Source organism: Passer montanus, unplaced genomic scaffold (genome assembly GCF_014805655.1).
Source record: "Passer montanus isolate IOZ18808 unplaced genomic scaffold, ASM1480565v1 scaffold55, whole genome shotgun sequence".
Classification (NCBI taxonomy): domain Eukaryota; kingdom Metazoa; phylum Chordata; class Aves; order Passeriformes; family Passeridae; genus Passer; species Passer montanus.
Genome location: NW_024370485.1, coordinates 2,439,812 through 2,582,142, shown reverse-complemented (window position 1 = coordinate 2,582,142; position 142,331 = coordinate 2,439,812). Strand labels below are relative to the sequence as shown.

The following is a 142,331-nucleotide window of genomic DNA, read 5'->3' as shown; positions in this document are numbered from 1 at the left end:
ACATAACTGCAGGATGGAAACGAGGAGATATAGACACTTTTATTTCCATGGTAACACAGAATATCCAGCCAAGGCAGCCATAGTCTGTCATGGGCCTAAAGGAAAGTGAATTCCACAATTGATTTTTTAAAAATCTGGCAGTAATTACCTTTACTCCTCCTCTCTTTTTTTTTTCTCCATTGAACAGAGTTATCTGCTCAATGGTATTTAAATGACAGGTACATTAAAAATTCTGGGTTTCACAATGCAGCTACTTTGGGTTCATATTGATCTCACGGTTGCCAGTTCCACTTCTCCTTTCCTGGATGTATAGCAGGGCTATGCAAAATAAAAGCTCAAAAGGAATGGGCACAAGGAAGGATTCTTGCATCTGACATTGTTTGAGGAACTGGAACCAACAGTGGGGCGAGTTCTCTGACACTCACCACACTGATTGAGCTTGATTTTTCCAGTCTTGATTGACAATAGGCATGAGAACATCCTTCTCTCTCTCTCTCTCTCTCCACTTGTTTTCAGCTGGAATCCAGCAGGGTCATTCCAGAGCAGTGCCCATTTCATAGGCATCCTTGGCTGGTCATGACCACCTGACTTGTCCTTTTCCCATGACTGAGGGAAGAATTAGACATACTCGTACGCTTCTTTAGGCTGTGTCTGCTGTTTTTCCTTCCATTGCCTTCATCTTCCTGATATTTCTTTTGCAGAAGCTGAAGGAGGAGATTGCTGAGGTGTTTGCAGAGATTGAGTCTTTCCAACATGCAGAAGAGAAGCAAGTGGCAGACAATAATCCTGGAGAGCAGATCAGGCAAGTGGCATGAGTATTCCTTTGCTTACAAAGTCTCTCTTTTTAAGTTGAAAAAACAAAAACACTGATGGGATTGGGATCACAACAAGGACAGGGAAATGAGGCCCTTCTATCCTCTTAGATTTCTCATTATTCCTGGATAGTCAGACACCTGTCCTTGTGATATTTCACCTTGTGAATGAAATGGCATGGTCCTTTATTCTGACTTTTCCTTCTTTTTTGTGTTTACAGCAAGCTGTCACAGAGGGATAAAATTCTGTCCCTGGGCCGGAAGAAATTCAACATGGATCCTGAAAAGGTAGGATTTGTTCATCTCACCTATGAGGATAAAGCTGGGAGGAAGAGCCTCTGCTGGCTGCTGTTCCAGTTGCAGCTACTGCTGTCAAACGAGCTGTGGCAGGGGACTGTGGGGACGGGTTCCTACCTCACTGAGGCCCCTGCTGGGAGCAGCCTCCACCCTGACTGACCTGATATGATCAGGCTGTGGTGCCTTCGCCCATCATGGGCGTAGAGGCCACGCCATACAATTCAACCCAAACCTAAGAGAAGTCGGGGAGGATGCTTTAACACTGCCAGCATGCCACGAGAGCCAGGTTCCCTTCAGCACAGCCCTTCTCGACTCTGAGGCTAGGAGCTTGCCTAGATAGACGTGATAGAAGAGTGTGCACTAAGAGGGTGGTGAGCAGTTTTGAGAGTGTCTCAGGCTTCTTGGCTCCTTCAGAACAGAAGAGGGCAGAATGTCTCTGTCATTTTGGAAACAGTTTTGGCTGAGTTGTGGAGTAAACATAACTTTTCCACTTTCTGGAGCTCTGACCAGTGGTATCAAGACTCCATAGCCTTCAGCCCTCTGCAGAAAGCTCTAAATCCGTCACGATTAAGTAGAGATGATGTGAGAGACAATTCCCTCTTCCTTCCTTCTTATTAGTGGAGCTTTTTTTGAGCACTTCAAGGAAAACCACAAGCTGTGATCAAACGATAGCTGATCGTCAGCTCACCACCACAGTAACATCTCGAGTGGCTGCTGCTCTGCGTGACAGCTTTTTAGCCTCCTCTGTACCCTGCTGAGAGCAGCAAGGTGCCTTCCCCAGTGTCCACACCCCAGCTGGAGTGCTTGCCAGTCCCCTGGACATCCCTCTGCCAGTGGGAGTTGTTTTGGAGCAGCAATGTCAGTACTTGGAGCCTGTGTGAGAGTTGGTTTTATTTTGCCTCTCTGTCTGACCTTGGTTTGAAGACCCTGAGGCATCTCTCTCTGCCATGCTGTGCAGGAAAGCCCCAACTAATTCTAACCCCAAACCAGCTTAGCTTTGTGAGTTCAGTGCCAATCAGACTGGTCAAAATGTCACACTCTGTGCCTGTATAATGCAGATCTCTGATTATTGCCTCCCTCTTGCTGCATGCCATAGAGTGGGAGGTGCTGCAATGCAAGGAAATTTCTTTGCCCCTCCTTTCTAAGGTTACACTTCATCCATGCAATGCTGATACTCATAAATGAGTTCCTATCTCCAAGATCCCATGGAAAGTTCCTGAGGCTAGAGGAGGTAAGCATTAGGAATCCGGCTGATAAAAACCTTTGGGGAGAAACATTTTCTTCTGGAAAATGGGACCCCATGATCACTGAAATGCTTTTCAAAATTAAATTGATCTTACTGAAAATCCATCTGGGGAAAAAGTAAGGAAAAGAGAGTGGAAAAAAAAATCTCACAGAAATTTTGATTTTTGTTTAAAACTGCTTTTTCTTTGGGGGATTTTAAAAATAGTTTCATATATATTGCAAGAGAAAGTGAAATGATTCTGTTGAAGTAGAACATTTTGATGGATCTAAAACAATTTTCATTCCTTTATTGTATATTGCAAGGAGAATTGCAGTGTGGTCTGGAGAACTGCAGCATTGTTAGATATTGTCAAGAATCTTGTGGAAAAAGCCTCAGCTTTTTCTCTGGCTTTAAAAGTCATGAAATTCTCTCTAAAATAGGATATTGACTCTTTGTTCAACCCAACTCACAACCTCTATATTCCTTAAAAAGCATATTCCATCCTGGAGGGATGGAGCTGAAAAGACTGCAGACTTCTCTGTTCTGTGGCACAGAAGAAAAATCTAGGAAAAAATAGTTTCAAATTGTCTCAAGCCCATATTTTTGACTGAGTACATTTTTTTTATTATGCCTTCTTTTAAACAAATAGTTTTTCTTTTAAGTTAAATGTCTTTTTTTTCTAAATTAAGTTAGGAGCAGAACTGTAAGGCATTTTCATTGAAAATATTAAAATTTATTATTTTGACTTTTCATTTTTGGACTTTAAATCTATGTTGCTCTGTTTTGAGTTTCCATCCCAGTGAAACATTTAGCCAAATCTAGGGATGAAATGGCACTGACAACCCATGGTGGATGAAGAGGGATTGAAGGAAGATGAGAACACGGCTGTGGTGTCCCGTGAAGGGGCTTGGGGTGTAAGAGAGGAGCAAGTACATTAAAGCTAAGGAAGGCTGACATCAGAGTGTTGGGATCCTAGTTTCTCAATAGACCTGTTTTACTTCTCTTTCCTGCTCCTCCTTCCCAGGGGATCCAGTACCTGATCGAGCACCAGGTATTGTCTTCAGACCTTCAGGAGATCGCCAGGTTCCTCCACAAGGGTGAAGGTCTGAACAAGACAGCCATTGGGGATTACCTGGGTGGGAGGTGAGCACCCAGGATGGGGAGACCCCTTGGAGGCCCTGTCCTGCCTGGCCCCTCTGAACTACCATTTTGGATGACCTGTGGCAGACCTCATCCAGGTGCCAAGACTGAACATACCTCCAACCACAGTGGGCTGGGTGGGCAGGACACCCCTGGGGGAGTCTTTGGGGCATGACTAAGGCTGGCTGTATGGGCTACCTTTTGTCCTGCCTGTTATGGGATCAGTCATCCCAGACTGCTGCGTGCACCTTGGCTGCTTCTTGGTCCGAGGGGAAGTGAGACTGGGATGGAGGCAGGTGTGTGTTGGCACACCAAGGGACATGCAGGCAGAGCAGGGTCAAAGCTCTCTTCTGACCTTTTCCCTCTGTCCTCTCCCAGGGACCCCACAAACATTCAGATCCTCCAGGCCTTTGTGGCATGTCACCAATTTGCCAACCTGAACCTGGTGCAGGCGCTGAGGTGAGTGAGCGTGCCAGGCGCAGGGGACAGTGCTGGAACCTGCTCAGCCCCTGGGTCTCACCACCCTGGAAGGTCAGGAAGCCTTCTTGGGCTGAAACGGGAGCTTCCCAAGGCCCTGCTGTGTGTTGGCTCCAGGGCTGTTGCTCTGTGAGGTGTCAGCAGTTTCTCAGGGGGTGGGAGACACTTTCATGGCCCCTTGACTGGGTTGCCTATGTGCAGAAAAGTGGGTCACTGTGATTTCAGTGTCTGGGGGGATGAAAAAGGTTATTTTTGGCAGCAGGAAACGTCTGTCCTCGGTGCCTGTTACGTCAATAACAAAGTGACTCTGTTTCAGGGCACCTTGTTTTATTACAGGCTGCCTCCTGGAAGGACTCTTTCTCCTGAGGGCTCTGCTGCCTTGCAGGGCTCTCATTAGGGGAGCAGAGCTGTGATTTCTGGGAGGCTTAGTTCTCCTTCCTGCATTTAGGGTGTTTGAGGCTGATGTATCCAGGCAGTTTCTGGAGGGGAGCAGAGCTCCTGCTCCGTGCCCCGTGTTGCCTCCCCAGTGTGATGGGATGATTCTCTTACCTTCCTGGTGTTGCGTGGCTTGAGGGGAGGCATCCACGTCCCTTGGGCCCGTGTGACTGATGCTCTGCCCCTGCTCCTGACAGGCAGTTCCTCTGGAGCTTCCGGCTGCCCGGGGAGGCGCAGAAGATCGACCGGATGATGGAGGCCTTTGCCAACTGGTACTGCAAGTGTAACCCAGCAGTGTTCCAGTCCACAGGTAGTTAAGGGAAGGAGGCCTGTAAAGCTGAGCTAGGCTGTTTTCTAGGGAGGGGAGCCTTCCTTTTCCATTCACAAAGCACAGGCAGCATCACTGGGAAGTGTGTTTCCCCTTAAGCTAAAGGAGGCAGCCCAGTTCCTGTGAAGATTTTCAATAAACTGAGCATCTTCAGTCCTCCTTTTGCTACTGTGCTCCAGCCCTCCTGGTGGGCAGCAGACTGGAGGAGGGCTCCCAGCCTCACATGAGGTATTACCTCATCACAGCAGAGATAGCACTGACAGATGTAGGTTTGCAGAGACTTTCCTGCTGACAGAGCCATTATTAGATTGCATCTGCCCAACTTGCCCCATTATCCTCCTGAGGGCATGGAATCACCTCCCTCATGGGAAATCAACTGTGTCCCTCTTTCCCCTAGCAGAGGAACCATCTCCCTTCCTCTCCTACAAATGAGAGGATGACTCTCTTCTTCAGTGACTAAAATCCAAGCCACCTGTGGTATGGATTGATCTGTCCTCTTAAGACAAGTGCCACCCACGCTGATTTTCTTTCTCATTGCTAGATACCTGTTATGTACTCTCCTTCTCTATCATCATGCTTAACACCAGCCTGCACAACCCCAATGTGAAAGACAAACCCCACTTTGAAAGGTTTGTATCCATCAACAGAGGCATTGACAATGGAGGGGACCTGCCAGAAGAGCTTCTAAAGGTGAGAAGAATTCCCAGTCTCTCATCCCCTGGGTCCACTGAGAAGCAAAGGTGCAGAGACAGGGAATGCATCCATTAACAAAGCTATAGCTGGCATTTTCCTGAAGGCTCAGCAGGCATGGGACCTGCCCTGTGAGGTAAGGTAGAGGTGGGCAGCCTGCTTAGACATGTCTACCTTCACCCAAGCAGCCTGAGCAGAAAAACTTCAGTCTTGTGTCAAAGGGGCTGCCTACATCCCACACCTGGGCAGCTGAGCAACATCCCCTCGGGGTAGAGGTAGATTGTTCTCCAGAATGTAATTTCTTTCAGTCAATTTGAGGGAGGGTGCAGGAGCCTGTAGTCTTTTTTTTCCCTCTTGGCTTGGGATTTGTATAGTAAATGATGGCAGATATAATGATGTGAACAATATTTCATTATCCTTCCAAAGCAGTGATCTGCCTCCCTGTCACTCTGCTCTTATGAATGTCACTCTTTGTGCCTCTCGGTGCCAAAGCTTTGGCTCTGTGAAATGTGCCTCCTTGTGGCCACGTAGGTCTAGTGCTGGTCTCCAGGCAGCATTTGGCACCACCAGCCCAGGTTCTAAACGGGGCTGCATCTCTGCCGTGCTGAGTCCCATCCTTGTGCCTTACTACTGCCCACAGCAGCACTTGTGGCATGCTGGGTTTGGTCACTGCAGCCTGTCTTGCTGTGGGAGCACCATTTTATGGCTGTGGTTTTCCAAACTGAGACTCTTTTTATAGCACAAAGTGCAGAAAAAAGCTGGTGACCCCCCTGGAGACCCTGTGAGGTGCAGGCTGGGGGCTGTTTTACCCCAGTGCTCACTGTGTGCTCTCCTGCCCTTGACCCAGCTTGCCTTGTAAAAACAGAGTGATTTTATCCCAGGTGGACCTAGGATAGTTGTGTACAAGCTTTGTCAGAAATCAATGTTACTTTCTCTCTCTGTCCTTCCCCACCAATGCTCTGGGGCAGAATCTGTTTGAGAGCATAAAGAACGAGCCCTTCTCCATACCAGAGGATGACGGCAACGACCTCACCCACACTTTCTTCAACCCTAACCGTGAAGGCTGGCTGCTGAAACTAGGTAAGGGAGAGGGCTGCCCTAGCATCTCTGACCTCCCCGTTTGCCTGCCTCCCACCACGGATCTGCCCCGGGAACCTACCGTCATCTCCGCTGTCCTTGGCTCCCGTCTGCTGCGGCGGGCTGAGGCTGACACCTGCTGTTGAAACCAGCTGCCTGCTCCCTCCTCCCGGCTCCTGTAGGCTCTGCTCAAAAAGGGACTCAAATATCCCTCCCCATTCCCAGAGCCATCAGAGCAAAATGGGCTCTGTGTTTGTCTGTCTGTTGCACAGCATCACGTCAGTGATGGTGTCTCCTTGGGGCTCACCTACAGGGAGAGCTGGGAGGGTGTGACTGTGTGTGCGTGTCTGGAGCTTGGGGGAAGGACAGAAAAATGTGTGACTAATGGCTCCTGAACCTCACTGCCTTTAGGAGGACGTGTGAAAACCTGGAAACGCCGTTGGTTCATTCTGACCGATAACTGCCTGTATTACTTTGAATATACCACGGTAAGGCATAACTCACGGCTGGGAAACTGTCCTGGGTGGTTATGAGCCTCTGAGGGGCCAGGAAGGAGCAGAGGGTAGGAGGCAAGTCTTCCCCTTTCACCTGTGCTCCCAGGCTGATCTCACACCCCCACTCTCTCCTGTGCTGTTTCCTCACCTCCCATGTGGAGGAGGAGGAGGCTGGACACTGCAGCTGTGGTCTCCTCTTGACTAAACTCCCCGTTGTGTCAATGGAAGGGGTCTCCTGAGGCATTACTCTGCCCTTGTCACCTCCACAAAGGCCCCCACAGGGGAAATCAGAGAGGTTCTAAACAGCAGCATAGATTTGGGGAGCTTGTTGGGTGTTAATTCATTTTTCCTTGCCTTCAGGACAAAGAGCCTCTGGGTATTATCCCCTTGGAGAATCTCTCAGTCCGGAAGGTGGATGATCCCAAAAAGCCAGTAAGTGTCCATTGGCTGGCACTCTGCCAACACAGCCTCTCAGATGGTTGGAGGGAAGAGATGATGCACACAAATTGCTCCTACCCTACACTAATGGCTTGTGTTCGACTTGCTTCTCAGGGGGAAGGTGCAGTTGCAAACTGCCTTGTGCTCTCATCCAAACATGGCTATGTGTTTAATTTGTGCTTTTGGTGTGAGTAGAGAGCTGTCCTTTGGCTGACTATATCGTATGTTTTCACGTGTGTAGGGGGAAAGATGAATGCACACAGCAGACTTCCTACTTATTTTGCACCAGGAGATGTGGGTTTAATTTCTTGCCTTGGGACTCTCCATAATGAGTTACAGCACATGTAGACCAAACAGAACTGTTGGTGTTAGGGAACTTGCCCAGGAAGTGACTCATTTCTTCTGTGTGTCTTTTGTGGATACCCACTTTTCAATGTGTCATGGCTCTGGGAAATGTGCCTTCTGTCTGTGTGGTGGCAGGCAGAAAAAAGGATGCTGCATCTACTTAAGAGGGGGAGGGATTTTCATGAGTGGAGCGGAGTGACCTAGAAGATGTGTTTTGATAAGTGTTGATGCTCCATCTCTCCATAAAGCCTGGTTTAGTGTCCATTTCTTCACAGCGGGGGTGTATTTACCTAAGAAGGAAGGTTATCTAACTTACAGGGTAATTTTTGGGGTGGGGAAAGATAGGATCTGTTGCATTTTGGAGACTCCTGCCCATTGAAAGCTCTCTCAGCCTGTTACCCATGGTTGAAGGAAGCAGTCTTCTTGGTCCTCTGTCTAATCCTACTTTCCATTTTGTTTCCTTTTGGACAGAACTGCTTTGAACTCTTCAATCCCAACTGCAAAGGGCAGAAGATCAAAGCCTGCAAAACAGTTGGGGATGGGAAGGTGGTTGAAGGCAAGCATCAGTCCTACAAGATCTCAGCAGCCACTCCAGCAGAGCGTGATGAGTGGATTGAGGCAATACGGTGAGGAGAACTTGAGTTGCCTTTTTTCAGCCCTAGGGACAAGTGGTCACAAAGTTTATTTGGTTGTCTTTTATCAGAGCTTGAAAAGGGGGGGTGGAAGGGAATGTTTGCAGTATAACAACTACGGTACCCCTTGACTTTAAAAGAGTTTCAAGGTGCCTTCTGGAGAATCTCTAGCCATAGCTAAATTCTCTGCTGTAAGTCTGCAGATCTCCAGTCCTACCTTTTGATAAGTGGTGTCTCTGTGCAGTTTGTTCGGTTGTCTGTGCTGCTCTCAGTCATTAAGTCTCTTACTTTTGTAATTCTCTGCTGTAAGTCTGCAGATCTCCAGTCCTACCTTTTGATAAGTGGTGTCTCTGTGCAGGTTCAGTTAGGTTGTCTGTGCTGCTCTCAATCATTAAATCTCTTACTTTTGCTCCCATTTCCTCTGATTTCCAGGACCAGCATCACACAGGATCCTTTTTATGATCTGGTCTCTGCCCGTAAGAAAAAGATTGCCAGCAAAAACTGAACCATGACCTGGTCACCGGCATCAGAAAGGTGTAGGTTATTGGACAGCTTCCCTCTCACACTGGGCTCTTCCAGTGAAGAAATTTGGGAGCTTTGGTTCCACCTGCCTCCCATTTGGCAGGCAGATGACTGACAGGACAGCTTGCCCTCTTTGCTTCTTCCCCTTCCAAGCTGGAGGCAGAGGCGCAGGATGCGATGCACTGAGGACTGTCAGAACTGTGGGCAGGGGCTTGCCCATGTCTGAACATAAAAGCTCAACAGCAATTGGCCTTTGGGTTCTCCCATGCAGCCCCAGACATGTGGGACAGGATCTGAGAGGAGACAGGAATGTCTGCAGGTTGTGTTCAGCCCCTCCTGTTGTCACACCAGGCCAGGGTATTTTTCTGTGAGGGGCCATGTGGATTCTCTTGGAGTAGCTGAGCATGGTCCAGTCAGTTGCAGAGCAGAAAGGCCCCAGTGGTTTCTCTTCCATGAACAGATGTGTAGAGGTAGTGGGGTGGAAGCCGCTGATATTTAGAAACTCACTGTGAAACCAGAGGCCAAGGTAAGATAAGAACCCCTCAGTTCAGAAGAAATCCCTCTCTCCCCCTTCCTAAAGCCTGGAGTGAGAGCTGTAATCCTGGGAAGTCCCCGCTCTGTAACTGTGTCATAAATGTTGTAAAGTTAAAGACAATTGAATCCTTGTTCAACGTAAGGGCTAACCAAGCATGGAGATGATGTGGGACCAGGAAAGCAGCTCTGCGTGTTTCGTCTCTCTTTTTGGAGACTCGAGGACCACCACAGATTTCCTTCAGGAGGAAACCCAAACTCTAGCTCTCCTCCTGGGTGATGGCTCCCTGGCAATGGTTGGTTCCTTGAGCAGCTCAGAGGCCTGGGTTTTGTATCTGAAAGTTTTACAGTCAGATGGCATGAAAAAATGAAGGTACATAGATCTCCCCACCAGCACACACACACAGAGGCATTCATTCCCATCTTCATACAGTGGTATCATCTGGAGGCTGGGGGATTTTGTCTCTTGTGTAAAGAAAGAAATAAAAGTGCTTAAAATAAGCCAAAAACTCAGGTAACGTGATCATTTTCATGACAAAGTCAGAGGATGCGAGGTAAGAGTATCATGTACCTGTGCCCAGCAGAGCAGCCTGAGCACTGCTGCAGTCTCTTGGCTTTTTCCTTCCTGCAGAGGGCTGTATCTACCAGGCAATCTGCAGCAAGGCCAGCACAGCCCCATTTTTCATTCCGGTCCTTCTCGCCCAAGCCACAGAATGTTGAATTAATTTCAAGAGGCAGGGAGCGTATCTCGGAGTTGGAGCACGCGCTCACCCTGGAGAAGGAACGTGAAGGTTTTCTTCTGCAAATGTCTCCTGCACTGAATCTCTTTGTTGCTGATGTGATGCAGAGTGAGTTTGCTGCCCACTGCTCTGGAGCACACGTGCTTGCACACACACATTCACTCCTGCTTTGGGCTCGGTGCAGAGGCAGGCTCATGTCCAGAGGTGGGAGAGAAGGCAGCCTCTGGCCTCTTATCTTGGCAACATCTCCCATATATGTAAGAGAAACACAAAATATACATTTGGCTGGTGAGAGATGCCCCTGAGCCCAGGACTGGAGTGAGAAGTGTCTGTTCTAGTGCTTCTCAGGCTTATATTCTGTGTGACAAAAGCCATCAAAATGTAGTCTGAAGTCTTTATTCTACCCATAATCTGGTGTTTGGTGTGGCAATCCAGGCTAAGCCCTCCCTGCAGTTTACCTGGATCATTCCTATGACAGCAGGGTCTATCCAAGCTCTTCCCCATTCCTTGTCATCCCTAACATTTCTAATTCTCTTCAAGCTGCATATGTCCCTTCTCTTCCCTTCTTCCCCTAGATACCCACACTGCAGAAAAAATTACTCCCAGTGGTTACAGGGTGGGAAGTACAGCTTGAGAGAGGCAATTGTGTAATTTCCATCTGTCAAGCTAACCACAAGAGTCAGGAAGGGTTGGACCATGTTTTGTTTCTCCTAGAAACTGAGGCAGGGAGACTCAAATGGAAATTTGAGTTTCCATTGCCTTTTCTTGGCCCCAGTGGAGAAAATGCTTGCTCTGTGATGCCCCAGTCTCCTCAGGGCCATGAACACAATGGTAGGTGGTGTTGCCCACCAGCAATGCAACGTGCTCTCTCTGAGTGGTGGCCTGACCTCGTGCCTGCTGAGTACCCACGTGTTTGGTGTTGGCCTGGGTGTCTCAGGATAGGTCTCTAAAACTGACCCCCCCACTCCTGACTGTGTGCTTTGAGAGACTCTCTTGGAGCCCTTAGAAACTGATGAGAGGAATGACTTGTGCAACTCAAATGGCATCAGCAGGGAAGGTGTTGCTGACCACCATCACCCATTCCCTGTGCTGGGGGCAGCTGCAGCAGCTCGCACAGACACACACACAGAGCCCCTCAGGTGCTCAGTCTGACACATTGCTCTCTGCATGGTAGAGATATTCCTCTTTCTCATAGGCAGCATGTGTGGCTCACACAGACATACATGCAGAAGGCTGACACTTATTCCCTGCCTGCCCAAGGATTCCTGCACACACCCAGCCATTCTTTTTCATAATAAATGTCCATCTATTTTCATAAAATGGCTGGGAGGAGAATAGTGCAGATGTGTGGAATAGACCACATTGCTGCCTCCTGCCTCTTCCCCACTCCTTCCTGTCCTCCTATCCCCTGTTTATCAGCTCCTTTTTGGAAGGCTAATACATTTTAAAAAGGCATTCTAGAAATTGTTTGCACTGACAGAGATGGAGCAGCTGTGAGGAAAGCCAGCAGCCTCCTGCAGTACACCTTAGGTAGAGAAATTCTCTGTGAGGTGGAGGGGTAGGACAGCGTACAAATGGAGGCACAGGGGCCTGAATTATGGAGTGAGAGCCATCAGAGGACATCAGCTGAACCTGTCCTTTGCCAGAGGCTGAATGCTCTTGCTGATGGGGGCCCAGGACCAAATGGAGGCAAGACTATCCAAGTTGGCCAGGATGGTGTTCAGTGCAAGGTGAGAGCACCCATCAGAGACACTATTACTGTCAGGCCTAAAACTGCTCAGCTGTGTGTCACACAGCCTTCAGCACAACAGGAAAAGCAAGGAGCTGTTTTCTGTCAGCTAAACAGGGTTACATGTACCAGGACTGCCAGCCTTTTAACTCCTTCTGTGTGAGCACTTGTACCTCTCCCCTCCACAGCAGTGCAGGGATTGACACCAAGGGGGAGCAACAGTTCAGTCAGCTCATACCATAAATCCATGGCATTGGAAAGGCTGTTGCAGTGGCCTCAGAGGGAGGGGAGCCGCTCTTTTGTATGGAAAGAAGCACAGCCTCACTGTACTTGGGCTGGTTGGAGTGGTGCAGTCAGATTTGTCAGCCCAACAGGAGCAGTTCCTCCTGTCTCCCACCACTTATATTTGGTGGTTAGAAAGCAATTTGATGCCTGAGGGTGGGGGAGGCAGGGGTACTGAGGTACTTCTTCCTTCTTATTTTTTTTTTGAGTATGCATTTCACACAGAAAGGCCAGAGCACAAAGGTAGAGAGCAGGATGGCTCTTAAAGGCACCATGGCCTCTCTGCTGCACCTTGCTCTGGATCAGTTCTGCCTCCAGCCTGGCAGAGAATCCATTTGGGGGGCTGGAGGAAACCCAGGCAGACAGGGGTTGAGACCTGGCCAGGATTTCGTGGAGTGTCACTGCTGTCACATCTGCAGTGTCTCTGCTCTAAGTGCCTGTGACGGGGGCATGCAGCAGTCTCATCTTGCCATGCCATTTCCAATCCTGCTGCCTCTCTGCAATGAAGATGAATGTTGCCTGTCCCAGGCTATCACATTTCCCTGTGTCTGAGCCCATGTACAGACAGCAGTTTGCTGCTGAAGGCTGGTGCTAGTGGCCAAGTTCAAGGAGGCTGTGTATGGCAGGACAGAGGGATGCAAGGAATGACTCAGGGAGGGTGGGGGACTCTGGGTCTCTGTGGGTTGTCAGTAGGAAGGGCTGGCACTGACAAGAACAGGGCTCCCACCTCAGCTCCAGAGCAGGGGCAGCACAAATGTCAGGAGGATGCGGGGTACAAACACTCTCTGAGCAGCCTGCAACCTCTGCCACAGATGCTGTGCCACACCACGGAGGGACACCTTGTGTCTGACAGCTGTGCTCTTCTGTGGGGATAGTCGTGTCACTAGAGGTGCCAGCCCAGCACTTCGGGGAGACAGTGGAGATGGTGCAAGGTGGCCATCACATATGGGCCCTCAAAGGCACAGGCTGTGCAGGGAGAGCACCATATGTCCTGCCAGCACGGCAAGCTCTGCTCCTGTACCTTGCTGAAGGGACCCGGCAAACCTGTCTGGATGGGAAGAACAGAGACAGCAGAGGAGCAGGGCAGGGCAATCCCTGTGGGGTTGGACAGCAAGCAGTGTGTGGGGAGAGGGAGGCAGGACACACTGCACAGATGTCTCTGGGCTCCTGGCCCCTGGGGGCTACACTAGCAGAGCACAGCCCTTCACCTGGGGCAGAACTGGGGAAGCACTGCTGTGGCTGTGCCAAGGTGACTCATTTAACCTCCGTCTGAGCTACCAGGCTGACCTTAAGGGACCTAGAGAAGAGACATTTTCTGCTGCCTCTTTAACTGTGGTGGGTGGCAGCAAGGATCCTGGAGTTGGCTGAAGAGGTGGTGATTTGTGCAATTAACATCTAATCAGTTCTATGAATATTTATTGCTAGTCAGCAATCTTCTGAGTGACAGTGAAGCCCCATCTGATTGGGATCACATTCACAGGTAAGTCAGAGCCTCCTTTGGGGGTCACAGACCTCCCAGTGGGGCAGAAGTCCACAACTGTATCACCACCCAGCAGCCCATGGGAGTCACGTGTGCAATGTGAACGTGGAAAACTGTATTCAACCCTTTTTGGGGAGATGGAAAAACTGAGATTATAAAATTGACTTGTTGGGGAGAGACACCTTGAAATAGTCTGAATATATTAACAAACAACACATGTCTGAGTTTGAGCCTGGATATTTGCTTTTGGTTTTGTTGGATTTGGTTGTTTGCTTTTTTGTTTGTTGGAGTTTTTTTGTGTATGTGCTCTCTCATTTATCTTCTATTGCAACATGGGAGAGAAAATAAAAGGGAGAGAAATATAAACCCTTGCAATTTCGTGAAAACTCACATAGCAGTCAGGGATTTCTTGGAGGTTGTAATTGACCCTTCCTCCAAAATGGCATAAAGTGTGCAGAAAGCTAGTATTTTGTTTCCTAAAAAAATACTACTTTGGGGTCTTTTTGTCATCAGAAATTTTGACCATTCTCAACTTTGTCCAAATTTATGCTGCTTTGCAGAGTCCTCCATTCTCTTCCTTTATCTTCTCTCTAAGTGTGCAGAAAGCTAGTATTTTGTTTCCTAAAAAAATACTACTTTGGAGTCTTTCTGTCATCATCAGAAATTTTGACCGTTCTCAGCTTTGTCCAAATTTACACTGGTTTGCAGAACCCTCCATTCTCTTCCTTTATCTTCTCTCAGCTCTAATGCTTTCACCTCCCTTCTGCATCTGGCTTTTCTTTCCCATGGTACCTTTTGCCTTCTGGGCTTTGCTCATCCCTCTCCACAAACTTGCCTCAACAAATCCCCTTCTTTCCTGATGCTGCCTCTCCTGCCCTCCTGCTCCCTGGACAGACCGAGCCTGCCTTGGCAGAGCTCTGGGAAAGCCCCCTACTATCAGTGGAATGTGAGCTGTTAAACCTCAGCCAAACGCTTCTGCTCCTGCTGCTCACCTGCAGCTTGGCTTTGCGCTGGAGGTGCTGCCAAAAGCCTGTTATTACCTAAGTGAAAAACACTCACAGCCCTCCCTGAAAAGGAAGACACGCAGATAACAGTGATTTGCCTGTTGCCTGCTGCCTTCTGACTGAGAAAAACACCCCAAATTCTGGCCCTCAGTGGAAGGCGAGGGACAGTTCTGCATATTTTCACTTTCTGCATGGAAAGGATCCTGTGAATTTTTTGTGCCTGGGTGGGAGAAGATCTTCAGAATTTTCATCACAGATATTCCCTTCTTCTCATGGTATTGTGCATGAGTGAATATAGGTAGTATGGGAAAAAAACCCCACAAGTGTGAGCCAATAATAGACCCAGAATAAACTGCATGGTAACAGGGCAGGAAAGAGAAGGGAGGGGAAAGAAGGGAGGGTTGGCAAGTCTGAAGTCATTATCATAGAGCACAGGGGCTTTGTCATGTAGAACTCTCTTTTCCTTGCTGCATCCTTCCACCTTCCTCACCATTTTCACCTGGAATTGTGATTTCAACATCGAACAGCTAATGACCTGCTTGCGACTGAGAAAAACACCCCAAATTCTGGCCCTCAGTGGAAGGCGAGGGACAGTTCTGCATATTTTCACTTTCTGCATGGAAAGGATCCTGTGAATTTTTTGTGCCTGGGTGGGAGAAGATCTTCAGAATTTTCATCACAGATATTCCCTTCTTCTCATGGTATTGTGCATGAGTGAATATAGGTAGTATGGGAAAAAAAACCCCACAAGTGTGAGCCAATAATAGACCCAGAATAAACTGCATGGTAACAGGGCAGGAAAGAGAAGGGAGGGGAAAGAAGGGAGGGTTGGCAAGTCTGAAGTCATTATCATAGAGCACAGGGGCTTTGTCATGTAGAACTCTCTTTTCCTTGCTGCATCCTTCCACCTTCCTCACCAGTTTCACCTGGAACTGTGATTTCAATATCGAGGAGCTTGGTCCCCTCTCCAGAGGGCATTCAGCAGAAGAAAGTGTGCTTTGCACAGTGAAAAGCTAGAGAGACTTCAAGGGAGACAGCAGAAAGGGACAGAGAGGAGCAGGCAGCTCAGAGCCACGTGCTGTGGGGAAGAAGCACAAATCTTCCAGGCTCCTGGGAATGCCAGCTGACCCTAAAGCCCAGGCACGCACAGCTTCACATCTCACAGCTTGGTGTCCCTACAGTGATGCCTCTACTCTGATGCAGTCAGAATTCAGTAAATTCAGGTGGGCAACACATTGGGGGCTGTGACCCAGCCACAGCCAGCCAGTGTGGAGTGGTTTCCCTGTCCTGGGACCCACATTATTTAATATCTTCGTTAATGTCACAGAGAGTGGCATTAAGTAGAGTCCCAGCAAGTGTGGATGGCACTGAGCTGAGTGGTGCATTTGACCCCCGTGGGAAGGAATGCCATCCAGAGGGCTCTTTACAGGTGGCAGATTTAAACTGAAAGAGGACAGATTTAGACTGGATGTAAGGAAGAAACTTCTTGTGATGAGGGTGGTGAGAGACTGGAACAGGTTGCCCGGAGAAGCTGGGGATCCCCATCACCAGGATTGTTCAAGGCCAGGCTGGAGGGAGCGTGACATAATGGAAGATGTCTCTGCCCCAGTAGCAGGGGATGGATTAGATGATCTTTAAAGGTCTCTTTCAAACCAAAATATTCTATGAACACATGCACATATGCATGCATTCTTTTTCCACTACAGTACTTAGTTATATCCATTTACTATTTCACCATCACCTTTCCCAAGTTAGATCAAAGTATCAACAATTTCCACAAACATAAGACTGAACTGTTAAAGAAATCCCAAGATTTTATTTCAATGTTGCCTAGTTATATTTTGGGAGTATTTGTTTGTCTGGAGAAGAGAAAGAATCTGGCTTCCCTCATTCCTTTTCATATTTGGTCTGAGAATTGAAATTTTCTTTTCATTATCTTGACTCCAGGTGCCAGGGCTTTAAGGAAATTATTAATTCTTAGGATGCTTAGGACCAAATGGTGAGAATCTGTATCACTTCTATGCACTGCTTTCATCAGACAGCTCTGCTCCTGCTGTTAGGTGTGCCCTCACGCTCACATCTCCCCAAGTGTTTGCCCTCCTGTGTTCCCCTGCACCACTTGCAGCTCTGCTTAGTCCTTTGCAATCACACACAGAAATACCTTATTATTTTGGTCTGGTTTCTGTTTTTTTCAAGGAAAGGTCAGTGTTTACCTTGCCCCATGGTGACATTTATCTCACACCCTTCAGAGCCAGGCTTGTTGGCCTGCCAGAACTGCAGGTGAATCCATGGGGCACTGGGAGCCCTCTGCAAATCCAGGGGCTGTGGCCATGAGGGAAAAAGGAGAAGAGGAAAGCCTCTGTCCTCTAGGCAGGCTTAGGAGCTGCTGTGTATTTCCCTTCCTCAGGGCAGACAGGCTGCTCCTATGAGACAGGAATTGCTAAGAGATTGCAAACTTGTTGCTGTGAAATTCAGAGATGCCTGGCAGGGGCAGCTGGCACGATGAAGGCTCAGAGTATTGAACTCGCCATAGTAAAGCCATAATGTGATTTTGCATGCTGCTGTGACCAGAATACCCAAACCAGCTCAGTGCCTCACCTCATCAGGGATGTTCTCAATACATTCTTGTGCTCCAGCCCCTCTGCCTGCACTTGCAGTGCGTGTCCCAGCCATGAGGGTTTGGAAGAATCCCTGTCTGCACAGGAGGAAGGGGGGACTTTGTCTCGTGACACCACCCAAGTCTCACAGGCGTGTTGGCTTCTTCATCTGCTCCTTTTAGGAGTGTGCCAAGCATCATTTATAGGTGGGAATACATCACCAGTGAAAGAGAGGGCAGGATTGCTTACTGGGAAGGGGAGAAAGAAAGTGAGTCTCTGGGAAGGTGGGTCAGCTGAATATGGAAAGGACACTTGGGAAGAGAGAGGTCAAGTGTCAGATGGGACAAGAATGAAGGGCATGGAGGAAAACTGGGAAGAGGGATGCTCCAGGCAAAGAGCTGGAAATGATTTGGGGGAGGGATGCCTTCAGAAGAAGTAGGATGTGGCCAGGGATCTGGGAGGATGGGTAGCCAGGAGATGGGCCTGTGGAAGGGCAGGCACTGGGATTGTACAAGGATTTGCAGCCAGGAGAGCATGAAGAGGGTAGTGGGCATTTAGAGAGGATATATGCACCACTTCCCACAAGGTATATTCCCTTTACAAAAATCCACTTTGTAATCTGGAATCTGGGATTTGCTCTGTTGGATCTGCCTCTCCTCTGCAAAGCATCTAAGAGAATGCATCTTGTTAAATCCTCTGCCCTGGAGGAGGTGAGGAGGTCAAATGCCTTCAGAAGGACAAACACTTAGCAAAGCTGTTTCCCTACTGTTGCAGAGACCTTAATCCCTTGCCTCCTTCCCCTGTTCAGGCTCTAATACCTAGAGGGAAGAAAAGATGAGAAATAGAGGTGGATGCAAGAGTGAGCCCTCCATCCATCTCACCTGGGACTCCAAGGCTGTGTGCTACAGTCCCGGCTGGATTGTGCTATCTGCCCAGCACTGCAGCTGCCTGAAGGGGTGAGGGCAGGCAAAGCCTGGGGCTCCCTCCCAGACCTGTGTCCTGACCTGTGTCACAGCCACCCAAGTCTCCTGGTGAGACCCGGATTGGCAGCAGGGGAACACACAGGGCAAACGCTAGTGTCAGGGTTTGCATGATAGAGGAGAAACCCAAATAGTACACCTGTTTCTGCCCAAAAACTCCCTGTGTTTTTGCTCAGAAGACCTCGGGCATTGCTGTGGTCTCTGTCACACAGAGCTGACTTTGGGGTGCAGCTCAGGTGCAGAGGAGCCTGACTGGAAGTGAAAGAGGTGTGAGTTAAAGGAAGATTTGTCAGTGGCAATAATTTAGTCATTTGGAGGTTTTAGGGTGACTACCTCTGACACAGTGGGTATTAGCACAAAGAAGTTGTGAGACATTCCTATGCAAGTTGTTTTTTTCTAGCCCAGAGGAAACCAGGAAGGGACCTGAGGGCTTGCTCTTCAGCTGTGAGCAAGCTTGTGAAAAACTTGCATTACTTGGGTCACTGACAACTTGTGTGCCCCAGGGGCAATGCTCCCGCTGCCTGGGTAACAAGGTCTTCCATCTCCAGTGCTGGCAGCGTGGCAGTCAGCCACCTGAGGAAAAGATGGATCAAAGCAGAATGCAGCCAAGGAAAACCTGGGAGGGACATGGAGTCCAGCTCTGAGGTCAGGCTGAGTCCGTTAAGCAGTAGAAGTACAGAACTCCATTTCTTCAGCACTCTGGAGGGTGAGGCAGGAGTATGGATAAATGGGAATGAAACCCAATGTTCCTATGAGCAGGAAAGGGTCAGGACCTCGTACTTACCCCTTCATTAGCCTTTGCCTCCCAGCACCCAAATCAGACACCAGTTGCCATAATTTCTGTGCCAAAAAAGACCCACTACAGATACAAGGGAACAGCAGAGCAGGTTAAGGGGAGTACATGGAAATAGCAAAGGCTATATTGCTCTGCCTCTTCCTGAATGCTCTTTTCTTTCCCTTTTTCCTTTTGGTACCCCATGTGCAGTGGTTTCCCATCTGCCCAGTGAGGAAAGGCAGGTGAATCCCTTTTTCACACCACCTCTCCACAGAGGGTCTCCAAGGGCTGGGGATGACAGCGTCTTTTTTGTCTGAGTTCTGTCACAGAGCAGAGAGGCAAGTCATACCTGACTGAGGATGGTGCTGCCACCAGAAAAGGCTGGAAATACCCAGCATGGCTCCAGCCAGCATCCAGCCACTGCTGCCAGGGGAGATGGCTGCATGCACAAACTTCCTCCTTCCCTTTGAGGGATGGACATGTCTCCCTTTGTTCTTCTCAAGGGAAAGGCACCGCTGGGCATAGAGCAGGGGAGCAGATCTGCGTGGGTGTTGGGCAGTGGTTCCCCTCCTAGAAACAGGCAGGCTGTTAGCAAACAGCACTGCACAGGATTGTCATCATGAGGTGTGGAGTCACAGGAGTAAGGTCCCTCACAAGAGGAAAGGGCAACCCTGTACTCACTGCATACAGCCTGTTGGCCCTAATATTTCCTCTGCTCTGGGCTCTGTGTGCCAGGATGAGATGCATCAGGAGAGGTACCATTTTGCTAAATCTTGAAGCTGACACTTTTAATATCCATTAGCGCTGCTACTCTGCCAGAGAGCATTAGTTAAGATACATGGACTGTTCCATCCCTGATCCCTAGCCTCAGCCCTACTATCCATCCTTTTGTCTCCCCAGCCTAGTCTGACTGCTCTTCCCAGCACTGACAACATCAGTCATCTCAGGTCCAACCCCCTTGTTCAACAAATCTGTCAGTTCCATCTTTTACTCTGCTCAGTTTCAAAGATTTTTGTATCTTGAGGAAAGCATCTCTCCGTGCAATGGACATGAACCAATACCCAGACACATACCTAGAAAAGGACAGAAGGCAAAACTTCCTTTCTTCTGCCTCCAAGAAACAGATAGGAAGCACTAAATGGAGCAAAGGAAGAAGAAAGTCTAAATACAAATGCTGGCATTCCCTCTTGGCTGCATTGCAGGAGTCAGCAGAATCCTCTGCCAAGATTTGGTTTTGAGACACTGTGCAAATGAGTTGTCAAAGCCACCCCTGTCATGCCTCCACTAGCTTGGGCTACTGAGCATCCAAAAACAGGATCACAGAACTATAAAGATACAGAATGGATTGGGTTAGAAGGGAGTTTACAGTTCACCTAATTCCATCCCCTCTGCCATGGGCAGGGACATTTTCCACTAGACCTGAGTGGATTGCTCAGAGTCCTTTCCAGCCTGGTCTTGCACACTGCTGGGGATGAGGCACCCACAGCTTTCTCGGGGCAATCTGTTCCAGAGCTTCTCCATGCTCACGGTAGAGGAATTATTCCTAATATCTGATGAAGATCTTTCAGTTGCCCTCTTTCAGTTTGCTACCCTTCCCCCCTGACCTATCACTACATGCCCTTGTAAAAAGTCCCTCTACAGCTCTCTTGTAGTCTCTGCTTTGGTGCTGAAAGGCTGCAAGAAGGCATCCCTGCAGCCTTCTCTTCTCCAGGCTGAACAACAGTCCAGAAAAAGATGGATCAGGAGCCAAGAGTAACCTAAGCATGGGTAGGCAGTCACTTCACACTACCCAAACAGGGGTGGTGACAGCAACAAGAGCTGTGAACAAACTCGGATAAACCAAGAGGATGAAGCAGACCTCAGACCCATTCAGGAGCCACACAGCTACAGTGCAGCAGAAGTGGGTGCCTTGGCACGAGCTGAACTAGACCTCTGGGGCCTGGGCACAGGATGTGTGAGTGGAAGCCACATCAGAGCAGTTAAGTTGGTGCACTTAGGGCCCTGACCCTATTTAACACCACTGAATGCCATGCCCTGGGGGTGTTGGTTACTTCAAGTGTCACTGGGGGTAGGAGGGCAGCAGTTACAAAATTATATTCGAGCCTGTGTTTGTGATGAAGAGACTTATACATGCCCAATGTATCTGTGCATACTTATATGAAGCTGTGTGACTACTGAATCCAAAGGAAAAAAATTTGCAGCTGACAGAGCTGCTCAATCTAGTCCCCCAGTAATCTGGTTTGCTCTTAAAAGTATGAGTGAGTTATTTTTACAATTTCTATCATCTCAGTTTAAATAAATTAATGATGGGAGAATCTTTTTCAGAAAGACAAGCCTTAGCCTTTTAATTTCTTGGTCTCAACTGTTGTATTTGGTTGAGTTTGAATCAAAGCAGCTGTCCATCAGTGTACCTAGGCAAGTACTAGAATGTACAATTATGCTTGAATGACCCCTGTTTAGAAAGATGCTGGGCAGATGGTTAAAGAGTTTTTAACCACGCTAGGAAGTTGGAAGTTGTTTTCTTGAATATGGGGAGACATTTTTGTCTGAGACCTACTTTATTAGCATATACTAGGGAGTTCTCACAGTGGGAAATCGAGGAAATAAAAATTTCCTCCCTACAGGAGGCAGAGGGCATTGTCACCTTGTCCCTAAGCAGATCAGAGGTAAAAGAAAGAGGCAAAAATGAAGAGAAGAAATGAATGTGTGTTAAGGTACCAAGCATGCACAGATGTCTGAAAGGATAATAGTCAGAGAAGAAGAGCTAATTGGAAGTTGCACACACGAAACAAGCAGCTAGACAAAGTCTTTCAAAGGTGTTATTATTTAGAAATAATTCCATAGCAGAGCACAGGTGTGAAAAATCAGTATCTCATACAGAAATTTCTTGGCAGAACAGAGAGTGCTTTGGCAGCTCCATCCCAGCCCCAATACCACGGCAGCTCCAGGCTGTCTCCTGCCATGGACCCTAGCCTTACCTTGTGGCTCAGGCTGGGACTAAGATCCCACCTCTGACCCACACCACAAACTTCCCCCCAGCACAACTCTCTTAGCAGTGTACATTTAGTTTTGTCTCCCCTGCTTTAGACCCACTCCAACCACACCTGTAGTTTTTATCTTTATACCTTCACTAATGGCTTTTATCCTCTCTACAGGGTGTAATGGATTTTTATAGACAAGGCTCTTAGCCATGGTCTTTGCTGTACTAAGTTTATCTTGAATCCTCAGATAGCTTTCTTAAAATATTTGAAATTGCAATTCACTGTCTTCATTCTACCCTGTCTACTGTTCTTAAAGGCAGAATCCAACTATTTATCTTAGGAGCATGAGACAGTATTTGCAATGCCTCCTATCAACACGGTGCTCAGGCACCAAACAGAAAAATCCCTGGGATTGTGAAAATTCTGGAACTGCTTCTTCTGCATATGGGTACGCTCAAGTCCCCTGGGACAGACCAAAAATTTTTCTCTCCCAAGGTTCTTCATGCAGAGGGTGATGGGGCACTGGAACAGCTCCTCAGGAAAGTGGTCACAGCACCAAGCCTGACAGAGCTCAAGAAGCAATGGACAATGCTCTCAGGAACACGGTGTGACTCTTGGGGTGTCCTGTGCAGGGCCAGGAGCTGGACTTGATGTTCAGGATCAGCACGTTCTGTGATTCTGTGAGTGCCTAATTCCTCTTTAGGCACTTGAATCCCCTTTGATTGGAAGGGACTGTAACTGTGAAAACGAAAGTAATTTGTCATTCCTTCACTCTGGTTTTTAAGGGCCAGAGTAGCCCAGAGACAGACAGACAGAATGAATGAATTAAGCAGCTCTGAATTAATCTCTGGTTTAGCAACATGTTCCTTTAGTCCTCGGGAAGGATTAGACAGGCAACACCTCGGAGCTGACCTCTAAGCTCTACCTGCTGCTACAGCCCAAGGTTGATTTGCCTTGGATTTGAAGCAACTGCTGTCAATAATATAAAACTCAAGAGGTGAATAACAGGCCCCCTCATGAGATCTTATTTTTTTCCCCCAGCCACCCTCTCTGCTCCTGCAGCTTTAAACCCAATGAAGGAATGAGTGATTTTTTTCCTAATGACTGAAAAAAGGCAGATAAGAGGTAGGTCTTCAAATTAAGAATCCAAGACTTGATTGCAGCTCTTATCATATTTTTCCATTTTTTCCCCTTTTTCCCAACAGAAAATAAATTGCTTCAATAAATTATGTATTTAATCTGCATAGAGGACCAGCAGACTGGGCTCTCCTTTTAATATTTTCTATTGCGGGATAATCAACCCGTTTCTCTCACTGCATGGAACAAACTAATAGATTTTGAACAATTCCATTATTTGATGATTTCTACCATTATTAATACAAATTGTCTCTACTCACTTTCAATTAGGGCATTTTTATTTTCTAATAAATCCCAAATAGATTCTCTCAAACACCACCTAAATATGGAGAGATTACTGCGCTTTCCATTTAAACAAAGAACCCATCACATTGCATGCCTCACCTCCCTCTACTTCTTATGACTTTCCTTTTTCCAAACTCTTTTTCCATTTTCCCCTCCTGTCACTGTCAGCAGACCTCACTTACTTTCTTCTCCTACTGCCTTCTTCCAAATCTAATTCAGTGTCTGTGGGATGTGGTTTGCCCCACAGGCAGAGCAAAGATCTTGGTGGATTTTTTGTTGGGGATGGGAAGTTGTGGGGTCTCTGGTTTTGGAAGGGGAAAATATCCTTTATAAAGGCCCTGAGTCACACAAATAAGGCCACTGAAATGTTTGTGAGAAGATGCATCAGGATATAATCACACAGTAAAAATGTTAGAATGAGCCACCCTGAAAAAGCCAAAGGTCTAGAATTTTGTCCTAAGGAGCAAATGCTTAAAAACATGTAAATACAAAATATTATCCTCAAAATGGAATGTCATCTTTTCAGATACCAACTGTTGTACAAACAGCTCTCTTTCTGCTATTAATCGAGTGCATTCTCTAAATGGTTCTGCTTAGAACAGACACGCTGCTAGGTTTCTTTTTCTTGGGCCAGGTCTTATAAACCCTCAAAAGGGAACCTAACACACCCAAGGATAGCTTAGCCATTACCTTTTGGGGGCATATAATAAGCAGAATGGCTTCTGCTGCAGTGTTAGAAACAAAAAGGTTTAATAAAAGGCAAAATAACAAACAGAAAAACTCGAGCCAGGTCCAGAGGTCTGCCCCATGGTATAAACATGTCACAAAAGCAGTTTAGTTCTTTTGTTCTCTTCTTTTCTACCTGATGGGCCAGGTGGGACTTTTTGGCTTCTATCCAATTAGATGACCTCGAGTTTTGGTCCTATGAGGTGGCTTTTCACCTAATCGTTGAGAGAAACTTCTGAGCTTCTTTCCTTTTTGGGGGGACAAAGGCTAGCTTTGCCACTCTTGTCATTAGGGGGCACATTCCTACAACACGCGGCTCACTTTTTGATGCAGCAACTTCTGGGGTGGAACCTGCTGCCCCGCGTGCTCCTGCAGTGCAGCAGCGTGTCTGAGTGACGTGAGATGCCTGGAGAGGCAGGATGCAGCGTGGAGGATGTCTGCACTGCCAGCTTGCAGCAGTCTGCAGACCCATTCTGCATGCAGCGCTGTGGTAGCACAGTTTAGCTCTCAAGAGGGGCACCACGAAATCCAGCCCAGCAGCTGGACAGGACTGGTTGTGGGTGAGGAGCACCATGCACACCCAGTGCTGTAGCAGCTCTCCCTCAGCACAGCAAGTGGATGCTCTGAGGGAACCACCAGCCTCAGCAGGGTACCAAAGGCATCCCAGCTGCCTTTCCCAGGAGAAGGGAACACAAACAGGCCATGGGTTTCTTCCTACAACTCATCTTTTTTACTGCTGCTGCCTGTCCTCCTGAGAGGTAGGGGAGTGCAAGTTGTCAGCTGCTATGGCAACCCTGTCTTGTCTGGCAAGGAGAGGGGAAGGATGAGAATGAGGGCAGGGGTGGGAAAGAGTGTGGTGATGGAAGACCTCCACAGCTTGGTTCAGCATAATCAATATGCACTCATCATCCTTCATCACTGCAGAACAAACGAGGCTGCAAGGCAGAAGGGGAGGAGGCTGCTGTGGGATGGACAGGCATAGGGAGAGGAGAGCTGGGCTGCTGCACAGTGATGGGCTGGCCATAAACTCCACATGCATGGGCTTCATCTCCTTCGGCCACGTCGTTCACAGTGTGTGCCACACATCCTCTGCCAGTTGCTCCACCTCACAGTGTGTGTCACACATCCTCTCCCAGTTGCTCCACCTCACCTCGCCTGGCCTCCTAGGTTAGGTGTTGCTGCTGCCCTCCTGCACGTATTCTCTGCGAGTGTCACTTCACAGCCCCCCTGGACACGCACACAGACACACCTTTGCCCCCAGCTGTGGGCAGGTTTGCAGCACACAGCTGCAGAGCTGTGCTTCCTTGTCCTGCTGCAAGCCCCACGCTGCTCCGGCGGTTCTGGAGCCCCGGCCACAGGCGCGCACGCCGTGCAGCACACAGACACACCTTTGCCCCCAGCTGCGGGCAGGTTTGCAGCTCACAGCCGCAGAGCTGTGCTTCCTTGTCCTGCTGCTCCTGTGGTTCTGGAGCCCCGGCCACAGGCGCGCACACCGTGCAGCACACAGAAGGCACAGCCACACACAGACGCTCCCAGGCTTGGCCTCTGCCACAAATGTTTGCACACACTGTCACCGCCAACTTCCCTCCTCCCCTCCCCAGCAAATTCGCTTGAAGCCTTTGAGTTCCCCAGCATCCACACATCCTCCCCTCCGCCCCGTGCTCCCTCCTGCCACGCCAGCCAGCGCCAGCCACCCCCGCAAAAACACAGGCGCGCAGCTCGGGAGCGCGGCAGAGCCCTCCGCGAGCTGCTGGAGCGGAACAGATGGCTTAGCAACCAAAAAAACAGTCATTTGCTCCACAAGTTTCTTCCCCGACGTTCTGTTTGTTTTCAGAACACGTTCATCGCCAGAATAAAATCCAGGCAAGATGGGCTGATATAAACACCCCAGCCTTGATCCCTTGAGGTGTGAACTCCCACCTGCTTTTTGCGCCCTTTTTCTTTTTTTCCACAGATTTTAACTCGCTCTTCCCGAGGCAGCCCCCTCCCCCTTTGCCACTTGCAAATGCCCCCCCTCCATACCCCATCCACATACAGATTAACTTCATCTGCCTTGGGAGACAATACCCCCACAGCTTGTCTCGTTCTTGTCCTCAGCTGGAAGGAACACTTCATGTATTTCAGTGCTCATTTCTCTATTTCAGGTGTGCAACTGACTCAAAAGAGCACTTTGCCTTTTTGTCACATGCTGGAGTCATTTCCCTGAAAAACATTTACTACAAGTTTGAGAAAGCCACAGAGCGGATTTGCCACAGTATCCATCAGGTAGCACATGCTGCCAAAATGAAGTCTGGGGGTATTTTGCAGCTTCTTCTCCCCTACATGGAATTCCTGTTGATACTTGGGAGAGTAGATAAAGAGGCACTCGTATGAGTGAGGGGAAGTTGTTCTCACTCGCAAGCAGGAAGGAAGCTGTCATAATCTTGCTATGTGCTGCATCACAGCCAAGTGGAGTTTTATCTCACACAGGTCAGTTATCAGAGCTGACCTTATCCATGGCCTATGACAAGGAGCAGGGGAGTCTTAAACCCTGCCCTGCTGCAGCCTTCTGCCATCTCTGGGGGTTGGAGTTTCCATCCCTGCTGTAGATCAGCACCTGAGCAGTTCTGTCCCTCACTAGAAGCTTCTGGTCAAGCTGAGCTGATTTGCAGGAGGCAAATCTGACTGCGTCCAGGGATGTATCTGGAACTGGGTCTCACAGACCCACTCGCCCCATAACTTCACCAAAATTCAGGGCTGGGCAAGACAAAGCGTCCAACCTCCCCTGCCAGCTGAAACTAAGCTATTTTTACAAGCAAGCCAATTAACAGCTCTCTGTTCATCCTCACGTTGACACTTAATGAAGATGCCTCCTGGGAGAATTCTCCAGATGCATGGGGTGGGCAATGAAGAGTACCAGGAAGGCAAACAGCTGGTTCCAGTGAAGTAGGAGGATAAGAGAGCTGAGTTTGTCTAGGGTCATGCTATGGCTTCTGGACAAATTCTCTCAAACCCTGTCTCCCACCACTTAAACAGGAATCTCTGCTTTTGCAATGTTCTCCGCTGTAAGGGAACTGCGCATCTCTGTTTCATCAGTGAGGACAGGCCCCAAAGCCCAGAGTACAGCCAATTAAGAGCCAGGCTGTGCACAAACTGCCTTTGTATTTCTAGCAGTAGTTGGGGTAGTGCCCTCCCTGCACACCCCTTTCCCTACTCCCTTCCCCATGAAGAAAAGAAAACATAAAAAGCTTCTGTGAGATTAAAAAGAATTTTTGAAAAGAAAGGCTAGATAAAGAGGTAATTGCCAAACACAGTCAGCATGAGGAGAAGCAGTGAGAGGTGTGAGGAGTCCACAGGTGTGTGAAGGCAAGGAGCTGTGTCAATAATTTGTAAGGGGGAAGCACTCCTGTGCTGTGAGGCTGCTGTCCTCAGCCAGTGGTGAAGGACTGACCAGGGCAGCAGGCAGAGGAGGGCTCAAAAACATGCACCAGGCAGGCAGAGTTAAATGAGGTGGAGGTCTGGACAAAGGAGGGATGCAGAGGTTGAAAAGAGAAACTGTTCCTTTATGGGAGGTAAATGGGAACTAAGGAGTGCAAAGTACACAAGTGATAACCTTTAACCCTACAGAAAAGTTGTGCTCCCACATGACTATGCTAGGTCATGCTTACCTCTGACTTAACCAGCCATGTTATACTTAGGGAACCACACTTAGAGCCCAGCTTAAGCTAAACCCAGTCATCTGTGCTCTGCCCAGCTCATGGGACGGAAAGTTTCAGTATAAGGGCTGAGAGGGTCCACAGCACAGGGTCTGCAAGCCTGCTGTGGTTTTTTGTGCATCCCCAGGCTCTTCTGAAGGCTTGAGGCTGTGTCCTTTCTGAGACTCAGTTATGCTATCCAAAGGAGTTCTGCTCCCCTTCTGCATCTAGACTGAGCTGCAGAGCCAGGCTGCACCACGCCTTGGTGGTCCCACCCCACACGGATGGAGCAGGGAGTGCAGCACGCCACAGCTGCCTCCCACCTGCGCCCTGCCCTGCCCCACCAGGCAGGCACGGATGATGGGGTCTCACTGCACACGGGCTCAGCACAGGACAGGTGCACGCTGCACAGCGGAGCTGAGGCGTGTTCTGGCGTGTTGAAGCTCAAATTAAGCCTAAAGAGATTTTCCAAGGGCCCTTCCAGGGGAGGGAGGCATGAGCATCAGCCTCGGCACCACCATGAAATTGTGAGCAGTTGTGCTACGCAGCACTGCAACAACTGTGAAATCCCGAGGGGAGTCACGGATTCATTACACTGTAACGTATCTGGGTCAAAACAGGGCAGGAGAGGGGAGCTGACAGCACAGGGAGAGCTGAAATCCTTCCTCCCAGGCTGCCTCCACTGCGAGCAAGAACAAGCACAATGTCGAGCAGGCTGTTGTGATGGCTGCTGGAGCCATCCAGGGCTTTTCCCAGAATTATTGTGTCTGTGGTCTCCAGAAACAAACCCCAACGTCACCCTTTTGCTGAGTATCCTCACCAATTGCCAGGCGTAAAGACCAGGGAGAAGTAGGAGTTCCCTTGCAAAATCAGTGGGTGATCAACACACCAGGAAGGCTCCTGAGCCTTTCACATCTGGTTCCATGCCCAACCCTCTCATCTAGTGACAACCACAATTTCTCCTGCCTCCTGCTTACCCTGGGAGTTCCCCTCCAAACCTTCCAGCCCTGCTCCCTCCCTCCCTCCTCCATCACTGTGCAAGACACCAGCAGGCTGTGAGAGTGGGTCTGGGGGATGAAGGCTGCATTTCCTGACAAAGTCAGTCAAGGTTTGGCTTCATCAGCAGACAAACCCTTGGGCCTTCCATGTGCTTCACTCACCCTGACACTGATGCTCTTTCTCCCAGAAAGCTCCCCCACAGACACCATCCAATGCAGTAGTCTCTACCACCACAGGGTCATCTTCATTTTTGTTGCCTCTACTTCCTTGATGCACCCATTAAAAAAAAATTGTTATCACAGAGGGCCATTATGGATACATGGTCTTGTGACAGGTCTGTTAGCAGGGGATGGGGAGGAAGCAGGAGCCTGGCTGTGCAGAGCTGGGGGAGGCTGAGCTGCTCTCCCTCTGACAGTGGCATTCATCCGCAGAGCTGCGCGGGGCCCAATTAACGCGCGGCGACGCTGCCCGTGGCAGGTAGTGCCACAGCAGGACAGCAGCAGGGAGTGAACAGACAGGCAAGAGAGAGAAGAGGGTAGAGAGATGAGTGTAAGAATAGGGAGGGCAGCAGAGGTGGGGAAAGGGGAAGGCAGGCAGGGCAATGAGGGCAGCCCGCTGCTTCTGCATCGCCCTATAGGTGTGTCCTCCCTCTGGCTTCCCTTACAAACTCATAATTGCAATGTCTTTTTGTTTTTCACCTCACTGCTGTGAAGTGACAGCCCTGTTTGTAATGTTAATAACATCTTCAAGCCAGAGCAGCAGCCAGAGCCCATGAGGGGCAATAAGAAATGCAGGGCTATGGGGCAGGGAGAGAAGTGGAGCACATCAGGATTATTTTGCTCTTTCAGATGAATTCAGGAATTGGGCTTTTGGTTGACAAAGAATAAACAACCCCATCTAGGCTTAGAGAGCCAGGTGTTGTCATCCATGGGCACCCACCTGGCTGAAGGTAAGAGGATGGGGATGAGGAGCGTGGAAGGAGAACAGAGCCATGTGCACGGGCATACAGAGGTGGCAGGAGGTTTTGGTGTGAAAGGGCCAAATTAACACATTTCATACAGCTGAGAGAGCAGATGATAAAAACCATCATGTGGCAAGGGGAGACACAATGTCATAACACACAAAACAAGCTTTACTGGCAGTGGCTGGATGGAGGGGTGGGGAGGACACTGTGGTGTGCCCATGCACGTTTGTTCACTGTGTGCACGGAACTATGTGCTCGTGTGCCCCTACACACTCAGAGCTCTCACCGCCCATGTGCTCGGGCTCTCTGCATGTGTCTGCCTACGTCCACCTTCCCCATGTGCCCATTTGCTCAGTGTGAGGCTGTGAAAGTCAAAGTGGCAGCTTGGGTTTGTGCCTGCGGGGCGCTGGCGCGGGCTGCGGTTGCACAGTTGCGCGGCTGAAGCGCGTGTGTGCGCGCACACGTGCACACAAACATCCACTGCTGCCCTCTGTGCCAGCTGAGCAGGGCCCCAGGAGCTGCGGGGCTCGCCACGTCCCGACAGCAGCTCCGTGCTCCTGGATGCTGTGAGTGATACAGGCGAGCTGTGGCAGTTCTCAGCAGCTCAGGAGAGGGCTCTTAAATTGCACAGACAGCCGGTGCTGGGGGCATCAGGCAAGGGGCTGGAAGCCAATCTACTTTGACAGCTGCTCTGCCAGGGGTGGTTGGGGGCTTCTCTCTTCATGTTTTCAGCACAAACTGGTTACCTAGTGTGAGGCTAACAAGGCCACTGCTAAATCCGACAGAAGTGGGATCTAAGGGGACAAGCACAGTGTGCATGAAGCAGAAGAGCATCAGGAAAGCAAAGCACTCGAGAGCTGCACGCTTCTTGGTTCACGCGCTACTGATACACACTCATTTCATGCTTGCTGCTTTTCTCTGGGCTCCTCTTCCTGTCTGTCTTCCATTGCTCCTCCTCTTTCTCCCCACCTCCACCACATCCTTTTCCAAAGTACCTTCCTTTTGTGACCTTACTGAGCACCTAGCCAGGATACTGGGAAAGCTGGAGCTTCCATTGTCATTGGACTGGCTCTCTGGATATCTTTTGGCAAAAAAAACTGAGAGGCAACTACAGTCGTCCTCTGATGTCACATTTTGATTGGCATGCATGGCCTTAGCCATCCTGGGAGACCCAGAGCCAGGCAGGTTGCCAGCTATCACAGAAAACTGTTGGAGCCAACAGGCTCCTGACAACACTGCTGAGCCTCCTGCTATGAGTAAGGGAGAAAACCCTAACAGCTTTGAGCCTATTGAGGAGGTCCTCTAAAGGGCTGTGATGTCTCAGCATAAAGTTCATCCTTGTAGATTAGTATTGGATACAGAGGGCTTGGAGCAAGCAAAGAAAAGGAGGAGGGAAAGAAAGAAAGAAAAAAGTGCTCCAGATTATTCTTGAAAACTGTCCTGAGTCTGTTCTGAGTCTTTCTGGCCCTGTCATGCCCCACACTGATCCATTCTCCATGGCTTCTCTTTCTTCCTTCAATCCACTGCAGAAAAGCTGGTACTTTCTCCCATCTCACAAATGAGTTTGAGAGGCCAGTGAAGACCTAATTTTCTAGCTCCACAAGTATTGGGAAGGAAAGAAAAAGAGTAAAATGTGTGACTTGGCAGAGGCAGCAGCTTTGTAACACATCACCCCATAAATCTCATGCCTGACAGAGTTTCTAATGCTGGAGTCACTTAAAACCATGGCATCGTATTGGGTTAAATTGATGGATGGCTCTGAGAGAGGGACAGCCTAAAGTGCTGAGCAGGGACCCTGCCTGATGGCAGCCTCTCACTCTCCTTCACTTTCTGCTCCCTCTCTCCACTAATGGAGCCTCATCCTTTTAATCAGAGAGCAAGTGCTCTCCAGGTTACTGCCTGAGACGCTCAGAGGCACTCTTCAGGGAGACCTGCAGGCAGCAACGCTCAGCTTGTGAGCCCTTCAATCAGGAGAGGACAAAAGACGGGAAAGCACAAGGCTGTTCAGAGTGTTCATACAAGAAGGGTTGTGCTTCCTCAGCTGTCAGTGGTGTCAAAAACAGCCCATCAAGCTGTAGGAGAAACCCAGTGCCAAGCCAGCCTTGGCCAGAAGACGAATGAGTATAGAGGTTCTCAAAAAGGTCACCTCTAAAATGGATGAAGAGAATAATGTTCACTCCTTCCAGAGAAAGGAGTGGGCTCCTGAGGCAGCACAGTGAAGATTGTGGGAGATTATCCCAAGGCAGGGCTCTGACCTCACTGCAGCCAGTGCTGGGATCAGGTTAAGCCTTTCTCAGAGCCTTTCTTTGACTCCCTGTTTTCATCTCTTCTCAGCCTAATTTACTGAGAAAGGGTTTCTATAGATACCTGCCTGGTTTGGTGTTATTTCCTATCCTGTGGTGATCTAAGTGCAAAACAATGTCAGAACATTCCACAATCCTGTGAACATCCATTTTTTACTTCCACTCTGGGATCAGATCCTTTGGAATTCAGACTACACTGCTACCTATGTCTGCACAGCACCAAACATAAGCACTGTGAATTGCCTCACAGCCACTGTTGCTTTGAACCTCTGTCTTCCACTCCTCCCACCTGCCCCATCCACCTTTCCTCACAGTCCCAGAACTCTGTCTCCTGCTCTGCCACTGCTCCTCAAGGGCTGCTTTACCCCTCTACCTTGCATTCCCCACCTTCTCAAATTCCCCTCCCAGGCACTTTACTTTTCTAAGTTTGTTCCCACTATATTTTTTTTCCTCTTGATGTTCCCCAGGGAAATCCTCTTCTGTTCTTCGCATCATTTTTCCTGCAGGTGCAGGACTCATTAGGTACCAAGCTTACTCTTTAACTGTCAAAATCTGTAAATCAAATGCCCCCTTCAGTGGTGCAGAAGTGTTTTGACTGAGGCTTTCAAAAGAAACCTGCTGTGATTTTGGTATCCAGCTCCAACATGGCTGCCAGTCCTCTCTCCTTTCACCTTCAGCAGCTGACTCAACGTCAGCCTTGTCCTGTGCCACAGGAGCTCTGGTGGCCACTCTCGCTCCCTCTTTGCTCTCTGGGGAAAACACAAAGCTAGAGTTCAGCATCTTTACCATGTAGCTCCCACACCCACTGCCCTCCCCTGTCACTGGGATGCAAAGGGTGGAAGGGAGACTTGAGGAGTGCCAGGAAAGCACTGGAATACAGCTTGTACTTCAGGTGCTTCAAGGTCTGCTGAAGTAAAAGGAACCTGTAAGACTCCTAGAGACTTCACAGAAGGTAGGCTAAAAAGAGCAGTGAGGTGTGCTGGATACCAAAAGGCTGAGGTCTGGAGGTGGGAAGGAAGTGGAAGTGGTCCTGGGGAGGGCATGTGTCCTGCTTGGCTGCTGGCAGACACAGTGACATCAGTCCTCCTCTGAAGGGACCTGAGCACAAGGTAATTTCATCTGTGGTGTTTTCTAAATGCTGCCTGTGTTGATGAGCAGGGCTGTTCCCATGGTCTTACCCTCTGAACAGACTGTGCATAGGGCTGGAAAGGGGAAAGGGAAGGAGAACCACAGTTTGGGATAGAAGAGGAATTGATTTTAAAACACTGCAGACTTTGATCTTCTCTGCTTTGAGAGGTGGGGGAACAGGGGGGGACCACACATGGTCCCTGCAGGTAGTGAGATCTTCTCAGACAAATGTCCCTTTCTTAGAGCTGGGACTGCTTCCTGAGGCCAGGAAAGCCTCTCCATCCAAGGCTAAACCATCTGTGACAGGTGTCTGCCACCATGTCATCATGCTTCTCTGACAGTTTCCAAACACTCCAGCCTTCCTAAGGTGGTGACCCCCCATGTCTACCCTTTTGCTTTTTTTTTGTTGTTGTTAGATATCCTCCCTTCTTTACATCAGCATGAGCCCTACCTGGTTCTGAAGCAGGAAGGGGCTCCTGGGGTCTCCTGATGCCACATTGGCCTTGCCAGAAGGTTCCTTAGGTGGCTTCTGTGTTCTGAGGTGCAGCGAGCAGGATGGGGGCACTGCCTCAGTGTGTGCTTCAGGGGGCTGCTACCAGCAACAGGGCAGGGGAGAGGGCTGGATGGAGAGAGACAGCGAGTGGCCCCTGCTTCCCCCAGCTATCAGATGTTGCCACACTTGCCCCTGCCGTGTGTGGGAACTCCTGATGCCCTTTGGCCACCTGCAATCAGATGGCACAGCCTGCTTCACCCCTCTGCCTCTCAAGGCTCTGCCTGCTCTGACTGTTCTCCACTTTAATCCCAAAAAAGAGGAGCAGGGCAGGAAGACTCCACCCCTTCTCAAAACCAAGATAATTTTTCCTGCTGACAGTGAGAGTATTTGTCTTGGACCTCCCTTCCCCCCTCTCTCCTCCTCTCCTTTTCTATGTGCTACGTTTTCTCTTCTAATGAGGGCAACATCTGCTTCTCAGCCTCATTTGAATCCCTGAGCATCCTCCCCCAGGGAGTGCAACAAGAGCTTGGCAAAGAAGGGCAGGTAGCCACCCCTGGAAGACTGCTCTCCTGTCAAGATGTTGGGTGCAGAGGATGAATCCCAGCAGCTATGGCTGCTATGAATCTCTTGGCTATGGGTGGGAGCAGGGCTGCTTGTGTAGGAGACTCAGAAAACTCTGGCCCTCAATCTCTGGGTGTATGAGATCTAATGCTCACTCAGGTTGTCATACTAATCCTCCAGAGGTTATTTCAAAGCCTGTACACTTCAAAAGCCCGTGGAAGTTTGGGCCTGCCCCGCCTATTCAATCTGGGGAACACAGATTTAGTACACATGCCACATCTACACTTTTGAAGTCTCTTGGGGGAAACCTCTGCTCTTCCAGGTGCCCAGCCAGCCAGCCCAAGCAAAGGACACCAAATGTGCCACCTTGTAGCTGTGTAGGACAGACTTTTTGGGGGGAGCTGTGAACAGGGATGTGGGGGTCAGTCTGCCATCCCCCAAGGGGCCTGGGCTGTGACTTGACTGCCAGGCAAGGCCAAAGGCTGAATATTCCTAAGAGCAGCCTCAGGTACTGGAGAGCCTGCATGTGGCTTGGCTCTGAAGCAGAAATCCCCATCTTTTCCCCGTCCAGCCTTGGATGCACCAGCTGCCTGGCTAAACCTGGAGCCTGTGCTAATTGGGAGCATAGGGAGAGGGGCTGAGACATGTCAGGGAAAGATGGAGCGACTGAAAGAGCAGCGTCGGTGGCGGCATCGGGGGACGGTCGGAGGGAGAGGGGAAGATTGCATGGCGGGATGAGGAATGGGAAAGAGGCTGTGGAGAATGAGCAGCTGAGCCAAGCAGAGCATTGGGAGAGCGGGAAATCATGCGTCAGAGCTGCAGGGACTCGGGGACAGTGTCACAGGCAAAGCTGAAATATAAATGGAAATTCTCGCTGAGCCGCATCGAAGCCATATTGGCGAATGAGAAAAAGGGAGGCTGAAGGAGTGAAGGAAAACCACACAGCCAGGGCAGCCCATCCAGCACCTTCTGAGGCATCCTCAGTGGCACTGCTCCATCCCGTCAATGGAAGCTGCTGAGCAGAGGGCCAAGCAGTCAGTGGGGTGGGAGAGTGGCATTAAGTCATTAGCTTGTCATTAATAAAGCAATAAGGGGAGTGAACAAAGACACACAGCTTTTTTTGTTGTTGTTTGTTTCTTTCTTGCCTTTTTCCCTATCACACACGTACACACACACTCTTCCTCCCTGGTCCCTTCCTGGACAGCTCTGGTACCCTCAGCAATCAGCTAGCCCACCTGTACTCCCAGCCTCTGTCTCCTACAGGAGGTGTTTTGTGTGCTGGTGTTTCTCATTAGGAGCCCAGGAATACATCAAATATGTGACTTTCACCATCCCAGGTGAAACACCTTATAACTTAATAACATGGTTGCTCCTTCCCTCTGTCTGATCTAGAAGACCTGGAGGGTCTTGGGCTGATGAAATGTGCTGCTCTTGGAAGAGTAGAGCAGCACCTGTCCAACAGCTATAGGCAGTTCAGTTAAGCTGAGAGGGAGGTAGGAGAGCAAGGAGAATGATCTTTTAAGTCTGTGGAACTGACTTAAGTGGTATCTCTTTCAGGAAAGGTTGGTCTCTGACTTCAAGAGTTTTCTCCCCCGTGGCTCCCTCAGGGCCACGTTTCATTGAATTCTGTTTTCTGCTTGGCCACAGCTGCGCACATGTACCAGCCCAAGTCCCACAGTCACCTCTGGCCCCAGTCAGATCTGCCTTCTATCTACCTCCTTTAGTCATGCTGCCTTCTACTCTCAGATTCCTCTTTATCTAACACTTTTGTTCTCCCACCTCTCTGTGTAGTGAATTTCATGGCACTGGAGAGAAGCATTAGAAAAGTCCAGGTGGAACAGCGCAGATTAGCCCGAAGGTCTGCCTGTTCCTACCATCTGTCTTTACCTACTATTCATTCCCCTGTGTCTCAGGAAGAAAGCCTCCTCCAGAGCAAAGGGGGATGCCTTCTCAGACAGAAATAGAAGTGCTGAGAGTGTAAGTGCCACCACTGGGCCATTGGGGCTCGCAGGTTGATGACTCCGAGGACTGAGCTGCCAAGAACAAAAAGACAGCTGGGTGGGCCAGTGGTATCTTTCAGTCTGCATCTGCTGTGCCTTCCTAATGCCACAGACCTGGCTCTTCCTCACCAACAGCAAGATGGTGAATCTCTGCCTTTGAAAGCACAAAAGCCTAAAAGCAAAAGGGATACCCCTGTGGAGAAACAAGCACACTTCACCCCAGTGGGTGAGTTCACATCGAGAACTTCACAGCTTCCTGGTGACTCCACATGGGCTGCATGAACAGAGAAGCAGGCAGAAGTGTTTCATTTGAGGAGACTGAGGCTCTCTGTGGTATACCAGCAAACCCAGATCTTCTGTCTGATGGAGCCTCAGTGTCATGGCCATGGCTGCTTTGGTGAGCACCACTGTGCCATGAGACACAAACAGCTCCCTCTTGTGTACACAGCACCGACTCAGCTCCCAGAAGGCAGAAGGGAGATTCTACATCCAGCCATTTCCTCAGAGAGAGTGACTGTGAGCAAGATGGGAGGGCAGCCCTGACAAAGCCAGTTCAGTGAACACAAACAACTGCCCACAGCAGAACTACTCATACAAATGCTAAGAGGTTGCTGGTGTTCTGTGGAAGGGATGTCACCTGCATGGTGACATCTTAGCAGGCCATGGGCACACAGTTTGGATGAGCAAGGCCTCTCCAAATGCTTGCTGCAGCATGGTGTGCCAGCAGCACCAAGGTGGGGCTCTGCCTAAGCACTCCCTGGCACAGTAATTGAAGCTGGAGCCAGCAATATGGACATACACAGTCTGCCCCACACCTCTCAGTGCAGTCAAACCCCTACATGGTTCTAACATCTTCTTTCTTCAACTTGAAGGTCAAAACCTAGTTTTCCCTGTGAGGTCAGAGCTTAGGAAATGCATTCCAGTTTTCCTCACTTGGATCAAAATTGCCTGAGGAAGAAACTTCCCATGGGTCCTGGACATGTTCAGCAACCATGTCAATCCCCCCTGGCCCACTCTCCCATGATGTGAAGGGAAAGAAGAATGTCTCCCTGTCCTGCACAGGACCCTCCCATCCCTCACCCTGCCTGCCATCGGTCCTCATGAACATCACAGCCAGATCCTGTGCCACTGGAGCAGCTGGCTTCTCTTTTGATTTTTCACAAGTGATTATCCAAGTCAGAATTTGTCACCCACAGAATGAAAGGAAAATGAACCTTCAATCACAGATGCAGATCTACCTGCTGAAAAAGAAGCAGGTGGAGGGGTGGGGGGAGAGAGAAATGGGCAAAAGAAGAGAAAAACAAGGAGAACAAGGGTATGCAACAGAGAGAAGAAACTATGAACAGAGTCAGCAAGAATAAATATAGGAAGGAGAGATAAAGAAAAGAGGGGAGTAAGGAGCATGAAGAGTCTGAAGTGAGGAGACTGAGGCAGAGCAACTAAAGGGTAGTTTGTCAGGATAACATGAAAAATGGAGGGGCAGGGCAGGAGAAATCACTCTATCTGGAGATGGAGCAACAACAAGATTCCCTCATTTCCCTCCCATCCTGTCTCCCACCTGACTCAAACCCACTACCCTCACCTTTTCTGACTCCCAGCATGACTGGTTCCTCTTTGGTTCTGTGAGGTGGATTCTGCCTGCCCTTGAGCCTGTGTAGGGGCAAGGTAACCACTGGGGTCTGGCTCTTTGAAATCCCTTGTCCCTCTCACTGCCCCAGATCATGCCCACACACACACACTTGCACATAGTTATTCATGTCTCTCAGATGGCAAGATGGTTATCACACATCCTCTTAGTCATCACTTAGCAAAGATAAACACATTTAGTGCTTAATTTTCCCTCATCAGTCAGGCCTTCCTTGGCTCCTTGGCCCTTCTATCTGCTCTGCTGCCCTGATTCTTCTCCATTTTCTTTCAATTTCAGTTAATAAGCTGCCCAGCCAAGCAGAGCCCTCCAGAGAGGGGCCAGCAGCTCCTGAGTCTATGCTTCTTTAAGGACAACCACTTCCCTCTCTCCACTTCCCCCTGCTCCCTCCATCTCCTCCAAACAGCAGCTCTGGATTTTGTTCTGTAATCTTCTCTACCCTTCTCCTCTCTACCACCCTTGCTAAGCCTAGCAATTTGCCTCCAGGTCTCTCAACCACTATTCCCCTTACAGAACCACTTACTGGTGTCAGATTAAGAGGGCCCAATTTTGAGGTTTGAGAATTATGTATGAAAGTATATGTGCTTCTGTAAAATAAAAGGGAGATTGTGGCTGAATTAAGGAGTCTGTATACAAACAAAGCTCAAAGACAAAAACCCCAAAGTATTCCAAATATCATAATTTAAAATTTGCTATGATAACCATAGCTCAGTTGTATTAACCCGAAGACTTTTCATTACACCACAGCATTTGGGTTGTCACATGCTTCCCAAGAGGTTTATCTATGCCTTCCAGTAGCTTCCAGAAATCTGGAATTTTACAGCAGTGCTACAAAACCCTTCCAGCTATCCAGGCTGTGGCCCTGAAGTACCAAAGCTGAGCAGAGCCTTCCCTATTGATTGACTGGCCACACACCCACAACACAGTCAGATCTGGTCCTCTTGCAGCCTGAATGTGCCCACAGTGACCTGTAAGATAGGGGCAGAAGGGTGAGGCAGCTCACTGTACACCTTGCCTCCAAAGCTGTAATGGGACCAGGCTTTGTCAGGTGTTCCTGAGAAATGACAGGGAGAGCCATGGGAAGAGATGAGTCCTGCACTGTGCTGCATGTAGCAATATAATGATCGCTTCAAAAGCTCCAGTACACGAGCACAAATAGATGCTGGACTGGGCAGCCACACACACACCCCCACTGGGAAGGCAGGGAGGAATCCAGGACAGGGCTGTGAGTGTCTGACAGCGCTGAATAAAAGAGATGCTGCAGGTGTAATGATTGCTCAGGAGATTGCATTTGCTTGTGGATGAGGATGGACGATCTGACTGGATTTTGAATAAGTTCTGCAACAAACCGATCGAATGCCCTTTAATCAGATGAATTTAGCTTCTGTCTTTCTTTAAGATGGTTCCAGGACACAATCAACCTCCTCTCTGCAGCATTAATGGGCATCATCTAAACATAGGCATGCACCACTTCCCAAAAGTAGGAGGTATGGGATAAAACAGCGGTGTTTGAGAGAGGAAAGAAAGCAGTGTATTCTGAGAAAACAATGAAACTGCAGACAGGAAGTAAAAACCACTAAGAAAAGCCTGAAGAAAGGGGTTTGGGCAGCAAAGAAATTGCCTCCCAGTTTTTGACATACCAAAGCAGTGCTTTAGAGACACAGGGTGTCCTCAGAGAACTTCCTAGATCTATTGTTAATATGTCTCCTTAAGGGAAAAAAAATACAGGAGCTTGAACATCAGCCAACCACTTGAATCAAAAAGATGCATCTCATTATAGGTGGAAAAGTCTGGAGCAGGGATCCTGTAATCTATATTTTCTCACTCTAGAGTGCATGTCCCATTAGGTTCACCTCTTCTCAGCACTTAGCTAGCCCCAAGTGAGTGGCCTGGGGGAATTTCAGTCCTTTCTCTCTCACACAAAGCAGCATATGTGCACCCTACAGGTCAGTAGTAGCCAGGGAGCAGACACAGAGCTGCCTACACATCCGTCCCTGTCTTTGGGTGAGCAAAGAGAGAAAAAGGGATGACAGCAATATTTGAGGAGGATGGGGACTCACACAGCCCCTTGCCATTTCTCTGCACAACGACTTTCCCATGCCCTACCTCCTGCTCCACTGCCGCCAGAGGGATGTTTTCCCTGTTGACTTCAGAAGCAGCAGGAGTCAGCCACTAATTAGGATCCAGTATGACAAAGCACAGAGTAGCCTGACACTGCTAGACCACAGTTGCCTAGAGGCAGAGGAGACAGTGCCTGCCGGAGGATCACTTTCATTAAGATGAAGAACATCAAACAGCTTTCCCTGAACTGACATCCGTCTGTCAAAGGAGCCTGCAAAGAAAGGCAGAGCTGACAGGGGCCCTAAGGAGGATCTCATTAGGATGGTTTCAGAGGGGCTTCTTGATGAGAGAGCTGTGGGGACTATCTTCCTCCTTCCATCAGCAGTGGCTTGTGCCTGTCAGTTTGTTGTCTCAGCCCTCGGAGGCTGATGGGGAGGGACAGGTAATACTGATGGAGGTCACGGGCATGGGAATGTGACCAAGGAGGAGGCAGGGGACTGAAGGAGAAGTAGTGGAGCAAGACACCACAGAGCAAGTGCACAGAGGGAACACTGGAAGCACACCTCACTTTTTGGTCCTAAGAACAGGAAGATGGTGTGAAAGGCAGACTACTCCAGCAAGCACCATGGGCAGTGCTGGGCTGCCCAAGGGGAGCCTGGTGGGAGTGGGAATGGCATCTCACCTCCCTGTGCACACTATGCAGAACTGAATACAGACACCCTGCTTTTTGTGCATAGCATTTGGGCATAGCTTTCACTCAGACACATCTGCAAACCCCTAGATCCTCTTCAAGTTCTCAATCCAGCTGAATCCACCCACAACCCAGCTTGAGAGTTTAAGGATATTTATCCACTCTCATGGAAGCAGTGATGAAGAAAGATTCCTTCACTCCACAGACAACAACAACATGAATGTTTGGATGAAGAGGTATAACCCCAGAGATATGCTTCTCTGTGTCTGAGCTACAGCCACATGGCTCTAACATAGACCAGTGATTTCTAGAAGGCTTTAAACAGGCATTTATCTAGGACTGTAACTCCCTCCCGAGGCACTCCTGCTGGTAAGCGTGTTCAGACACTTGCCCTGCAGTACAATGAGAATGCTGTGCTCAAATTCCCCAGGCAGCTCTGATTCAGTAATCACAACAAGTGTTTGTCAGTGCCTGCAGGGACATCCTACTTACTAGGAGTGGTCAGCTGGGCATTACACTGTGCTCAAGTGGTTCAGCAGTCTTTAGAGTCTGGAACTAACCTTGCAATTTGCTGCTACACAAATTGGTGACATCGTTCAGTCTCTTTAAAGGCTCATATGGGCAATATCATTGCCTTTTGTTAAAAGCTGCTACTTACAGTCTCTTGATGTTTCCATTTCCTTAGAAAGCTGATACCAATGGTCTGTCTTCTCAGTCACCCTTAGGCTGCCACACATGGCCTCACTGTTTTGTCTAAGACAGGGGTGGGAGTCCTAAAGCCACAGGCTGTAAATAGCATGCAAATCTCATGATTTGCATGATATCTGGGACAGATACTTGGCATTTTCAAAAGACCTGTACCTGGGCAGCACAAGAGGTGCCTCTGGTGAAGACCAGGGTCTATGTATGACTGTACAGTCTCAATCAAAGCTCACAAAACATATTCCCAACTAGCACTGAAAGATATTTTGTGCTACTGCTGTGCAGTGCTAAGGTATGTGGGAACTTGTAGCCTGCTGAAAGGTGCTGGGATGACCTGTAAGGAACACTCTCAACCAGTAAAGAACAGACACTCAACAGCCCTGCATCAGGACTTTGCAGTGATGACATCATCAGGGCTTTGAAGAGTTCTACCCGATGATTTCTCATGGTACCTCTGAAAATCTGCAGTGCTGATGCTGTCCTGGGTTTTAAGGGCTGGCACAAATTATATCAGTGACTTGGTTTGAAACAATAGGTCTCTGCTAAAGAAGGCAGGAGCCTCTCTTGAAATGGAAAATGTAAACCCCCTCCCTAAGAATTATTATAATTTTGAAATTAAGGGGCTCTCTGGTTAAGATGTGGGAGTGGGAATAACAGTTTTTTATTAGAGAAGAATATAAAAAGAAAATAAAAAATGCAGTATCACTGACAGAGTTAGAATACGACCTGACACCCTCTGGGTCAGGGTGTTGGTAGCAGACCAGTGGAAGGGTGCCTGCAGCCCTCCTGCAGTGTCAGGTGTGGTTCTGTTGAAGCAGTGGTCTTGTAGAAGGGTGTAGTTTTCTTCTGGAGATCTAGTGGTGGTGTAGATGGGCCTGGTCTTCCTCCAGGAATCCAGTGGGAAAAGGCTGCCTGTGGTGTTCCAAGTCTCAGATTTTATCCAGGTAGGAATGCTTGGCTCCTCCCCCTGGGCAGAGCTTCTCCCAATGGGATGCTGTAATTTTTATCAGTCATGCTGTGACACTCAATGACCCATTAACAGAAGATATCTCCTCAGAGAGAGGATAGGTTGTGGAAGAGATAAACAGCCCAGTTAACAGAAGATAACTGCCTCACCTCTAACAGATGGGAAATAGAACACACACCCCCAAACCACATCTTACAACCCAGGAGAGTCAGTCAAGGAGTGAATCAGAGGCCTGAACACTGGTGTGTGGTGCAAGGTCACCCACCTGCCTTCAGCTTCTCCCCAGAATATCTCCCACAGGTCCTGTTTAGTATTCACCAGCACTCAGCTAATGTCTTGGATAACCAGGTCACTAAAAATCCCTTTGGAAACCAGAATCTTGCCCTCTAGATTCCTGAGGACCTACAGCAATGGTGTCATTTCCCATCTCCAGAGTTTTTCTGGGATGCCTTTCTTCCAGCTTTTAGTCTCTCTGAGGACAGCCACTCAAACATTCAGGCTGTTCCCAGCACCTGCTCATGCTGCTGTCTCTCCAGCTGACAGAGAGCTGGGCTGCATTTCACACTGCACGAGCACTGCAGAAACCCTTGTTTTGCCAACACATTTACGTTTCCCTCGGTTTTGTAGGGCTTGAAAAGACCTGAGCCCTGACCAAAACTAAGGGGTCTTTGAGCACTGGATGGCAAGCAGAAGCAGCAGGAGCAGGACGGCTCATGCGTACAAGCCAAACAGGTGCTGGGAAGGAACACTATGTTCCCATCCTTCCAAGACTGGGAGTTTGTGGTGAGACAGGACTGGCTCTGGCCAGCTGCAGGACCTGGCTATGCTGTGCTGGCCATTTGGCTCTGTGGAGAGCCTCCTGCAAGCAAGAGGAAAGCTGTCTGCCTCCTGCTCTGCTTTCAAATAGCACAAACACAAAGGCAGCCGGACAGGCTGTGGGAGCAGGACAGCAGCTACCATCTGCCAGGGCATTTTCACTAGTCCTTCTTGGCTTCCCATGGAAGGGAAAAGGTTTATTCAACCACTCTGCTTCACTTCCACCTTCAACCCTGCAGAGCAGTCAGGTGGTATTTCAGGTTTGGTGGGCATGGAGGGTAAGCACCAAGACAGGGCAGGCACTGCACAGACAGGAGGCTGTGGTGACTCGCACAGTGATATGGTGGCGTCCTTGGTTTCAGCCAGAGGGGTCAGTGCACAGCTCTTGCATCTCCCCATCCTCACACAAAATGTGTCTCCCCACTGCAACTCCAAGCCCTTAAGTGGCTTCCCAGTCAGGGAGGAGGTTGGAGAGGCTCCATTTTGGCTCTCCCTCTTTGTGCCAGGCTCTCACGCCCCCATTCACCCACACACACACGGGAGCTGTCTGGGGCTCTCTCACACAGGCTGTCTCACACACTCACAAGCTCTAACACAAACACAGAGGCTGCAGGACCCGTGTCTCTCAAGCGTTGCACAGGATCCCTTTCCCTCAGTGGCTGTTTCACACACTCTCCCTCTCTCCCTCACACTTGTGCTTTCAGACATCTCTTTTTCTTCTGTCTGTTTCTTTTTGGCATTGGTGGGAATTTCAAGGAACAAGGCTCTGTCTTATTCACTCTGTTTGCAGTATCTCACTCCCTGCTAGTCTGTATCATTTGGTTTGCTATATTACCATTTGGTTTGCTTTATTACTATTTGCTTTGCTCAGTTCCCTTCCCTCAAGGAGGAGCCAAACCCTTATGGCTTATCTGAAATATAAGAACATGCCCCATTTCCCAGGATTCACCAAGACAAGCCTTCATTGGCAAATCCATGAGGGTTTTGCTTCAGACCCTGCTCTATTTGGCTCTATTACCTGTCAGGAAGTGGTGCTTCCATCATGTGACAGGTTCCTGAGTCAACCTGAACACCATGTGAGCTTAATGTGAGAACAAGCCATACTGTAGCAAAGATCAGCTCTGAAAGATTAACTGCTGAACTGCAATTCTACTACCTGGAGGAACAGCTGCTCCTCTTCTTCCTTATTGCACGTGTGGATTACCACAGTGGGTAATATGCAAGGACATCATCAAACAAATCCTTAATCTTTGGTTTCCTTTTCTCCCCAGCTCACCAATGAGTGTAGGAAATGTTGCTTTTACAGCTTGGTCTTTGTGAAAATAGGAATTTATATTTTAAGCTCAAGGCTGCTCTAAGTCTGAAGATGGCAGGAGCAGCAAGGTTTGTGTGAAGGATCAGCTAGGATACAAGCACAAATAAATGGGCAGGGTGTCAGGCCCACAGAAGGATGTAAGTGCAGCAAGTCCAAAAAGGAGCTTGTCCATTTTTACATTTAATTTGGCTTGTCCAAAAAAATTAATTTATCTCCCTCTATAAACCTTGCCTCACCAACACTGTTCCAACTCGGCAGGAATCAGAAATGCATGGATTCCTCCATGTAACATCACCCCTCTGTTCTAACATGCCACTAGAACACAGAGGAATTTCAGTTCCCTCCTTCCCAGTTGGCACAGTACTTTCCATGACTTCCTACCAACTGAGACTTCCATAGTGACATTTACATTCTTCCCCATCCTCAGGCACTTCTCCTACTTACCATAAGTGTTCAAAGACTATTTGGACTGACCTTGAAATTACACCAGCCAGCTTCCTTAGCACTGCTGGATGCATCCCATCAGGGCCCATGGGCTTACACATGTCCAGTTCACTTAAGTATTTTCTGATCCTCTTCCACACAGGTTAAGTTGCTCCCTATTTTCCCCCAGTCTCTGGGCCCTGGCATTTCTGAAGGCCAGTATTGTTAGTAAAGACTGATCTGGAGAAGCCACTAAATACCTCAGTGTTTTCAATGCCCTGTCTTACCAGGGCACCTGTCCCATTTAGCAGTCAGCCAGATTTCCCAGGTTCTCCTTTTGCCTCACATATTTTTTTGTATTCTTGTGATTTTTAAGGTTCTGGACAGTCATGGAGAACTCACCGGGAGGTTAACTCAGGGACACTCAGCACTGTGTCCCACGGGTGAGCAGTGCAGAGTGTGCCTACCATCTGCTCGAGAGAGGACCTGCAGCCAACTGCAAACAAGGTCATTAGCACATCTAGAATAGCCTGACACCTCCCAGGATCAACCCCACAGGGACTTCCCTGTCTCCAGACCTATCCTGGTTCAGAAGGGGCTTTAGGTCATGAAGCAATGTGTTTCAACTTTTTCCTTGTCTGTTTTCACCAATAACACCTTGGGGTTTTTCTATCCTACCACTTCCCACACATACTCCTGTGTCAGCAATCGCTGGCATCAGCATTCTTGTCATGAGGCAAATTTTGCTGCTTAGAGGATTCCACTGCCCTGGTGCCACGGCTGTCCCTCTCTCATGTCATCTGATGTGCCTGGTCTTGGTGACAGCACCTGCCTATGTGGGCACGCTGCCCCCCAAGGCAAGAATGTCTCCAGAGGTGTGCTGCCTTGTATGTTTTCATCTGACAAGAAACCCAAGCTAAAGTCCATTCTCCTGTTCATTTGTCTGATTGCTGCTGTGTACATTTCAATTTTTTTCCGACCTGCACATCCCATTTGCCCTTTTGGCCCACACCAAATACTTTTAAGATCTGAATTGTATGCAGTGCTTACTGTGTGCTGGGAGAACTGGAAACAGCAGCTGCAGAAACTCTGTTCTGAGTCTCACTGCTGCAATGCTGGGAAGTTTCAACTGCAGCTCTTTTCCCCTCAGGTCTGTCAGATGATCTTAGTATCAGGCTAACAGTTACCTGGCATGTCAGACCACTGCAGCAGCCTTGCTGGGCAGACCTTGGCACAAGGCTGACAGAGGTTGGATAAGATGTGCAGTAATGCAGAAGAACGGATGTACTGGATTGTCATGAAGGTCCATCTGTCCTAGTGTTCTCTCTCTCTTTAATACTGGCCAACAGTACTTCAAAGACTTTCAGAAATTTTGTTTAAACATTTTTGTGAGGAATTTCATCATCTATGTCTTTACTATTATGCTTTTTCTTGAATTTTCTCTTAAACTAGATGCCTAATCTTTTCAAGAATACTCAGTGCTCTCACTTGGGAAGGAATAGCCAGTACTTTTGCCTTGTTTGCCTTCTTCAGATCATTTGTAATTTTAGAATCCTCAGTGGAGGAGAAAATGCAGACAGCTTTGATTCATGCTGATATGGCAAATTTTCTGCTGCTTTTCCACAATATATTTCCTTCATTTGAAGAAAGGTCATGACCTCTGCGAAGATAAATTTGCTGCTTCTGCCTGGTGATCACCTGGAGGTGATCATACAGAGACCTGAAAACCTGTGCCTTCTTCCAGTGGGCCTTTTCCTGCCTGAGATCCCAGCAATGGAGGAGTAAGCTATGAGGGCTGCCCCATCTGGAGGATGAGAAGCCCTGATGCCAGGCTGTTTGCAGGGAATGTTTCTGGCAAGAGCCTTCTGGATGGGTTCTGTCCAAGGAACCCTGGTGCAGATCCAAGGAATCTCTTCTGTGCAGATGGTTCCAGGTGGTGACAGTAGAAGGAGCTGACCCATCAGGGGAATCCTTTCCTGCCCACCAAATCCCCTCATTTATAACAGCAGGTTGCAAGCACACACTCTGCATCACAGAGCAGAGGAGCCTGGCTGCAGCCACAGAGCCTGGTCACGGTACAGATCCTCACACAGCAGCACAGCCGCAGCCTCTGCAGGGCTTGGAGGCTCTGCCCCGCTCCAGAGCACTCAGCTTGGCCTGGGATAAACTGGGAAGGGGAGAGACCTGGTGCCCTGCAGAGAAACACCACACACTCCCAAGGTTAGAAGGCACATTCTGTTAGAAGGAACTCCTCTGTCACAGGCATATTTCATGAAAAATCCTTTTGCCAGGGTCTTTTCTCCTAGAAGCTGGAAAGCTTCCGCTTCTCCATGCTTTGCTGCTTTGGAATGTGATTTCAAGAATTGTTTACCCAGCATGTGAAATTGTTTTCACTTGAAGACCAATGACAGCCACCTGTGTTGAGGCTGTAAGCAGTCACAAAATTTTGTTATTCATTTTTTACTTGAAGACCAATGACAGCCACCTGTGTTGAGGCTGTAAGCAATCACAAAATTTTGTTATTAATTTCATTCCTTTCTTTTCTAGGTTTCTGATGGATCCTTTCTATTAATTCTTTTTTGTATAGTTTTAGTATAACATTTTAATATAATATCATATCATAATATAATAAACTAACCTTCTAAAACATAGAGTCAAAATTCTCATCTCTTCCCTCGTCCTGGAACCCTCGAACACAACCACATTCCTCTGTTTGAAGGCACATCCCATTGCTGCCACTCTGCCAGTTCCTTTCCCAATCTCCCACCTGTATGCAGCCTCTGTGTGCACCAAGATCCAGCACTGCTCCACCACCCTTGCACCACGTGAAGCACCCTTGCACCACCAAGCTCTGATGAAGCAGATGCCCACCCCTCCAACCTCTCCCCATCTCCATGGATCCAACAGGGTTACACAGTGAATTAGCCTAAAATCCTGCTGTAGAACAGCTGGTTCAGCTAGATCCCAAGATGTTTTTCTTGTAATCAAACATATTTTGTCTCTCACTGCAGCACTTGCAGACCTGGATTTTCACCTGAGCTCTACCTATTAACTAGGAATCTTTGGGCTCTGGCTTCAGGGCGCCTGTTAGTGAAGGAAAAAGTCCCAGTTACCCTATCCATGAGCAAGCTGCTAAAAATATCAGGATCACATGGGATTAAGCCTGTACTTGCTGTACATAGAGGTATGGTTTGTTTAATAGATCACTGAAACAGAAAGGCCTGCAGGATTCATTGAGATTTTCTTTCTCTGCCCACCAAAGCTGCTCTCTGAGTCATTATGTGTGGTGCTGAGTCTGTCCCCTGCCTGCAAGAACAGTATGTTACTTTGTCTCCTTCAGCCATTTCTGAGGTGGTGCCTCTGCCCAAATCTGACTTCCTCTTTACTGCAGTCTTTGTTAAGAAATTCTAGCCTGTGGGTGATGCCCAGGCACTGCAGTGGGTCATCTCTGGGGTCAAGGTGGGGAAGAAGCTGGTTACAGCTGAAAACATTCAATAAGGAGCCAGGAGAGACCTGGAGATCCAGCAGGGAAATGTGTCTGTAGGGCAAGGTGCTTGATCCCTCCTGGAAGTATTTTCCAGGGAGGCTCTGAGTGTTCACCAGGTTCCTATGTCTGACGGTGTGGCACCGTGTTAGAAGAGGCCCCCTGCCCTTCCAGGCCCACAACCACGGCCATTTCTGAAAGAGTCACTGCTGGAGTAATCTGGGCAGAGACATCATCTCAGAGGTGACTGCAGCAGGGAATATCCAGCTGACTCACACACTAAGTTTGTTTTGTACACTGATTGTATCTCAGCTTCCCCCCAGATGCCAACTTCTGTCTGCCCCAGTGCTGTGCAGGTTGGCCCCACTGCACTTCCTGAGAACCTTAGGAGCACTTTCAGTGCACGTTGATGCAGAAATACTCTAAACAAGTCATGAATATTGCTTGTGAAAAAAACCCACAAGTTTTTAGCTTTTTTCATCTCTTTCTGAACAATGAGCTGGCTTTTTCTTTCTTTTTTTTTCTTTCTTTTTTTACCCACCCCATATGGTCAATATTTAATTTTTGGTGCACAAAGATATTTCTCACATTCTGTTTCCCTTTGGGAAACCATTTCATTGCAGGTTTGAATGACTCAAGATGTGAGGAATTATATTAGACATTATATGAGAGGGGAAAATATGTGGACATGGGAGGAGACAGAAGGGGTTGAATGGAAGGAAAGAAATGGAGAAATGGGAAAAGGATAACAGATGGAAGATGGTGAGAGAAAATACCAAGAAAGTGAAGGGGAGGAGAGATAGAATAAATCATTATTCCCCAGTGAAGAGAGAGGGTCAGTGAAGGAGTGTGGAGAACAGAGAAAAACAGGAAAAAAGGAGAATGTGAAGGGAGTGGTTAAAAATTGTGAAGAAAGCACAACCTGCAGGAAAAGAGGGGGGAGCTGATGGCCTAGAAGGTAAAGCAGAGGTGAGAGGAGAGCCTGTGTCCTGTTCTGACAGTGTTTTAGGTGACTGGCTGGTTCTCACAGGTAGCCAGGCAGAAGAAGCCCAGAGGTTTGGCTGCCATCGTGTGCTGCTTCCCTCCATCCACCACACTGACCAGAGCTGGGACTTCGTGATGTGAAGAGAAACCAAGGGAGAAAAATCTCTTCCATTTCCCAAAGGTGTTTCATGAACTCCATCTGGGGAACAAGGGATGCCACTTTCCAAGAGACCCAGGCAAGGGAGTTCTTCAGTTTCCTCAGACCCAGGACAGTGTGTTGTGCTGTAACTGTGTGAATTCACAGATGTAGTGACCTTGCAGATTATACTTTTCAGTGTAAAGACTCCATAATATGCCAAAGTGATTGCTCCAAGGCCTTCAAGCAGCGAGTTTCTTATTCCTCTAAGAGGGCATGGGGGTGTAGAGAGGCTGTGCTGGCAAATCCAACCACTTCAAAGCATCCCTGCATAGCAACAGTTGAAAGCAGGAAGGAGATCTGTCATCTAAATCTTCTTTCTGGGCCGGCTGACGTGCCTCAGGCAGTTTCAGCTTCAGGCACACACACTGCACAACAGGGCTGGAGAAATCAGTGCCCCTTCTCTGCACAGGATCTGCGAGGGGGTAAGGGAGCAGTGTCTCCTCATCAACCCCAAGGTCAAACAACCCAGCACATGCAGAGCGAAGGCAGACGTAGACAGAGCAGCTCTGAGACTACAGGAGCAGCAAAACCTGGAGGATCCCCTCTCTGCCTCTCACACTCCACCCTGCACTGCTGCTCCCTCCCTGCTGCTCCCTCCCTGCTGCACACTCCCTGCTGCACACTCCTGCCTGTCACAGGCAGGACAATCCCTGCTGCTCCCTCCCTGCTGCACACTCGGTCACAGGGAGGACAGCCTTCTTAGAGAGGCAGGATTCAGCCCATGATGCCTTCTTGGAGAAGCAGACTGCTCATCCAGGAGCAGAGTTGTCACCTGGCAGTTGTGGCTGGCTGAGGGCTTTTCAGAGGTCACTCAAGCCTCAGTTTCTCTGGACAGTGCCCTGGCAAGTTCTACCTTCTAGCTCAGCCCCCTGCAGCAGTGGAAGGAGGGAGGAGGACCAGTGAGGGATCTGGCACCCAGATACCCCTCCAGCATCAGACCACAGCTCTAAGGAGCTTTAAAACCCTTTACCTACACCCCATCAGTCTGTGTCCATCCTTGCTTCTCCCTCTCATGAGTTGTGTGCTCCACCCCAGCACCTCTAATGCCACTAAGGAGCCAGAATATCCTTTTCCTGGCCATCACAACCACCATCAATGCCACTGACACCTCCTTGCTCCTCTTTTCCATAAGCACTGTTTCCTACAATGGCCCAAAAAGGAGGGCACCATCCTCATGGATATGGTAATATGGCCCTGAAAAGCCTCTAATTAACCCTTATTATATAATTCACAGCTTCATCTGGCAGCTCCCGGCACAAAGGGCTGAACAGACAGAGTCAAAAATACCAATTATCTCCTTGGCTGCCACTTGAGAAGCAGAGAGAAAGAGAAACAGGTGTCACAGGTAGGAAATCTTGTGGCTGACAGTGACACAAGACAGAAAATGTTCAGCACAGAAACAGAGGCAACAGCTCTCTCCCCACTTATCATAAAGGGATAAGAAGCTGGGATCTCATGTGTCTTCTGGGCCAATGCTCAATTTGAGGAAAGCCCAAAATGAAGCCCCTTTTCCTCCAGACAAGCAGGTATCATGACATTAAGCAGCCACTTTCTTTATCTGAAGGCACTCATACACAACAGGTACGGCCACTGCAGCCTTTATAGATTTAACCTGCACCTCCTGGTCCTGATGAATCCATGATACAGTTTGGCTTGGCTTGGCTTGGCTTGGCTTGGCCACCTTTGTCAGCTGCATCACTGTCTTGCAGCTCAGGACCTTGGTCCAACAATGCCATTTTCAGATGTTAGGAATCCCCAGTAATCAACTCCAGATGTTCAGGAAGGGAAAAGACAGAGAAGAAAGAAATCCCCAGGCATGTGTTGTGATCTGGAAACATCAGGCAGCTGAGGCAGGTTTGTGCCTATTGGCTCACAAGTCTGTGGGCAAGTCTGACTCTTCCTCACACTCCATGCCTGGCTGTGCTTTTCCCTCCTTCAGCCACTTCTCCCCAGAGGTCCCCAGATCCCCCACAGCCATTCTTCAGGTTTCACCTTATTATTTAGGTTCCATTTGTCCCTTGATACTCATGGCAGAGCCTCCACTGTCTTTGGAGCTGGAGCAAGACAAGTGGGACAAGGCACTGGGCTGGAAAATTGGGTGCAGAAGTTGCAATGAATTCTTAATGATGCCCTTTCTGGCAACAGAGGGATGGAGCAGAATACTTTTCTTTTTTGAAGTGTTTCTTATTTAAAAAGTGATGAGGCCTTTGATTCATTTTCCACACTAGCATTGGCTGGGCACCTGCTTACTTCTGCCTTGCTTAGCAGGAGTCACCAATACAGCTCCTTGGACTCATTTTGGATGCCATTCCTTTCTCCTTTGGGAATGCATGTTAACTGCCAGTCCCTGAGGAGCCTGGCAATCCTACTGTAAGAGGTATCACATAACCATGTTGTGAGAGACAGACCCTGTTCCAAGGAGCCTGACAAGGGAAGGGAAGACATAGATCCCTGTTGAATATTTGGGAAGCCAAGGAATGGAGCAGTTCTGCACGCTGCCATAGTCCCACCAAACCTGTGGCAGAAACTCGAGTTTGTCATGTAGGGGACCACCAGTGATAGTGATCTACCCATCTTCTTAACAGTGTAAAGGAACCTGTATAAAAGTATTCAAGTCTACATTTCATCTCTCTTATCCTTTCACTCCCAAATATTTCACTTTGAGGCTGTTTGGGTTTTCTTTCTCTCAGTTTGTGTTTCCTTCAAGGGTCGGAGGGAAAATGTAGAGGGTGTTCAGTGACAACCTCTGCCCCCCTGCTATGGGTGAGCATGGCCTGTGCACTTAAAATCCCAAATCCCCTTGGGCTCTGTGTAGCGCTCAGTCTGTCCTCCAGCTCTGTGCAATACACACATCTGTGTTTTAATTGAAAAGGCATCCAAGATGGGGAAAGATGTTAGCCTGACCATTCCCTAGCCTGCACTGTTCTCATCTCCTTGAGAGACAGCCCTCAGGACAAAGGTCAGCAGCATGACCTTCACGCCTTCAACCACATGTTCATTGCCCTTCAGAGCTGTTGGTTACTGGTTCCACTGGAGCCAACATTATCTGGAGAGGAGACATTCCTCACTCTGCTCTCCTAGGCTTGGCCTGGCCCTGAGGAGTCAGGATGGCTCCGGATGCCCAGGCACTGCAGAGAAGTATCCTCTAATCCAAGCTGGCTACTGTAAAAGCCACCAATATCTGGATGGGAAATCAAGACCTCGAAAGGCTGTTATCTTTGCAGTGGAAAGAGGATTGATCTGCCATTCCATCAGAGATGCTCCTCCAGTGCCTACAGTCAGTCCAGAAGAGGGCAATGTTGCCTACTTGCCTGCCGGTACCACAACAGAGAGGCACAGGCAAATGTCCACATAGGCAAAGAGATGACAACTGTCCCGTATGACTGCCAGCTAAAGGCTCTGTGGCTAAGCCAGATCTTTCTGTGCTGCAGCAAATTGCACCTTGGATAAGTCACTGAACTTCATAAGGGTGGAAAAGAACCACGTCAGCACAAACCAACCACAATGAAACACAAAACAGTCTTCCCAAGTGTGCAGCCAACCAAATAATGAGGCTGTGCAGAGAACCCCTGTTCTTCTCCAGGGTGGGTTTACTTAGCAGGCCAGCTCACTCTGGCCACCCTCTCACTGCAGCCACTTCACTGTCCACAGCACAGCCCTGGCCCCTTCTCTCACTCCATGATGCAGACATCATGACCCACCAAGCAGGTTCTGGAGGCAAAGGTCAGGGTGGTTTGCTGCAGTAACTGCAGTCTGTTGGACACAGTGGCATCCAGAGGCACTTGAGAGAATAATGCAGACACACAGACACAGCTCACACCTCATGCCTTCTCTGGACACACACCATCTCACACAACAGTATGGAGAGCAGAGGACTCTGAAGCTGTCTGATTGGAAACAGCCAAAGGCTGTTTAAATACAAGCACTGCTTAACTCTTTCACCACAAATCATTTTGGCCCAGAGGGCTGACTACAGCTCCTCCATGTCCCCTCAGCCCAATAGACCTCACCTGGCTTCAGGACATTTATGATGTCTTCAACCCTGACAGTCTTCCCTTCCCAAAGCTTCCTGCTCCCCCTAAACAGCATTTGCAAATACATCTTGTCCTTTCTCATCCCTGTGGCAGAGCAACCAAATGAAATGCAAAGACTGTGGAGACAAAATCGAATTTAGCAACAAAATAAACAGCATGGGGGCTCTCTACTGATTAGATTACGCCTCTTTATAATTTATGCATTAATTCTTCCCAAGGTCTGAGATTCCCTGCCTCAGAAGGCCTGTATCCCTGCACTGCAGAGATGCAGATGTCAGGAACGTCACTTTGATTGAAGCATCCACCTTTCCACCAAGCAGATGAAGCTCTGATTAACCCCAGGAGAGCTCCCCTTTGTTATGCACCATTGTCCATCCTCCAGAGATACACAGCCCAGCACCATTCCTTCCCACACTCAAGCATTCTTCCCAAGTCCAGTGGAGAACATGTCAGACTATGAAGCACCTGCCTGTAGTAGCATCTGCTCCTAGGTCTTCTCTCAAATCAATTCAAGCATCAATCATCAGCTACTGCAGCATATATATCCAGGAACTGTTGAGTCCATAGTCACAGCTCCCTAGAACCATTTATTCCTATCCTTTGCTACAGGATAGGAATAGAGCTGAAAGGAGCAGAGACTGTGAGCTCAACACACTCAATAACGAAGCCTAGAAGCCATGGCTAGATTTGTCTAATCAGAGCTGGATGTGCAAGAGCAAAAAAAAAAGAAACCCTCTGAGCCAAGGAGCCTCACCACTCTCAGGAGAAACTAGAAACATTAAGAAACAGGAGGCAGAGAAGAGACAAGACATGCAAGGGAATGGCTGCTATGTCACCATACACAAATTGGCCTAATTATGTGTATAAATGCACCAATAGGCATGGATTTGCTGGCTGTATTCTTGACTTTAAATATTGATGCTTAGGAAGAGCTGAGATCAGGATATCTGCTGGTGGATTAGGCTACAGATTGCTCAGTCATTACCCACGGCTGGATCGCCTGCCTTGGATTGCCTTCCTCCAGAGAGCTCTGGAGCTCAGACAGAGGATTTGTTGTGTAGGAGATGGGCAAGGAAGCTCTGCCTTACACCCAGGCAGAGCTGTCTGCTTGCCCTGGGTGGGGCAGAACTTGGGTGCCGACTGGTGCAGGAAAGGGCTGGTATCATGACAGAACTGACAACTGGGTGGAAATAAGGATGTCTCCAAAACTGTCGACAGCCAAGGGAAGAGAAACAGTGTGTTTGGGGGAAGCAGGTGACCACTGGGTGCCTGGGACAGTCTTCCCATGCCCTGACCCAACTCTCTCAGTTTCACCCATACCCTGTTTCCTCCCATCCCGTCCCATCCCATCCCATCCCATCCCATCCCATCCCATCCCAACCCATCCCATCCCATCAGTCCTGTCCCGTCCTGTCCCATCCCATCCCACCTTCTCTACCAGACAAGTCTGGAACAAATGGACTCAGAAGCAGGTTTTTATAGTTTTTGCTTGTTGATTTTTTTTTTTTAGGTTTTTGTTCGTTTTGTTTTTTTTAAATAAGAAATTTATTGCAAATATAGAAATTGATTTTCTCCATACAGGAATCTCCGAGTTGAGGAAAAACGATTTCGTGCCATTCAGTTTTAAAACAGGAAAAGAAGGAGAGAGAGAAAAAAAAAGAAAGAAAATAACAAGAAGGAAATACAATTCTAAAAGAAGAAAAGAAAATAAATTCAAAAAAAAAGAAGAACGTAAAGAACATAACTCCAACTTAAATTTGTCCATACACAACTGGGGGGGTCACAGGGTTGTTACGGAAGGAGGAACACCAAAGAGGCCACAAGGAGCCAGTCCCAGCTGCTGCCTCCCAGGCCCTTCCTTACATTCAAGGGCTGACACCCCCTTCTCTGTGCCTGGCAGCTGCCCGCCCCTTCCCACCCCCTCACCCCAGACGCTGTGCTTGTGGATGGACCAGCCGTACCAGCCCTGGAGGGTCTGGCCTGCCCCAGACAGCCTGTTCCTCTTCCCCCCAGGGAAGGTGGAGAGCCGGTGGTGGGGACAGGCCACCCAAGAGCAAGGCCTCACAGTGGCGGTGGTAGTTACGGGGGAGGCGAAGGCCAAGCCGAACGCGCGAGGATGGGGCATACGGAGGGGCACCGTGAGGGGGGGAGGAGGGAATCTGACCCCTGGTGGGGCAGGGAGAAGGAGTGGGAGAAGAGGGGTGGGTTGGGGCAGCCCTGCAGAGAGCTGCCCTCGTAGGACGGCCGGGGAGAGGTACGGACAGGCCTGGCCAGGGCGCGCGGGGGGACAGTCAAGGGCGGGCAGGCCGAGAACGCCCCTCACAGTACAAGGCCAAAGCGGCTGAGGGACAGGGCTGGGAATGCGTGCGTGTGTAGGGGGACGCAACAGATGCTCCCCTCTGCCCCTTCTCCAGGGAAGGACCCAAAACCGCCTGCTCAGACAGGGTGGGCAGGGCACGGCTGAGGTGGGGCAGGCTCCACCAGCCCTGCAAGAAACCCCCATAGCCTGGCGGGGGGTGGCACAAAGTGTCCGTCCCACACCAAGCCACCCTGAGGAGCTTCCCTCCTGCTCAGACGGTGGGACAGCAGCAGGCTGGCTCCAGCAAGAGGACACGACTCCATGAGGCTCTTCTTGACTGCATCTTGTGCGGAAGGAAGTGGTGATGGTGGAAGGGATATTCTCCAGGCTCCCGGAGGCTGTGTGTCCTTCCTGATGTAGCTGAGTTCCCAGTCAGCAACAAACATGGCAAATGTGCTTCTGGGGCCCTAGGTCCGGCTCCTACCCATATCGCAGCTGCCCTGTCTGTAGCACTGAGCTCTGCCCTAAGAGAGGGCTCACAGCTCATCATGAAGTCTGCCTAGATTTTTTTTCTCCAGGCACTGCTGACTTACTCCCCACCTCCTCTCAGAGAGCCCTCATCCCTGCACTCAATCCTTTTCCTTGCTGTTCCCTTTGTCCCTTTATCATCCCATTCTTTCCACTGCAGCCATCTCTTCCCCAGGTCCTTTCAGCCTGTCCCTCTTCTACACCTTCTCCATCTCCCTCTACCTGTTACCTCCTTGTCTCACCACTCCTTGGTCCCACCATACCTTATTCACCCCTACTGTGTCTGCCCCTCGTCTCTTTCTCAGCTCCTTTTCCACCTTCCTCCTGCATCTTCCCCTCCTTCCTTCAAGCCTGCCAGGCAGAGCCTCCTCCAGCCAAGAAGGCTGATTAGCATTGCAAACACACAGAGGCCTCCTCAGCCCGACATAATTCTTCATTTGTCAGTCATGAATATTTCACACCTGCCTCAAGAGGGATTTATTCAGTATGGAAGAGTGGGGAGGGGAAGAAGGGAACATGGTACTGCAGCATAAACTGGGGCAGCACCAGCAGATATGGGAAAGAGCTCTGCCCCACAGGAACAGCATGCCTAGCTAGGGTCTCACCTTCACTCTCCTGGGTGCAGGACCCCAGCCCAGGTTTCTCCCAAGGCTGTTCTTGGGGATAGAGGGCAGGTCTGACCCAACCTCATTCCTCACCCTCCACAATTTCCAGTGAGATGAACTAAGCCCCTGTTTTCTCTGCCAATAGCCAACAAGCCAGAAATAAAGTGTAAAATGGTTTGGTCTTGGTTTGGCCCCAAAAGTCCACTTTCCCCTAGGAGAAGGCAGCATTGAGGGACTTGCCAAAGCCAAGCCTTAGAGGCCTTAGAAACTTCAGGCAGTCTCTCCACACTTTTTCCCAACAAAGAGGTTTTTGAGGCCCTGCCCTCTGTCAGGCCAGCCAGGGTGAAGAATGCATAGGATAGACCTAATCCAGAGGTCTATGTAACCAATAAGAGGAAGGGGGTGGGAGATCTTCCAAGTGATTGCAATCAGCTGCACATCAAGTTTTCACTGTATCAGAGGTTTCCCTTCAGCTAAAGCACTCCACATTCCCTCTAGAATAACCTTGCTTTTTGGGAAAGAGCAGCCAGGGCAAAGGGAGGGCAGTGACCATTTCTCTTACAACATCTATCTTGACAGGCCTCACTCCTGTTCCTCAATAACAAGGAGAGATGATGGCCACCAGAAAGAGCAGGCCTGTGGTATACAACACCTACCCCTTTACACACGACTGTGAAAAGCAGCTGAGAGACCACGTTTGCAGCAAGGGAAAGAGGGACACTGGGAAGAAGAAGGAATGAGGTTTATGGGGTGATTGGTTTGGGTTCTCCTTAGGGTATGTTCCCTCTCAAACTGGTAGGAGTCTCTCATAAAATCACATCAGGGATCTATGAAAGGAGCAGAGAAAACAGGGACAAGGACAGGAAAGACTTGGAGGGAGGAGGCTAAATTCCAACAAACTGGCACATACACAACAGGTGTTTGCTCAGAAAAATACAGTAAAATTATCATGCAAATAGAACGTTAAATCTGCTTTCCTCCAACAGGGCTGGCATCACTTTGTGAGCCCTCATCCTGAGGGAGGGAGCAGGACAAAGAAGAAGGGAGGAGGAAGGAAGGTGAGACACTTCGTTCCCCTTCCTTGCCCTCTTCCTCCCACAGAACAGTCCATCTTGTGCAAACTTCATCCAATGATTTGAAATGGGGGGCTACCGCTGGGAGGGAAATGGCTTTTCCCTCCTATCCAGCCTTACCCCCACTGAAGAAAAAAGAAGGGCCTGATGATAGCTGTATCCCTGACCTTTCTTTTCTACCTTGTTGAGGTGTTGAGGGGAAAAAGCAGAAACCCTTACACAGGTTAATGCTCCCCCTTAAAGTATTGACTGAGCAGAACTGTTTACAAGACCACATGGCAGAGAAGCACAAGGAGGGAAGAACTGGGGAGAGGAACAAGACTCCATCCCCCTAGCCTGTCATCCCCCTTTTTCTGTCCAATTCTGTGCCCCAGCCACTAGTTTTTTCTGCCTGGATGGTTGCCATGCTGGAAGACCACTGAACCTGCTCCATGTGGTAGCTGGGGAGGTCTCTGTTGTGCCTAAGCATCTCTCACAGCATTTACCTGTCTTGGTTTGCTGCATGGTCCCAGCATGTAGGGACACCTGCCAGCAGTGATGTGACTTCCCTTTGTGACTTCCCTTCACCCTCCTGCACGCAGGTGCAGACACACAGGTGCACACACACCCCTTCCTCTGGGTTGGATTGGCTCTTACCATGTGGAGTCAGTCCCACAAACACCTCTGGACTCAAGGCAAAATAATGCTTTGACTGTGGGAAAGCAGGCTGACAGTGAAAAGTCTGAGGCAATGGGGTCAGGACCTGGCTTAGGACTGTTGCCATCAGCATCCCTACAAGGAAGAAACTCCACAGATCTTCATAGGTTTACACTTTGGGGATACCTGCTCTGGTTTTCATGCACCAGACTCTGCCTACTGCTCCACCTCACTTACAGATGGTGAAATTGTTATGTGTGGCATAGAAGCCAGCTCTCACAGCTGGCATTGCTACTACCTGGCAAATAACAGGCAAGTTCTCAGCATGCAGCATGTAAATCCCTCCTAGAGAAGCTTCTACACCCTCATCCTTCTCCCAGGGCCCCCCAAAACACTATGTCTTCTGAGGAGAACCTCATACTTAGGGAGAGCCAACACAACATAGGCCCCCACCCTCATCCTGACAGAGGTGAACTATGGTCACGTGTTGGGCAGATCATGGAGAGGAGGCTCACTGTGCTGCACAAAGACATGTTCAGCAGGCAGCACTCCTGCCTGACAGAAAAATACTGGGGGAGATGGTGCCAAGATTGTGCTTTATTGGGTTGCTCAAAAATGGGAATAGGTGGAGAGGGCAGTAGGCTCATTGCCAATTCTGTGACAGATCTTCTATGCAAGAGGCAGAGGTTGGGACCTAGCAAGTGCAACTGGGATTTTGTCAAGACATGACAGGATCCCTAAGAAAAGTTTGTCACACCTGTGAGGATTAGGAGATGATATGTTGTTCTCACTGTCAGGAGGCCATCTAAGTAGTCAAAGGAACACTGCCATCCAGACGCTGGTGTCTTCTTCCAGCCTGGCACACACAGTGCAGCTGCACACACAAAGGGAGCTTCTTCCAGGCCATCCTTCTTGGGCTACTCCCAGGCCCCATTTTCACATCCCATTCATTCCCTGTGCTCCTGTCTTCACCCTAGGCTGTCCCCTATCCATGCCAGCACATCCATAGCCTATACAAGAGAAAGACTCTTTGTGAGGCCAACCCAATGAGATGAGCAACTGAAATCCTGTTCTTTACGTTCACCTGGAACTGAGGAGGTTGGATGATGCTCTTCTCATGGACACCCACCTCACAGCCCCTGGTGAAAATCAGTTGGGAAGAGCTGCAGAAGCTTAACGGAGAACTTGTTCTGCTGAGGTCCTCTCCAGGTCCCTTCCTCACAGTAAGGGGGACATGAACAGAGGGTATTAAACTGACTACACAAGGGCAGCCTGAGCATGTGAGGTGAGGAGGACCTCTGACCTGTAATGCTCATGGAGAAATGGGAACCCCATACACCTCTGATACACCAGACCTTCCTGCCTTTTCCTCCATCACTCCTTGAGGACCTGGCTTGCCATGCCAAAGAAAACATTCACAACCTGTTTCTCCCTGCTATCTGGCAGAAAACTGGCTCTGAGAAGGCCTGAAGAATGCCTGTCCCTCCAGATTGCTGGTGTTCATCAGCAGCAACCTGGCAGGAGAAGGGAAGGAGGAGGAAGAGTAGCAAGGGCACAGAGCCTGTTATACGGCAGGTCCTCCCTGCCTTGGTCCTTCACATCTCTTCTCCTTCCTCTGAGGAGGACAGAGGTTTGTGAAGTATCTAGACAGGAAGTTCAAGCCCAGGGACCCTTAACAGAGAGGGATAGGGAAGGGCAAAGGAAAAGAAGGGAGAGAACTTCTTCCAGAAATTCCCACCTTTTTTGGAAGGGGACTGGAGAAAGAGAAAAGCCTCCACTGCTAAAGAAAATGAGGAAAAAAGTTAGTGATGGAAAATTTGGCATATCAGGTGTACAAGGTGGACAAGGAAGCTTTCTTAATCAAGGTCCTTCCCTCCCACCTAAAAGAAAAATCAACCTTCAACAGGAACAGAAAGATGAATAGTTCACAGCTGAGTTTCATGCCCAGTGAGCGTCCATCTCTGCCCTTCTCCTACCACCACTGCCACCCACTCCCAGGCCATTCCCACCCACCCACCCACACTCCAATGTTGTTACCACAGTGTCAGTGCAGGGCGCTCCTCCCAACCATCTGTGGGCAGAACAATGGTCCCCGTAACACAGTAGAGACAATTCGGTGTGTGTGTGTGTCAGTGTTGTTGTAAACTTTAAGAAAAGGTTTTGTCAGTTTTATATTTGTCAGGAGTATTTTGTTGTTGGTTTATTTTTCACAGTCAAGTGGCTTTTTTTTTTCTGGTTGTTGGAGGGGGGGGTCTTGGTTGTATTGTTTCCTTGTGAGGAAGAGTCACAGCTTCTGCTGAGCAGAGACTCCTTTCCAGTAATCCAGGATGTCATGCAGATCCTCGTCCTTGGCAAACTGAACTTTCTTCCGCAGGGCATGCCCAGCTGCCATGTAAACCTCCTCCCTGTGATGCTTCTTGTAAGGCCGGAATCGCTCCCAGATCTTGTGGGTGCTCTCTGAGGAGTACTCGGGGCTGGAGGAGTAGCCCGAGAAGTAGTGTCTGGGGGAGAGCTGGGAGTACGTGGAGTCTCGCTTGGACCGGGACAGTGGCTTGAGGAATGACACCCGCTGGCTCAGGGTGTCAGCACTTTCCTCATAGTACAGGGCCGGGAAGGAGTGACGGTGCTCACTGCAATGGTAAGAAGGCTTGACCTCCAAGTGGTGGATGGCACTTGGAGACACCAAGGGAAGACGATCCAAAGGGCTGTTTAGTGGGCTGCCCTTCTCGATGTATTTGGAGTCAGACTTGCTGAGTGGTGGGTGGTCAGGCACATCCAAGCTGAAAACCTTGGCGCTCTTGATGGAGCCACTAGAGGAGATGCTGCAGGTCTTTCTGGCCACCGCAGCATCAGCACTGAGCTGGCGCTGCAAAGGGTGGTGGGAGCTTTCCTTGTAGGGTGGGGAAAGAAAGCTGGGCCGCTCTAGCCCACTCGAGGAACCGGCTGGGATGGACTGGCACTCAAAGGCCATATCTGAGTCAACACCAGTCCCACCACCCAGGAAAGATGCTGTGTCCAGCTTGAGGGCGTCAATGCAGTTGTTGATGATCTGGTTGACCTTGTCTACCTCCTTGGCTATAGTAGAGATCTCAGCAGCTGAGCCTTGCCCATTGTCAAGCTCCCTCAGGTCCTCATCTCGCTGGGTTCTCTCCAGCCCATCCCCACCTCCTGTCCGCACCTCAATGTAGTTACCTTTAGTGGTGACTTTAGGAGTCTCCATCCCAGCATCCATTGACTTTGATGGGGGCAACTTCTCCCCAATCATGGAAGGGATGGAGGACATCCGTGAGACAGGAATGACAGGTGGCTCACCCAGCTTCTGGGAAGGGTGGACCATGGTACTGGTATCAATATCTGATCCATAACGCATTTCTAGAATGGTCTTTTTGACATTGAGTGACTTCTGTTTCTCCTCCTGCATCCTCCGCTTCCGCAGGCAGTAGTACACCACCCCCAGGACAATGACCATCCCAAAGAGGCAACCCAGGGTGGTCATAATATAGTGTGTAGTGGTGGAAGTACTGGAAATAGGATCCTCCCTGCCTTTGCTCCGGGTTGCAAAGGTCAGGCAAGTATGGTTGTAACGCCTGTTGTTGCGGATAGAGGCCACACAGAACGTATAATCAGTGTGGGCCTTCAGCTTGTTGACAGTGACATATTCCTTCTTGCTCTTCAGTGTTGCTATGTCAGAAACGTAGCTGTTGTTGTATTGGACCAGCACATACATCTTACTGTAGGGCATGGGGATGGTGACCATCAGGATGGCTGAAGTGATTGTGACATCATGTAGCTTGATGCTGGGACTGAAGGAGGAGTCAGTGGTGGAAGAGGCTGGAGGCTTGACTGAGAGGAAATCCCCAGGGCTGATGGCTGACCCTTCATCCAGATCTCGCTGGGAGTCGGGGGTGTAAGGAGTTGGGTTGACCCTAGAGAGGGAGGGGATGGTGCCTCCTCTGCACATGGACTGGAAGATGGTGATGGCATTGCGGTTGTGGTGAGGCCGAGGCACCAGAAGCGGATACCCAGCAAACTCCCGTGGAGTCTCACACTGGAGGCGGTCATAGTTCTTGGTGACGTTGTTGAAGAGAGCCAGCCAGTTAAGAAAGCCGTAGAGGCTACAGTCACAGTTGAAGGGGTTGCCAGCCAGCTCGCACACCATCAGGTTACTCAAGCTGGTGAAAGTGTTGCCCTCCAGACGGCTGAGGCGGTTGGATGACAGGTCAATGCTAATCAAGCTGGGGCACTCAGAGAAGGCAGTGGGGGTGACCAGCTCTATTAGGTTATGCTGCACAAAGAGGAACTGGAGGCGGGCCATGCCCCGCAACATGCCCTCTGTCAGGTTGGTGAGTTTGTTGTAGCCCAGCTGCAGGACCTGGAGGTTTGACTGACCCATGAAAGCTCCATCTTCAATGTAGGAGATCTCATTCTTGGTCAGGTTCAAATCAGTCAGGTTGCCAAAGCGGTTGAGGGAGGAGTACAGCACCACCTTGAGCTTGTTCTCGTTCAGACGCAAGTCGTGCACCGTGCTGTTGATATGCTGGGGGATGGTCTCATACGGGGGCTGGTTCTGGCTGCAGATGGCCAGCCACACATACCCTTTGTCCCCCTCAATCAGCCAGCAGTCACCTCGCACAGTGCCAGGGGAAAACAAGCAGAGCAGGGCAGCCGCCCACAGCCCCAGGCACAGCATGGTCTGCAGTGGTGCCCTCATCAGGATGGGGGAAAACAAATCCCCAACAAAAAACAACGCCAAATCTCAGGACAACGGCAAAAAGAAACTAGGGGGCAAGAAAGGGGGTTCAACAATGGAAGGGAATGAGCACCCCAGTCCTATCAGATGTCATCACCATTATTTCTTCTTGCCCTCTGGGTCAAGCCAGGAGCATAGAGGAAGGGGAACACATGCAATATTCTTCCAGAACACCCAAAAGCTACGACCATGGATGTTTGGTCTGGAAGGGAACTACCTTGTGCTTCTTTTCTAAACAAAAATTCAGGCCGAGGATAATGAATCTTCTTTGATGCTCATGAGCGACTCACACACCCCACCCACACCAAACCCACCCCAAAACAAACCCAAGTCCTCCCCCTCTAGTCTTCCCCCACCCCTCCACAGTGTGATTTGGAAGAACAAGGCAGGGCTGCCTCCTGTGTCGCTCACGCTCCCCTGATTTCTACTCCTTCTCTTCCTTCTTTCCTGGGTTCCCTCTGAGAAGCTTCAGAGCTTGGGATCAAACATGTCGAAAACAAAAATACAGAGAAGGAAAGAGCAAGTGTGCACGAGAGAGATCCATCTGTCACTGGAATCTGGAAAAGAAAACACAAAAGACAGGAAGAGGCATCATCTGGAAGGGTCTTTGAGACAAGTGTATAGACAGCAGTGTTTCATGAGAAGAGGGAGATGGGGAAGAGACACTTTAAAGGGGGTGCAAGCAAGAGAGGTGTGGTACTGCCTGCCGTGCTGATAAGCCTTTGAGGAGGGAACCCTCACAATGTAGAATGTCATATCAGGGATGTGCAGAAGGGTATCTGGGCTCCCTTAAGTAGTGTGATCACAGCCAGGGACCCGAGGGAAGGCAGTGGTGTGGGAGTAGAAGAGGAAGGGAAAGGAGAGTGGGAAACATAAAGCTGTTATTGCGGGGGCTCAAAACCCCTAGTGTAAACAAAGGCAAGCCCCAAGCACAGCCAAAGCCATGAATTTTCAGCTGCCTGGAAGTGATGTACACAGAATGCATGAAGCAGGGAAAATGCAGACAAGCTTCTCCCCCCCACCCCCCCAAAAAAGCCAAACATTTTTGTTCCTTTCCTTCCTTCCTTGATGCAAGAGGGATAAATAATTCAAACCACGTGTAACCACTTCTGCTCTAAAAATTGTTCCTGACTCTTGGTGCATGGACAAGGCTGTTGAGGTGAACCAGTCTGGCTTGCACACAGTGAGGGGGTGGGGAGCAGGCAGTGTGTCAAATACCAGCCTCCAGTCTCTCACCCAACAATGCCAGAACTCCTAATCTGAAGCACATCACCCATCTACCCCCCATCAAAGAGTGGTGCACGGTTTACTCCTTTGAGATTTACTACCTCTCTTGGGGACTATGAAGACTGCCCCTTTGTAAGAAAACACACCTTGCAGACAAAGTGACATTTGCCTGTTCAACCACAACAAATGTATTTCTGGGCTCTGGGCAAGCTCCTGGTTCTGACTGCGAAACACAGCCTGGAGCACCTTTCTCTCCAGCTACAGCTTCAACCCTTCTCCCACTGTGCTGAGACGGGAGCCTGGCAGGGGTGTCCTCAGGCAGCACAGAGGAAATAATTTCATACAGTAGATAAAACATGTGACCTCTGTGCTATATCTTTTTTTTTCTTTTTTTTTTTTAAATTTTGAGGAGAAAGGAAACACTAAAAAAACAGAGAAAAGGATTATTGGTTAATGAAAAATAAAGATCCCCTCTTGCCCCTTTTATTTTGGGGGAGGCTGCTCACTAAAGATATCGCTGAAGCTTTTGCTGCAAAAGCTGAACCAATTTCTAGCACAGAGACATAAAGGGCAGAAATAAAATGAAGGAAGATAAATGAAGGAGGAGTGAACCCTTGAGGAACAAGGCTTACGTCTGTGGAGAAATCTGAGCTGATTTGGGTCTGTGGAATTACCAGGCCAGCTGGATTAAGGGATCAGAGATAGTGTCACAGAGAAACACTTAAATATTCAATAATCCAAAAAGTAAAGCCAAGACAGAGAAGGGAAGGGGGAGAAGAGCTACACCAATGGAAAAGACAGAGAAAAAACCTCCATTCCCCACAGCTCATCATCTGAGACCATCAAACTCATGTCACTTATGATTGTCATATGATGGCCTTCAGCTGCTGCCTCAGCTTTGCCTCAGCCAGCAATGAAGCAGAAGGCAGAGGTTTTTACAGTCTGTTGATTTGTTTCTCAGCCTTGTAATCCAATGAGAAATAATTTCCTGACACTGTTTCCCCAGATGCCTCAGCTAGGAGGCACATCTGGCTTTCCACAGGTTGGGACCCACAGGCCTCTGATATTCCTCAGCACCAGTCCCCTGCCTTGTTCCACCATTTCTAGAGGAGACTCCATGCAGAGACAGAGCCAATTCCCCACACCATCTCTGTCCTTTCACCTTCCTCTCTAATGTTCCTTCACTTTGCCTGATTTCTTCCACTGAACAAAGGAGTGGCAGATACTATCATGCTTTTTGCACTTTGGTGCCCAAAGTATGTCTACCCCAGGCAGAGGCCAGGGACACCCCCTGAGCAAGCAGTGGAAAGATTTACAGATTAGAGATTTTAGCCACCATCCTTCTCTGAGCATTATGTTCTGGCCCACCTGTCTCACCTCCCCAATTACCCTGCACAACATCCAGCTCCATACAGGAACATCCCAGCCCACTTGCTTTGACCCCTTCTGGTAGGGCAGACTGCTCCAAAAGGTGTGCTGAAGTCACCATTCCCTGCTGTAGCTTGTTCATGGTGCACATGCACAGAAAGAAACTCATGCCCAGGACCATGTTCCTATGCAGCAAGCTCAGCAATCCCTGAGAGCCACCCCATCCCACTCAAGGAGCTGCACTCAGGCAGGACAGAGAGGGTTTGGAAGGGCAGATGTCCTAATAGCCTGGAAAGGAAAGAGGTGGGTTAGGGATGGATGGAAACACAGGTGGTGTTTATCATTGCTATTGGCCAAAACCAAGAGGGACCGTGCAGAAATCCCTGCGTCCTGCCCACCTCCCACCTGGGCTGTGTAGCTTTGCCTCAGCCACAGGCCACAGGAAGGATCAAGACACCCTTCAAACCAAACTCAGTGGTCCCCTTGGGTCCCCAAGGTAACCATGTATGAGAAATACACAGACCCTGACATTCTTCCCGCAATGGCTCCTGTCTCCCCACCATCATGCTGGTTTTAAGGGTGCTGAATGCAACCCAATCCATGACCTACTGCACCCCTGCCCATGGCCCAGCACCACCCCATTTCTGCTCAGCCCAACACCATCAGACCCTGCTACAGCAATGCTGTAGGAGTGCTGGTCTCCAGCTCTACCACAGCCATGTCCTGCCCTCTAGGGAGCAGCTGCTCCCTCACCCTGGCAATCCATAGTCAAAGGGAGGCCAGGAATGAGGGGCAGCACTATACCTTCCTTTAACTGTCTACAGCCAAAAGAACATAAATCACACAGCACTGGAGTCCAGCAGCACAAGGAAGCAACACGCTGTCCTTTCTGCTGGCCTGAAAGGTGCTGATAATGGAGTTGGCTGTTTCCCTCTCTTGCTTCTCAGGCAACAGGGCAAGAAGGCACAGGGATGGAGTGTGGGTAGGGAAAGCAAGAATGAACAAGTCCAGCACAGCAGAGAGCCAAGGAAGGGGGATGCAAGAGTTGTGGAGAACTTATGGGCAAGAGAAATAGTTAGGACACGGGTTATGTTTTATAGGGAAGGTACAAGATAACCATCTCCGTGTGCTGGGCTTATTTAGTTGTAGGGTTCCAACACTCTCCAGTGTCACCCAAGATGTACAGCAAGACCTTGGCTCCTGGCCATCCTCATGTACACGTGAACATGAAGGGACAGTAGCGACATGGCACCCGTGAAAGCTGTGCTCTCCTTGGCTGGCACAAAGCCAGCCTAGTGGCTCCCAAATGATCTTCCTCTGCTTTACTCTCTCTTAATGGATGTCCCAATGTTATTGGCATTTATCTGCAGCACGTTGGAGAAGAGCAGAAGGCCACAGGGATGGTCCCATTGTTCAGAGGAAAGAAAAGAGAAGGGAAAGTGAAACAGAGGGCAGAGAGTCCCAAATCTGAGTCAGGAGGTAGGTGTCAATGGCCACAAACATCCCTTTGACTTGGAGCTCAAGGTAGTACAGGGGATGACACAGGATGAAGGTCACTGATGAGATGGTAGCATAAAATACAGCCAGTGAAAGTATGGACAGGCAGGATAGGAGGCACAGAGGCAAACTGGGGCCTGAGGGAGTGGAAGGACCAAAACTGAGAGAGAATACAAGGCAACCAGAAAAGTGACATACAGCTGCAATTTCGGCCTAAAATTCTGACCTTGTCAACCTTGTCCTCTTGGGGCCCCATGCACTGGAAAAACCACCTCTTAATTCTACCATTGCTTAAACGGTGCTAAGAGCCTCCCATTTGAAATGCATGCATTAAAAACCTGCCAAACACTCTTGACTCCTCTGGGGACACCCCGAAACCAGGCCAAAGCTCCTGCTGCTTTCTTAAGCTTCATGCTGCAGCTGAGCATCATCCCTCTTCCCAGCTCAGTGTGCTGCCTGCTCCTGGCAGGCCTCAGGGCACAAACACCATCTCCAAGGGACTCTCCTCTTCTTCTTGGCTTTAAGGTCCTTCCAGGATTTCTCTAACTACTTTCTGAAAGGGGAGCCTTTCCCAGGGGTGCTTGGCACTCAAAATTCATGCCTTACTTGAAGGGACTCTCCCTGTCTGTTGGGTACTTTCTGTAATTCACAGAGGTCTGAGCATCACTGCAGCCACCCTAAATCACCACCCAGAGATTGTCCTTGCTTCTGCATCTGGCTCTAGTGGAAGCACAGTGCCATGGGAGAAGCTTGCAGCACAGCTGTGGCACTTACAGGACAGCAGTCCCTTCCCTCTCGGCCCTGCATCTAGGGAATTATTGCAGGAGTTACCTTCAAGTCATGCAGCAAAGAACCTGTGACTGTGCCCACAGGTGCTCCAAAAGCTCTGACAGGTCTGGGACCAAGAGAAGAGGGAGCAGGAAGCCTGATGGTAGTGGTTTTGTGGCATGGAAGACATTTGTGTGTGTGCGAGAGAAAGAGAGAGAGAGAGAGAAAGAAAACCTTTTACTGTAGATTCTCTCATATTCACCAAGGGTTGAGCTCCACAACACTCTTTCCTTTAATGGGTCTCAATGAAGGTTTCTTTCTCACATTCTCTCTTCTCTAATTTATCCCCTATCTTCACAGAACACATTGTAGGAATTTTTAGAATTAGAAGGTTTTAAGAAAGTTATAAAAACTGAGTTATCTCTCTTTTCCATCCCAATGTTCAATTTGTTTGAAATCAGCCCCATAGCTTCAAAACTCCAGAGGTCAAAGGAGCTGTACAGCCACACTAGAAAGTCATACAACAAAAGGTGTTCCCCACTAACCAGACAAAGCCTTACAGGAGTTTAACAGAATTCAATGAGTCCTGCTGAAAGATGTCCACTCAACCTCAGAGGCTCTGTGAATTTGGCAGTGTTGCTGCAAGAAAAGTCTCATGCTTCAGCTCTGGGAAGGTTCATTTTACTTTAAACAAATCCACAGTGCCTGTGGGTAGAAAACTCATTCCTCTGAAAGCTGGGCTGGCCCTGCCATAAGTGGGGAGGAAGATTGCAACTCCCAAACTCCAGCTGTCCCTGACATCTGGAAGCCCAAACCACTAGGATCCCAGCAGGACACTGGGAACCAAACAAGATCCCAGCTGCTTCTCGCAAGACACCATTGCAAGGATACTCACGAAGCTCAAATTCCAGGCAGCAAGGATGGGACCCTGCAGAGAAAGGGAAAAGGGATAAAATGCAGGCTGCAGTACGGCCCCAAGGACATGCTGCTCTGCACTCTTGCCCTTTGGCCAGTTTGGAGCACAGGAAGGAAGAATTCAGAAAGAAAAATTCAGAAGGAAGAATTCATACACCCAGACTCAAACAAACACACTGCCATTGACTCCAAATCTTTGCTGGGACAAACAGCTTAAAGACTAACCATGAAAAAAACCCCAACACATTGCTGTATATAAAACCCCTGCTCTCCCATCGCGTCTCCCCAACAGCGATTAGATGCCTAATTTGTTAGGCAGCAAGAGAGAGAGAATGGGAAGGCTCAAGGGAGAAAAATGAAGCAGCTCAGAAGCATGAAAGAGAGAGCTTAAAAGCATAAATCTTATTTTAGAGTGATAAATACTGGCAGAAAGGTCTTTCATATGCCTGTGGTTCCCTGGCAGGCCAGAAAGCCACTTTTGTTTTCCAAAGTGAAATGGTTACCTTTTATATTAATATGATTATTGAAGATTAAGGCGGATTTGCATCAAGCCAACTCCACCCAGACAGCCTGCAGCAGCAATCCACAGAAGCGTGTACATGGGGGTAGGCTTGGGAAATAGCCTGCTCCAGGTAGAAGAGCATGTCAAGAGATCAGAGGTGCCACAAAAAATATTATCAACAATAAGGCTGCCTTCAGTCCTCTCCCTCCAGAGCGGGGACGAGGGCCTGGGAAACATACTCCCCTTGTCATCCCATGAGCCCAGACATGAGGCAGTAGAGAGAAACAGAAATAATTAGAAATAACTCCTGCTGGCCATGGGGAGGGAGCATGAGGTCTGTGTGACTCCCTGTAGCCACCTGCCATAGGGAGTGTGACAGCAAGGCTGGCTCTGCCGGGTGCACTGGAACGGCTGTGAGTCACTGTAGAGAAAGGCGCGGCACTGTCGGCTCCGGGAGCGCGGGGTGGAGGGGGAGTGTGTGCGGAGGAGTCGCTGCAGGTGATGGGGTGGATGTGTGGGCTGCGGGTGGATGTGCTTTAGTCACTCTGTGAAGCGGAGAACCATGCTGGCTCCTGGGGAGGGAGGAATTGCCATGGAGAACCAGGCAAAGGCTGTTTGTGAGTTTATGTGTGTGTGCATGTGTGCTTGCATGAAGCAGGCACCTCGGAGAAAGGGGTGGGAGTGTTTGCCTGTGTGAGAGGCGCTGCAGGGGACGGGGTGGGAGTGCAGGCTGCATGTGGGCGTGCAGGGATCATGGGAGACAACAGTGTGTGTCTGGGAGAAGGGCTGCAGGGAAAGGGGTGGGAACACTCCTTCTGAGTGTGCCCTGACGTGAATCACTGTAGGGAGCAGGGTGTGAGGGCAGGCTCTGTGCATGTGCGTGCGCACGTGTGAAGGAGCTGCTCTGGGGGACAAGGAGTGACCTCTGCTGTCTGTCAGCGATTGAGGGGTAAAGGGACAGGAATGGCAGCTCTGTATGAGCGTGTGTGTGAGCTGCTGCAGGTAACAGGCCAGGAGCCTGTGGGGGCTCTGGGAGCATGTATCAGGCCAGGGTGGGAGCACTGGTGCTGTTGTGTGCTCCCATGCAGCATGTCCAGCATGAGACCAGGAGAAATCCTTGGGTTGTATGTGATGCCACTGCACAGACCCCCCCACCTCCTCAGGGTCATTGTGATGCCTCTGTTGTCTTGTGCTGGCCTTGGTGCTCTATTTCCTTCAACAAGTCCTGGCTCTCAGCAGTCTGACTATGAACAGCAGGAAGCTATTTGAAGGATGCCCTCTCAAACCTAGCATACCTCCAGTATTTCTGGATGCTAATAACATCCTCAGCAATCCAGCAGTTCCAGTTTAGAGGGCCCCCAAACATGCTACCCTGCAGGTAGGGTAGGAAAAGGGCATGGTACTTGGATTACAGCTCACTACCATCGCTTATGGGGAGGCCTCAGAGCCTAAGGAATCACATATGTCCTGGAGTGACAATCACTTCCTGACATTTGTCCTGTGTAGGACACCACCAGGCCTGCAAACTCCTGCAGGGCACAGGCATTGGCATTGAAGCATCCTTCAATGTTCTCTCGCCTTCCAGCCAACCTTGTCCTGGGTGACCACCTGGGAGAGATTCCCTCACTGGCAGTGAGACCCTCAGCCCCTCAAAGATCTTCCTCTGGTCAATGCATGCCTAGATTCAGCAAGAGGAGTGGCCTCACACTGGACAGGGCATTATGTTTCCACACGGATGCTTCCACCTTCCTTCCATCCTCCACCTGCAGGCAGTGGCACAGCTCAGCCCTGCTGGGGAGGGACCCTCCTCCCGGCCGGCTCGCCCACCTAGATTTCAAGCTAGCATCTGACATGCATTTTGACACAGCCGTGCCTCCCCTCTCTTTTCCCCACTACCTTGCCTTGTTTAGAGCCTGGTTTTTTCTTCCATTGCCAAAACACAATGACTGTTATAATTAACAGATTATCTCAGTGCGACAGCTGCAGTCCTTTGAAAATTAGGTTGAATAACAGGATCCTGCCGTATGGTAATTTCTTTTCATCTCTCAAATATTTTCTCTCTCACACTCTCGTTTCTACCTCATTTCTATTTTTCTTTCTTTCTTTTCTCTCTCCCCCCTCCTACATTCCACCAGCTCCCTGACTGCACGAGCAGTATCTTTGGGGTGAGACAGGCTGAAGGGCTCTCTCTGCCTTCATCAGCTGTTTTCATTCCCCTTCTTTTACTACCACATCTCACAGAGAAGCAGTGCTTGCAAGTATGTTCATAAACACACCAGGAAAATACATGCCCACCAGAGGCAATGGTCAGGGGCCCCACTGGTTCAAAAAAGCAGCCCAGGGAATTTCATGGGGAGGGGAGAGACTGGGATGCAGTAGCCTGAGCCACTGCATGCAACTTTGCCACAGGGAGCTGAGTGCAACGTTGCAGCTGAGTGGTTTGCACAGTTAGCCAGGGTGCTCTACCCACCCACTACCCCTCCGCCTTCTTGCTGACTCAGTTTCTGCCCCTGACTCACCACTTGCTCACTGAATGGGGACTGGCAGTACTTACACGGCATCCTTCTCTCTCGCTCAGGCAGTAGCTCTGCCACTTACCACCCCCTTTCCCATTATCCACCTACATCTGTCTCTCTACCAACTCAATCAACCCAAGACAGCCAGAAAAGCAGCTTGCTGGGGATTCTGGGTTTCAGAACCAAAATAAGAACTGCTCCCAGCTGGACCCAAATTAGAGGCTCTGGAAATCTCCTCCTCCAGGACTAGAGATCCCCTGGCCTTAGCTGTAAACAGGACTAATCCATTTGCAGAAGTGGCTGGACTCCTTGGTCTCTGCTTGGGCAGATGCCCCAGCACACAGCATTTCAGGCTGTGAGGATGACCAGCCAGACATGTGGGATGGGTCTGTTGGAATGGTGTCCGGGATTTGGCAACTGGAAGGTTTCGAGTTCATTTTGTTCTGGACTCAAGAAGTCTGCAACTTTGTTGTTGACTGCACCGAGAGCATTAGTTAATTATTGTCAATCCTGGCTTGAACTCACGCAAAATGCCTTGGTCCTGCGCTGCTTATTTCAGCCATGTCTGTAATCTATACAACATCATCTGTCACACTTAAACACCATTTTTTCCTTTTGAAAAACAGGGAGGGATTCCTCCATACGACATGTCCATCACAGCCTAACATTCCTCTGCAGAAACCAGTTCCAGCTGGGTCCTGGGCCCCCTCCTGCCTCAGCACAGCCATTTCCTCTCCTCCCATGGAGTTCCACCTCATTTATTTCCTTAATCCCAACTCAGTAGAACAGAAACTCTTTGTCACTATTATTCTGCCAAAAGCCAAGTAGTTTTATAACAAACACTCATCCATTCCATTGTATTTCAGCAGTCTCCAGCAATGCTTCTCATCGTCCATGATCTCTCTTTTTTCATCCTTTGCCATCCTCAACCCCGCATTTTCTCTGTGCTTTCACTCCAGACCCTGTGATAGCTCATGGCATTTATAGCACATCTCCTCATTCATTCACTGTCACTTACCCAAATGTTACCTTCATTTATTAATTCTTCTTTTTTCTAGTAGCATCCCTCTTCTGAGTGCTTTGTACAGTCCTACTTACGTATCCAATAATAGTATTTTCCCAATGAGTGAGTCATATACCCCTTTGCTGACATTTAGAATTCTCCTTGTTCTTTGAAACACGTTTGTTCATTCTCCATCTCTACAATTATATATGTCTACTCATGGCGTTGCATTTCCTACAGCAGCTGTGCAGCGAACAGATGATTTGTGCAAATAGCCCAGCAAAATACTTTTTCCTCCTGGTACCTTGACATCCTCCATTTTAATTATGTAGGCCAAAGCTAATTCAGGCTATGATGTAATCAAAAATGGGGGACAGCTCAATTTAAAAAACACCCCCCCCTTTCCTTTGTTCTTGCTCAGTCCAGTTTTCTATCTTATTTCCCCTCCTATTCTCTGCTCTGCCTCTTTCGATGCTGTCGGTAGCAGAGTACATGGAGGCTGCAATTGTTATTGGGACTCTGATTTCATAGGTGCTGAAAATATTTTCAGTGAGAAACAAACTTTGTTTCAGACTGTTTCTGGACTGAAAGGACCAAAAAACAAAGGAGCATTACCCCGCTAATACAGGCACATAAATGTCTTACCCACTAACCCACGTAATAGGTACTTCACGGCCAGGGAATGATGCTTATCCCCCTAAATCTCTCTCCAGGTAGCCCTAGAAAGCAATTAATCTGGCAGCCCCTCCTTGTTCCTCACTGTGGCCCTATTCCTTCCCCCACAGTTCTTTGCTTCTCTTTGAGTCCTTAGTCACCCTTGCATATTCCATATTTTATTTATTCCTTGCTACTCCTCTTAATCTGCATAGGCCAAACCCTAAGCTCCGGAGTTACCCTGACTCATTTCCTCCCAGGAAAAGCAATGTTTTATATCAGTGGGAAAGCCTGTGATGTCAATCTGGACAGAGACTGATTCTGCACAGGGACTCCCGCATGATTATTTCTTGTTCTCACTCATTCAGGTCTCCATTTAGCAACATGCTTAAGCATGCACCCAACTGTAAACCCATGCAAGTCCCATTCAGCTTCTCAATTGCTTTCTTCTTCAACATCTGTGTTGATGGTTCCCACATCTTCCAAACACAACAGATTCTCCCTCTGTGCTTCCTCTTCCTAACCCCTCTGTTACCCACTCACCAACATCCTTCCTCTTGCTTTGAGAAATTAATTTTTTTCTGGGGTTTTTTCCTTTGCTTGTTTGGATTTTCTTGTTTTCACTACTGCCAGGGGAGTCCAGCTTGTAATTTCACCTCCCTGTTCCTGAGATTGCTATGTTGAATAAAACACTGACTTCCCCCTCTTCTCTCCAGCATTCTGAAATGCTGAATCGGGCCACTAAGGGGGGAGTCCAGCTTGTAATTTCACCTCCCTGTTCCTGAGATTGCTATGTTGAATAAACACTGACTTCCCCCTTTTCTCTCCAGCATTCTGAAATGCTGAATTGGGCCACTAAGAAGAAAAGCTATTAGCCAGGACCGCTGTCTCTGATACCGAAACAGAGCTGGCAGCAATATTTACAGGCGACTTTGAAAGCTCCAAGGATGGCTTGTGGCCAAAGCTGATGATATCCACCCCCTCTTTTTTTTAATGATGTCTTCCTATGACTCAGTCTGGTCCATAAGTCAAAATAAGATTTTTTTTTTTTACCCATCTTCCCTTTAAGCAATGAGAACAAGAGCCTAAGAACAGAACGCTGTAGCATCACGGACAGGACAAGTTACGTCACGAGTAATGCAACTTGGGGTGTCCTTGGTAGCTTAAAAAGAAGCAGAACAAAAGGCGTACGTCCTCTTTCCGGAGAAATGAGTTTTGGCAGAGCTAAACTGGCAATTGCCTGAGTTTTCTAAACTTAGTTTTATCTGTAAGCAAAGCAAGAAACACGCGGGAAGCAGAGACACGGTGACCTCGGGGGCTCATGACTTCCCAGGCTCAGCAAGGAGCTGCCGTGCCCTTTATTATCCACCACTGCGCGGAGGCAGAGCCTCGAATAAAGGGACGGTGTCGGGGGAGCTGTGACAGCTCTTTCAGAGTGGGGCTGCGGTGTACCGAGCCAGCCTGCCCACACAGCCCTACCTCTGCCTCCAGCCACGCAGGCTGCGGCGACAAACAGCCACTCAAACGCCTGATAAACGAGCAGTTCAGCCCCAGACCACTTAATTTGCTCCTTGCCTTCTTTGTCTGCCAGTGGCAGGGAAAAAATGCATGTTTGGAAATTGGTAGTGTTGTGTATAGCATTACCAGGCTGGAGTTATAGTGACTGCTAGACGGCTACAGAAAAAAAAAAAAAAAAAAAAAAACCAAACAAAAATAAATAAAACACACAAGAAAAACCCCACCACCAAACAACAAAACTCCCACAAAAAAAAAAAAACACCACCACCCTAAAAAACCCCACCCCCCCAAAAAAAACCCCAAACCAAACAAACAAAAAACGCCAACAAAAAACCCAAACAAACCCAAAAAAAAAAAAAAACCACAAAAACCAAACAGGAAAAATTTAAAAAAAAATCCAGAAGAGGATAGCAGGCTGAGAGCTGTGAAGAAGGGTGGGGTGTGAGTGGGGGAGAGCCAGGCAAGGAGATAGGGAGAGAAATGATACAGTACTGTATCCAAGAGTAGATACTATGATGATGGGGACATTAAGAATATGATAGATAGGCAGGGAAGGAAGGCAAGCAGACAGAGGAAGGTACAGAGAAAGAGACAGAGACGAGGGAGGGAGAAGGAAGAGAGAGAGGCAGAATTAATTTAGGAGGATATACTGAAAACATAATCTTCTCAACAGAGTTAAAAAAGAGCGAGAGAGAGAATTAAAACAAACAGCGACAGGAAACTGAGAAAGAATAACTTTTTTTTTATGAGCTTGTTAACATTTGTGAAGTTAAGTAACCCTAAATTTATGCCATTAATTTGCATGTATTACATTTTTTTTTCTGTGCTGCCAGTTTATAGTCTCTGTGAAACCTTTAAAAAGTGGCTTTTTTTCTCCTTTTCCCTTTGCCTGTGTTAATTAAGCCTTGTGATATATGTATATTTTTACACTGCTGCTGTGTTCTAGCATTTAATCATGAAATGGCCCTTTTTGCCTTTTTTTTGGGCTGCTCCTGGCTCATCCTTTCACCTGCACAGAAACCTGAGGAGGTGTGAGTGTTCACCCACCTGCACCGATCTGCAAGCGTGCCTAGAGCCAGACTGAGATCCCATGATCCCAGGCTGGGATTCTCCCTGTCAAACAAGGCAGCTTTCAGCTCTTCAGCTGCTGAAGGGTTAACAGTCCCGATGCACTAGGGCATTCACATTGCCATACTGAAGCACACGGTATTTACACATTAGCAATCACTGGGGAGCCATAAATCGGATTCTCAGGGGAAATCCAGCCAAAGAACAGAGTGAGATTCCTAATGAAGGAAGTCACAGCCAAAGCTGGGGGAGGCACAAGTGACAGATACCTTCTAATCAGCTGCTGGAATGAAAGGGGATGCAGGTCATCCTCCAGGGCTAGAATTATCCACCTAGGATGCATATAGAAAGAGCTGCTGTAGAAAATGTGAGTCCAGTTTCTCCCTTGCTTCCAGGGGACTGCACCACACCAGTTCTCAGGAGCAGTGTCCCTCCTCTCCTCCCAAGGACTCTTCTTTCTGGGCAGACAGATCTCTCTCCTAAGCACATTGCTGACTTTGGAAGTGCCCAAGGCCAACACACAGCGTAGCTGGTGGAGCCCTTTTGGCAGCTGTCCCAGCGAGCATATTTCTGAGCTCAGCTGGACAGGAGTCCTGGTCCTAAATGTGCTTTGATTGCTCTGCTCCTCTCCAAAGGCTGTTTCTCCCAGCTGTAAACAGAGTTTGCTGAAGCAAGAAGCAGGTTGCTAAGTCTGGTTTGGATGCTGTTTGGTCCTTAGTGGAGCTGATGGGACTCATCTTGTTAAAAGCCAGCTGAGCTGAGACCATGAACATTGAACATTGATTCAGACCTAATCACCCTCCACGGGAGACACAGCAACTGGAGAAGGGAATAGGGGGGATTGCTGGTCACAGCAGAGGTGGTGCTCCCCCATCCCCTGTGGAGGAAGCTTGTGATCTCCTTGGGGTCTGATAGGCATATGAGAGGTCTCTGGAGCATCTCTGCTGAACTGGAGTCGGGAAGGAAAGGTAGGGGATACAGACCAGGCTTTCCACACTGTCATTTATTTTGCCATATGGGGGTGTTGAGCACCAGAGAGGATATTCTGATTTACTCCCTGGCTTACCGTTGCTGTGGCAACGGGAGAAATACAGGCCAAACCAGGCTGCATCTGCAATGTGGTGGTAATAGGGAGTTTGGATTCCCATGTGTGTGTGTTTGTTTGTTTGTTTGTTTGGCTGTTACAGGAGCCACATGGTAAAAAAGCACCGTTGCGATGAAAAGGGAATGAGGTCTGAATTGTACCCAGACAAATACACCCTCCTCTCATGCAACAGCCAAACAGCCAAGCATGCAGTTCTGCTGACAGCACGCAGCCCAAGGAACACCGGCACACACATGTGGCCTTTCTTCCCACCACAAGTACACCCCTGGAGCTGGGAGTCCTCAGCTGCTCTCCCACCCTTAAAGGAAGCTGGACTTCTTATTCCATAGGTACAAAGCTCCAGTGCACCAGACACTGTAGCTGGGCTCTGAAATGCAGCTGAGAGTCTAGGGCCCCCCTAGTGCCAGCAAGAGAATCTCCTCTGCTGTGAGACCCACACATCCCAGTCAGCTGTGACTCTAAGGGATCACAATGCCCCCACTGGTTACTGACAAATGCTCCTCCCTGCAAATACTCCTCCAGCACATCGTAGTGACAAGTCTCTGCCTCCCCCCACACACACTCCCCAAGCTGATCAACAAAACAAACTCAGCCCTTTCTCAACAGTCATATCCCCGATTGGGAGAGATGGCCAGCCTTGCCAACATCAGAGTGAGCCCTCCAGTCACACAACTGGCCTGCTGCAGACACCAGCCTCCAACTATGCACGCTCATGAGTCTGCCAGCACAATTCCCACCCAGAAGGCAAGTTATGGAGCACAGTTAAGTACAGCCTCTTTCCTTCCCTCTCCTCCAGCCCACTGGAACCTGAGTATCCTCAACCTAAAGACTGGCTCTCTGGAGAAAGGCTCCATGTCCAAAATACTGGCCCCAAAGACCAACTTTAGGTTAAGTGGAAGGAAGGCAGTTTTTCAACTGCTCCTCACAGCCCCAAAGCTTCTCCCTGCAGTGCTGGAAGCACAGAACAGCCTTGTAGCAAGATAAAGTTGCTGTTCAGCCCTACCATGATCTGTTCTTCCTTATCCCACAGTCCATGACGACCTGAACATGGCATAGCTGCAGGGAAAAATGGCCACGTAACAGGACAAAGAAATGGTTTGCTCAGGCATAGAGACTTTGGAGTTCCTGGAAATCAGATTCCTAGTCAGCTTTGGGGGTCCTCTGTTGCAACTTTTGCAAAGGAGGGGCAAAGTCCATGGCAGAGATAGACTGAATTTCCTCAGTCTGGCAGAGCAAGAGCCTGTGAGGCAGAATTCTCTATGACGACAGCACACTTGGGGTGAGACACCAGCACAGACAAGGGGTGTCACTGAAAGGCTGGTGATGCCAGTAACCTGTTGGCTGCTGCTAATAGTGACGCTGAGATAAAAAATGTGGGGGAGGGGGAAAACAAAGGCACTAAGATTGAGCTGGAAAAGAGGAGGTGATGGAGATGAGAGACTCTCCAGGTATGAAAAGCTTCTACGATGTGCAGAGAGGAGATGTCCAGCTCGATCCCAACGAGGACAGCCACAGGGAAGGTGTGGTGGCTGCTGGTGTGCTGCAAGAATGCTGTGAGTTTGCAGAATGCCTGTCCACCCAGGATGTGCAGGAGAGGTGAGACAGGATACAGATTCACCCCCCCTTGACTCCTGGCTGCCTTTTCTCTCATTATTCCTGAGACTCCATCTGGCCTCACTATTTTTACACACATACATATTAAAAAAAAAAAAAAAAAAGAAAAAAAAAAAACAGATAGAATAAACACTTAATTTCTAACCTAATCAGCCCTTCTCTCACTAATTAGCACCCTCTGAGCACATCCACAGGCTGTGAGAGACACTCTGGGGCTGATAATGACCCCCAACCTGCAATTGCATATGCTGAAGGGTCAGCAGAGCCAAGAGCAAGCCGTGGGGAGGCAGGGAACAGAGCGACCTCTGTCATTGTTTTTTTTTCTCTGAAATGTGGGATGATGGAAAGGGGACATGTCTTTTTTGGCAGGGTCCCTTGTGCGTGCACGTGTGTGTGTTTTTCTGTGAGAGGATGTGTGTGTGCACACATGTGTGTCGAAGAGGGGGGAAGCCGGAGAGGTTTGGAGGGAGGGGACTGGAACAAAATTCTGGCACTGAGCCCAAAGCTGAAACACATGCCAATTTATGCCTCTTGCTGGTGGTAATGAAGGGCTCCGTTCAGGACACACGGGACACTAATTAAGGGGCTTCAAAGGCGGCTTTCTGCAGAGTGCTCTCTAAAGGGGGGCTGAGGGGAGGAAGGAGCACAAGAGGGGGGTGTTCTCCACTCAATGGAAGACTTCTGGCTCCTAGTGCTGCTGGGGAAGGCACTTTTTCTTTCTCGCTGTCTCCCATAGCAACTCCTACCCGTGAGAGCTGAGAAGGTGCAAGCATCTGGCAGCTCCGGGCCAGCCCTCAGCAGCCAGCAGGCAAGGCAGGCTCCAGTATGCAAAGGTGGAAAAAGCAGCATGGCAGAGAGGAAGACAAGAAGGAAAAGGTGGAACTGAGGAGGCAAGTCGGTGTAATTACAAAGGTAGCACCTATAGCAACAGGAGTTGCCATTAGTCTCCAGGGATTTGGAGGGAGAAAGCTCTGGATCTCTGCAGATCAAAACTCCATATCTATGGCTTGTCAACTTCATCCCATGGGGTTATTTCATAGGAAAGTGTGGGTGGGGCAGACTTTGAGAATAGGACAGTGGGCAATGGCAGGGCTGGGAACATGCCTCCATCATGTCAGTTTGGGCACAAGGGCTTAGCTGGGCACCAGAGACAAACAAAAACTGCACAGGCACCCAAGCTCTAGCACACTTCCAGGAGCTTCACAGACTTTGGCCCTAGAACCTCTAAGCATTGCAGATTCGCTCGTAGCTGAGTGTTCCCATGTCACAGGAAAGGAGCCAGGCCACGGAATGGGTGACGTGACTCAGCCATGGTCACCAAAGGAGGTCTCAGTTCAACTCTCCTGCTTCCTACCTGTTACCTTACCCTCACGCCTGCCTGCCCTCCCTCCAACAGAGTAAACATGAAACAGCAGCTCTGGTGAGAAACAGGACTGTGCTGAGATTGATGAAACGGGGACAGAGTGTGGGAGGAAAGAGAAGAATAAATTGGCAGAGAGAGCAACAGAGTGTTAGTGAGAGACACGAAGAAAGGATGAGTGAGAAAGGTAGTGAGGAGCAGAAAAGAGAGAATAGAGGGTTATCATGGATTATAGTCACTGGGCCATGCACCACACAGAGAAAGTGAGGGAAAGAAAAGAGAGGTGATATGAGCACATGAAAAGGAGAAGTGAGAAGAGGCTCACAAAGAGCAAGAGAAGCAGACAGCTTGAGAGATGAGCAGTGTTTCACTGATCCTGCACGACAGCATGTTGCCTGCCATCACTCACCACCCCACAAGCTGCCAGAATGCCCCACAGCTTCCCTTGGTTTCAGACAGAGCTGTCTTCTCTATGCCAGGCAGTCTCAGCACCACACATGGGTCATCTGGACACAGCTCTTTGGGAGTCAGAACCAGTCCAGCCATGGTGAACCACAAGTACACATTATTTAACCAAGGTGAAGCAGAAGGACTTCAGTACCACTCTAATGCTTCTCCACACTTGTTTAGTTTTAACTAAACTAAAGCTAGTTTTTCTAACCTTTCTGGCCTCTCTTGTTCACTGTCCTCCTATGCACCAGCCCACATTTAGCTGCTTATTCCAGATGACCTGCTCCATGTCTCCCATGTTCAGTCATGTCACCCAGCCACAAGCACGGTCACCTGCAGCCCAGAGCAGTTCAGCAGGGCTGTGCCTGCCACTGGAGACAATGAGGGAGGAGGCTCACCCTGGAAGAAGCACCTGGGGTGAAAATGGCTGAGCTGTGGCTGAGGCCAGTGACTGCCCAGAGCAAGAAGGACAGTGCAGTTCTTAACAGCAGCTCTTGGGCAACAGGCTCCTCATGCATATCCAGAAATTCCTTGGTTTTTCTTACTACTGCCCAGCAGTAGTAAGCAAATGGTGAATCTTGCTGCCCAGCCTGAGCAGTTTCTGAGAAGAGGCGGTCAGGATCCTAGGCAGAATCAAAAAGGGGTTGGATGCAGAAACACATTATGGTGCTAGAATCAGCCCTACAGCAGGTCTTGCAACTGCCTGGGCTGAGGAACAGCTGGGGTCTGCTAGGATGTGCAGAGAAAATAGATCAACCTCAAGGAGGTACAGGCACAGTCTCAGATGCAGTTGCGAGACACAGCCTTGGAAGGGCTTAGCTCCATCACTGACCCTTGTCTCATCCAAGCAAAACAACCAGGCCAGACAAGTTCAGGGCACTCATGGGCCTGCTTCCACCCATCTCACAGACCACCAAACACTTCCTATCAGCTGCTAACAGCTGCTGAGCCTTTACAAGGAAACCCACAAAAGATCAAAATCGAATGGGAGAACAGAGCTGATCATCAGCCAAGACATTCAGGTTCACAGGAAGACACCAGCCTTAGTTTCCATGGAGAGAGGAAACAGGAACACTCTCCAGCTGCCCCCTTCATCTCCCACTTCTTCCTTCTCCCCCCACACCTCACCTTTCTGCCCTGTGCAATCCAAATTGGACACCATGCCAAAGAGAGATAAACAGGCAACTAGTGAATCACTCTTATTAAGTTTGAACCTATTATAAAAAAAAAAAGAATAAAAATGAAAAACATTAAAAGAGGGAGAGAAAATCAAAGCTGGGATTACAGGCTTAGCAAGCATGAGTGCATATTCAGCCTACACTGTTCCCTTTGTGCCTCTGTCACACCGGTAGACTGCTAAGAGAGTTATACCATTACTAACATGACAGCATTGTCCTATACAGCCTGGATTAGAAATCCCAGTGGCTGTGTGGAGGGGAAAAGTCCCCTGGCAGTGGCAGGCACTTGGCCTCATGATGCCTTCCACTCACAGCATGCTGGCCAGGCAGGGAGAAGTATCCAATTATCAGACAGGCGCTGCTTTTTCCTAGACCAGCTTTCTTTCATTGTCTGACTGCTTTCTCCCTGGCCAGTGATGCCTGAGAAGTCTGTCATGCAAGAGAAACTCAAGATGGTCCAGGCAATTCCTGAATCAGGCAGACTTCTCACAGCTGAACCCCTGCTCTCCCTCACAAATACAGCCTTCTCCAAGTATGGATAGGATTCAGTCTTGAAGGTGGTGAATATCTCATTCACCAACAGAGGACCTCCAACAACTGCCTGGAAAATTGGATCTCCCTGTTCTCTGCTGGGCAGGAACATCAGTCAGTTGTGATTCCTTCACATTTCTCTGGCCTAAAAATCATCCTACTGAGCCAAGACTGATTGCCCTCATTACTTCCACTTCTTAAGCAGGACCACACCAGTTTTTAAACACATCAAAGACATGTATGTTGCTCTGATGCATTTTTCAAAAGCTTCCTTTTCCAAGTAATCCCCATAAAAACATCACCCAGAACACCACAGCAATCAGATAATCACCCATACCCTCATCCACTGTTTGTACCCTTTGTGATGTCCTCGGGGTCTGTGTTTCCCCACTGGGACAGTGGTGTTATAGGGTGTCTCTGAACTGGCAAGGATTGACAAGAAAAAGGCAGCTGGCAACAATAAATGCATCACCCCAGCCAGGATGCAGAATGAGGAAAGGTCATTGTGTAAAGTGGTCTCTCATTGCTCTGGCAGCAGCCAGCATTCCAGTTTATGTGGCTACCAATGCAGGGGCTCAGCTTTGGTACCACTGAGGGAAGATGAGCTGGATGCTGCATGAATTGGCTGTGTCAGTCCCTGGGTCTTCAGAGAGGGAAAGAGGAGCTGGAGTGAGAAAGGCAGTGAGCTGAGAGGAGGAAAGAATTGGGTATGCAGTGCCTGGAGGGTGAGGGTCAGGACCAAGAGTAGCAGAAGGAGCTGCCTAGGACAGCTGCTCACCCAGATGGTCCCCAGTCTGTATCCTTCAGATCTTGCCTTAGCTCCAGCCCTGTGGCTGGTGCTTGTGGCCTCATCTCCCCACATCTCTGTTCTGCAGCCAGTAAAGCCACTGGTGGGGCAGGCTCTGTACCACTGCAGGAATTGGGGCAGAGACCATTCCTCATTCACAGAACCCCAGTACTATTTTCTCTGTCCCAACCCAAAGAGACAAGGGAAAAAAACACAGTTTTTCTTTCCAGAGCTGCCCCGGGGCTAAGATACAATATTTTATGGCCCAGTTCTTAGCCTATTTGCATTTTGTATTTTTACTTCAACTGCTGTTTGTTTCCAGGCATTTGGGATGCCTAATGATTTTCAAAGCACTGTTTATTTTAATCCCTCTAATTTATTAATAAATTAGTTGGCCTCAAAGTGCTTGGGAAAGAAGGGCAAGGAAGTTGTAACCAGTGCTTTGAATAAAGCATCAAACTGTCATATGATCACATCAAAGCAACAGCAAGCAGATCACTTTGTTGGCTATATCATGATACAGCCTCATAGGTCCTCCAGCTTGGTGTCAGGTTTCTTCATACATGTCACCCTGCAACACTACCAGGCTCACCAACTCCAAGAATGAAGTAAAAAATAGCAATGCCCAGAGGCAGCTCCCTCTGAAAAGGTTGCCCCTTCTCACCCTCTGCGTGTTGTGAGAATGTAACATGCCACCGTGGTGCAGATAATATAAACCATGCTGACATCCACGTGGCTGTGCAGGCAAGGTTGTAATCTTCCCATAAATCACAGGTGCACTTAGCCTCCACTGCACTCTCTTCAGCCCAGTGCTCTGTGGCAAGGCTACAGTTTCACACACAGGGCAGTCCCTGAAAGAACAGTGAGCATAAACCCTGTTAATCATGCAAATGAAGGTCTCGGAAGCTCTGCTAGTCAGTCCCAACAGGAACATGCCAGGTTTTCTCATCACCAGAACGCAACTGACAGATCCTGAAAATCCTAGGGGCTGCCCTCAAATAACTTTCCCATATCCAGGGAAGCTGTGAGTGTGCCCCATCATGTGTTTATGAGCCTGCCCCTATCTAGGGCCTTAAGACCAAGTAAAGTCTTTTGCGGCTGACAACTTCACCACATCCTTACTGCTGCAAAGCCCATTCACTCTCGGTGATCCCACTGGGATAAAGATCCCCTTTCTCCCATCTCACGCTGACCTGTCAGCGTTGAACACGTTAGTCATGGGCTAGCATTTGCTGGGCACTCGCAGGAAACAGAAGCTTCTCTCTTCTGTAGTGGCAGGGCTTGCTGCAAGTGTACATCTTGTGCTAAAGGGCTGAGGTGATTCCACAAACAGCTCTCTGAAAGCAGCCTGAAGTTGCTGCTGGTTGTCATGATGAGTTAGTTGTGCTAGATGTCCTCCAGAAGCACCATTCTGCCTGGGAATAGACAATGACTGCTGTTTAGAGGGGGTGAACACATCCTGCCTGAACGAGCTGATCACAACAGCCAGCACGGCTGTCTGGCACGGGGGGGACCACCTGCACTCGTCTTCTCTTTGTACTTGTGGATAAAATGACAGAAGCAGAGATGCCTTAAGGAAGGAAATGGTGGGACAGAAGCTCTTTCACACAGGATGCAGAAAGAACAAAAACGTTTTTGCAGTGCCAGTTGCAAAGCGGATTCCAGAGTGGATCTCCTTGCTGATATCCACAGGTGCTGTCAGTGCTGATGCAGCCTGAGCAGAAGTGAGCCCAGCCTGGCTCTGCACCCATCTAAAGGCAGGTGCCTGCATGCCCAGCAGCTCAGATGCAACACATTTGCAGGAGAAGTGTATAATCAGGAGTGCCAGGTCAGGCACCTTCCTGGGATCAGTGGTCACAGCAAAAGATTTTTCCCCTCCCCACCACAGATTAGGCCCTCAGGTCCAGAGCAGATCCAGTTCCTGCAGAAACATCACTGCTGAGTGCTCACTGTGCATTGCCATAGCCCCAATCATCATATTAATATTTTTGCTTCTGTTCTTTAAGTAAAACCCCCCTTCTCTCCAAACTGCATTTTCCATCTGATGAAGGTGAGCCCAGAGCCAAGGGCTGACTACCACAATGCTTGCTGGCTCTCCACCACTTTGATGCACCAACAGAGCATCCCCCCTCCCTTTCTTCCTTCCCTGACTCCCTGCACTGCCACCACCTCTTGCCAGCACAAGAAGAGGCACGTGGGGAGGCACTGAGACTGCTCACCCTCTTTCCTAGCTGTTTCCTCTCTCCCATCTCCTCCCTGTGTGGACACCCTGGTGGCACCTACCCACTCACTGGGAGGGCTGCCAGAGACACCGTGTCTGCCCTGCCCCTGGTACTCAACATCTGACACCTTGTTTTGAGGGCATCTCAACCACTCCAGCAGCCTTTCCCTCTCACCCAGACTCCCAGAGTCAGCAGGCAGTAATCCATGCTGTACAGGAAGAAAAGGGATGGCATGAATCCCAGCACTCTGCCCTGTGTTGTGGACAGGGAATTATCTTCACCCTACAAAGAAGGTGTAACTCTGCTCTTGGCTTGATTGTGGGCACTCAGTTGATACCTGCATGCCCTGGCAATGCACCAACTCTCCTGTCTGCCCATCTTCCCTGGGGCAGGGACCCCGCTGCTTTAACAAAGCCTGATCACCCAGGGAGTTCTCCTGTGCAGCAGAAGAAATAGAGATCTTCAAAACAGGATTTGGATTGAGTCCTCAGTTTGATGATGTACCACTTAAAGAGAAGGCCAGGGTGGATGAACCCTGATCTTTGCTCTCAAAAAGGTGCACCAACAAGTGTTAAGGACTTTGGAGAGAAATAACAAGGGGAACAGCATCTCCTGGAGCCTTCCTGAGAGGAGCATAACCAGCTCATGTACTTAAGGCTGTAACCTTTCTCATTCTCCCATAGGTCTCGTGGTGTCTTTTCTTCTGTTGCCTCTCTGATCCCTGAGCAAAGAGCACAGCCTTAGCAACCCAGCCTCTGTAGGGAAGTCCAAGAAAGGCCAAACCCTCCAGGATCGTGCCTTACTTGTCTAAGGACACAGGGAAGAATCATCTGCCTCCAGGATGCTTTCCCCAGCAGTGACAAACACTGAGGCCTGGGCAAAAAGAGTAGAAGTTGCCCAATAGAGAGATGCTTCCCTAGGCCTCCCAGACAAGTTGAAAATGGTGGGTTTTGTGAGCTGGCCAAAATTTACTATGACATTATTAAACCTCACAAAATGATTCCACAAGGATCCTGCCCAGTGTTCACATTAACTGTGCTTCACTGTTACATTTCACAGCTACACACCAGGTGCATTTCTGCTGGGAAGAAAGGGGGGCTGTAAAAGGCCTATCCATGAACGAGAGACTGCTTTGCACAGAGTGGTGTGTCTGTGGGCAGGGAGGAGGGCAGGCATTTCTTCTCCATGCTCCTCAGTAGGAGTGGACAGTAATGAACGTGCTGGGAAAGGCCAGCAGCACTCGAGTGAGGCATGTGGGTCTTTGTGTAAGAGATGCCAGCCAAAATGAAGAGACCATTCCTGTGTTAAATCATGTTCAGTGTGTCCATACAACTGGTGAATGCAAACATCCTACTGTGAATGTTCACATGTGGCGTGCCCACAGTGGCCCTGGGACGTGTCCCCAGCCCCCGGGGGGTGCGTGTGCATTGTCTGGCTGCCAGGCACCTGCCCACTGGGGAACTTTCCATCTAAACCAGCTGACAGCTGCTCTCCTGGGTTTCCTGGGCACCAATAATGTTTTCCCTTTTCTAATCTCCCCAATGTAAATCCATTCACAACGAGTGCCTAGAGACTTTTAATTCCATCGGCATTAAACTCACTAAAACCTCTATTACCAAAAGCTTTTAGGATTTTCCTCAGAATCTACAAGTCAGGTTCATAACATGACAGAACTCCACCTCTCTAGGGTGTCTGAGAAATTAATTCATGCTTTCTAAACGCCAGGATCACTGACCAGACATTCAAAGTATCCCTCTTGCCATTAGTAAGCTCGAGTTGCTGGTACAACACGGCCCTTGCCAGAGGCTGAGCTGTCTTCTGAAACATCTCTGACAGTCTGAGAGGATCCCCCTCCCTGTACCTGGCAAGAGCAGATCACCTCACAGCAAAGCAGTACCAGAGGTTCACAGATGCTGTGTTAAAAGGAAGTGGTTTATTTCAGTGCTGCTTTGCTGCATTCATAGAGTGAAGGTCTGGCAAATGCATCACAACACCAGTGCTCCCCCCATCCCAAAATAACTGTGGTCTCACCTCAGTGCTGCACACAGGCAGGCACTGTGAAAGCACGAGGATTATCCAGCTACACCTCAGCAGAGAAGGTGGCTGGGTGCCGAGACAAATTGAAAGTGGTTGTGGTGGAGGGGTCAGACAGCTGTGAGTCAGTGAGTGAGGTTTCTAAGTGCTGTAATATTCCAGCGATGGTGCATTTATCCTTTGGCCCTGGAGGTTCATTGGCTGCTGTAATAGAGCAGAGAGATGCAATCATCTTTTGATCCCAGAGGTCTTTTTAGGTGCTGTAATAGACTAGTGATGATCAAGCCATCTCCAAAGCCTTGGGGTTGCTGGCATGCAGCATGGGTGACGTCAGTGTCTCTCTGCCCCCACAGTCCCCAGCTCCTGGATTCCAGGAGAGGTGTTGAAGATGTTGCTTCCAGCCCAGAGGTTTGCAGGGGCTGTGGTGATGTCAGCTTTGACACACTGCCAAGGCTCCCTGTGGCCTCACAGGAACTTTTAACCACGTGGAAAGGTGTGATACTGACCCCAGGTCTCTTGGCAAGGGGACACAAGCCTGGCAGCTCCCACTCTATCCACATCAGCTGCAGTGGGTGCAGCTCAAGCTACCCACCAAAACAAATCACAGCTCTAAGAATACAAGAGAGCTCACAGAGATCCAGCAACAAGCAGCATGCAAAGATGATCCTCAGTGGTTTTTTGTCTATTTCCCTGTGCAAGTAGTCACTCTGCTTACGCCTCACGGGCTGTCCAGGAAGGAGACATACTTACAAGGAGTCTGGGATTTGTGTGTAGCTACACATGCATTTGTAGCTACACAGAAATAGCTAGAAAACAAACAGGCTAAGTTAGCCAAGCTGTTGAAGATTCCAGTCCATATATCATGGACTCAGGGAAAAAAAAAAAAGAACAGGAAGTGGGACCATGGACAATGTTCCTGTGTAGGGAATGCTGTTGGACTGGGAAGATATGTTTGTAGACTCAGGTCCTTACACTGAAGAGAGGAGGAAGTAGTCAAACAAGGTTTCAGGGATTTCTGTTCTCCTTTCAGCCCCAGCAGATTTTTAATTCTGGGCTCCAGCTTGGCCTAGAAATTGGAAAGTTTTCTGGATACCCTGTTATCCTGGCACTGATTTCTGTATCCATAGTTCAGGTGGAAGATGGAAGCATGTTCAATCTCCCAGGAATGTCTGGGAACTTAGCAGATTAATTGGAAAGTTTTCTGGATACCCTGTTATCCTGGCACTGATTTCTATCCATAGTTCAGGCGGAAGATGGAAGCATGTGCAATCTCCCATGAATGTCTGGGAATTTAGCAGATTGGGTTTCTGATCTGAGGCAATATCAAGAGTTTAGGTGGATTTGCACCTTTTCTGTGGCAGGGATGGGGTTTGGTTTTCCCCAGAACTGAGTTCAAACTCACAGGATGAAAATTCTCCTTTATACTATGGACTTCAACATGATTAGACATGAAAAGAATTTCACTGCTCATATCCCAGCAGTGTCCCCAGGTAAGATGTACACAAGGGAACAACCATTCCAGGTCAGAGAAATGTCCACACTAGCTCTTAGGAAAAAACATCACTGGAATTTGAGGGAGAAAAGGTAAGATGTACACAAGGGAACAACCATTCCAGGTCAGAGAAATGTCCACACTGGCTCTAAGAAAAAAACATCACTGGGATTTGGGGGAGAAAAGATGGAAAAACATCAAAGCAGACAAATGAGGGACAATGTACTCCTGTCTCAATTTTCTTATTTGCTGCTATGAGTTGCAGGCTAATATAGGCTCTGAAGACTGAACCTGCAGGTTCAGGCTCCAAAACTGGGCTCATCCTTAGTTAAAGCTCATTGGGGTACTCTTGTTCTCCACAAAACACAGGAGTCCACCATGAACCTTTCTGAATTCTTGGACCTGACAAATTCTCACGCCTTAGACCTCCACAGTTCAAGTCTGCAAACCTAAATCCCATACATTTTAATTTCACTGTGCATTCCTTCACTCCTAGGTGATGAGGAAAGGAAGGATGGATATCCTCATATTTCTCATAATTTTATTTCCTCCCACCATACACTCCCAATCTGACACCAACAACCCCTGTCTCCTCCATATCTTCACCTGGGGGTGTTCACAAGCTTTCTGTCTCACCCCAGAGGCCCTTTAGTTCTCCAGCATCCCTTCAGAAACAGGCTGACCCGGGTTTGGCTTGCTATTCCAGATGAGGCAGCACTGCAGGTGTACCAAGAGCTCTTCCAGAGCCCTCTCTGCTCACTGCCTCTGCATCCAAATAGCTGATTTGCCTGCTCAAGGGCATCACAGCATGGGGCAGATCTCTGCAAAGACATTCACCCCCACTTTCATTTGGCTGATACTCTTGATTCAGGACCTTTTGGGTATCTAAAGAGTTTGTAGCAAAACTAAAGAGTTTTGCTGCCCTGCAACACACATTACTTTGAACATATCAACATTCAGTTTCATTCACCAGAGCACAGTGTGTTCATTTAACTTAGTCCTCTTTGCCAGGCATTTCCCACAGCCCTTTCTGTCCACAGCCAACATAATAATTTTGTCTCATCTGCTGATTTCCATATGGCATATCTCTCCTCCCACCTTTCCAATTCATTAAACAATAAGGTAAATCACAAGGGATTTAGAAGAGAACCTGGAGGCCACATTAACCTTTTGCCATGGTGAAACTTGACTGTTTAATCCCTTCATTCTTTCAGTCTCCTACTCAGTTTTTGATCTATGTCAATATTTTGTCTCTCACAGACTGCTTAGCTTCTTTAGCAGCTCAAGTACAGGATCTTTCAAAAGCCTTTTGGAAGTCTAAATACGTTATATCACTTGGTTCTCCTTTATCCACTGCATTATTGACACATTCAAAAAGTTGTAGGAGATTAGCATGATGCAGTTTTCCACTGCTGAACCCACGCTGGATAGGCCCTATCAGACCACAATCTTCCAGATGTCTTCAAGCACTGCTTTTTAATTATCATTCCCACCAGTTTACCAGACACAGATGCAAAGCCTACTGATCTTTAATTCCCCGGATCATCACTGAAGCCTTTTTTTAAATATAGGTACAACATTTGGTCTTCTCCAATTCCCCAAATCAGTAGCTTTTTTTTTCCACAAGAGATTGCATATTTTTGTTAGCAGCTCAATCACTTAAGCTCCTTCCAAACTCTCGGATTTAACCATCTGGACTTGATAACTTATTGTTCAGGAAAAGGGGGGTGGAGGTTTTGTAGTTGTTGGGGGTTTTTTTCACTGTGTTTGTGGGTTTTTTATGACTTGCTTTGTCCCAGCACCCATTATTCTGACAGCATATTTTCCAACAGATCCTCATCTGAGCAGATATAGGAAAAGAATCTCACAAATACTGTTGGTAGGGACAGCTGATACAAGAGAAATCATAAGAGAATTCAGCTCCCCAGCAACATCCTAAAAATGGAGATACTGAGTCACTTTAAGCACAGGAGGTGACTGGAATTGATCAATGCGAGTTTTCTTGGATAACATCCACTCTGTTCTGACCAACCAGGCTAGTTTTGCTCATTTGTTTGGGTCTCTTGCTGAATAGTGATTTCCATCTTGACCCCAGAAGATTCAGGGCAGGAACAGTGCTAGCTTGATTATATACAGCCTAAGGTGTGATGAAAAGAAAGTGACCTCAGTGCTGGGGGATGCATGAACCTGGGAGGAGATGAAACCCGGCGAGGATGAAAGGAAGTAAATCAGAAGGTGAGCAGAACATTGCTGGGCTGTTAGCTCCAGTGATTGCCTTTCAACTGCATCAGCCACAAGACATGAAATGTAATGGGCAATGCTGGAGAACTCAAATAAGTAGCCCCATTATATGAGTGTTTCTCCCTTTGTGCCAGACTGGTTCTCCATAGATTTCACCATGCTGGCTGGCTTTAAAGGCATGGCAGTTAAGAACGGGGCACAGTCCCATGGCCCTGATGTGCCACTCACTTTAAGCCATATCTTCTGCTGGTCCTACAACAGGGAGTCAGAGACGAAGCTTGAGATGGCAAAGAAGCACCCACAGGTTTGTGTCACAATGAACAGACAACCAGCTGAGGATACCAGATCACGTGTCTACCTGCCTGCAAGCCAACACTGGCATTCCAGCTTCTGGAAACCATCACACCCCCATCAAAAGTGCCACTTAGAACACCTGCATGAAATCTACCTACCCTGTGACAGATCTACCTTACCTGACAGACACATACTCAAGTATCTTTCATAAAAGAGGAAGAGAAATTTCCATAAATCACTCTTATCTGATTGCTGCTGTTCAATTCTTGTGGGACATATTTATGGGGCAATTGTAGAAAAAAATGTAGAAAAAAGTTGTAGAAAAAATTGTGTAGCTTGTTGAATACATTCCCTGCAGACAGTGCCTGTGTGGGGTAATGTGGCCATAAGTTTTTCTGGGGAGCCATCTAAAGGCAAGTCTGTGCCTCCCTCTAAGGCCTCAACAACATCCCTCCAGTACAGAGCAAGGCAGTTCTCAGCAGTGCTGGGCAGCACATTCACTTCTTTTGGCTCCATGGGGCTGGGAGGACAAAGAACACGAGGAGGGGTTTCTCAGCCATGTTCCCTCCTCCATATTGGGAGCAGAAAAACATGCACAAGGAGAAGGCATCTCAAAGCAGGACAATTACAGGCTGGCTATTCCCTTAATGAAGAAGGTGGATAGAAGATGAGCAGTTTACTGTGCAGAGCTGGTCCTCCTGCCACAGAGCTTTTGAGACCACATCCTGCCCAGTACAAATGTGGTCAGGTCAAACTCTAGTCTGCAATATCAATATGAGATACTTCCATACCACACTGCTGCTCTCTTTCTGCCTCCCTCTCCATCCCTTTTTCCTTTGCTGCTTCTGTCCTTTTTTCTCTCAGGTCCTCCCTCTTTCTCATCTCACTGTCTGCATCCTTTCCATGTGTGTCTTAGATTCCCCTTTCCCTCTGCAACACCTCCCTCCACTGCCTGCAGGTCTCCACCTCCATGAAGCGAGAGGGCTCACACAGGGATGAGACAGAGAAGAAACTTGGGGGAGAAAGAGGTCTTTATGCCCTGACTTAGCCCAGCAACACTCCCCACACACCAGACACAGCCCTGCTGAAGGTGCCTGTTTGGGCTGGAATGAAGCAACATGGACACTCACACAGATGCTGTTCTACTGTACAGGGCACAAACCAGGCAGGAAGGCAGCATGAATTCCATCCAGCTGCTCTTCTAGCATGGCTTCAAAATTGTCTCCCTCTCTTCACATGCACTGGTCTGTCATGTGCGTGTGTGTCTCAGGGCTGTCCTCAGCCGCTTGGCAGTGGCTGTGCAGAGGGTGCAAGGGGGAGGTGAAATGACAGGGGTTGGGGATGGCCAGCTGCCAGTCATGGCCTGTACCAGGGTCCCCTTAGTCCCCTGACACACACAGACACGTGGCACGGCTGCTCGGGGAGGCCCAGCCAAGGAGCCTGTCCTTCTCCACTGAATCTCTACTCTGTTTCCAAGTGACAAGCCACAAACTCCCTTTCTCTTCCCAAACAAACAGAGGCTTGAGTGAATCGCTGCATCGGCCCTGGCACGCAGCCCCCTGGTCATTACGGATTCTCCTGCAGCATCCAGCCCCGCGAATGACAGCACTCAGCCATGTCAGCAGAGTCACAGGCTGAACCTCCCTTTCCCCACAGCATCCCTCTGTGCAGCCTCAAGCGTTGCTCCTTCACGTCCCTATTCCCCAGCTCCCTCCTCTCCCACTGTGTTTGTGGCCCCTGCCTGTTCCACGTAGAGGCAGGGGAAGCTGTGGCACAGCATGGTGACCAGCGTGAGAGTTTGCTAGGATTAGGACTCTTAGCAGCAAGGTTTGGTAGATGGTGTCACCTCTTGACTTTAACCTCCAAAAGCTCATTTTGCTGAGACTTACAGTAAAACTGACTTCAGACTGCTAAACCTGGTCAACAAATTCTCCTCCTAATCACCAGAGACTTGCACACATCCACACAAAAGCATGAGGCAAATCACCCCTCACCACCTTCCTGCCCTTTGGCCCTTCAGCACAAACAAAATTACCTCCCTCAGCAAGACAAGCACCTGAGTGACAGACCTGGAACAAGTCCCTACAGCACAACAGTGAGGGTTTGCACTCATACTCTGTCCCAAACGAGCACCTGCCTCCAGTGGGGCTGGCTTGGCCTCCATCCATGGTGCAATCCCACTTTCTGCCAGCATGATCCTCTGAGGAATGAGGAATGATAATGCCTCTCCTGGAGCCTGTGCACTGACCTGTGGAGTGGTCAGGGCTGGAGAATAACATTCTCCTGCTGAGACAATGCTTCCCTCCCCTTCCTCTTCCTCTTCAGCATGATGCCTGCCCTCCTCCCAACCAATGCCATCCTCTCCAGCATCTGTCTGGTGTGGGACATGGCTTGCTCCTAGACTGTAATTTAACCCTCTTTCAGACTGGCTTGCCTGACAGGAGGGACTGAACCAGGCTGGCCGCAGTGTGCAATTACATCTGTCAGATTAGCCATAGCATGCATGATCCGGAGCACGTGCCAGATGTGGCACACAAACAGCACTCGAGCCAGCACCAAGAGAGGGTTGTGCAGACAGATAATACCCAACACAACATAAATCGTGCCAGTACAGAGTTAAGCCAGCATTGTTTTCTAAACAAATCTCCAACAGCAGAGTGAATTCATACTGGATCAGCATTTTCTACCATGTATCTGCAGCAGTTTTGACCCAGTACCAAGCTCCCTAGAGCTGGATTTATTGTCTTGTCCACCCTGAGTCAGTGCCAAAGCCATGTCCTGAGAGGACTGAGGAATTTAACCAATGCCAAATGACTTTGGAGGCTCCATATGGGAAGAGCTTGCTTTCTTCTGCAAACTCCCCAACAATGACACCGAGTGTGACTGCATGGGCACGCTCCCTGCCAGGCTGCGGCCAGGAGGAAGAGTGACACATCAACAACACCACGGCCACTTGTCACCCCAACACACGCCTGCGCGCACCGGAGGGTGTGAACCACAGGGGAAAGGATCACTTCACAGTATCATCAGCTGGCACCAGCATCCAGAAACAACCCCAGCAGGCAGCAGCAGCCCTTCCCAAGGCCGACCAAAGCTGCTCCTGCCTGGCATGGTGGTCACAAAGGAGGAGAAGTGAGGAGCAGGAAAGAGGGAAAAGCAGGGCTCGGGGCACCCCAGAGAAGGAAGAAAAAGAGCAAGAAGCAGCAAAGAGAAGTTGAAGGCAGCAGTTTGTGTAGAAGGGTAGGTATTAGAGTAGTGGGTCAGGGGGCATCGAGGAACTGCAGATGAGGAAAACTGATGGCAGAGTCCTGCAGTGGCAGCAGAGAGATGCACTGGAAGATGCAGTGGAAGACATGCCTTCCTTGTCAGCATCACCAGCTGGGACCTGGGCAGGAGGGGAGCAACTCATCACCTCCTTCAGGGGACACCACACCAGCACCACTGTTGGGGCTGCACAGTAGCACAGACCCTGGCAGTCCCTTTCCCTCAGAGAAACACAACAGCCCCCAAAATCTGACTCTGAAAAACTCTGGTCTCTGCCAGAGTCTGTTCAGAGCCTGAAACCACAGCCTGTCAGGTTGCAAACTCACAGACCTCCCCTTTAAAATCCACTCCTCTGAGGTTACCCACTACTTTGCCAGCAGCTCGTTGCTTTAGGGTCTATTTTGGGGAGAGGCATCTCCAGGCACGTTCATGCTCCTTGAGGACTGGCAGCGCGTCTGGGCCTGCCCAGGCACTGGGAGAAACAGCTGCTCCCACTCCCCTCCCACCCCCACACCACAGCAGCTCCAGCAGCACGGAGGCATGGCATGGAAATAGTGCAGCTGATCTTCCTGCTTTCCCTGCAGAGGAGCTGAGGAAAGGGGCACTGAGGGCAGCCCCAGGCAGCAGGAGGCCCTTTCAGGTGCTCCCAAGAGCTTTGCGCCCCAAAATGGGTCAGGCTCGGCACAGGGCCCCTTCACTGCCTGTGCAGGGCACACGGCGTTCCCAGCTTATGAAACACACTGTCTCCAGCAGGAAAACATCCCTTCCAGTTGAGAAGGAGCACCAGGGGACAGCAGATAAGCAGTGAAAAAGAGCATGCCCATCACCCCAAACGCTGTGGCAGGCTGAGCTGGGTATTCAGAGGAGGTACCTGGCTAGGAAATGGAGGCCAGCATCTTCTGTGGGGAATTGGAACCCCCAAAATATCTGTGAGATGAAGAGGGAGGGGGAATCCTTCCCTCTCTGGCCCACTCCCGGTAGCATGATGCCCACTCCTGCTCTGCTGCAGGCTGCATCCCCGAAGTGACCCAGGCCAGGGCTGCAGAGCCCAGCTTTGCTGCTGGCCTGGCTGCAGCAGTCAGCCTGGCTGCCCCTTCTCCCGAGAAATAGGGGTGGTGGAGGAAAATGACAAATGGAGAGGAGCAGACAGGTGTGTGCCCAGGGAGGGGTGGGGAAGGGGCGGAATGCACTCGGGACTGCGTGTGGGGGACCCGCAGCGCATCCCTCGGCTGCTCTGCGAACCACCCCTCCCTGCACACGCATGCAGAGCCGCAAGGGAAGGGGCTCACAGGGGAGGGAGCAGCTCTCCGCTGTGGGGAGGGTGCTGATGAAAGCCGAGATTTTGTTCACAGCATAGCAGAAACCCCTGCCCTTCTCCTCCCTCACACCTCTGGGGAACGAGAAACGAGAGGGAGGGAGGGAGGGCGGGATGGAGAGAGGCACAGACAGAGGTGCCGAGGTTGGCTTACCTCGCAGTGCCTGTGCTGGGGGTGCCCGGTGCGCGGGAGGTAAATCCAGGGCTCTGCTCTCCTTGGCGAGTGCTGGGAAAGGTCTCTGTTCAGTCACATGAAGGAGTGGCCTGTGAGTAGGTGCTCCAGCTCACCGCCCGATCGAAGCTGCCATGGATTCATTGCGAACGACTTCGCCTTCTGTGAGGAGAGGAGGAAAGGGGAGGGAAAAAAAAAAAAAGGAAAAAAACCACCAGCTTAAGACTTGGAGGGTAGATTCACTTCTTTCTTAGGTTTCCAATGGCAACTGAATATGCCACATATGAAGATCCAGGGTGTGTGTGTGTGTGTGAATGTGTGTGTGTGGGAGGGACGGAGAGATGCACAGCTGCTGAGTCCACAGGCAGTGTAGGGTGTGAGCTAGGCAAGGCGTATCGGTGATTATGGGAACAGACAACTGGACACGGGCAGCAGAGTAGACAGACAGCCAGATGGAAGGAGACTGAAAGCATGGAAGGAGGTTGGCCTGTGTGCTAAGGGCCTGGCTGTCCCACTGCACACAAAAGGAGAGAGCACCTGACCCAGTGCAGGGCAAGGTGCTGACAGAGCTGCTCCGGGAGAAGGTGAAGTGTGCTGACACACACGGCCACACACACACACACACACACACAAACACACCACCTCCCAGCCCACACAATCTCGCCCCTGCAAGGACACTCTACACAGACAGGACACACACACACACTGGACACACACACAGATATTTACTCACTGGTCTTTCCACACCACCTTGCATACAAACCCTAAAAACTCAGAGCTCCTCTAAAGGATGGGGTGCTTCTCTTCTTCACATACACCCTGCACCTACCTACAAGGTTGCACATCTGTATTAAGATGCACACGTGATAACTCAGACAACCATCACACAACACCACATCAGCTCCACCCAGCCTATTCCACCACTCCTATGAGTACACAGCAAAAACATTTTATACAGCACAGCAAATAGTGATCCCTGCACAAATGCACGTGGAATACCCAAACATGTCTACCACACACCAGCTCCTGACCCCTTATACGAAACTGTCACTGCACAAACACACAGCATTTAACGAGCCCACTCCTATATAGCAGAGACCAGAAAAAGTGCCATGTATACACATCCATGTCAGTGCAAACACCACACTAGCAAATGACGTATCTGTAAGAAAATGAGGGCACATAAAACATCCTCATGCACTCAGGAACATAAGTCAAGCAAGCACTAGTGGCTGTATATCACACACAAACACACTCTGCCTATGAATTGCCTGCAGCATACAAACTGATTGTATCAGATACTGTTACCTACCTAAACTCAGCCCACACAGTGGCATAGCACCCTTCTGGATCCTAAACATTAGCCCCAGACATATTCTGTCACATGGAAAACACAAATACTCATCAACATCCAACACAGGCAGACAAACACAAACTACACATGAAACACAGACAGCCAGCACCACTCACCAAAAAAGAAAAAAAAAAAAAGACATTCTTGAAAGTTATGAAGCTGGAACTCACTTTGGAGACAGCTATATTAGTCTGTGCAAGTGCACACACACACTCCACTGCCACACCAAATCTGCTTTAACTGCCCCATCTCTGAGTAAGATTTTCCCTTTTTTTTTCCACACTTCCACTAATTTTGCCCATTCTACAATCTCCCATGTGTCTGTCCATGGACTGGAGTTGCCACTCTGCGGGGCAAAGTCTCTGGAGCAGAAAGCCTGCAAAAGAAGCCACACTCATCCCTTCTCTTTCCCTCCATTCTGGTGTTAGATGTGCATAATTTGCATGCAAAGAAGAGTGCGCAGTCCCACCAGCCCCGAGTGCTGTGAAATTGGCTGATAGTGGCATCAGGGGATGTGACTGCAAAACCAAAGCGTGGCAAAGAAGTACATAAATCCTTATGGGAAGCTGAGATTTGGCCAGGAAGGCACCAGCTTCCACCAGGCCCCAGGAAAGAGAGAGAGATACACGAGGTGGGTAAGAAGGGGCAAGGGAATGAAGGGAGATCGGCCCAGCACCAGGGACAGCACAGCGAGCACTCCGGCGGGCTGGTGTAACGCGCCCGGCAGTGTCACAGCGTGGTGCTGCCAGCGAGGAAGGACAACAATCAGGGTTCCACATCAGGGCAGGCAAGCGTACCTGTGTGCCCCGGGAAATGGGAGAGGCAAGGGAAAGCATGGGCTTTGCAGCGGGGAAGAGCAGCTGTGGGTTATATGGCATAGGGGTCCGTGGCTGCGCTGGGATCATTGGAGCAGTGGTGGCATAGATATAAAAAGGAAGAGCTCACAGGCAGAAAAAAGGCTGGCATAGGCGTGGCTTAGACACAGGCAATGCAGGGGTTGCAGTCGGGTCTAGCCCCAGCCGCACGGAGGAAGTGTGAAAGGAGTCCCATAAGTTATTGACCTGTGCTATTGGGCAGCATGGGCTTCCAGCACGTATGGATACACCTCGGTGAAGGTCAGTGGGGTGTACATTGCCATGGCTTCTTTCAGGAGCTCCCTGCCCTCACACGCATTACGTGCCCCAGCAGCCTCAGCCCCTTCCCAGTTCATGTACACTTTCCACACCCTGGCACGCCAACTCTCCACTCCTCAAAGCCACCTGCTTCAGCACACTCCCACCTCCCCACATCCATGTCCATGTGGCAGCATCAGAGGAGCCAGAAGAAACGTGTAGGGAAGCCCCTACTGCCACCTCATCCCTAAACACCCCCTCTTCCCCCCTGCCTTCACCAGTGCCATCACCATTCACTTTTCTGAAGTGCTCTGAAGGAGCAGAAATTTCCTGTCTCTCTCAGCTAAGCATGGCCTGTGCATCGAGGCAATTTCAGCTCACTAGTAACGTCAGTGCCTCGGCACTATGCTCAATTGTACCTGCGTGCCTCTTCCCACAAACATCCATTGTGCATTACAGCAGATGAATAATTTAGGCTGAAAGGGGACAAGTGAGAGAGTCTTTTGGGTCTCAGCAAGGCATATGTACAAAGAGAGTGGAGATGGAGCTGCCTCATTTGGTCAAAGCTAGCAGATGCTGCCAAACCTAGAAAAGCCACTATGGCCTGAAGTGCTACTTGGGTTAAAGTACGGTCATGAGGGCAATTTAAAGAGGCATTTGGACTCAGAATTTCTAATAGGTGCTGAGAGTGACACAGAGGTGTTGTGTGTGCATGGGCAAGGAGGATCTTCATCTCTGAGACACTTAGCACTGACCTAAGCAGCTGAAGAGAGCCACTAGCGGAAAAGGGAATCTGACCTGCAAACCATCTGCTCCTGTGCTTCAGAAGCATGGAAGAAGTACTATGATTGGCTAAACAGGGGAAAAGGGGTTGAGATAGCACAGCAAACAGGAGCTGAGTGGGCTGCAGATGCATATTTGGATGTGTGCATCGGTGTTCCTCTCAAACAGATGCCACATCACAGTTTTGTGGTGGCATGCAGGGGGACCTGGAAGACACAAACAGGTCTGAGTGAGCCCATCTGCATGGGACAATGCTGGAAGGGGACAACATGGACAATGTGGCACCACGTGCGCAGGTGGATGTGCAGGAATGTGTGGCCTCTGGTGAGCACCTGTGTGTTGGTGCTGTGCATGTGCCTGCTGTGGGGAGTGGATGCCAGGTATGGATGTCTGGGATGTGCCTGTGTGCATCAAAGGCTGCAGTGCAGGGTGAGCAGTGAGCAGTGAGTATGAGCCTGCTCCTTGCTGAACACAGTGGCACATTTGTGAGGTGCCATAGGGAGCGGTGGGTCCCCTGTGGGCTGCCTTGTGTGCGTGTGGCAGCATTTACCTCGGTGAGACACCGCTGTGGTACTGCACACCTGCAGAGCCCTGGGAAAGCAGTGCAGTGCAGCAGCACAAAGCTATGGCAGTGTGCATGTACTGGAGAGCACCCTGGGAGCGTCCAGGTTGGCAGGGATGGGATCCCCCCCTGGGTGGAACAGTCTGTCTGGCTCCTGCACTGCCTCTCCTCCTGGACTCCGCTTTTCCTTTCTCGCCTTCCCTCAGCTCCCCTTGCTCACTGGCAGCAGCATGCTCTGCCCTGGGAACCAACTCCCACTCACCACACTGGGAGGGAACTCCTTTCTTAGCAGTTCCCTGGTATTTTCCTTTTCTGGTATATTGAGAGCCAGAAAGTGAAGGAAAAACTCACTGGGCAACCTGAACTGGACCTATTCCCTTTCCATGTCCTTATTCCTCTTAACTGCATTACAAACTCACAGATTTTCACCCAAACCCACAAACTTTCACCCCGAAGCCCCAAAGACTACAATCTGAGCCATGGGCCATCTCAGGCTGACACAGCTCAGGTAGGGCAGCTTGAGGTAACAGAGTTAGGGGAGAGGGGTCCCTGTAGCTGGGAATATGGAGAGGCTCCTGCAGCTGCAGCCATACCTGTCTGACTTGCAGCTCCCCAGACAGAATCACCCATAGCTGGGGCTGGAGTGAGAAATTTTATGCAGGAATTGCAGTCAGCACAGCTCAAACTCACGCTTCTGGAGCCAAAGCAACATGTCTTAGCTGCTCTGTTATTGCTCCTATCAGAAGGCTAAACCTTCTGCCAGATCCCACTTCCAGAGGAACTTCCAGGCTGGGTTCCAAAGCATGGAGCCTGTCCACTTGGAGCACATCCTGGGGCAGTGGGATTTGAGTAGGAACAAAACCCCAAAGACATTAATTTATTTATTTAGCCAATTCTGCAGATCACTACCTCCCTCCCAAACACCCTACCCAGAGCTCTACTTGTTTGTTCTGAGGCTGATCTAAATTACTCAACTCCCCAAACTGAAATGCAAACAACTGGCCTCCATTTCAGGCTTTGCTTTTGCCCTATATCCCACTTCCCACCAATTCCCTCGGGAGGACAAAACTAGCACACAGGAGCCACTTGTGAAAATATGCACACCTTCCCTGGAAGGTTTCATGGGCTCCCAGTAGGACCCAGTTTCACCCAGGACCAGAAACATACAGTTTTGCCATGAAATGGAGCCTTCACACTTAAGCACCATCTGTTTTTTTCTCAACTGCAGTCCTGAATCTGGGGTATCCCCAAACTTTACTCAATCCTATGCACTGAAAACCTCACCTCTAAGCTCCATTTTGAACCCTTTGTCTTCAATTTTCTTCTGAACTCAGCCTTTCACTTCACACATGACAGTGTTCAGTACCGAATTCCTTCTCTGATGTTTTCTCCACACCATACAAGACGACAGACTGGGAAAGTCTGGCTGTCTGATCCACTGCCTAGCAGCAGTCACGACCCACAGTGCAGGTCTCCAGGAGGCAGGACAATATTTGCCAGATTTTTTTTCCCCTACAGAGGAGCCCTGCTTATGGCTCAGACAGTTTGGGTGACCTTTTCACTGCTGGCAATCACAACCAGGAAAATAGCCCTCTGTGCTAGTATTTAAATGTCCACCATGAAAAGCACAGAATCAGCCTCAGCACCTGCTTCGGGCTCTCCCCTGTGCAGCACCACAGCATTGCTACTCCAATTCTTCCCTCACACTGAGGTCTTTCCCTCCAGCCCTGCATCCTTCTCTTCCCTGCTCAGCTTCATGAGCAGGTCCAGCCGATGCTTTTCCCATATCCTGCCCTGCAGCCCTGCCAGCTTTCCAGGCCCCACCAGGCATGCAGAGAGTGAGCCCCTGATTACCATTCAAGCTGGATTCTCATTAGGCTGAAATGCCCCTCCAGGAGATCCATTAACAGTCCATAAGGTTAACTTAATCCAGCCAGTCTTGTGTGGTCTCTGCCCAAATTCCCTATTACATTAACAATCTTGAGCCTTAATTAGCATGTGAGGCAGAGGTGGCATTATTAATGGAGATAATATGGAGCATTAAGAATAAACAGGCCAGGCTGTCTCTCCCCCACCATGCATGCAAATCCTCTTCTGTGCAGAAACAGCGTGAGCTTCCCCCATGAGCAGCTCACATCAAGGGCTGGGGTGCCCCACACCAAAGACAAACCCTGGAGCGTAAGGCCAGGCTGCTGCAGGAGGGTGATGGGGAGGAAATGAGATCCCAGAGTGACCCTGCATTCGCCTGGGAGATGAGGGGCTGATAATGGGAAGACCACAGTGTGGTAAGTCCTGTGAGGCAAATCCTTGCACCAGGAAGGATCAGCCATGTCCTTGGCTAACCCAGCCACCCCATCTTTCTGGGAGGCTTGGCAAAGCAAGGCCAAGGTTATTCGAACCCCTGTTCCCTTGCAGGGTCAATTCACGCTGCCACAGGATAACAGGATGGGTGTAAGGGCTCCAACAGCACACGTAGGGAGGGCGTGTCTGCCCGAGGGGAACAGGGTAGGAACCGGCTGCAGCTCTGCAAAATGCTCCTCATGAGTCTCCTTTCTGACCACGGAGCCCCAGTACACTGGGAATACAGGACAGGCAGGACAGGACAACCAGCTGAAGGAGAGCAGCAGTCATCTTGGGGACCAGAGAATCAGTGATGGGGTTTCAGCTTGGTGAAAATTTACCCGTGTCTGCCCGAGGGGAACAGGGTGTAGGAACCGGCTGCAGCTCTGCAAAATGCTGCTCATGAGTCTCCTTTCTGACCACTGAGCCCCAGTACAGTGGGAATACAGGACAGGCAGGACAGGACAACTAGCTGAAGGAGAGCAGCAGTCATCTTGGGGGACCAGAGAATCAGTGATGGGGGTTCCAGCTTGGTGCAGATTGACAATGAGGTGGGGAAGGGACAGGTCCCTTTTCACACGGGCTGGTGACTCGCTGCAGGTGGCTGCTCAAAAAAGCTTGGTCATCACAGGTGAAGGGTCAGTCTGGGGCAGACCCTCTCCCAGGCCAGGCAGAGCCAGCACAGGTTTGAGTAGAGGAGGGGGGGACTGGTGCTGCCAGCAGCAGCGAGGGGCTGGGGCAGCAAAGGATCAGGGATGCACTGAGTATCAGCTAGGAGAAATTGCAAGCCTGACACTTTCTTCTAATACAAGCACTTGCAAAATCTTAAGGCAAAACAGAGGAGAAGAGAAGCAGAAGCAGCTAAGCCAAGGAAGCAGAGCCTAATGACAGGACCTCAGGACTGCTAATTTGCTTCCAGCAGCACCCAGCAGGATGGGGGCAAAGAGAGAAGCATATCCCAGGGACCCACAACTGCAGGGAATGGCTTCCTGAGCCTGGCTTGTCCCTGAGGTCTGACCCATGCTGTTCCAGCATGGCTCTGTTGTGCTGATGTGTCCCTGCGGGCTTTGCAGAAGGGAGCAATGATCCCTAAAGCACAGAGTGATATCCCTGTGCCTCCGCCCCGGAGCACTCGGCCAGTGCTAAGTAGCCTTGCTTAGCGAGGAGCAGTGCCTCAGGCTGGGCTCTCTCCCAGGGCTGCACTCAGCATCAGCCCAGCTGCCTTCGCATGCCCAGAGGAACAGCAGGCAACAGCGGAGGCTCTGAGCAGAGCCCAGCTCTTCCACTTTCCAGCACAGCAAGTTCCCACTCCCCCAGGCCCACCAGCCAGCCCCTGCCAAATCCATTTGTCCAATCTTGTGCTTTCTACTAATCCTGTTGAGCCATCCTTTAAGTTGCTCTGAGGCAGAGATAGAAAAATACAAAGATGCCCTAAGAAGCTTCCCCTGACCTTGCTCAATGCAAGATAAAGGGCTTTGATTTAAAAAATTACAGTGGGGGTCTGTCACTGATCCATTGCATGGATTAAAGGGAAACAAACAGAGACACAGGATGCAGCTAGTGCTAGGTGAGCAGACAGGGAGGGGGTAGGAGACAAAACAAAAGAAAGGACAGAAAATTAGAGGGGAGGAAGAAAAATAGCTTCTCCCTTGCCATCTCCATACTTGACTATTGGTAGAAGAGCTTTGTACATTCATGATGTTATACAACGTCCCATCCCCTTTCATGGTCTGTAAGGCAGAGCGAGGCAGCTGCACTCTCTGTGGTGTGGCCAGGCTGAGGACAGGGTGGTAGGACTGGAGAGGAGCTCCTTGCCCTGTTAGAAGCATCCAGTGGGGTACCTGACTGAAATCCCAAGGCACAAGTGCCTGCTAAAGAGATTGTCATCACTGTCTCTTCTTGCAAAGAACAACAACTCTTGCAAAGTTGTTCAGACTTTTCTTGTTCCACCCCTTCTCCCTTCCTTCACACCAGACATCTCAGCTCCTCTTTCCCTTCCTGCCAGTGCTGTCTCTCACTCTCCCTGCTGCTTGTCCTGGCCCACATCACATCTGGCAACATCTAAACAGGCTTCCCACCACCCACCTCAATCCCCTGCAGCCCTTGACTCAAAGGTTACTCAGAACAATTTTCCTCTGTAGGAAATGTCATAATGTCATAAGGACTAGTGACAGCAGCTTCTTCGTCCCTTCCCAACATTTGTTGCACCCCACAAGGGACTTTTAGTCCCTGGCAGGAGCCTGTTTCTTCCCCCTGAACCTCTTCTGTTTAAAGATCACTCACAAGACTGCTGATGTTTCATGTTCATTCTTCTTTTATAGGTATGTTAATCAGAAAAGAAAGCTTAAAGAAGGTGATAAAAATGCTGAAAACTGATAACAGTGGATGAGGAGAAGGCTAAAGTGCTCAATAATATTTTTTGCCTCAGTCTTCAATGACATTTCTTCCCACATCTCTTGAGAGGATAGACAGTGGAATGGGGACTTGGAGAGTAAAGTGCTTCCCACTCCAAGTTCAGGTTCATGAGCACCCAAGGAACCTGAACACACATAAGCCTATGGGCCCTGACAAGATGCATCCCAGAGTCCTGAGAGAATTGTCTGATGTAGTTGCCAAGCCACTCTCCATGATATTAAAAAAGTCATGGCAGTAAAATTAAGTTCCAGGTGACTGGGAGAAGAGAAGCACTCTACCCATCTTTAGAAAGGGTAGAAAGGAGAACCCTGGGAACTACCAACCTATCAGCCTCATTTCTGTGCCTGCGAAGATCATGGAAGGTCCCCTTCCTATTGTTCAAGCCTCCTCAGAATCTGCCCACTTCTATCTTGATGACCAAGGGCACCTTCAACTGGTTTCAGAATTTTTGCCCAGCTTCTTCAGCTCCTCCTGTACCATGTATGGGCACTGCAGCTGACTGAAACATTTTCACCTGAGTGGGACCTGGTGCAGCTCATTGCTGTGGTATCACTTCCCACCCAGCAATGCCCCATGTCCTGCTGCTAAAAGCTACACCACTGCAGCCAAGAAGGAGGCAGCAGATAGATGCAGAGAGATGAAAGGTGAAGGGATACAGGAAAAGAGACAACAGAGACTGTGAAATTATACAGGTCTATAAAACCACAGATGACAGAGGAAGGGCAGGGGAAAGAGGTGTTAACAGCTTCTTCCCACTCAAAGATCAAGGGTCAGGAAATTAAACCAGAAAGTTACAGGTTCAAGACAAACTGCATGTGTGTGCTGTACAACTTCCTACTGTGAGATTCTAAGGATGCTAAAACTTTATCTGACCTCAAAAATCGGCAGGACAAATTCAGGGAAGAAATAAATCTACTGAGAACTATAAAGTGCACAACAGCACTGGGTCCCTCTATGCTGAGGCTGAAAGGGTGTTCAGAAGAAGTGCTGCTACACAGTTGTCCTGCTGTATGCCATTCCCTCTTTCTGCTGCATGGAGATGCTGCACTGGAAGGATCACAGCCCTGGCTTGGTAAGGCCCTTTTTGTATTCCTATGGCTTTCCATAGCCAGGCTGACCCAGAAGTCATGGGCAAGGGTAGCTCTGAGTAACAGTATCATTTTGGTGCATTCAACCATTTTGGAGATGGGTGGACAAGGCAGCAAACAACATAGCTCATGCCAAGAAAGATTTTTTTTTTCCCTGACCAAAAGCTGGAAGGAGGACAGGTGTCATTTCAACCAGTCATTCCAGTATGGATCCTTGTTGGGAATAAAATCTCTGCTTGAGCCCTAGTTCACTCTATGCCTATTTCCAGACTTTTCTAAGACCAAATCCCCTTTCCCTGTTGATAAACACAGAACTCTTTAAACAGACCATCTGTAACAGGTCTAGCCCCCTTGAATTCCCTTCCATTTCCCTGACCTGTCTATCACACTATTCATGGCAGGCTCTCCACACTAATCCTTTTATTATGATCTCGCTCAATTTTCCTGGCCTATGACTGCAATGAGGAAAAAAGGGAGGGGTATTAATCCTTCTGACCTTGTTGTCCCAATTCTGGGCCATCTGTGACTAGGAATTCAGAGGAGGAAAGTCTGATCCTCCTGACCCCACTATCAACCCCTTGCTTTGGGAGGTTCAGTTTGTACTGTCCTAGAAAGGTGTTGTGGAAAAGCCCCTTTTTACTTACAGGCACTTCCTATGAGATTCCTTCCTAGACTACCTTTCCAGCCAGAGAGGGTGGAGGGAATTACATCCTCCACCTCCATCAGACTCTGTTTACTTATTCCTCCTGTATCGCCTCTCTGCTCCCTCAACAGCAGTGTCTGTGGGTTCTTCCCAGCCACGAGACAGGGAATCAATAAAAGGTGAAAGGCAATCAAGCACCTCTCAAAATTTCCCTGGCAATGCTGCACATAAAGAGGAGGCCTTGCAGCTCACTCCACTTCCACCAAGGGCTGAGTGTGTCCTGTTCCCTCCACCCCTTCCCACCAGCAGGTTTCCTTGCTGCCAGCAGTTGCATCTCCATGAACCTGCCACACTATTTCATAGACAGTTTGAGCACTCACAGCAGGAAGCTTGCATGTATCCTCAAGAGACAAATATTCTCCTCTTTGCTCAGCTTCATCCATACCTCTGACTTTGCCCATTTTTTGCCACTTTAAACAATCTCCTCCTTTCCTTGGTGTTTACAGTCCCCAGTACACACAAACTCTTACGTGTCACCATTTAGTCAAGCTCTACATATTTTGTTCTTTTAATCTCTCCTCATAAATAAGTACCTTCAGCTCTTTCATAATTTTTATTGCTCTTCTCTGAACTCCCTCCAATTCATCACCCTCCTTCAGCTAGCACAGCACCCAGGTTTGCACGCTAGGTTTTCCAGACTGATCTTACTAAGACCATGGAGGTAACATGAATTTGGTCTTCCTAGTGCTTCAAGGCTGGATGTTTCTGGGTGTGCTTGAGTTTCTGTCAGGAAACCTCACTTCATATGTTTGGCACCAGGTAATACAACTCAAGGCTGTCTCCCCAGGGAGAGGGAGAAGAAGGTTCATGAGAGGTGGGGAGAAGAAGACTTATGGACAGCAGGGACAGATGTCCTGCAGCTGAACAAGGGACATGGCTTCAAACCCTTACATACTCACACACCTCGAGAAGAGACATCAAGTCCTGGATATGGAAAAGGTGCATATGCACACACACATAAACACGTGTTCACTCCACAAATAAACCCCCAGTGACCTGCATCACACACGAGAGCACACAGGAGCACACACAGGGATAATACCACGAGACAGGAATGACACACTTGTGCATGGAGACTTTGGGCATGCACACGTAACGTGTGCACACAAGAGGACAGGACAAAGTCTAGCAGAAAATGTGCTCTCCCTGCTCAAAAACATACATGTTCTCATGCATAAACCAATGCTCCCAGAGGAAAGATAGCAGCTCATGGAGTCCTTATAGTAGCCTAAAAATACACAGGCAGCTCTGACCCATCTGGTCTGCAGATTGAGCCTATGAGCCATGGAAAGAATGAAGACAAACATATGACACCTTGCCTTAAGGCAACTGGTAGCACATGCATCATACTGAGCCAGAGTCTTCACATCTACAGACCCTTCCATAGTGATTACATTATCACCAAAGCTATTCAGAAGTGAGGTGAAAGCTGAGGACCAGAGAGGGGAGGAAAGGGACTCTCTACAGGGCAGTTGTGGCAGAGCTAGGGATCCCTCCTCCTACTCTGCCCCCCCCCGCCTTCCTGAGCCATGTTACTGATGATCCTGCCTCACAAGGATGTATTTGCTCCATCTTTCTGCTATCAGACATCCAAAGGAGTCAAAAGCACCCACAGTTTCTTGCAAACAGTCTTTCCCCCACAGCTTACCAAAACCAGACAGGTATTAACATTTTTTGAGAGTCACTGTATAGAGAACACAAATTCTTGGCCCCCAGACACATCTTCTCACTTCTGTGAAATTCATACTGCACCATCAGCTCCCCAGAGCACCACCTGGAATGAAATTCTATGCTAAAGGGCTGAAAAGCTGGAGATGCACTCCCCAGGGTGATTGCAGATGAGAAAGAGCAGCCCCAGCACATCAGTCGGGTCAGCACAGAATGGGCTTCACCTTCAACAGCAGAACAGACTCACCTGTGGGGTTTTGATCCCATGCCTATCTCCATGGCATCTGATGCTATGCTATAGGGCACCATGTAGCCACTGAGACTCCCCACAGCAGGGATGCCTGGAGACCTTTGAAGACTCCCTGCAAGTGGCAACATCTAGGGACAAAACACATCAAGTCACTCACCTCAACCTGACTCCTGGTAGCTTGTTTGCCACTTCTTAAAATGCCGTGGAAAGAGTGACAACTGCCCTTCCCTCCTTCTGCACCTCAGCTGGTCAGCTGGAACTGGGTTTCCTCTTGGCTTATGAATGTTGAGAAAATGAGGTCATTTCTCCTCAGTGACAGAAAATTATTTGGTGAGGAAAGCAGTTCATCTCAGGCAATGGCTATGGACCCCTGAGCTACCCAGGAGACCCTTAAAGAGGAGGTCAGGGCAAAGCAAGGCACGAAACCAGCACCAGCTGGGGAGCACAGGAAAGTCAGGGCACAAATGCAGTGCTGCTAAAGTGGGGCTGTAACTGCTGCCAGACCAGCTCACCACTGAAGCAAACACAACAGCAGTCCCATAGTCATTGTCACCTCCAAAGTGTCAAGCTTGACTCATCTGAGGATTTAAATACAGCACTCATCTGGCTCACAGCTGTGGGAAACTCATCCTGACCCAGCAGAGAGAGAGGGCTAGAGGTGGGTCACAGCCCTGTGGTCTGCTCCCTGAGTTCTGCATTCTCCCCTTCCAGACCACAGAAGGGATTTAAGTGCCCCACTACCCTAGCAAAAAAAGGTGGTTCCCATGCATACAGCTTGCCTCTCCTTCAGTAGCTCACTCCATGTCTTCCCTCACCCCCTTCCCACATGGAAAGACACTGGGGGGCACAGAGCTCTTTCGGGACTGCTCAAGCACCTGCTGTAACTCCAGTCTGGGCAATCCTCACCAGCAGAACCTGCAGAGCTACCAGGGAAACTCCAGCTTTCCCCCTAGCTGCCAGCAGCCTGGGGTCTCTCACTGCTCAGGACAGCTCTGCTCCTCCATGAAGGAGAAAAGAAAACCACCTCTGTTCCCAGAAAAGGGGATGTTTTGCTGGAACACATTTGCTCTGCACCTAAGCTGCTCCTGTCTGCTTTGGTGCGCAGGCTTGGGCAAGGGCTGCAAGTGTTTTTTGGGACATCACATCCCTTTACCAGAGCAAGGCAGTCCTCATGAGCTCACAGGAGTGTGAGGACAGAGGTGCTCCCTACGTGTCCTCTGCCCTCCCTCACACCAATAAAAGAAACAAATTAGCCCAGGTCCATGCTTATAGGAGACCAAGGGAAAAAAACCACACAGTATTTAGGATGGAGAGAGCAGCCAGGTCTCTCTCTCCCTCAGCAAATGTGCTGATATTTTCTGACACAGCTGATAAGAGCACTGGGTGGTTTCAACAGGCCCTGATATGACCAGTAGCTTTTTTCCCAGGTGGGCAGAGCTTTTCACCACTCTTCAACAGGGTCAGATGAGGCAGCTGCACTCTGCCTGGAGCTGCATCTGGCTTCTGACATGACCCAGGTAAGAACAAACATCGCGGACATCATCGCAGCTATGCTTCCCCCCCTTCTGCCTTCCCTGCAGTGGTTACCTTTCCCATTTTAACCACAAGCTACCCCCCAGCAAAACCTACACCTCTGTATGCCCTCTTCCCCAAATGCCCTCCCCATCCTCCGAGTGGCTTCTGCTCCACAGCGTAGCTTTGCACCAGTGCAGCAGATTAGACAGCATATTCCCAAATACCCTCTTTGCCTGGAGCTGGGGAAGGGCGGGAAAGGCCATGCATCCATAGTTCTTCCCTTGGTGTCGTAGTTTTTGATGGGGGAAAAGCAGTGAAGGCAGTTTGCTTCATGCCAACAAACCTGCACGCTTTGTGGGTTGGGTGCCCTGAAAGCCAATCTCCCCTCAAGGAAAATAATGGTGTGAGGAGGGTGGGAGATGGGGAAGGGGCTGGGGGTGGGGGGAAGGTTGATAGGTTGGGGGAATCAGTGGGATTAAAGTGTCTGCTTCTCACCCCTGGCACTGCATCGGCACCCTTCCACTCCCTGCAGCTCCCTCACTGCTGCTGGTACGGTCTGCACAGAGCAGGGAGGCGAGAGGGGGGCTGTATTTAAATATATTAATAATGCATGTTCCATGCAAATGAAGCTTCCTTTGAATATTACATTAGCGATGCTGTCAGGCTGCGCTTCTTGGGACCCAGGAGTGACGGGATGTGTGGGGACCCGGAAGGGGGGTGTGGGGAGGTAGGGCTCACCAGAAATTCCCTCATACCCCAGCACAGCCTCCTTCCTCCCCCTCCGCCCCAGCTCCCCCACATTACACACACTCCCACTCCCTCCCACCTCTCCGTACATGACAAATTCCTTGGCTCGCAGTGTGCAATGCAGCCAGGCTCCCCGGTCCCCAGACCCCTCCATGGCACGGGGCCCCCCTCCACTCCCTACACCGTCTTTAGCCCCCTCCAATCTCAGCAATGCTCCCCCTGTTCCACAGCTTGGGTTATGGCTCTGTGCCTCCAGAGCGGGGAGCAGGCTCCTGCTCTGCAGCCTTTAGGGGCAAGGAAGGGGAGCAGTTCCCGGGTCCGGCCTGCGCCCTGTGCACCCCTTTTGTTTGCAGCCACCGCGCTCGTGTGAGCCCAGGGTGGGTGCCAAGGCACCCCGGGCTGTGTCAGATGTATTTGCCCGCAGCACAGGAGCGATGCTGTCCCTCCCCAGCACAGACAGCCCGTTCCCTGGGCCCTGGGGAGCACGCCTGGTGTCTGTGCACACTCGGCCGCGGGACACGCTCGCATGTGCTGCATGCTGGGGCACACCAGCACACACCAGACAGGGCATTACGCACAGCAGCTCCCGAATGTGCTGCCTCCTGCAGTATTAGCTGATTTATGCTGCCTTTCCCCAGCCAGATCCAAGCTCTGGAATGGGAACAGCGGCAGCTGTGCACTTCTGCCTGTCCTGGGATGAGAATAGGATGCGCCTCTTCGTCTCTCTCCCCCACCCCCCATCACTCCTCCTTCCCCCTCCTTTTGCTCCCATTCATTCATTCAGCTTCTCCTCCCCCCCCATCCCATGCCCCAAAGCAGGAAGATCCTTATGCATAAAAATGTGGGCATGCTTTCTCTGGTGGAATAAACGGGCATGCAGACACCCTGCAGGCAATGCATATACACTTACATATGCATTCGAGTAGCTGTCCTGGGCCCCTACATAAATACCCGGCTCCCACCACCACCACAGACACATTCACACACCCGACAGACACCACGCAATGACTTTTCTGCAGCCAGCCAGTCTCCCAGCAGAGCAGTGTAAGAGCAGAGGAGAGATTTACTCACTCCCTTGCATGCAAACCAGGCAAATATTCACACACCAACAACGGACAGACACACAGACAGACAAACCACTGTCTGCAGAGGCTCCCCTGCAAAGTTTGCAGAGAGACAGGGAGCAGGGGGCTGAGGGATGAGACTGACTCCTTCTCTGTCCCATAACTGCAGGCAATCCACAAAGAGGTCAGCCTGTCTGTACATGCACATGTGTGTATGTATGTATGGGGGTATATACACACACCTATAGCTACACCTATACATGGGTACACACATGGATACACACAGACCATGTATTCACATGTATTCACACATAGCTATATTCACAGATATAGATACATGTGCATATACATACATCACCTCCTTTTGCAAGGTCTGAATAGGATTCACACATAGCTATATTCACAGATATAGATACATGTGCATATACATACATATATCACCTCCTTTTGCAAGGTCTGAATAGATGCAGACGGGTCAAACCCAGCTGTGTGCAGCAAGCCCTGAACCTATTCAGCATCCCGATTCTAAGCAGAGCACACACACACACACACACACACACACACACGGTGAAAGGGAGACCTGTCTCCAAGCCTCTCTCCCTCCCTCCCATCACCCCATGAAGGCATAATCTTCATCCCCTACAGACACACACACCCTGGGCCACTTCCCCCTCTCCTTTGCACTCACCCCTCGCCTTCATCCTCGGATCAGAGGCATCCAGCCCCCGGGGAGTGCGTGCACAAGCTGGAGGAAAAGGGCAATCCATGCATCGTGCCCTTCTCCCCCCTTTCCGATCTCAGCTGATGCTCCGAAAGGCAGCACGGACGGCAGCCGGGAGCCGAGGACACGCGAGGCAGCAGCACAAGGACTGCACACAAAACCGTGTCACACACACACGCACACACACACACACGTACCTGCTTCTGGAGGGGTGACTGCTCCCAGCTTCCATACGGGGCATGACAGAGACGAAGTGGAGGCACAAAAGACGCCGGTCCTCAAGCAACTTGCAGCCCTGCAGATGTGTTTGTGTGGGGGGTGTCCCCACTTGTGTCACCCCCGGGAGCTGTGGCGTTCCTTGCCCCGCAGCTGGCTCATTCCCGGCCGCACCTAGGCAGCGCTCCCAGCCATGCACAGGCGCGAGCACGGCAGGCGGGGATGGAGCAGCAGTCCGGGGAGGGCACGCACAGCCGGAGGATTTGCTGCCTTCGCCGCATCCGCATCACTGAGGGAAGAAGGCAGAAAGGGCTGTATTGGCATTTAAAACGCAAGTGATTAATTCGCCACAGGCTCGGCTGATAGGGCTCTGGGACCAGAGCCGGCAGCACTGCTTCTCCCAGCTGGGAAGGCTGTGACAGGCAAAGGACCCTCTCCCATGGAGCCAGTTCCGAGCTCTCCTCGCCCGCACAGCCACTGCTCCGGTGCAGGCGGAAAGGGGTGGGCCTCCACCGGAGACATGAGCACACGCATGCAACAGCTGCTGGGAGCTGCACACACACGCACAAACACACACACAGACACAATTCCCCACAACAGCTGCTCAGGAGCTACACACAACACACAACAGCTTCCCAGGAATACACAAACAACAGCTGCTGGGGAATCGCACACACACAGAGGCTACAGCTTCTCAGGATTAAGTCACCCACATGCAAACACAACAGCTTCTATGAGCCACACAGCTACAAGCAACAGCTGCTGAGGAGCTACACACACACACACACACACACACACACACACACAGATGCATGCAACAGATATACACCTACTGACACAGGTACGTGCAGCCACGAGAAACTACACCTGGATACAAGCCCCTGTGTTATTTGCTAAAAAAAAATGGCACATAAAAACGTAACAGGAGGTGGAGAAAACCTTTCATCCACACACAAACACATGCATAGGACTGCTCTAGGGACAGTCTATCACACACCTCCCCAAATCACCAGCACAGAAACACAACAGCTCCTCAGGAAGCTCCTGGAGCCCCATGCCCTCCTGTACGTCTGGAAGACCTTCCACCTCCCTCTCCCCAAACCCACACGTGCCATTGCCACTGGAGATCTTGCTCACAGTCAGAAACAAGCATCCATGTGCACCAGGTGCTGGGGGCTCAGCCACAGCTTGGCCCCCAAATACTTCACACAGGCAACACCTGCTAGGAAAGCACATTACCAAACACTGGCTCACTCTTAAGAAATTACTCCCCAGTGCCTTGATAGAAAGCAGATGCACACATGACAGACATACATCATCTCTGTGCAGACCTGCAAGACCTCAGCTGAAGGGACACGATGCACCCCTCACACTCACCACAGCAGTGGAGGGACTGCCTGTCTCACTCAGAGACATGCACACATGCAACAGCTGAGAAAAACTTAGGGACATTGGATGGGAGCTGGCTTCCTGGGATGTACAATCCAGCCTCCTGCTATTCCAGGCAACCACATCATACAGTCTTGCTCAGAAATGTCTCAAGACCCATCTGAGTATTCTGAGACTGTTTGCTTGCAGCTCAGAAGCCACGTTGAAGTTAAAAGCCTCCCCCAGCATCTGCATTTACCCAGGCCAAACCCAACCCCACATGTTCATGGGCCAGCCAGCCACATTCTTCACCTGGGCATGCATAGAGGTTGCAAGAACAAGTGGAAGTGCTCTGAAAGCTCCATTCCCAACTGAACAGACACCTCCTGTCCCCCTGCTTCACTCAAACATAACACACACACAACAGCTGGGTGAAGACCTTCTCCTCAGCATAGATACCAACATGCTTGCAACAGCTTCTGCATAAACAGACACCTAGGTCTGCCACCCTCAGCACTCACATGCACTCAGGTACAGAATATACAAACAAGTATAACCTCTAATGGGAAACTAATGATTTTCTTCATGCAGTCCAAAAACTGAAGAGGAATTAGGCTGACATACTCACACACCACTGCTAGCAGCACTGTTATTAAATGTATCATATTAATGGTGTGAAACTGGAGCAGGGGAGGTTTAGGTTGAATATTAGGAAAATATTTTTCACCCAGAGGGTGGCTGACACTTGAACACAGTCCCCAGGGAAGTGGTCACAGCACCAGCCTGACAGAGTTCCAGAGGCATTTGAGCAATACTGTGAGGCACATGGTGTGATTTTTGGGTTGTTTTGTACAGAACCAGGAGTTGGACTCAGTGTTTCTTGTGCATCCCTTCCAATTCAGGATATTGTATTCTATTCTAGTCTAGTCTAGTCTAGTCTAGTCTAGTCTAGTCTATTCTATGCTATTCTATTCTGTTATTTTGTGACACCCATTGCATCTGAAGAAGGTCACCTGTGGCCCACCTCCCCATCCTTCCAGTTAATACATGAGCACAGAGCAATGTAAATGTCCCATCCATCTCATGCCTGCAGCTTTATAGAAGGAAGGTGAGCTCAAAAGAGGGGCCGTGCATAATCATCTCACGTAAACCCAACCCCAGCAAGCAGAGGACTGCCCCTAGTCTTCTCACATGCATACAAGAGCCTCATGGACAGAACAGCAAACCAATAAACCTCTACATGGGGAGGCAAACAATAAATAGCTCCAAGGGAATGAGTTGCCTCCCTCAAAACACAGGCAACCACAAAGGACCCATCTACAGAAGGAGGCCTGGATCACACACATCAGCTGGATGGCATGAAGAAACAAGTTGACCCACTAGGCACAAACACACAAGTCATCAGTCCTTTTGAAAATGACACACAGGAAGCTTGTTGTGTCCTCTTGTACTCCAAACCTGCAAACCCAAGTGGGAAAAATCATCCAGGCATAAAATTACACACAAAGACCCACACACTCCTCAGGCAGACAGGCATGCAGCTCTGAGGACACTTCTGGATGTTCCTTGGACCATCTGTAGACATCTGTTCCCAGTAGATTAAGTGCCAAAACTACTCACACCTCCCAGAATCAGAGAAGGAAGCTTGTCTTGGCAACTACAGACTTAAATTTCCTTGCCTTTATCACTTTGGGGTGTTATGACTGTGGGGTGTTTCCTCCAAGCTCTTCTGAAGCTAAAAGCTAAAGGAACAGAGACTTGCTTCCATCTCTCTCTACTTCCTCCAAGGACAGACAGTATCTAATTTTGGAGGGTGTTGAAGTAGGAGAAAAGGTTTCCAAGTCCAAATTAATGCAGGATTTGTTCCTGCTTGAGTTCCTCCAGGATCATCTTGCAGTCTGTTTGTGATGAGTCTCCCAGAGGCTCTCCTGCTGGCACACATCCCTTCAGGACTCTGAAGTACTGGGGCAGGATCCTTGTACTGCCAGGGCTTCTGGGGGTCAAATGGTATTTGCTCATACTCCCACTGACACAGGAACAGCACCTAACTGCAGCAGAACAGAAGTGCCCCAAGAGACAAGCAGAAGCAAGTACCACATTTCCAGCAGTGTGGGACATTTGGGTCCTCAGTCTGATTCAAAGCCAGTCCCTCCATGCCTATTTGTCCCATTGCAGATGATCTAGAGGGTACAGAAGCTCACCCCCATGTTTATTTTGCAGAGGCTCTGACCTTGCCAAAAGCCCTGGAAAGACTCTGTTGTTTTTTTTACTTCACAAATGAAAAAAAAAATCACTGAGAGAGGAAAAAAATCCTCCTAAGGACGTCATAGATACTTTAAGTCAGCTGCAGAGGTGCCTCATTCCTTATGTCCAGCAGTACAGAAAAAGAATCACCTTCTAATTCTTTTGTGCTGATGTCTTTGAGACCACTACCTACAGTAAGGCCTGACCTTTCTGCCCCCCTAATGGGGATGAAAACAGCCCCCAAAAACACTTTGGTTTATACCTTTCTGTTCAGCTCCTGCTCTGTTGGGCTGCCACATCTTCTAAGACTGAAGATGCTGTTAGAGGTGAACAAGGGAGCTGACCTTATTAGAGCAATTCCCTAGTGTTTTTCCAACATATGCCAGGGAGTTGTTAAGTCCTAGAACAGCCCAGAATCTGGGAATCACAAAAGTGATGATAAAACTGATTTTTTAACACTCTGTGCCCCGCCTGGGGATTATCAGTTCAGTGGGATGGTACCTATACTCCACGTACGGGAACAGCCCAGAATCTGGGAATCACAAAAGTGATGATAAAACTGATTTTTTTAATCCTCTGTGCCCCGCCTGGGGATTATCAATTCAGTGGGGTGGTACCTATACTCCACGTACGGAGTGGGGGCGGGGAGTGCAGCCAGCCATCCCCCTCCCAGCCATCACCTTGTGCCGTTTATCCCAGGAGGAGGGGAGAGCCGGGCAGGGAAGGCAGCCACGCAGCCTGCCTGCACTACCTGCGGTGTGTGCTGCCAGGGAAGGGAGCCTCGCTGGCAGCACTTCCAGCTCACGGAGCCGCCGGATCAGCCCTTCTCCCTCTCTGTCTTTTCCCCTGCCCATCTGCCCGTCTCCCACTAGGGCACGACTGGGTCCCACGGATGGGGAAAACAGGCCAAGGGAGAAGGCTGGGCTCTGCCCTCGTTGCAGTCAGAATCTCTCCGCTGATCTATACTGCGGTGAGCAGTGACAGATTGATTTTACAGCTCTGCTTGGAGCCGGCCGCTGGCCCTGGGCTGTGGATGAATCAGCTTTCTCTGGTCCTTGGCTTTTATTTCATTATTTTACTGCAACCTCGCTCACAGGCAGCTAAAGAGGGAGCGACAGGGAGAAACATGAAGTTGGCAGATTTCCTTCCCTGCTCTTGTGCTCCCAGCCTCCCAGCCTGGCTTTGGGACTCCAGGAGGAGGGAGGGAAGGGATTGTTTTCCAGGAACTGACATCTATCAGGAATAAAGACATGAGGCTCCTTCTACATGGGTAGATGCATGTTGCAGTGGCTCTGGGAGACAGCAAGGACTGAGCAGGCACTGCACAGCATGAACGGTTCCTGCTCTGCTATGACAATGCCTCGATCCTTGCCAAATGGAGGGGGCCCAGTTTTCAATACAAGGGACAGCATGTTTGGAAATAACAATGCACTCAATCCATGACTGCATTGGACTCTAACCTGCTTACAGACTCCAGCATGGAAGTGATACCAGGTTCTCTTCTTATAGCTGTGGACATAGAGGAGGGGGCAAGGGCTGTGCCCGGCTGTCCCCAAGAGGTCTCAGAGCATGCCACAGACACAAGTTTCTCCTGGAATGAGGCAGCACCTCAAGGAGTGGAATTTACTTCCTTCCCTCTCCTGGCTGTAGATATTGTAGACGTTGCTCAGAGAAAGCCAGTTTTGACTCACTTGGTTCTTGTGCCATCAAGAAGAGCAACAGTGAACTCAAGCAAGGATGGAGCAACAAAATCAAAGAGCAGAAAGGTGTTGGGTTTTTCCAGCTCCAACCTGTAACTACAGTGGGACAGCTCAAGCCAGACTGTCAAAGTAGTCTGGAGAGAGAAGAGTAGAGAACAGAGGGACCAACCAAAGTGCAGCAAATGCTCCTCTCCACATCCCCAACATCTCAGGTGGTATGAATAGGAGCAAATATCTGCTCTATCAGACTTGCTTCTGAAAAAATCTCTTTGTCAGAATTGAAGATCTATTCAGAGGGCCCCTCACCACCTGTGCTGGCACCTACTCTGTAAGAGGAGGAGTAGCCAAAGGAACCCAACACCTGTTTGGCCTGCTCCAGCCTTCTTCCCAAGAGGAATTCACATCACAATGGATGGTACTTCCATTGCAGTGGATTCAGGACACCTTGGAGCTTTCTGCTGCCTTATTCCAGAGCTCTCCAGCCATACAGACTGCCTAGGGAAGGAGTGTTCCTCAGAGGACAAATGTCTGAAGACAGACAGCTAAAGCATTGTGTCATTGGGCTCCCCCAAGCTCACACATGTCCTTTCTCTCCACCTGCCCCTGCGCGAGCATCAGAGAGTGGCCATGGAGGTGGCCAGCACAGCTCAAACCATCAGAAGGCAAGGGCCTTTTGATCTGCAGAGATCAAGGTGTGGGAGGGAAAGGGAGGGGAACCAAGACAGGAAAAGCAGGAGGCTTCCCAGTGGTCTGTCCCAGCAAGAGGGAGGGAGACAGCAAAGTCCATCTCATCCACTTTGTGTAATCTTTTAATCTCTTGGTTTTTAATCTTTCACATCAAGAATGAGACACATCATTAAGAGTACAAAAAATCCCAGTTGGATGGGGATGGTGAAGGAGACAAAAAGTCCCTTACTTCTAAGTCTTCTGCTTTGTTCCCTTTCTCTATGTGTCTCTCTCCCCTCCTTCCTTTTTCCTCTCTGCTTACAAGCAGTAATATAGGTGACCTGGCAGACACAGAACACACTGGGGGCCTCAGCACCCAAAGGAAGGGCAGTGCCATGGCCTGGGTGTGGTGCAGGTCAAGCCTCTCTTGGTGGCAGTCTTTGGTGACACACGGGCACAAGGCTCAGTGTGCCAGCTCCTCTTGAAGAGCTCCTCTGCAGCCAGAGGGACAAACAGCAAACATTGCCAGCCAGATTTCCTCTTGTCAAAGACAGGGTGACCTGTAGAAGCCAGCCCACCCCTCATCAGGAGAGGAGCGACAAGTTTTTGGAGGGCAAAGGAGGACCTGGTGGCACTGACTGACTTGTCCCACAGCCTCAGGCTGGGCACTCCACATCTCAGCTTCTCCCATCTGTCCAATCCCGTGGATAACAATCCTCACCTCAGAGGGTGATTGAAAGAGGTTAATGAATTAACATTTGTAAAAGCTTTAGATAAAAGGCTAAGGATTATTACTGTTGTTATGCATGGGAACAACTCCTAACGAGCATTTCCCATCTCCTCCCTCCTTCGAGCCTGGGGGATCATCTGACACAGATCCTGCCACACAGGAGCTCCCCCAGAGATGGAATTACAGGGAGCAGGCTGCAGGCTGCCAGAAACACTAATCAGGGAAAGACAAATTGGGGCCACTCCATCAACAAGCAACGTGCTGGGCTGTGGGGCCGAGAGCCTCTCCAGTCACTCTCTAATGACTGGTGACAGGTCCATGCCACTCCCGCCAAAGTTCAGCAGGAAAAGGCTGCTGACTTCTGACCATAGCAGGCCTGCCCCTCCTCTTGCCCTTTCAAGGCTGTTGACTGACCCAAGATAGATGCACAAGGATTTGCTTTAAGGAAAGCTTAATCCCCAAAGGAAGCTTCTGGGCTGCTGGTTTGCAGCAAGATTCAGGAACAGGCCAGACAGACATTCCAATCACAGGCACAGGAAGAGACTAGCTGGCATCAGATTTCAGTATCTTAAACCTAGAGCAAAATGTTTTCTAGGCTAGGGATGAGAAGTAATTCAAAGCAGGTCTTAACATTATACATCTCTCCCTTACACACAAATATAACCTCAAGGGAGAAAAGCCCTCCCTAACTCGCCTGCTATAAATACACCAAACCACTTAAAATGGCTATGTTAAAAGAGAGCTGGTAATTTGATAGTGGTCTCCACTTAATTAGATTAGGCTCTTCTTGAAGTCAAGGGCTGAAAGCAGCTGATCCTCCTTTCTTTTTCAATCTTATCCTGTCAGCTGCCATGCAGGAAATTATTGTAGTCACCCATGACTTGGGCAGCTGGATCACCAGCCACATCTGTGCCACAAAGTGCAGAGCTCCAGGTCCCAGAAGAGAGGGGCTGCACCAGCACAGTGCCCCGTCTGGGCTGTCAGCACTGCTGAAAGTAAACACTGCTGTGCACAGGTGGTGACAAAGGTCTTCCGTCACATCTGGGGCACAAATCAGCCTCTCTGCACTGCAGTGGGTGGGAATTAGACTTGAGCTAGGCAAATAGCAAACAGCACAGTTAGTCCCCCCTGCAAGAGGAGACCAGAGGACAGCACTACCTTGGTCTTCACAGGAGACTAGAGCATTTCTTTAAAAACATATACACAGCCAGAATCTTTCTTAAAGTACCTTGTTTGCTTGACTTCTCACTTAGAAGGAAGTAGGTGACCTGTTTGTAGGTTACTGGAGCTAGTTGGCAGGGTCTGTACCTGATCATCATTGATAATAAGACAAAAAGTCACTTGGAAGGGAGAGGCAAAGCTGTTGTGGTCTTAGGACAGTGACTTGACTTCCTCAGCTCTTGAGGAATTTGCCAAGCCTCCCCAGCAATGCAGTCAGCCTGTCATTACCTCTCTCCCTGGAGTCCAATCCAGTTCTCATTCAAACTGAGAATAACTGTGGGACTGCTATTAAACTGTTGTATTGGACTGATGTCCTTCCTGTCTGGGTCTTCCAACCTTTGCTCAGTGAACTTTATTCTGTCCCTAGCAGGGCTGCATTCTACTCCCTCCACAAAACACCTCCAGATTTGGAGAATTAAAATTGCCAGACCTTTTGCTCTCCTTCAACAATGGAGGAAGTTTGTTTTAACAACACACAATTTTCTATTCAGTATGTTCTTAATTAATAGTAAAATATGTGTCAGGTTGTTTTGTTGTGGGTTGTTGGGTTTTTTTAATCCTTCTTTTTTTGTTAGTTATTCAGTTTGATTTTTTATTTTACCTCGTTAATGTAGTGGTGATTTAAATGCAGTTTCCTCTCTCTGCTGCACTTAATGAGTCGTCAGCTTTATTCACTCTCACCCGCATACTCATGGGAGCATGCTTTGATTTTCTAGTGGGTGCATGAAAACACAGATTAAAGCAATTAGACAGAAATAATCTTAGGGAAAGGGGAAAGAGATCCAGAGCACCTAATTATACCATTTTAATCAAGATACAATTATGCAGAGACTTTTATAGATTATAAATTAACCAAACTCCAAAGGCAGAAAAAAATATAATTTTAAATATGGTTCATTATGCTTGTTGTTTCTGTCTTGTGAACTCTCTCAAACTGGATTTCAGGGTTCATGTAAAAAAATTATCTGGACAGGGTTGTGCAGAAATGAAGGAGAAATAGACTTAGAAGACCCTGCTTGCTAGGCTCAGAGTCTGGAAATGGCCTCTAAGGGAAGGTGGGGAGCACAGCACATTTCTCACTCCCTGCTTTCACCAGCCTTTTCGCAGTGAGTATGTGCACCTGCTGGTCAGCCAGGCTGACTGAAGACCACCAGCCACCTGCATGGCTCAGGTAAGGAAAGCCCCAGTTCATGTCTGGGTCTTGCTTTGCAAGAAAAGGCTGTGCCAAGCTGCCAGTGAAGGACTGTGGGTACTGTAGTCTAAGGACCAATTTTCCAAGCTACAAACATTCCAATTAGAAACACAGTGAGTGGGCAAACAGAACACATCAGGCTGGATGTGTTTTCTTCTGAACCCTGGAGGAACTTAAGCCAGCTGCTCCAGATTTATAGCTGCTCCAGATTTATTGCAGCAAAACCACAAGGCACTCAGGCTCTCAGAGCACGTAGGAAGGTGCTTTGCTCCTGCCATCTCTGCAGAGGAGGCAGGGAGACCCCTATCCCCCCAGAACCCCAGGGAATCCCAGTTTCCCATGTAGCTGTCATGCTGACTTTATGATGGGGAAGGTGTCCAGACCTTGGGCAGAAGCAGAAGGGCAACTCAGGCACCTCTGGCTCTGTGGCTGCAGCCCAGTGAAGCATCCCTCTGGTCACTTCTGCTGTGAGCACCGCTCTGGCCATCCCTCCTGCACTGGTGTGTGGCACTCCTTGAGCTGCTTCCAGGTGATGAGGAGACGGGAGAGGCTTTACCACAGCAATCCTCAGCTTCCTCAGAGGTTTGCCAAGTCTCCTGAAAGGTTTTGCTGCACTGCGGCCTGTGCAAAACACTTCTCCAGAAGAGTGTGCTGCCAGTCACCTCTCACAGGGCTGTCTCAAGCCACCAGGGCTTGTCTCCATGGCCATGGCCACCCTGTGCCACCAGCAGCAGTGCTGAAATGGCTCCCCTCTTCTCCATTCAGGGCCACGCTCTCATCTGCCAAAGGAGCAGCCTTGACCATTTCCTACCTGCGAGTCAGTCCTGCTGGCACTGCCTGCAAGGTGAGGGTGGCTGGGACGTGCCCAGGGCTGGCCTGCCACAGTGACATCACAGGATGGGCAGCTGGGAAAGGCAGGGGACTGACGGGTCCTGCTGTTGAGCCTGAGGCTCCGAGGAGTGAAAGACAGCTGCCCTTTCACTCAGCTGCCCTGTGCCAGAGCTGTGCCACTGCCTCGGCAGGGAAATCCCCGGGCTGTGTGTACTCTGCCTCCCATCCACGCCTGTGTCCGAGTGAGCTGATGGAGACAGACACGGGAGATTCCCAGGACTTCTCTCCCTTGCATCCTCCTCGCCATTTCCTCCTTCCCCCTCCCGCAGTGATGGAAACACGGCTTGCAAGGCTGCTGCCCTTCATCCGCACGGCCTCTCTCAGCCGGGGCAGGGCCCCTGAGGGCCGGGGGGCTCGGGGGCGGCCCCGTTCCCCCGGAGGGCCCGGCCCGGTGGGTAGCGGCGGTACCGGAGTGCCATCTGCTGGCCCCGCTGCCGGACTATCGGGCCGGCCCGAGCCTGCACACCGCCAGGAGCCCCGGGGAGCTGGGCCTCGGGTGGCCCTCACCGTGCCCGACACCCCTGCCATGGCGGGCACCGCTCCAGCAGCCACACGAGCAGCATGGCGCCCTGCCCGTGCCGGGCCGGAGCCCAGAGGAGCCAGCAGGGTGGGGAAGCGGGGACAGAAATCATTGTAAGGCAGCAATTGCTCTCCTGCTTGGCGAGTGCTACGGTGGCCATGCAGCCGTAGAGACACCCCGTGACCTGTGGGATGTGTGCCCCATTCCGTGGAAGGAAAAATCCATCCCCTCCTCCTTAGCCCCAGGAGGCAAGAAAATGAGAGTGGTGGTGAAACTCTCTCTCCCTTCAGGCTTGGTGCCATTCAAATGGTTGACCCTGTGAATGAGTCTCCACAGAGCTGGGGCAAAACATCCTGACCATTTACCTGTCCCGGGTGGTTGGGATCTTCCGTCACACCGGGATGTGTGTGCATCTTATTCTCTTATTCCTCACGCCACATTTTCCTGCAGAGCTCCCCTAGATAACTCCCAGTGTTTTGACTATGCCAACCTTCCATGGTGAAACCAGCAGGAAATCATTCTGCCTGGACCCAGGACACCAGGATTCGGACCCACCTGTGGGTTCCTGAGTGATGCTAAGAAAGCTACCAAGACTGAGCGCACAGAGCGGGGGTCTGAAGTCCCTGTGGATCGATGCTGATTTACACCAGCAGAAAACATGCTAAATCTGGGCTCTGGAACTCAAAAGGGGACATTGAGTTGCTCTCAGGAGTGGAGAAAAGGAGCGAGTGAGATGACAATCCAAGGAGCTCAGGTCCTCTGTGGAGCTGGTCACTGGGTGCTCCAGCACATAAGCCATTCAAGCAGGGATCACACTGACCTGACAGACACGAGGTGAGCTAATTAGCAGTGCTCTTCTCAGGCTCCTTCCAAGCTCAGGTGCTGCAGAAATGCTGAATACCAGGTCTAGTTACTATTCAGGGCAATTGTTAGCTGGAAAGAGGTATTGGAGACTGGTTATCCAGGGAGGTGACTTGAGTTTGGGTCTGGGAGTGTGTTGAGGTATTTGGGGACCTCTGAGGGAGAGATGCAGCAAGGTGCTGAACATGCCAGTATGAGCGGGCCCGACAGAGCACACAGGAGTCCCAGAGGAGCCCTGGAGGAGAATTCCTGAGGAGAAATTTCCTCCCACATGTCATGGGTAGGCAGCTGAGCCCTGCATGCTCTTCCATCAGGAACTGCCCTTTATAAATATTACAGAACAGTGAGAGAGAAAAAAAAATCATATGCAGTGGAAGGAGGGTTTTGTAATGAAGAAAAAATGGTGTCCTGCAGCCTCATCAAGGGGAGCAGTGCTGCATCCTGCACTGGAAGAAAACATTCAAATTGCTTAGATATGCAATACATCAAAAGACTTCATCATGAGACTAACACAAAGTGTTGCCACCTTCACTGGTACTGCTCGTGGTCTTGAAATGCCATGCATGGCAGCTCTCTGCCAGGGAGGGAGTATGAGTAGACACCATTCTTTCCTGGCTTTCATTAGAGTAATGCAAAAAAATAAGCTGACAGCATCCAAGGTGAAGTAAAAACTTCCCTTTCCCTCAGCTTTTCATTAGGCACTGCTGAAACCACTGCCCTCTTTCCCTGTCTGATAGTCATCTAAATGTCGAGCCACAGACAATGAGGAGCCAACCTCTGCTGCTATTAACCCAAAGTGCTGGAAGGATTGCAGGGCAGAAAAACCACTTTGCCTGGTAAAAATGTAAATGTCACTTTATAGAGGACAACTTCAGTTTGATAGAAAATGCACTGCCCCTTCCAAACGCTTTGTGAGCTCTTTTGGATGCCATGCCATGGCTTGTTGAGCAAGCAAGGTGGAACACAACTGCTATTTTTCCAGACCCGTCCACTCAATCTCCATCTGCAGTCCATTTATCTGTCACTGGATGGGCCTGTCACTGCCACAAGGGCTCCCCTTTTAAAAAAGCACCAAAAACAGTGAAAGGCAGCCAAGATCTCCTTCCTTTCTCCTCACCAGACAAATTCAGATTCGTAAGATGTTGGCATGGATCCCATTCTCCATGATCCCCTGGCTAAATCCCAACCAAAGTGGTGTCAGACTGGGAGTTCCCTGGGCTCCTCTAAATGAAAATTATTTTCTGCCACTGAGATTGAGATCCCATTATCCCATGCTGGATCACTTCCAAGTAGCACAGGAGCCTTCAGCCTGTTTTCTCACCCACTAGGTACCATCTCATACCAAGTAAATCAATACTCTCTTGTCCTGCAGCAGTGCTGGGGAACAGCTTCAGGGACATCTCAGGATTTGCAAAGCTCCCAGGGGGAAGAAGTCTGTGATTATTCCTTTTGCCATCAAAACTAGACTTTCAGGAGAAGAGCTGAGAGATAGAAATCCATACTGAAGTCCTGGAACAAGCCCTGACTACAAAGCTCTGCGAGCTTCTTTTCCTCAATGTTTCTATGGCCTTCTGCCCCATTCCCAGCCTGGTTGTTTTGTTTTGGCACAGACCACATGAGAAACAAAGAGCAGAATTCCTCTGAGATATAGGAAATTCTTTTTATCAGAGCTCTACCCAATCCGCCCATCCATTAGTCAGTGAGTTGTGAGTCCCACTGTCTGCCAGACTGTTTTAATTCCTTTTCTGTCAATGCTTCCTGCCTTCACCACCCTGGAAGCTCCTCCTTAGATCAGGGGGAAGGCATGGGGCAGTGTGTGAAATAGTTAGCTCCCCTGCTGAGGATGCCAATTTCCATCAGCCATACCAGGGTTCCAAAAAAATAAGAACACTCCAGGTATTTTGCACTCCAAGGCACAGAGGTCTCTCAGAGAAACTCACAGCACTGTGGAAATAACCACAGAGAAACAGCCCAAGAGAGAGAAAAAGAGATATAAAAAGGAAAGTAGAAAAATGTACACATTTGAGTGCAGGGAAAGCACAAAGAGCAATGTGGAGATGCAGAGCAGCAGAAAGTGAGAAGATAATATGATATTCACACAGACCTGGCTATAGGGAAAGAAAAGGGGAGAGAGCCATATAGAGGGGAGAGCACAGATGCAAGGAAAGAGAACACAGAGCATGGAAGAGAAGGGGGGAGTCAGACCGGGGGAAAGGGAGGGATCTGGAGAGATTGCCTGATGTCAAATCTGATAGAAAAGAGGATTTATCTGCAAAAATAACCCAGATCTAAGCCACAGCTTCAGAGCAGCTGCGCACAGAGCCACAGCACATTTGCTCTTAAACAAGAGAAAAAATGTGCTGGTGCAGGTTGCAATGCAAAGCGGGGTCGTGCCACACCAGGAGGCTGCCCACCCCGGGCTGCCCATCGGCCGGGACCAAGACGAAGGGAAGGCAAAGAAAAGAAAGACGAGACAAGGCAGAGGAAGGCAAGGGCGAGCTGGGGCGGCGGGTCCGTCCCTGTCCAGGGTGCTGACCAGAGCCTGCTGCCTCCAGACCCGGCCCGCTCTCCTGCTCTGCCCCTTCCCGTCCCACAGGGCTGGGGCCACTCTGGACTGCAGGCAGACAAAAGCAGTGCGCTTCCCGGAGCGAGCTGAGCAGCGGGGGAAGAAACACACAGTCAGCTACAAAAAAATTACATTTTCCCCATTCCTCTCTCCTGCCAGTGTTTTCAGCAGTGGGGCTGTGCTTTCCAGGGCAGGACTGGATGACCAGCAATAAAGTGCATGCTCATGGCCGGGGAAGTGAGTGAGCATAAGGGACCTCTGGAGCTGCACTTCTGACCTGTCTGGAAAGGTCATTGTATGGACTGGACATCCTCTCGGTGAAGGACAGCCCTCACTCCTCCTTGAACTAGCCTGTGCTGCCCTGGATGTGTCTGGGTGCCCTCTGCCTCTTTTGCTGCTGGATGCCAGGCTGTCAGAGATAGAGATGGGAGGATGAACTCACAGCTATCCCACCTGTCCCTGATCCATCCAGATTACATGACCAGGAATTGGCAGTCACAAAAGCGCGGGGTGTGTTGGGCCATGTTTGCCACCAGGGAGCTTTTGGTGGGGAGGTTTCACTCCATGGCCTTGATGCTTACAAAAGGCTGAGTCTGAAAAGAGGTCCTAAAACTGTGGCCCACCCACAGCTGCTCTGTCAGCACAGCAGTTCGAGCTGTGACTGTGGCCTGCCAAGCCATTTCCAAAGATGAAAGGGCTGGAATGGAGCTTGGCCTCCTCTTCCCTCAGCTCTAGGATGTGTCTCTGCCTCTTCCCAAACATGTCCTGGCCTCCCCAGGCCATTTTTGTTCCAGAGAATTGCAAATCAGCTGCCCCACAGAGGAGAAAGCAGTGCTCAGGACCCTGACTGAGCTGCTCAATGGGCATCTACAGACGGTGCTGGCACAGCGCTGCAGAGCAAACCTGTCTTTTCCAGATCAGCCAGGTATCAGTGCTTCACTATCAGAAACTGGGCTGTCGGTTCCAGCACTGATAGTCTGGACAGAACAATGTGTTTTAAGAGCCAGTTGGACAAACATCTGATGGAAGGGGCATAAGGTGGCTGGCCCTGCTGCAGGGGTAGATAACCTCCTGATAGCTGATAACAGCACCTCTCTAACTCTCTGCGACTCTAACATGAGACCAAGTCAGAGTGCAGTTTCCAGTCACACAGATTGTTGCGCTACCAGACTAACAACAACACAAACACATTTTCCCAACACTGAATTCTTGCTTATATGTCACATGTAGCAGGAACCTGACATGGCATAAACATGATTCATGTCGTGTCCATGTATCAGTTATCACAACTCCACAAGCACTTTTCTCCAGGTCACTGTAAGAGGCAAAATGACCTCCAGGGATGCAGATGCAGGGCATCAGCTTGGTCCCAACTCTCCTGTGAACCAAGCAAATCAGCAAGCTTTTAATCAACTGGCTCCACATTACACGAAGATGTGCTCCCTGTCAGCAAGCTAGCTCCATCTTTTAGGATGACTGAAGCCAGGAAAATAAACCAGGAAGAATCAGAACAGCAGTCCCAGGTTAGCTAGGATAAATTACCTGCCTTGTGGCATCTCCCCCAGCTCTGCTCTCCCCAGCTGTCCTGTGCCCAGTAGCTTGCTGGCTGAGTAGCCATTCCTCTCTGGTGGCCAGTGCCACACGTCTAAGTTGGAATATTATTCTCCAGTTCTAGGAAATTGGATTAAGGTTCAGACAATACTGACTGTTATTTACCTTTGATTAAAACCAGCCCTCCTCCCTCCTGGGCCAGAGAGACCAATGTTGCTGTTATTTACTCTGCTGCCAAACCTGGAGTTCAATCCCTGCCCTGCGGCACTCAATAAAAGTCAGAGCAGAGGTGGGGGTGTGCAGCAGGCAGGGCTGAGTGGGTGGAAGAGGAGTGATTATCCAGGCCACCATGTCCAGTTTATTTCTTCTGCAGTCAGACTCTGGCTCAGCAAGGACTAGGGTGCTCATATTGCCTGCCTCTGTGGCTCACAGGGCTGAGGAATCCAGCCAGGGTGATCCCAAGCAAGCCCTGTTTGCCCCCATGCCTGCCTCTGGTCCTCTCCCTTAACAAATCCCCACTTCCACACAGTTTTCCTTTTTGTTTGTGCTCTTCTTTCTCTCTCCTCCTTCAGCCTCCCCTCTCTGCCTCCCCTTTCTGCCTTTTCCTCTCTTCTGCTCCCACTCCTTCCCACCCTCTTCCCCCCAGTCCCCTTCTCATTCCTCTATTCCCCTCCTTCCCTCTCCCCCACTCTCCAAGCCGCTATTCCAGGACAATAGAGCAGATGGCAGGCTGTTTGTTTTATATGTCCCTTTGGAAAATCAGCTCAGCTGTTGAATCTGCGACTTTTGCTAAAAACAGACACCGTCCAATACAGCTGAATGCCAGGGAGAAAGAAGGGGGGGCTGCTCTCCCTACCAGCTGCACCAAGACTCTGTCTGCACCCCACACCATAGGAAACAAGCCTGTCAGAGAGCTCAGAGAGGAGTTTCTCCCCTGCAGAAAAAAAAAAAAAAGTGGCAAGCAGAGCTTGGCCAGCTTCTACCGTCAGCCTCACTCCAGCCAAAACTGATGGTGATGTGGGAAAGATGGGGCAGTGTGGAAGGGGCAGACTCTTGTCAGCACCTCCATCCTGCTCATTGCCCCAGCCTGCTGCTCCTCCCAGTGTTCATGGAAGCTGAGTTACGTGGGGTATGCTCAGGCAGAAGATGCAGAACAGAGCAGAAGCTTTGCCAGCCCCATATCTCCTCCTAGGCTACTGGGTGAGAGACCACCAGCCAGCAACGAGTGTGTGCAGAGGGGAAGACAATCCTTACCTTTTTCCTTCTGGCTTTCCCCTCTTTTTTTTTAACCCCTAAGCCCCAAGGCACTGGTCATCAGGCCACTATTCATTATCTGCCAGCACAGCCATGAAGAGGGTGTAGATTTTTTTTCCCTATGGTTCTTTCTCTTATCCAAACCACCTGGTTCATCCCTCACCTCTCCCTTCACATGTGCTTATACCAAAAATCTTTCAGATCTTCATAGTATTTCTGGGTGGAAACTCTGCTCCTGAACTCTACCCCTCTCTGGCCCAAAAAGCATCCTCTTCTCCCTGCTTAGACATAACAATACTGCCTCATCAATCCTGGAAGCCCACTCCTCCTTCCTCACCCTGTCCCTGCCTGTAAGTAATTTAGAGTAAGCACCCTGTCCAGTACGAAGTACAGGCTTGTCTTGGCTCAGAACCAGGGCTGCTGGATCCTTTGCCAGTGCAATTGCTGGATGTTTCATGGCTTATCCTCCATCTGATACAACGTGGCCAAAGGCACCAGCTGTGTGTTCTCTCTGTGCCCCACTTCTGGGGGTGGGATGGGGAAAGCAGGGTTTCAGAATAGCAGCATCTCTCCCCATCCAAATGTCCTGTTTCATCGCACTTCTTCTTCCTACACTGCTAAAATCAACATTGTCTTGTTTTCAAGCAAGTGGCAGAAGAGTCAGGGCCAGCAAATCCTGTTTAATTTGTTCTTAAAGTTCACTATGGATGAGATGCAGCTCCCAACAAAACCAAGAGAGGCTTAACGGAAGCACAGTCAGCTGTAAAATCCGAAGAGGCTCCTTAGCTTTGCAAAATCCTGGAAGGCAATTTAAACACAAGAGATAGGCAAGGAGCCCATTCTTGGGGTCTGTAATTAATCACTTACAGTTCAAACAGGGAGAGAGATAAGTTCCAGCTTTCTTGGAACCCAAGCTGGATCAAACAGGAAGAGGAAAAAATCTTAGGCTGTCAAGGAACAGCCTTAAAAGGCAATGCCATCTGAGCAACAACAGCTCAGTTCTGCACTCCTTTAACCTCCCAGGTATATAGGCAGAACGTCTACAGGAAAAAATCCTGCACCAGCTGGTGAGAACAGGCACAGTTACTTTAACATTTATGATGCTGCTCTTCTTCCTGGCCTTGCTTATGTCCATGGCAACCCTTGCATCCTCTCCAGTGGAGCCACATGATGAGCACTATTTGGCAGAGGAGAGAGTTCCAGTTAGTCTGAGATGCCATCTCAGGCACCAACTGCTAGCAGGTTCCTCAAGGAAAAATGTAAGGATGGCCCATGCCTCCCTGTGACCAGGCACTTACTGAATGGAGTAGTCACCCACCCTCATTCATCTCTGCATCCATGCCAGAAGTGTGTAGAGCTGGCTGTCAAGTCAGGTTTTTCAGAGATTGAAGACAAAAGAAATTTAACAAATTAATTAAAAGAGCTGCTGATACCACTCTGGACTATCTGAAAAGCCTGCATTGTAAGCAAGGGCAGAAGTAAATTAAGAAGCTAAATCTGTTGTAAGGAAGTGACTCCAACACTGATGAAAAGCCACTGACTTATCTGGAGTGTTATTAAAAAAAGAAGAGGTTCAGGGCCAACCAAACTGATCTCACCTCTTCCAAGGTGGACTCTGTCTCACAGGCTGGCATCCTCAGTGGCACTGGTGAGCTGCAGTTGCCCTGATCACAAAATAAATCCAGACCTGGAGGCCCAGGCAACACCCCCTTTCCTGCTCTTGCTGGGCAGCCCCCAAACAGCACTTGCAATCACTGCTAAAACTTCCATGCTCCTCCAAGGCTTTGCTCTTTCCTTCCAATCTCTTTTCTTCCTGTTCCTATTTCTCATCCTTTGACTTCTGTCTGATAAACTGCTTGCCTTTTGAAGGCTGCTTCCTCAGCAAGAAGCCTGGGGAGAGAGCTGAAGGCTGCAGTCTGGGTACAAGTTGGGCAAATCCCACAGTGGCTCAGGAATCTGTTTTTCTTTGGCAGCAGAGCTGTTAAGAGGAGTTGGCACCAGAGACAGAACCATTGTCTAATGTTGCTATTCTTCTCTCTCCCCTTCAAGTCTTTAGCAACAACGGCATTTTCCCACCTATTTCAACTAACTTCTTTTCCCCTAAAGAAAGGATAGTCATTAGCATTTTTTTTGCACTGTCAAATAGGGCTTTTCTTATAAAAATTCTTCACGCTAAGGGGAAAGTGAAGAAAAGATATTGTTAACATGAAAGCCTTACTTAATATTTTACATTTCAAATACTGTAACTGCTTTTTTTTTTCCCTCCTCCTTTTTCTGAATTTTCAGTATACAGTTTAAACATCATTAATAGTGTTGGTTGCTATGGTGTTGGGCAGGCAGAGTGTCTGTACTTGAAACCCTGAACTACACTTAATGTTGCACAACAGCAGGGTCATGCCAACACCCTTGACTTTGACCCCATTCTTGCCAGTAAAATATAAAGACCATGACTCCATTCCTTTTTGTTCTTGGGAGAGGGTTTGGTGGTTTTTTTCCCTGCAATGAGAAAATGAAGTATGAGCTAGAGACAGGTAGAGATATTAAAAAAAATAAAAAAATTAAAAAATACAAATTTAATAGACCCAGCGGAACCTTTCCAAAATCTTTGTTACATCAAGAGAAAGAGAATAAAAGAAGACAGCCCCCTGAAAAGTTTCACTTGAGATTGTTTCTCATTTTCCCAAGCAGCTAAACATTTTAATAAACTAGGAAAATGAGACTGTAAAACCACAATATCTGACAGCAAGCCTCAGGGGCAGGAACTATTCCTGAAACTAATTTTAACTCATGTTTTAACATTGATCAAATTTCATGCGGTGAGCATCCCATTAAGCTGTCTCTCTGTTCTTAGAGAAAACCTGGTTTCTTTTGTCGACTCAGAAGCTATTTTCTTTCCAGCGTATTGTCGTCACAGGCATAGCAGGACTTTTCTGTCATTCATTTCTCTACGGCCCAAGAGATGCCCTGCCCCAGACATCTTCTCATCTGTTCTGTTTCCTTATGAGACAAGACATTTTCCACAGAAGTGGCACTTAACTGCTCCAGCAACGAAACCCAGTCTTAAACGGGTCCCCGTGCAGCCACTCAAGGATTCAACCCATTAAACATCTGATCTTCAGCCATGCAAAAGGCACCAGGTCAATTCAGACCAGCTGAAGCCAGGATCCAAAGCAAGCTTTCGGTTTCTCTGCTTTGCTTTTACCCCAGGGAAGTGAAGTTGCTGTACCAGTTTCCTCACATGAATCGCATTTTGCTCTGATTGTCACCAGGACATCTACAGCCAGGACCAGCTTTTTAACTCAAAGTCTCTATTAACATCAGCTGAAAATCTGAATGGGGAAAAATGATGTATCCAAGTAGTGTAGGTATCTCTTGAAGACTCATTCCTTCTCACAAAACCATATTTCATCTTCTGGTCACGCCCAAAGCACTAGTCCTGTGGGGCAGGACTTTTTGGTGCTGCATCCCTCTTCCAATAGCTGTGTCCCTGTTTTGTGCCACGTGGATTCCTGGCTGGCGTAGCCGTGTGAGCCAAGGGCTTTCCACAACTCAAGGAATGGTCACTGGCATCAGCTCGCTCCCATGCCTGCTCAGGATGAACTTCTACTTCAAAGGTGCAACAGAAGAAAGCAAGGCTGTGTGCTGCTACACAAGCTGACTAAATGCCAGTAGGAATGGCCAGGTTGGAAAACAGCTCTGCAGACTCCTGCCTTCTGTTTTTTCCAGAATTTAAAGTGCTCGTTCCTTTCTAGATCCCCCTTCACAAAGGTGGAAGGTCTTTCTGACGCCTTTCCTTTAAACTTTGTGTGCACTGTGTAGGAGATGCTGGTGCTTGGGGCTGGAAGGAGGTGACAGAGTGGCCAGTTTTCAAAACAGCAAAGCCACAATGACAGTTGCCTTTAGCTCTTCCAGCCCACCAGCAGCAGGCTTAGTCACATCAGCAGCATCAAAGCTGAGCAGCTCTTTAGAGAAAGGGCATTTGTCCTTTCATCTGGAGATTACAGGATCTCTCAGAGATCCCAGCAGTCTGTTTTGAAATACTCTTTAAAGAAAAATACCTGTTTGTGGCACCACCTGCCATTTAAAACAGCCTCTCTGCCTTCCAGGTTTCCCTGCAAAACCCTCCCCCAGCCACTTAACTGTGTGTACAAGGACAAAATGATGCCTAAGTTCATTCCCCAGCAAGGACCATTGCTCAGCTTTCACACTGGGCACTGTATTGAGAAAAGGACCCTCCACAAACATGCCAGAAAGCCTGTAACCTATTTGGGTCCACTTCTTCCCCTTGTTATGGTCAGCAGGGAAAGCAGGAAGGCAGAAAGATCCTATTGGCATCTGGAGGGATGCCCCACAGAGATAAAAAGCTCTTTGCCTTGCTGTTTCCGTTCCTTCATGACTTAATTTTTTTAGTTGGGGACAGAAAGGATTACAAAGCTGTAACCTCTAATCCGCTCCTGAGCACTCCTTCTCCATCTCTTCCTTCCTCCTCTCTTTCAGCCAGCTCTAATCCTTTATGTCTCTTCTCACAGATAGGAGCTGGACTCTAATCTCAGACGACAGGTCGGTAATTAGAGCAAGAGATTATCCTGACCCCACATCAAGAAGGTAAAAGGAGAGGAATAATGCAGCACCACACAAGATCAAACCTTCAACATTCAACGTGGAACCATCCCCATCCCACTCAGTTTCCCCTGGCTCCCTTAGTCTGTGCCCTCTCTTGTGTCCCAGCAGAGCAGGGGATTCCTGATTCTTTGTACTTCCTGCCCATCTCCCCTCTGTTGAGCAAGGACTATGCTTTTCCAGGATTCGTTCAGCCCAAAAATGGTCACATTTTCCATTTCTATAGACTTTGACTAAGCAGAGACTCAGCAGGTCTGTGGCTGGGGAGTGTGGGCAGTAGGGAAAGCACCGATACGGAGGAAGAGGCCCTGCTCAGAGAGTGTGAAGCCATGACATGCTGCCATCCACCAGGAGCTGGGCACCAGGTATGCACACACAGGGCCCTTCTAGTCCAGCAAGATGCAGCCAGGGCACAGAGCAGCAGCAGCAAGTCCTCATCTCCACCCAGATGCCCAGCAGTCACTATCCGATCCTTTATCTGCTCAGAAGGATACTGCTCCCATCCCTTGCACATATCCCAGCTCAGATGAGAAGCTCATTCATGTGATCAGCTCATCTTATCCATCTTTGGATCACACCTTGTCTCTCTCTGATCAGACCAATATTGAGTGAGGACCAAGAAAGCTATCACACAGTGCCAAGACCACCAGAGTGAAGGTGAAATTGGGAGCACCAAGCTTCTTCAGTGTCCCACTCCCTACAGGTGAGCAGGTATCACCTGGATCTGCTGCAACTGAGGCTCAGACATCACCAGCCAACAGCCTGCAGGCACCAGGAGGTGTTGGGATAGAGGTGGCAGTGGAGGGATCGAAACCTGCTGGGGAGAAAGCAAAGTAAGGTCAGAGGACAGTTTTTACACCAGCACACAGCTAGAAGATGGAAGACATCTCCCTCACACCCCATTCCACATCAGGGACCCACCCTGCACCACAGAGCTCAGGACTGGTTGTCTTTTCTCAGCAAAGCCTCCCTCTGATACCCAAATCCAGCTCTGGCCCATGGAGCCCAAGCCCACAGCTCACCCTGATCATGGGCAGGGAGATGGGCACTGCACCAGCCCCTGCTACATGGTTCTGCTGATGCTCTTTTCATCACCTTGCTGCTTCCCACCCCTCCTATCTCCTGCCAGGATCTTCCTACTCATGCTCTGCAAATAACAACTTTAGGTTTGTTCACTCAAAGAGGAGAAAGTAAATCAAAGAACAGTTTTGTTTGCAGTCAGCCTGAAGTGAACCTTTTTCTTTTTTCCCTTCAGTTTTCTCAGCAAAGCATAAAATGAAAAAACAAGCAGAATTTCCTTTCCTGAGTTTAAAAGAACATTTCTGTTCCTGTCCCTGAGGTAAAAGGTTAGCTTGTTCAGTCTCAAAATGGGAAATAAACAGCAATACTTTTGGCTTAGGCATTGTCCAAATAAAATGTTTTGAATGCTTCGTTTCTTCCCACTCACCCAAAAAGGTTTGCAGCGTTTATAAGTATTCACAAATAGCTTAATGCTGGGGTGCCCCTCACCTAATAAGCCATGTGACTGTAAGGTTCCTGTCCCTCCCTCTAGCCCTCCTGCACCCCGCTGGGCTGCCTCCCCTCCCAGCCTGTTGCTGAGGGCTCACAAGCAGCAACATTCAGAGCACTCATGCCCCATACCTTGAGGGATCCTCCTGGGGTGAGAAGGGGCCGCTGAGCTCAATGACATTGAGTTTGTTCTCAAACACACCATAGCTGAGAGTGACCTACAAAGCAGTGGTGAGAAAGGAATAGGGAGAATGAGATGAGTTCAGGAGCAAGGAATTTGCTGTGGATGACAAAAACTCCCATTCTAGCTCTTTCTCTGCTGGCTTAGCCTCTGCCTTCCACACCTCTCCTGTCTTGCTTCCCATGATGGTCCACCCTCCTAGTCCTTTGCAAGGCAGAGAGAGTGCCATGTCAAAGGTCCTTTCCCAGTCAATCATCATTTCTGCTTGTCCTTGTGCCACATTCTCCCAGGGATGCCCTCAATCCTCCCATCACTCCCCCCACATGTACTCCCCACCACAGATCCCAGGGCACTGTGACTGGCAACTGCGCTGCAGGCAACATCTGCTCCTTATTTCAAAGATGCATTTGTCAGGAAAGCCTCCCCAGAAGAGCAGATGGTTGATTCAATGCACATCACTGCCATCAGTGGAACAACGTGCCTGCAAGCTTCCTTCCACTCCTCCTTCACTCCCTCTTGCTTCCTCTCCCCTCCTCACCTGCTGCAGGAGCTGAGAGGTGGGGATGAGCTGCAGGTTCTCCAGGTGGGAGTGGAAGAGTGCATTGGGAATCAGCTGCCTACCGACTTTGCACTCGATGATGTAACCCACGGTGCAGTCATCTGGCAGGCGGATGAGCTCGGACGTGCTCAGGAAGTTCCTGCCACTGGAAGAGAGTAGGGCTGCGTGGGTTAGGAACAGGGTAGGGGCATATATAGGCATCCACTTGGGTGGGAGATTACTGAAAACCAGAGTAAATTCTGTAACTAGGCAAGAAACCCCTGAGTTCTGCCTGCACGTACTCAGGAACAGGCTTGCTCTTTCACCATTCCCAGCCACGCTGACCCTGATACATAATCCAGGTCCTTGGGAAGCTGATGCAGAGAGCTGACAGACCATTCTGAGTCACTTCTCCACATGTTTGGTGAAGTCCACTGAGGGGTCTGGGGACATCCCTGAGGGGTCAGACAAGCCACCACAAGAGAAACAGTGGGAGCACATGGCAGGTGTAAGGAGAAGTAAAAACAGGACATGCAGCTTGAATAAGCCATCTACTGCAATGTAACACCACATACTTGGCCATTTTCTGATGACAGTCTAAACCAAATTTTAAGGCTTCTGGAATTGGAATTATTTACGCAGTATGAAGTGCTGTCCACTACAACAACCCCCAGAAAGCTGAAATGTGTTTTAAGCACTTTAAAAACAGTAGTGGCAGACTTTATGTCAGGTTAGGCATAGTCCATCTGTGCCACTTTGACTTTACCCTAGATCACAGATCATCCTTTTGACTGGGTCTACCATAAAACACTTATAATGGGATTTCACTAAAGCAGCCACCTGGTGTGGATCAGGTTTGTCCTTCTGGGAATGCTCAGATCTGGTTAAGGCTGGTTAAGGCACAGCCAATGCCCACCAGTGTACATGCCTGTGGTATAACCTAGGGCATCATCTTGTTCTAGGCTGGGATAACACGACTTTGGGACCTACCTCTGTCCTCCAAGCATCAAGCTAAGGAAATGACAGTGGACACCTGAGAATCCAAAACAGTTTGGGGTGAGGGAACAGAAAATTAGCTCAGGAGGGAGGTACGGAAAGCTGGAAAGAGGCTGAAGGGGAGGTGAGATAGGCAGATGAGAAAAGAGTCAGAGGAAGCTGAAAGGGATGGGAAGGAGTGTGGGGAGTAACCAAGAGACTTAAGGAGAGGGGAGAGAGGAGTGCATCATCCTGTGACCATGTTTATTGATGTGCCTGCTCTTGCCAGTTTTCAGTCAGTTGGCAGACCCACCCACTACATCCTTCCTGCAGTCTCACACCTTGCAGACGTGCAGCACGTGGCACTCTGCACCTCTGCAAACGCTACATGCACAAATCCAGGTCTGACACTGCCAGGAATTAATGGGCAGCCATGTTGCTCATCCCCAAAGGCTCCCACACTCCCCAGCTCACCTGGCCCAGGGCACCATCTTCCTTGCCAGCTTGCGGCTGATGCAGAAGCCAGCCCCTCCCGTGGCAAACCAGAAGCGCACGGATTTCTGGAGAGAACCAGAGAAAATCAATGGCAGAGGCTCAGACAATACCATGCTCCCAGAGCTGGGAATGCTGAAAACCCGGCTTTGATGTCAGGACAAACACAGCCTTCTTGTCACCCCAGCCCCCTGACTGCTGCCCAGAGGAAGGGATTGCTAGCAGTACAGCATGGATTTTCACTTCCTCATAACTGGAACAGCCAGTTGCTCCTGCTGGCAACAACAGGGGGGGTGCCTAGGGCAGGCTTTTGTCCTGTCAGACATGTACCCAAAGGAGAGCAGCAACGTGGGACTCTGCCCCTTGGATGATCAAATTTAGTCAACAACTACAGCCATGTTTAGACAAGATGGCAAGTTTTCAGCTGTTGCCATTCCTTTTGGGACCTGTCTGTCCTTGCAATACTGTGCTGGTTTTGGCTGGAGTAGAGTTAACTTTTTTCACAGTGGCTAGTGTGGGCTGTGTTTTGGATTTGTGCTGAATACAGCTTGACAATACAGAGATGTTTTTGTTATTGCTAAGCAGGATTTACACAACAGCCAAGGCCTTTCTTTCTTTCCTACTGCCACACTTGTGAGGAAACTGGGGGTGCAAGGGAGATTGTGAAGAAACACTGCCAGGACTGGTGACCCCAACCGACCAAAGGGATTTTCCAGACCATATGACACCATGCTTAGTATATAAAGTGTGGGAAGAAGAAGGAAGGGGTGGGACATTTTGAGTGATGGTGTTTGTCCTCCCAAGTCACCATTACACGTAATGGGGCCCTGCTCTCCTGGAGGTGGCTGAACACCTGCCTGCCCGTGGGAAGCAGTGATTTAATTCCTTGTTTCACTTTGCTTGCGTACATGGCTTTTGCTTTCCCTTTCTTTATCTCAACCCACGAGTTTTCTACCTTTTGCCCTTTCGATTCTTTCCCCACTCACTCTGGTGGAAGACTGAGTGAGCAGCTGCATGAGGCTTGGCTGCTGGCTGGGGTTAAACCAGACAAATGTGAGCCAGAGCACCAAAACAACCCACTGCCCCCACCCCACCACCACAGGCTGTACCGTCTGGTTGTTTGGCAGTGTTTCCGAGGCCCAGATGGGTCGGTTCAGGCTGGGTTTGCCCAGGTAAACATCCCACGTCTCCGCGTAGGAGGACAAGAGCTTCAGGAGCGCCCGAGGGTTCAGGTAGTTATCATCATCCAAGTGGCAAAACCAGCTGGGGCAGACAGGAAGACACAAGAAGCTTGCAGTAAGGAGGGTGCCTCTTGCTCTCGGGGGTCCCCCCACGGCAGCCCTGCCTCACCTCAGGCCGCTGGCCAGGAAGGCGTCGAACTCTGCAGCCATCTTGCAGGACAGGGCCAGGTGGCTGTGCTCGGCAGAGCAGTTGGTGAAGATCACATGGCCACCTGCCAGAGGAGGGAAAGCTCAGAGCCAGCCCACTTTGCATGGTCACAGGGAGGACATCTGGGCAGCAGGGAAGGGGTTTGTTCACAGACAGTCTCCTCATAGCTCCCCAGAAGGCACCCAAGCCCATGGAGACATGGGTTACGCTCCTCCTCCTACCATGAGATGAAACATGGACAGAGCCAAGCAACTTGGCCAAGACTAGGACGCCTGCCATCCACATTTCCACCCTGCCCACTGCCAACCATGATGCAGAGATTGAGGGGCTCTGTCATGTGCTGCTTCTACCCATGGATGCTTTAAAGCAGACAGCACCCTGCATGCCCTGGGGTAAGCCAACTGCACCAAATCATCACCACCACAGGACACACAAGGGGTGTGTTTCAATGGGCAGTGCTGGTGCAGGACAGCCAGCCCTCACACCAGACCCCCTCTCAAGGCCAGGACAGTTCAGGGGCTGAAGGTAGAGTAGGGGTTGAAGGTGGTGTCATAGGATAGGTCATTACCCATTCTCTTTTTCAAGGTACCATCTTCTTCATCAGTGAAGACGTAGGTCTGGGGAAACAAGGAAAAGACATTACTCTCAGGGTAGAGCTGGTGATATTCCTGGCTGCTCACTTCTTCCTCCCACAGCTGAAACACACTTGACATGGTTACCCCACTCCATCCTCTGCTGCTGTACCCACTCCCAGGCAGCAGATGAACAGAAGGATGGCTGTGCTCCCCCTTCCTGCAGGGCACAATCATCAGTACTTGTGTGGCTTTATCTTCACCCCCATAACACTGCCTTGGGAACAGGGGACCTATGACACTGAGCGAGGGGGCGAGGTAGCCCCGGATTAGGTGTCAGTGGTAGAAAAATTAAAGCATTGTGGTTAAATGATGCTTGGGGTAAAAGAACATCTGCTTGTGTGTGAAGTGTGCACAGCCCCCCGCCACTTTCTGCCCCCTCCTCCTCCTCTTCCTCCACTCCCAGGCTTCTCTAATCCCCCTTGCTGCCATTATGTGGCACATCTCCCCCTCTTCAGAGCCAGGCAAGGATCAGGGCTGGTGGAGAAAAGCTTTCCTCAGGCAGAAAATGAGCTTTCATGAAATGAAAAAGAAGTCGCGAGCCATAAACAGTCTCCCCACCAGCTGCCCACAGGCTGGTTAAACACAGCACCTGCGCAGGCACAAAGGGAACAAGGCAGGCAGACAGCAGCTCCAGGAGCCATCACTGCTCCCAAAGGCTCTGGCAGGGAGACACGAGTCTCTACGTCTCCCCATGCCCACCCAGCATTTGGGAGAGATACCCCTATCTAGAGGACATAGCAGGAGAAATGTCGTGTACATGAAAATAAGGCAGTGAAGGACCCTCAGAGACACCTGGCTGAAGCACAGACAGCAGCATGGTTTCCTGATCTCAGATGGATGAGCTCCAGTGCTCGGTGAATTACCCTGCCAGAGCTGAGCTGCAGCAATGGAGCAGGCACACATTCCTACCCCACCCCACCAGTGAAGTCTTCTAGTTAAAACCACTTCCAAGGGGATCATGTGACAAGCAGCAATTAGCCAAGTCTCAGGTAAAGGAACTGCTCTGGGTCAGGGAACCATATCACAACCTTCAGGCAAGGCAGGGATTGTCAGCAGCACGGGATTTTCCTTGCCAGCATGTCAGAGTCAGAAATTTCCACTATGGCAAATATTTTCATCTTAAGAAAAGCAAAATCTAAAGCCGTTGAAACTTTCTGACATTTAAAAAAAATCCCAAGAAATATTGTTGCTGGAAATTACTTGCTTACAGATATAAAACCAACTTGATATCACGTGTCTAACAAACATCACATTTGATTGACTTAAAATAGCAAGATGTATCTTTTCCAAATTTTCTGCTTGTAAAAATATTCTGAGGTTCCCAGTTTTCTCTTGATGCAAGATGAGAAATGTTGGGGTTTTTTTGCAGACATCCAACATGTTCCTGTGGAACCCAAGGATGAAAGTACACTGTCACCACAAGCAACACCAGACTGTCTAAAATAACTGGGAAAAGGGAAATATGAGTGTGGGAACCAGGCAAGTCCAATTTTTCTGGCACTTTCAAACTGATCTCATGGTAGACCTGGCTGTGCTCAAGTGCAAAAGATCACAACAGCACATGCAGCTGCCTCCATCCTCATCTCACCATCCCTCACACACCTGAGGGTGGGAAACCTGGCACAGCAGTTGCTGCCAGAGATGAAGCACAGAAAGTATCCCTCCATTCTGGAGTGGAGAAGACGTCTGTGTAGGGAAGGATGTCTGCTGGACAGCCGTGCAAGCAGTGATATGGAGCCACTGCGTCAAACAGCTTTTTCTGGCAGCTCTTCATGAACAGAAGAGCTCAGGCAATGGATAAAAGCTAGACTTTGAGACCTCCTCACCACAAACTGGGGAAATAGCCTAGCAATAAAAAACTAGGAAAAGGGAATAAAGATGTGGAACCTGACAATCCAGGGCCATGTTCATTGCCAAGTTCCCAGGCTATATTTCCCTATGAAGAAACCCTCTCCAAAATGCAAACACATTAGAGGATTACAGTGGTGTCATGCAGAGACAACAGATTCAAAATCTGGGGTGCATTCACATCACTGAAAATCTGAAAGCCAATTCAGGATGGGCCATTCAAAGGTTTCCTTCCAATTGGCTGGGTGTGTGGG

General features: G+C 49.5%; 3 protein-coding genes and 1 long non-coding RNA gene across 7 annotated transcripts in view; 1 reads left to right on the top strand and 3 right to left on the bottom strand.

Annotated features, from left to right (window-relative positions):
• Positions 1-9,936, top strand: part of CYTH4 (cytohesin 4) — a 17,343-nt gene extending 7,407 nt beyond the window's left edge. For 2 of the 3 annotated variants that reach the window (XM_039725558.1, XM_039725557.1), the window contains exons 3-13: positions 702-802; positions 1,034-1,100; positions 3,359-3,477; positions 3,853-3,933; positions 4,584-4,696; positions 5,256-5,404; positions 6,373-6,484; positions 6,893-6,969; positions 7,336-7,407; positions 8,230-8,384; positions 8,823-9,936. In XM_039725558.1, coding sequence (XP_039581492.1) covers positions 702-802; positions 1,034-1,100; positions 3,359-3,477; positions 3,853-3,933; positions 4,584-4,696; positions 5,256-5,404; positions 6,373-6,484; positions 6,893-6,969; positions 7,336-7,407; positions 8,230-8,384; positions 8,823-8,895 — 1,119 coding nt within the window. In that variant the 3' untranslated portion in view covers positions 8,896-9,936. Of the gene's footprint in view, positions 1-701; positions 803-1,033; positions 1,101-2,255; positions 2,341-3,358; positions 3,478-3,852; positions 3,934-4,583; positions 4,697-5,255; positions 5,405-6,372; positions 6,485-6,892; positions 6,970-7,335; positions 7,408-8,229; positions 8,385-8,822 lie in introns of all 3 variants that reach the window. The other variant, XM_039725559.1, reaches the window with a different exon arrangement.
• Positions 9,937-60,759: 50,823 nt separating this feature from the next.
• Positions 60,760-63,781, bottom strand: ELFN2 (extracellular leucine rich repeat and fibronectin type III domain containing 2). Its single transcript, XM_039725556.1, has one exon. It carries the CDS (start codon positions 63,452-63,454, stop codon positions 61,028-61,030), a length of 2,427 nt encoding a protein of 808 aa, XP_039581490.1. The 5' UTR covers positions 63,455-63,781; the 3' UTR covers positions 60,760-61,027.
• Positions 63,782-63,877: 96 nt separating this feature from the next.
• LOC120510059 lies at positions 63,878-113,568 on the bottom strand. The gene is made up of 3 exons (XR_005629409.1): positions 113,108-113,568; positions 96,571-96,750; positions 63,878-64,050 (listed from the first exon to the last, which is right to left on the bottom strand). It is a non-coding gene; the product is annotated as an uncharacterized LOC120510059 (long non-coding RNA).
• Positions 113,569-130,814: 17,246 nt separating this feature from the next.
• MFNG (MFNG O-fucosylpeptide 3-beta-N-acetylglucosaminyltransferase) overlaps positions 130,815-142,331 on the bottom strand; it is a 15,259-nt gene continuing 3,742 nt past the window's right edge. The window contains exons 2-9 of one of the 2 annotated variants that reach the window (XM_039725588.1): positions 140,163-140,211; positions 139,556-139,658; positions 139,315-139,468; positions 138,188-138,273; positions 136,739-136,904; positions 136,152-136,237; positions 135,229-135,324; positions 130,815-132,386 (exon numbers count right to left, since the gene is read on the bottom strand). In XM_039725588.1, the coding sequence (XP_039581522.1) occupies positions 135,258-135,324; positions 136,152-136,237; positions 136,739-136,904; positions 138,188-138,273; positions 139,315-139,468; positions 139,556-139,658; positions 140,163-140,211 (711 nt within the window). In that variant the 3' untranslated portion in view covers positions 130,815-132,386; positions 135,229-135,257. Of the gene's footprint in view, positions 135,325-136,151; positions 136,238-136,738; positions 136,905-138,187; positions 138,274-139,314; positions 139,469-139,555; positions 139,659-140,162; positions 140,212-142,331 lie in introns of both variants that reach the window. The other variant, XM_039725587.1, reaches the window with a different exon arrangement.

Coding starts and splice junctions, on each gene's coding strand:
- ELFN2 (XM_039725556.1), bottom strand. CDS start 63,454: ATGAGGGCACCACTGCAGACCATGCTGTGCCTGGGGCTGTGGGCGGCT.